Here is a 144179-nt window from a genome sequence, read left to right on the forward strand (position 1 = left end):
CTGAGTTTAGCTTCCAAGTTTCTCCACAATCTGACACTTACTCATAAATCTTAAAATTCAATCAAGAAGAAGCACCCTCCAGACATGATGGTGTTTGAGCTTTCTTGTATGTGATTTTGGTCTTCACATATCTATGCCTGTAAAAATAACTTAAGACATAACCCAAATCCTATCTTCTTCATAAATTTTCTGATTCCACTCTTTGGAAGAAGACTTTCCAGAAAAATACATTTATTGTCTATAATGTTAAGTTGTTACTTACCCCTTGTTATGTTTTCTGGGACTTCCCTCACATAAAATATTCAAATTATTGAATTATTTAATCTGAAAAGAAAGCATAACTGCTTCAAAAAAGAAGTGAAAAGTTATTTATATGCCATAATTATATTTTGAGCTCGTGAGTCCTAATACTATAAAGTTTGAATGTATCTTTTTACTCTGCTCTGCCTCAAACATTGACTGATTCATTCTGAAGAATATAGCACATCTATTTTATAGCTTGAGAGTTTTTTTTTTTTTTTTTAACAGTTCTGGTTCAAAGCTATAAAATTATGCCTAAGATATTATACTTTTCTGTATGTTTATTTTTGGTTCTCCAACTAGATTTTAACAAGCCCTGTAAGATAAGAATTTTTATTCCTTCTCTCCCTTCTTCCTTTTCTTTTTCTTTGCCTTTTCTCTCTCTCTCTTTCCCTCCCACCTTTTCTTCCTTCTGCTCAGGCTTCCGTATTTATTCCATAAATATGATTAAAATACACATGCACTTAGGGAGGATGTGAATGCTAGAAAGGTGCTGGCTTAAATTAAGTAGTCTAACATAAAGAACTACCAGGATATATCATGGAAACAATGTGAAGGTAATACAGTTAGATTTCAAGAGATGCTAGCATTGGGAACTGGAAGATGTTTACTTACTAAAAATAACTACTTGATCTTTTTCTCTCTATAAGAAAAACATATTCTCTAATCTCCAGTTTTCTCTTTTGTGTCTGCCCCAATTTTTTCATTTTCTTTGTAAATCTGTCTCAACTAGGCTTTTCATCACGCACACGACACAAAAATGACAGCACGTCTTTCTCTGAGAAGCATGACCTTCTAGATTCAGGACCACCACCAACTGACTCCTAGGCTTTGTATTTCAGAGTCCAAGTTCTAGGGAGAGAGAGAGAGAGAAAGAGAGAGGGAGAGAGAATTGAATTGAATTTGCTCAGCTCATGGGTCAGTTCTCCACTCTTGATCCAAACAAAAGATGGGGAGGGATCATGAAGGGACAAACTTGGCAAGAGACACTATCCCTTCTGGCTAGAATCACTGTAGTATGGGGACAGTTCATCAGATAAGAGAGCATCCTAAACCTGTCAGCTGTATTTGTTATATGTAGGCATTATGAATATCAAATGGCTACATTTCAGGAGACAAAGCTTGAGCTAGAATAAAGGAATGAGATTCAAAAAGAAATAATGAGCATAAAGCTTCACAAATACATCAATAAATTTAAACTATTATTGACACATTAAGCAAAAATATGTAACTTGAGAAGAATAAAAATTAAGTGAAATATATTTCATTTGAATTACTTTATTTTAAACATAATAAATATGGATTAGAAATTTCAAGATGATTCATTCAGCTATATAATGAAATGTATATGTCATATGTGTACATATATTGCCTACCACATTCTCTTTTCTGTTCTAGATATTAAGGAGATGACAGTGAAAAATATTATAGTAGATGATTTCTACAAGTAGTACTATCACTAGGGGAAACAGATAAGTGAACAGAAAGTTACAGTGCATGATAAGTTATGTGAAAGGACAGGTTGATTATGGGAGTACATGAGAAGAAATTATCTCCATCTTGGGAGTCTGGGAAAGCTTTCTGAAGGATATTGCATATAAGTTGAGACCCAAAGAATGAGTAGGAATTAATCAGAGAAGGAGGTAGGGAAAAGAATTGCAGGCAGAGGAACTGCATGCATAAAATCCCTGAGATTAGAGAGATGATGACTGGTTTAGGGAACTTAAAGAAGTTGATTAAGTCTGAAACGTGAAGAAGTAGCAAGGGATGTGGCTCAGGAGAGAAGGAGGCACAGATCAGGAAGCACCTGGTAAGACATTCTAGAGTTTACCTTAAGAGAAATGTGGAGCCATTATAACATTTCATTCAGGGGCAGAACATGATCAGATTTGCCATTTATAAAGAAAGAGAGCTCTGTTCAGTGTGGCAAAAATCAGAGGGAAGCAACATGAATTTTGAGAGTATTGCAAAAATTCTGGTGCAATGTTATTGGAATTTATAAAGAAGTTGGCAGTGGGAATGGAGAGAAGTAGATGGAGTCAAAAAGTACTTTGGAAATAAAATCTATAGAATTTGCTGGTTGTAGGGAGTAATGAAGATAAAATTGTTCCCTACGACTCTCAGGTTTCTATTTGAGGGTACTGTCTGAATTGTGGTATCATTCACTAATATAGAGACACTGGAAGAAGAAAAGCAGGCTTGTTGGAAGAGAAAAACAATAATTTCAGTACTGAATAGGTAAAGCTTCAAGAACCTGAAAGGCATCCATGGAAGTGTGTCCTTAGTCCCTGGAAAGCCACTGTTTGCTACCAATATTTAGTTGCAACTTCTTATTTTTAAGACACAGTTTAGTCCTGATAAAAATACACTAAATACCTTCTAACTTTCTAACTTTAGTCTAACCACATTCCACCCCTCGATTGATTTTTCTAAAACACATTTCTGATTATGTCACTTACCAGTTCAGTATCTTTAATGTTTAATAAAGATTGCTGCTAAATGGAAAATACTTATTCTGCTACTATTTTGTACATAGAAGATACTCAGATTTTTAATGATTCATAGTTTTCATTTCTTTAAATTCACTTATTAAGCACCTGTAATACGCAGCACACTATTGAGATACAAAAGTAAATAGGATGAGGTAATGATCTTCAATAGAGTTTAAATCTATATAACTTTCAAATTAACTTTAAATAATTGTGTATCACAAGAATGAAGTAGAAATATCAAAAGAAAGAGTGCTTTGAAAGTGCTGTAATTCTATAAAGCCTCAGAAACCCAGAAATGTTAGGGAATTCATAAGGGAATAAAGATTTACCATGTGGGTATTGAAAAGATACTAAAGACATGAAAAAAAAAAGATTCTCATTTATCTAGTGATGAAAAAGGTCATTCATAACTTTTGTGAGGGCAATTTCAGGAGATCAGTGAGTCCCTAAGTCAGTCGCAAGAATATCATAGAGAGAAATGAAGAGAGCAACCATAGTCTACATTCAATTGGCTTTTAAATAAATGGATGAAGTTGATGGTTAAAAGCTGGAACTAGAACTGTGATTCAGATAGTGTGTGTGTCTGTATGTTTATATGTACGTATGAGTGTATGTATATCTTTGTAAAGCTTATGAAGAATCCAGACAATCGGGGTCTCCAGAGAGAATGTGGTGGCAAGGGTTATCAGTTTAAAAAAGCATTCAGTATCCTATGCTCTTGGATTGGAAAAATTAATATTGTTAAAATGGCCATATTACCCAGAGCAATCTATAGATTTAATGTGATCCCTATCAAATTATTCATGACAGTTTTCACAGAACTAGAACAAATAATCTTAAAATTTATATGGAACCACAAAAGACTCAGAATTGCCAAAGTAATCCTGAGGAAAAAGAATAAAGCTGGAGGCATAACCTTCTCAGACTTCAGATAATACTGCAAAGCCACGCTAATCAAAACAACATGGTATTGGTGCAAAAACAGACATATGGATCAATGGAACAGAATAGATATCCCAGAAATAAACCCATACACCTACAGTCACTTAATCTTCAACAAAGGAGGCAGCAATATACAATAGGTAAAAGACAGTCCCTTCAGCAAGTGGTGTTGGGAAAGCTGGAAGCTGTATGTAAATCAATGAAGTTAGAGCACTCCCTTACACCATATACAAAAATAAACTCAAAATTACTTAAAGACTTAAATATAAGACAAGACACCAAAAACTCCTAGAAGAGAACACAGGCAAAACCTTCTCTGACATAAATTGTAGCAATGTTTTCTTAGGTCAGTCTCCCAAAGCAAAACAAATAAACAAAAGGGACCTAATCAAACCTATAAGCTTTTGCATAGCAAAGGAAACCATAAACAAAACGAAAAGACAACCTATGGAATGGGAGAAAATGTTTGCAAATGATGCAACTGACAAGGGCTTGATTTCCAAAATACATAAACAGCTCAAACGGCTCAATATCAAAAAAATAAACAACCCAACAGAAGACTTAAATAGACATTTCTCCAAAGAAGACATATAGGTAGTCAACAGACACATGAAAAGATGATCAGTGTCACTAATTGTTAGAGAAATGCAAATCAAAACTACATTGAGGTATCACCTTGCACCAGTCAGAATGGCCATCATCAGAAAGTCTACAAATAATAAATGCTGGAGAGGGTGTGGAGAAAAAGGAACTTTTCTACACTCTAGGTGGGAATGTAAATTGATGCAGCCATTATGGAGAACAGTAGGGAGGCTCCTTAAGAAACTAACAACAGAGTTACCCTATGATCCAGTATTTCCACTCCTCGGCATATTTCCAGAAAAGATGAAAACTCTAATTTAAAAAGATATCTGCACCCCAATGTTCATAGCAGCACTATTTACAGTAGCTAAGACATGGAAGCAACCTAAGTGTCCATTGACAGATGAGTGGATAAGGAAGATGTGTAACATATATACAATGGAATATTACTCAGCCATAAAAAAGAATGCAATAATGCCATTTGTAGCAACATGGATGAACTTAGAGATTATCATACTAAGTGAAGTAAGTCAGACAAAGACAAATATCATATGATATCAATTATGTATGGAATCTAACAAAAGATACAAATGAAATTATTTCAAAACAGAAACAGATTCACAAACATAGAAAACAAACTTATGGTTATCAAAGGATAAAGGGAGGGAGGGATAAATTAGGAGTTTGGGATTAACAGATACATACTACTATGTTTAAAAGAGATAAACAACAAGGTCCCACTGTATAGCACAGGGAACTATTATATTCAGTGTCTTGTAATAACCTATAACGAAAAGAATCTGAAAAAGAATGCATATATATATGCACACATATATATATGAGTGATTCAGATTTATCTGAATCACTGCTGTACATTGGAAACTAACACAAGATTATAAATCAACTATAATTCAATGAAAAAAAAGTATGCAGACATATGTACAAATAATAAAAATTGACTGCATGTGATTAGACTATAGGCATGGAAAAAGAAATTGCTGCCTATTTAAGTTAAACCAGAGGAGAAGAAAGATTGAGAGAATTATTATTGATAATATTCTATTTCTTGTGAATAAGCTCTGTAAGGAAGGATGAGAGATTGAGGTCAAGCAAAATATTGAGAGTGCTGTTATAAGAAGAGAATCCAAAAGAGTTTTGGACAATCTCATAGCTGTGGAAAGACAAAACAATAGAATTCAGGGCTGTCAAGCAATCAGGACTTGAGGAAGCAATGTCCTAGATAGATGGCAGATATGGCCAAGCATCCAGTGTTCACTAGCTTTCTCTCTTGAGGAATTTGTGGAATTCTTAAGTTCCACAAGGTAAAACATAAGCATAAAACCTCTAAAAAGCAGAGAGGCAAGTTTAAAATTCTAAGCAGACAAAAAGTATAGGTCAGGAATTGCCAGGGAAGAAGGGCCCTACTAAATGACCCAGACTTTTAGATCTGAAGGGCTAGGTTCTAATCATAGTCATGAATTAGTGGTAGAGAATCAACCTTACAAAAACTGCAGCCCAACTCCGAGTCATGCAAAGACAAGGAAAAAAATATTGTTAGCAGAGAGAACAAAAAAGACATAAATTTCACAGGAGCAAAATAAAATTGTGGAGTACATTTTCAAGAAAAATGAAAGTGATAAGAAAACAATGGAATGGCATGTTTTTTAAAGTGTTGAAAGAAGACAACTGTCTACTTGGAGTTTCATAAACTAGTCAAACTATCCTTCAAAGGTGAAGATACAAATAAATATTTCCTGACAAAAATGGGAGAATTTTTTCAATACAAATTAAATTTTACACATTGAAAAATACTAAGGGGCATTCTTCAGGTTAAGGAAAATGCTGGGAGATGGAAATACAAATATGCATGAAGAAGTTAGAGCCCTGAAAGGGCAAACACGTGAGTCAGTATGAATGAATATTCACTGCACAAAGTAGCAAAAATGACTTATGGAGTCTACATGTTAAAAAGCATTACTACACTAACACAAAATATGGGATGGGTATGTGGAGCAAAGGTGTTTTAGAGCCATAGAATTTTCTGGGAAATGGTAAAAGTTATAACTTATATTGGAAGGTAATAATTTAAGTATGAATATTATAATCTCTAGGACAGTCTCACTATTTTTATCCTAGAAAAACCCTTGAAATAATAATTTTCGGCTCTCAGGAAAGTTATGCATAACAATTATCATAACTATATTTCACGGAACATTAGTTTGATCAGTAAATTGTAGATATAATGATGTAATATTATTTTCAATGCTCTTTTTAATAGAGAATGATATTTTTCTTTGTATTTTTTTTGTCTATTATATTAGCCTTTTCTTTTTGTGTTATTTCTCTTTCCCACAAAAGATATCAATCTAATGAAATTCAGTAGTGTAGGTAGAAAAAAATTTAGTTTCCTCTTTAAAAAATTATAACTTATTTTTATCTTATCCAAGAATATCTACAAAGTATACCGTACCTAATAATATATGGTACATGGTATGTGGTATGCACGAGAATGGTTTTTACTCCTATTTAAAAATAAAAATAATTTTTTACTCAACTTTCCTTTAAGATAATCAAGCTTAGCTTACTTTTCTTAAAATTAATCTTCTTCACAGATTTTAAATATATAAAGTTTTACATATACATAGTTTATAAACTAACTAAATTAACTAAAACCATCAAGCCAAGGATGCAGAAAATTCTGTAAGCACCAGGCAGGATAAATACACAAAAAATTAGGTCCTAAACACATCATGCTAATACACACTTAAAGGCAAAGACAAGAAAAAAATATGGTTAGCAGAGAGAAAAAAGACATTGATGTGCATTTCTCTTAGGTATCATGTAGTTGTGTCCTATCTTTTTAACCAGTCTGATAATGTCTGCCTTTTAAGTGGACTTTTAATGCTATCATATATTTAATGTGATTAGTGATATGGTTAGATTTTAATCTACTATCTTGTTATTTCTTTTCTATTTGTCCCATCTGTTCTTTGTTGTTTCTTCCCTTATTTTCTGTCTTCTGTTGCATTACCTTTTATGATTTTTTTTTATTTTTTTTATTTTTTAGAATTTTTATTGGAGGATAGTTGCTTTACAATGTTGTGTTAGTTTCTACTGTACAGCAAAGTGAATCAGCTATACATATGCATATATCTCCTCTTCTTTGGATTTCCTTCCCATTTAGGTCACCACAGAGCACTGAGTAGAGCTCCCTGTGCTATGCAGTAGGTTCTCATTAGTTATCTATTTTATACGTAGTATCAATAGTGTATATATGTCAATCCCAATCTCCCAATTTACACCTCCCCTTTCCCCCTTGGTATCCATATGTTTGTTCTCTACGTCTGTGTCTCTATTTCTGCTTTGTAAATAAGATCGTCTATACCAGTTTTTTCAGATTCCACATATGTGCGTTAATATACTCTATTTGTTTTTCTCTTTCTGACTTCATTCTGTATGACAGTCTCTACGTCCATCCATGTCTCTACAAATGACCCAATTTCGTTCCTTTATATGGCTGAGTAATATTCCATTGTATATATGTACCCCATCTTTATCCATTCCTCTGTTGATGGACACAGGTTGCTTCCATGTCCTGGCTATTGTAAATAGTGCTGCAATGAACATTGGGTTGCATGTGTGTTTTTGAATTATGATTTTCTCTGGGAATATGCCCAGTAGTAGGATTGCTGGGTCACTTGGTAGTTCTATTTTTAGTTTTTTAAGGAACCTCCATACTGTTCTCCAGAGTGGCTTTATCAATTTACATTCCCACCAACAGTGAAAGAGGGTTCCCTTTTCTTCACACCCTCTCCAGCATTTATTGTTTGTAGATTTTGTGATGATGGCCACTCTGACTGGTGCGAGGTGATATCTCATTGTAGTTTCAATTTGCATTTCTCTAATAATTAGTGATGTTGAGCATTTTTTCATGTGTTTGTTGGCCATCTGTATGTCTTCTTTGGAGAAATGTTAATTTACGTCTTCCAACCATTTTTTGATTGGGTTGTTTGTTTTTTTGATATTGAGCTGCATGAGTTGTTTGTGTATTTTAGAGATTAACTCTTTGTCAGTTGCTTCGTTTGCAAATATTTTCTCCCATTATCAGGGTTGTCTTTTTGTCTTGTTTATGGTTTCCTTTGCTGTGCAAAAGCTTCAAGTTTAATTAGGTCCCATTTGTTTATTTTTGTTTTTATTCTCATTACTCTAGGAGGTGAGTCAAAAAAGATCTTGCTGTGATTTATGTCATAGAGTGTTCTGCCTGTGTTTTCCTCTAAGAGTTTTATAGTGTCCTGTCTTACATTTAGGTCTTTAATCCATTTTGAGTTTATTTTTGTGTATGGTATTAAGGAGTGTTCTAATTTTATTCTTTTTCATTTAGCTGTGCAGTTTTCCCAGCACCACTTATAGAAGAGGCTGTATTTTCTCCCTTGTATATTCTGGCCTACTTTGTCATAGATTAGGTGACCATATGTGTGTGGGTTTATGTCTGGGCTTTCTATCCTGTTCCATTGATCTCTGTTTCTGTTTTTGTGCCAGTACCATACTGTCTTGATTACAGTAGCTTTGTAGTATTGTCTGACGTCAGGGAGCCTGATTCCTCCAGCTCCTTTTTTTTTGCTCAAGATTGCTTTTGCTATTTGAGGCCTTTGGCTCATTTTAGTGAACCAATATCCTAGTGTTTGTGTATACTAAAATAATCACTCAAATAACAGAACAGTTGTAGCACTGTTTGTTGTGTTATTTGAAAGACTGCTTTAGCATTAATAACATGTATCTTTGATTTATCAAATTCTACCTCCATGTAATATTATACTACCTCACGTATGGTAAAGTAACCTTAAAACATTATACATTTATTTTTCCCCTCCTGCCCTTTGTGCTATCATTGTCATACGTTTTGTGTCTACATATGTTATTAAGCTCCCAGATACATTGTTCTTATTTTTTATTTAAACAGCCAGTTATCTTTGGAAGAGATTTAAATAATAAGAAGTTTTACATTTACCCACGTAGTTATCATTTCTGGTGGCCTTAATTTTTTTGTGTTGATCTAGCTTTCAATCTGGTAATATTTTCCTTCTGCTTAAAGGACCTCCTTAATATTTCTTACAGTGCAGATCTGTGATGAGGAACTATTTCACATGTTATACATCTTGGAAAGTCATTGTTATACCTTTATATTTGGAAGATATATTGACCAGGTAAGAAATTATAGGCCAAATCTCGCCCCAGTACTTAAAGATGGTGCTCCACTGTTGTTTTTCTGGCATCGTTTCTGACAATAAATGCGTTACCATCCTTATCTGTGCTTCTCTGTATGTTGTGTGTCTTTTGCTCTGACTGCTTATAAAATTGTCTCTTCATCACTGGTTTTAAGCAATTCGAGTACGATGAGGCTTGTGTAGTTTCCTTAGTCTTTAATGTCTTTGGGATTAGCTAAACATCTTAGCCTAGTGATTTATAATTTTCGTCACATTTGGAAAAACTTCAGCCATTATCACTTCACATATCTTTTTATCCCCTAAACCTCCACCCATCTTTCCAGGGATCCCAACTGCATGTCATCTATCTGCTTGAAGTTGCAACCTAGAAACTTTCTCCAGGCAATAAGTTAGGGCGATAGCAGGGCTCATCTCCCTTTCCCCCCATCTTTTAGTGTTTTGAACCGAATTCCAGTGTCTTAGGTATCATTGCCTGATATACTTTGTCCCTATTTTCGTTGTTTCACACAGGAAAGTAAATGCAGTCCCTGTTACACCATCTTTACCAGAAACCGAAGTCTCCAGAGTTCCTCTTAATTTCTGGTGAGAAAAAAGTATTGGACAATTTCATGAGCCCTAAAGTGAATTCTCTTCTTAAAGGCAGATACATGTGAAACACAATTATATTGCTGTTTGGTGAGTGTGACTGCATATCAAGGGAAAATTCCCGTAACTTTTAAATGCATAAAGCCAAAATCTAAACATGTGATTCCTCAAAGAAAAGAACATAGAAAGCAAGGGAGAAACATATATGACCCTTCATTTGTATATATAATCAAGGAAAACATCTGATTAATAGTGAAATCTGAAAAGTTTGAAATTGATTTGTTTTCAGTCCTCTTTATATACATTATCAGAGAAAGGAACAAATACAATACTGTATATTTGTACAATGAAATTCTGTAAAATGGTAAAAATGAATGGAGAATATCTATATGTATAAATATGGTGATAATAGTGATACTTTCAGAAACAAGTCTTTGTGCAGGCAAAATATATAAGACAGAATCAAGAAGACTTAGACACGGTGTGAAGTGTGGCAGGTAAGTTGTAGATTTGGTGGTAGATTAGGTAATTCTTATCTGATGATTTTGTTTCCTCAAGAGCATGTAAGACAAATAAAAGTGAGTTGCAAAGATACTGGGAGTATGAAAACAGAGACGTTGTAAAATATCTGCCTTGGAGAGTGGAAAAGTAGATTTTCTATGGCATTGGAGAGTTGCCAACTAGCAATGAATGAATGGCATATTGGTATGATTTTCTCCATTCAGCTGTTCACAGAGTGGCTAATACTAGGTTTAACTAACCATGAGATTCTGCCAGGTGAGAAAGACAGATGGTGAGAGGAACAAAGGAATAAGGGGTGCTGCATCCTAGAAGGGAAAAAGAAACCTTGTAAGGCCAATTAATTTGAGCTTTCAATAGTATAAAATATTTATCACAGTGGGGAAAGTGACATTTCACAGATCAGGATTTCTGACATGGCAGACTTAAAATAATGGATGGATTGCCTCTGTGGATGTTGAATTTGCCTTGACTTATTATGGAACTAGGGCTAATGAAGATCTAGACAGATTATCAAGTACTGAAGTCTTCAACAAATTGAGGGACTTAGATGGGTGCAAGAGATTTTGAGTGATATAGGTTTATCACAGATGTTTCAAAGGATCTATGGATTTTTGAAAGGTAAAAGTGGACTATGTTGCAGAAGCTATGGGTAGAGGATGTAGGCTAAGGAACTGATGGATGGCATGGATAAGACTCAGAGGGCCCATGAAAGCCAGAGATAAGTGGGGTAGAGTCAAGTCAGCAAGAAGCAGGATCATTGAGATTACAACCCACCTCTTACTCCAAAGTACACACTTTTATTATGCAGAGAAGGCAGAGTTCTTCACGTTTAATCTGCAGCCTTAAGCAAAGTGTGACAGCATGAATCCTCAACAGCAGGCAAGATCAACAGTATTTTTATAGGTGTCAGCATTTGTACTCAGGGACTAGATCAACTAGCAAGACTTTGAAAAGCTACAGAAGGACAAGAAGTCATATGAGGAGAAAACTTTAATGTCTCCTATGAGGGAGAAAACACCTGTAAGGTACCCTCCAGGAAGAATACTAGAGATAGGTTAGCAAGATAATTCAGAAAAAAATTAGACATTTACTCAAAAACAACTGTTTAACACTGAAGGAGGCAATTTTTTAACCAAAGAAATTGTCTTAGCTTCATATCTACTCTTTTCTATACCTCCTCTCTAAGCAGTATTATAACTTTAGAAGAAGTTTAATTTTATTTTAGAAAATTTAGAAGCTATATAAAAAACACTATAAACATGCAAATTATTTATCCCACCTAAGTTACACACACAGATACACACAAATAAAAAAATATAGTCTCTCTTTCTCTCCTCCTCCTTCTTTTATTCATCACTGTATTCTAGCTACTTAAACAATTACTGTTTCGGCCTAGGTTACATATTTGTTAATTAAATGAATAGACACATGAATTTAATATATGATAAAGGAACCATCACAAAAGAAAATAAAGAATAATGAGGAGAAAATAATTAGAGACACAAAGAAAATTAAAAGAATCATAAGAAACTCTTTTGTTCTACACTATACCAATATATTTTTATACCTGGATGACTTTATGAAAAAATTAAACTTTTAAAAATTTATGCAAAACAGAATTAAAGCTCATAGAAGCAAAAAATATAAGGACAGGGAGAACACTGTCAAAGGGCTACCCCCATCTCCTAAAATACCATACCAAGATATTTTACAGATGAATTTTACCAAAACTCAAAGTAATATACAATCCCTTTGCTATTTAAAATCTTTCAGAATTAAGTAAATGAGGTTTCAGCTTCTTTAATAAGTACAGCAAAACATTAACAGTAAAATTGGGAAAAATAGAACAAAAGGAATATAGTAAATGCCAACAAAAATATCCTTAAAGCATTAGCAAGTAGAATCCAGCAACACATTAAAGACGTACTTAAATACAACCAACTGAACTCCATAGCAGGAATGCAAAGATGGTTTAACATAAAAATTTGTTAACATAATTTAACATGTGAAAGAAGAATCATATTATCTCTCTCCATAGATGCTGAAAATTCAGTATTATTGTTGATTAAAAGAGTAAATTGATAGTATTTTAACATGCAAAACATGTGCCTCTCAACCCGAAAGCTGAATCATGATTAGCTGGTAATACAAGAGACGCTCTTGGAGACAGGAACGACTTAGCTACCCACATTACTGCCATTATTAAACATTATTCCAGGAGTACTAGTCAAAACAATTGAGAAAGAGGAAAAAACTGGAGGACTGGGATTCTGAGAGAGATTAGTTTTTTTCTGGTTCACGTGGTTGTGTAATCAAGGAAAACACTTATTTCTTTGGACCTAATTTTTCGTTAATATAATGGAGTGACTATGAGAGACAGGAGTAGGAAATAACAGTTTTCTCTTGTAAGTAGCCAAGCTGGATTCCTCTATCAGCCTCCCTCTTACCCCATTTGAAAACCAGGACTTAATTAATACATCGTGTTTCTACTAGGTTTATATCACGTTTACTGACACTTGTATCTTAATAAAAGTGAATCTCAAATGGCTTAGTGGTGTAGCTAGAGTCAGCCATTATTTGACATCAGTCTTAAGAAGTTTTCTTGCCTGTTTGTAGAGGCAAATTTGCATTCAAGGGCACTTTCTCAGAAGGGATAAAACATGGAGTCGTGATGAAAGGAGAAAATTGCCTAGCCAGTTATACTGTATTTAATTCTTATGGCAATAAATAACACGTGATCTGTTTTTTTCAAAAAGAAATTTTAGGGAGCAATGTCCAAATTCCAGGAGACTTAGAAAAGAGATATTCTGTTGGAAGTTTAGAAAAATGACAATATTTTTCAATATAAATTGTTTAATATTTTATAAACTGTTGTTTAAAAGTAAAGTCACATATTTTAAATTTAGTCAATGTGAGCATTTAGGAGTTGCTGTTCACAAAACCTGTACAGATGCTTTCTAAGTGTGAAAGAAAAAAATAGGTAAACTAAAGTTTGTTGAACTTTAGGCAGTGAGATTATTTTTCACTTTCAATTTAAGAGAAAGAAACCATTTGTGGTTTTGTTTTGCTTCCAGAATGTAATTTATCTTGTGCCAAAGAGAGCCAACAGTGAATCCAAATCAGACAATGAATGTAGAAAACATGGTTTTCTACCCAAACACCACTAAAATAATGGCAAAAATACACAAAAAAAATCATAAACCCATGAGACAAAAGAGAATGGGTAGGAGTGAGGGGGATAAAATAGTGGATAATGGAGATCAACATAATATTTTAAAATATAACTAAAATGGAGAAATGGCAACTCACTAAGCAAACTAGAAAAACCTGAGATTTTAGTTTACATTTTGTAGTGAAGATTAATCAAGAAATAAACTAATTTATCCCACAGGATCTTGGGATTGGCAGCATATCTCAGCATACTGGAGTATGGGATATAGTGATGGGGGGGGGGTAGAAGCAAAGAATGTTTGAAGGTGGTAATACAAAGCAATTAGGTGACTTGTTCTATTTCTCCACTCCAAACAACTGACAGACTACTCCCTCCTCAACTCCAGCAGAGGTCTGCATGTTTATTCTTCTGCGATGATGAACCAGAAGGACTCTGGATTTAGGGATAGTGGGCACTGTTGAGCAAGATGGTGCTATACTCAGATCATGGGTTTATATCTCCATAGGTGGAGAGTGAAATATTCCTTCGCAGAAACTGGCAAAACCAAGAGAAAAGCTAGTAAGATATTAGTTCAGCAGTCCTACACATTGAGCCCCTTCAGCTAATAAGCTCTCCTCACCTAAAGTAAGATTCTAGTCAGCTTTAGGAATACTGAACAGCATAGCCAATGATCACTAGATATTTGAGAACATCTCTTACATGGAAGACAGAGACCAAAACAAGAACTCAGAGGAGGCTGAACCAATTCAGGAGATTGAAAAAGTCTACAATGTAAAAGGAATAATCAGAACAAAAAAGAACTCTTGAAAATAAAATGTGATAACAGAAATTTAAAATATAAATATACAAGGGTTAGAATATAAAGTTGAAGAGATCATCCAGGAAAGAAAATAAAAGCCAAAGAGATAGAATATTGGAGCATACATGATCATCTGATTTACAAAAAAGGACATCACTGCAAATCCACTTGTTAAAAATGGTCTTAGCGGGCTTCCCTGGTGGCGCAGTGGTTGAGAATCTGCCTGCCAATGCAGGGGACACGGGTTCGAGCCCTGGTCTGGGAAGATCCCACATGCCTCGGAGCAACTAGGCCCGTGAGCCACAGTTGCTGAGCCTGTGCGTCTGGAGCCTGTGCTCTGCAACAAGAGAGGCCGCGATGATGAAAGGCCCGCGCACCGCGATGAGGTGTGGCCTCCGCTCGCCGCAACTGGAGAAAGCCCTCGCACAGAAACGGAGACCCAACACAGCCATAAAATAAATAAATAAATAAATAAATTAAAAAAAAAGGTCTTAGGAAATAATGCCTTTCATTTGCTTATCTAAGTTAAAAAAATCTTGACCCTCTACTGTACACTATACACCAAAATTAATTTGACATGGATCACAACCTAAATGTAAGAAATAAAATAGAAGAGTTTTTGGGGAAAATTAGGAAAGTATATTCACAACTTGAGTAATCAAATAATTTTAAAATAGGGCACAAAGCACTAACCATTAAACTATTTGAAAAATTGCAAACTGAAATTCACTAAAATTCATAAATTTTGTTCAGTTTTCAAAGTTTTCCACTAAAAGACATGTACAATATAGTTTATGGCAGTTTTGTTCATAATAGCCCAAGACTGGAAATAACCTAAATGTCCAACAACAGTTGAATGAATAAATAAAAGGTATTATATTCATATAATCAAATACAACACTGAAATAAAGAAAACCACTTTGTTATGTGCAGTGTATTGATGTATCTCACCAATATATGGCTGAGTGAAAGAATTCAGACCCAAAAGAGTATATGATTCTCTTTATATATTGTTCAAAACAGGCAAAATTAATCTGTGATGATAGAGGTCAGATTACTGGTTACCTATAGCAGTATTGACTGAGAGAGGGCAGGACGAAGTCTTTGGGTGTTGGGCATATTTTATATCTTGATTTGGAACATAGCGTATAGATATATACATATGCAATAATTCATCAATATGTGTACTTAAATTGTGTGCCCTTTATCTCATAAAGGGTGAGTCTTAACAGTAAAAGAAAAAAGAGAGAAAATGAAAAGCAAATCAGAGTATCCTTCTAGGAGAACTGTTATAGTCCTTAAGGTTGTTAATCAATATTCTGGTTGTCTTCCTTTGAGGGACCTTGTGGGATTACACCTTCCCATTTGCAGTTAGGCATAGACATGGTACTTTCTGTGTCTGATAAAATGTGAATACAAATGCAAGTTACTTCTGGGTGGATGTTTTTAACAGCATATGGCTTGCCGTGTTGTCATTTCTCTGGTGTGGTCTTGAGATCTCTTGGAGGGTGGAGACTGTCACTTTAGCCTCTGTGTAAGGTCAGCATGGAGCAAAGCCCTCAGCTGGTCTCTTTCAGACTTACGGAGTCAATGAGAAACAAACCTTTGCTGTATTATTAAACCACTGATATTTGGGTTTGCTTTTTACTGCAACACAATACAGCTCATTTTGACTCATGCTAGAGCCCAGTGCTCAGAAGGACAGAAAATGGTCAAGGAAATAAGGCAAAAACCTTTTCTAGAATTGATGAACTTTAATTTCCAGATTGAGAGCCCCTCCTAGAGCTGAGTACAGTAAATGAATGGAACAAGACCCACATAATGCACGCCACTGTGACATTTTAGAATACAGGAGTAAAGAGACTATCCTGAAAGCTCCCAGAGTGGGGTACAAAAGGATCACAAAGAATTAGGAATCACAAGAGACTTGGAGTTCTCAATATCAACTCTGGAAGCTAGAAGATAATGAAACTTTCAAAATTCTTTAAAAAACATTTACAGTTTGGTTTTATATCCCAGCCAGTCTTTCAGTCGAGTGAGTATATAAAAATAAAGACATTTTTAAAGAGAGGCAAAGCCTCAAAAAATGTATCTTTAGCTTACCCTTTCTCAGCAACCTACACTATTGTCCCTCCTTCTTTCTTGCTAATAGAACTGCTAAAATAAAGACCTCAATTTCCTGATCCCTTACAAATCGGTGTGGCCATGTGATGAAGTACTGCCTATGGGATTTAAGTGGAGGTAGTGTGTACAAATTCCAGGAAGTGTTTTGAAAGGGAATGCTCTTGCCCTTCCTCTTCCTTTTCTGTAGTATACACATAACAACGGCGGAAGCTCGGGCAGCCATCTTTCACTGTAACCTGGTGTCCCGGGAAATGAAAAGCAAACAAGGCAAAGCGATGAGATCAGAGGATCACTTTACCCCGGGACCACTCTTTTGCCAGTGATAACTAGACTCTTGTTTGAAACAAACAAAGGGAATTCAGAAACAAAGGGAATTCTCACTCAAAGGGATTCTGTGAAAGGGCATTGAATACAAGTGACAGAGGAGATCTCCAGAACTGATAATGAAGAAAAATCTTAGGTTTTGAGGGTGTGGTGTTCAAAAAGGGCTATACCTTATTTTTTATCATAGAAAGTCAAAATGTAATATCTGAAACTGGAACATTTTGATTTAGCAACATAAACACATTATTTAGGAATATGAGTTTAAAATACCAGAGAGAACATCTAAGAGGGCCAAAATGAGTTGCCTTTGGGGAGTGGAAAGCAAAGGTGAAAAGGGGTGAAAATGGGTGACACAGAGGAATGTTATTTTCCATTATGAGCCCTGGTGAACTATTAGATCAATTAAACTCTGTACATGTATTACCTTATCATTTACTATATTTATAGTGATAAACACGAAAAATTATTTTAAAAAATGAAATAGATATTTAAACCTGTGATCTGTATTTTCTACTGCAGCTGTATGAGAATGGTAAGAAAGTTCTATTGTTTGTGCTAGTTGACTTACCAGAAGGTGATTTAAAGAAATGGCATTCTTAAATTGAGAGACAAAGGTCAAAGACAAGCAACGCCTTAGCTGTTAAAACGTATATCATGAAGCATGGATCCTTAACTGCATACAGAGGCAGTCCACGGGGAGTGAGGAGGAGTGCCTTTAGTTTGTATCTGTGACTTATTGCTATGACATGACACTATTACATTTTGGTTTTTAGCATTTTTAAAGAGGAAGTAATAGTTATGAGAGATGAAGAACTCAGAATTAAGTACTGTAGTTATACACAGAAGGGTAATTTGGTTTTGATGTATTGGCTCAGGCCTGTTAACTAATAATACCAAATTTTAAGTAGCATCTCACCAGTATGAAAAAGAGGTAGCATCATTATTAATGTCTAAACTATAGTGTGTTTCACACAGGATTATGGTAAAGGTCAGGCCATGTTTCTCTGAATTAAAAGCTATTCTGAGCTATCGCATTCCTAATCAACTGAGACCTAAAGGTGCATAGCTCAGTTATAATGAGGCACAATGAATTTAAATAAACTGCAAGATACTGTATAGTGATTTATATGTGCACTGTGGTATCCTTTTAACTCATTAGCAATGAATGATACTATGTGTTTGCAACTGTTTTTTGCTGTATGACTATTTTTTAATCACAATATTTCTTAGTAAAAATGCCTTACGCTCCCATTTCTTCCTGTTTGTGTAAAGTAAAAGGAAATGGGTGCTCCTGGCATGTACCCAAACATGAGTTACAGCAGAAAGGAACCAGCAAATATCCACTCAAATAAATTTCATAAATTAACCATTTGTAACTATGCTTACATGTTTATGGTTTCATGGTATAGAATTGCCATGGGAATTGAGAATAAGAACTGAAGGTTATATGTAGGTTTCTGAATTATACTTCAGGCTTATTTTTGTGGAGGAATTAAAAAAAATAATTAAACACATTTGAGCATCTATTAAACAACACCAAAATTTAGCCAGAAACTTTCTGCTTAATAATTCAGAAGTCTTGTTTACCATCTTCCATCATCTTATGTATACCCAATAATTTTTGTAAACAACAAATCCCTATAGCTTGCTCATATATCAGGTTTACATAAACTATGGGGTTTATTTCATTTAGTAAAAGCCTTTTGTTTTCTTTATTTCTAGATTAAGAGAAAATCTTATGCATGACATGCATGATCAAACATTTAACTTAAAAAGGGGAGTGATTGAATTGATAAAATTCTCTTTATAAATGGCTCAATTATACCTACTTTTTGTGGTGGTCAAAAGAGACTAGTTATAATATCCTGCGAAATCTGTTTCTCCTAATGCTTAGGAAATCTATCCATATTATATTTATCTTAAGTTATGCTCTCTACACTTTAAATAGCCTCACTACTCCTAAAATTGAGTCAATTTAATACGACTGGGCCATTGTATTAAAACAGGATTTTTGTCTTGGGGTTCAACTGCTTTTGAGTTTCATTATCAATTACTTATCCTTCCCATTCTTTTTCTTGGTGAGTTTTTGCCTAATATACACTTGGCCTTGTACTTATTAATTCTAGAATAATGTGACAGATCTTTCTAAATATTCCTCAATATCTATTCTCCTTTCTTTCCTTTTAGAAATAGGAGTAAAGTTATACTTAGCTAAATGGCCATCCTACTACAAACTTCATTTCTCAGTCTCCCTTGAAGCTAGGTATTATGGGCTGAATCGTGTCCTCTCAAAATTTATATGTTGACATTCTTACCCCCCGTACCTCAGAATGTGACTTTTTTTGAAGATTGGGTTTTTAAGAGGGAACTTAAGGTTAAACGAGGTCATTAGCATGGGCCCTATGCCAATATGGTGTCCTTATAAGAAGAGGAGTCTAGGAGACAGACAAATATACAGGAAAGACCAAGTGAAGACACCAGAGAAGGCACCATCCATAAGCCATGGAGAGAGGCCTCAGAGGAAACCCACCCTGTTAATACCTTTATTTCAGACTTCTAGCCTTCAGAATTGTAAGGAAAATAAATTTCTGCTGTAAACCACTCAGTTGGTGGTACCTTGTTATGGCAGCCCTAGCAAACTAATACAGTAGGAGTGGCCATGGGATTGAGTTTGGGTTACTGGGGTATAAGCAGAAGTGATGTGTGAAGTTTCTAGATAATTTCCTTAAAAGACAAGGTGGAATACTCTGCCTTATCTCTTTTTCCTTTCTCACAGTCTTGAAAACAGATATGGTAGGGACTCCACTTTGAGTGTTCAAATAAGAACAACACATTGGGCGTGGTAGAGCAACAAGATGGAAAAAACCTGGCCCCCGAATGACCTTGTAGAGAAAAGCCAGCCAGCCAGCCAGGCAGAACTACTCATACCTGGACTATTATGTAAGAGATAAGTAAACTTTTGTCTTTTGTAAGCCACTGAATTTTTTGGGTCTCTATTATTGTAGTTTAGCTTTTAACCCTAACTAATAAAACATGTATGGCATAAGTAACAGGCACAGGACTGCTATTCTATTTCTATTTTAATTTTTCATTTATATTCCATATGTAATAAATAATACAGTTATATAAAATAAACTATAACATTTATAATTTAAATATATAAAATTATAATATCCATATACTTTTTGATTGTATATTACATTGTCGCACAACTACCATTTCCATTACAATTTCCTTGCAGGTCTAGCAGTAATATATCTAAAGGATACTTGTCTTTCTTTCCTTTTCTTGGTCGTTCTCAGGTGGTCTTTATGAACTATTATTAAACTCAGTTTCATCCTTCGTGAAGACCATCTGAGGGAACAAAGATATCACATAGTCATCATTGTACGTTTGGAAGATGGAGTCCATCCACCATCACATACCCCTGGCTCCTATCCAAGCACTTATCTGAGGTGTTTCTGATTAAGTTCTATTATTATTATTACTATTATCAATATTTCACCAAATTATGAAGCTGGAAGGCATGGCCTTTTTTCCACAGGCTTATTGATTTTCCACACATTTACTTCAAATCATGCCATGCGATTTTTTTTTTTATTAACAGATGTTGATAACCATGGTATGTGAGTTCAGTGGACATAATACCCACCCCTGCCATCTCCTACTAGTTTCTAATCATACTAGATGATTTATAGTAATTTTAAGGACCTTCATTATACAGAGCTCTTTTCTTATTATTTTTGTAGTCAGAAAGTCCAACTCTCTAACCTAACTCTATATAATATTGCTGCTCTTTTTTGTTATCTGTTATGTGTTGAATAAGTGTGTCTTAATGCTTAAAACCTAAGATTTGCAACAAAAGGAAAGGTGATGCTCCTGGAATGAAGTAGTGCATCAAATGCTGCTAGTAGCCATTTAGAAACTCTTTCCATTGTGACTTACATAAAATAACTTGCAAGCAAAGCAGCCTCACAAACACGTGTTCAACTGGAGTCCTGTTGGGAACTAAAAGATGGGCAGTTTCTTGCTCTCTAAAGAAAAGGATAAGTTTAGCTTGACTGAATGGTGGTAATTCCATCTCCCCACTCTTGGATTAAGTGCTTAACCCACTGGAAGTCTGTGATCTGATTTGAAGTCCCTAGCTTCAAAAGACTCTCCACATGAGACCTATTCACATAAACCTGAGTTCCTCTAAATAGAAAAAAAAAAATCTGCATTTACTCTTTTTTTTTTTCAGTTGATGAAATGTTTTTGAGCATCAGTAGGATTTTGATAGTACCATAATTTCTTCTCAAATGCAGTACTGGGAAAGTAGAGCTTGAAGGTCCTGGCACATAGGGTTCTGTTCCATGGAATTCAGGCAGGAAGGAGATAGTAAATCACTCTTAGGGCTTTTTGAGGTGCTTTCCTTGTCCTGCCATCAGATCAACTCTCATTCTAAGAAACAATGAATTGAGTTTGTAAGGGGGTTTTAACATGCCAAAATAAACATTTATTCTTTGAATTTTGAATGGGAAATGCAAATTTTTTGACTATCTGAACCCTGAAGAGTTCACTCAATTTGATAATTTCAGATTTAATTAGGTAATTGGGCATAGTTCTCGGTGGAGTAGGGCAAATAAAATACTCTTGGCTTGAGTGATCACTTTAATAAAGTGAGTTCCTTCCTCTCCATTAACTTTTGTTGAAAAATAATTCATTTAAAATGAGAGTTGAAATCACCCTAGTCCTAAAACATCTCATAATTGAACGTCCCCCCACTCTCCAAATTAACACAGTAAAGCAAGGAAAAAAAGGAGGCCTAAATACAAGCAAGCATTTAACAGATACCCAGAAGGTTTGAGCTTCTGACATTGTATATGTATTTATGTTGTTAATTACCATCAGTATATGCTATATGCTGAGTATTACAATATATGAAAATAGAATTATGTGAAAATTTTAGACTCAGACTTTATGGAATTAATAGTCTAAGGGGGACATTTCTTTTATAATGACTTATTCAGGTATGTTGTGGTTGAAAGATTTCAAAGTCTAGCTAGACTCCTAAAATATTTGGAAGAAAAATCCATTCATTTGTTCAGAAAATATTTGTTAAGCAAGTACTACATTCTGATTAAAATGGCCTTAAGTTTCCCCTCAACTTGACTAAATTTTAGACAAGTTTCTTTCTGAATATAGGCCCCTGACCTCCCTTTTCATGGAGCATTTACTTTAGAAAACTTTCAGTTATAAATTCTTTCTCTGCCCCTTTGATATGTTACCCTTCTCCCAACTCTTGCCAGTTTTACAACCCAGGAATATCTTTCTGAAGAAACTGGCAGCCGTCTCTTTGACATATAATCATCAAAAAGATAGCATCCTTAAAAAACAGAAATTTTGCAACTCAGAAATAACCTTGTAAACAGTAAAGAGCCTGTTTTACTCCAAAGAAGAATCTAAAATTTGAGTTAAAAAAAGAAAGATAGCATCCCTATCTTTCAGTCTTTGTGGGAGGCTAGGAGCCTAACTTCGATTAGTGCCAATTAGCAGACATAGATTCCCTAATCACATTAACTACCCTCCTCCCTAACATTGTCCAATACTTTTCCTCCAGCTTGCCCCAGTACTTAAGATCTCTCCCATTTTTTTGTTTCACTTGAGTTCATTCTCTGTCCCCTATTGCAATAGTCTTGAAAAAAGTCTTCCTTTCCTATTTAACTTGTCCAATGTAATTTTTCTTTGACAATTCCAAATCCTGTATTAATAGGGAATAAAAATAAGACATGTTTGGGATAAGTGTTGTCCTTGCCCTCAAAGATGTTAGAAACTATTAATGCTGTAACAATTTCTTGAATGTAGAGGCAGCTTCAAGGAATGCTTCAAATGTATATTGCAGATTCCATTTAATTTACATTTGAATTTATCCACAAACTTGGGTATTCTAGAGGTCCTCCAGACTGATGATGGTTATCTGAAAGTTTCTGAATCAGAACCCATCCCAAATTTACACTCAAAACCAGGTTTACTTGCAGGATGAATAATGGTGTTATTTAGAATGTAATAAAATGGTATTTTACTTAGAAATATCTTCACCAGGATTATTGGATGATTGAAATCCCATATGTAGACATATGTTACTTTGTATTAACAATTACCTTTCTTTCACTTTCTTTTCAAATATGATAATTAAGTAGTTTATATCTTAGCATGAAATAATACGTCATATAGTCCTTTGCAACATGAGGGAGCCAGGGTATCATAGGAACTTTGGGAAGTTGGGCTAGAGAGGAGTAGAGGGAGAAGAATACTGAGAGTGCAGTTCTTGAAAGATTTCTGCAGAACTAATAGGTGTTGTTGAAGTTTTATTAAATAATTCACATAAAATGGATGCTCATAGAAATCAAAAGCATTAGCATTATTTGTAAAATTAGAGAATGACAATGGTAAAAAAAAAAATGGATTGATTTGGGATCAGGACTAAAACTTCCAAAAGTACTTGATAAAATGTGCTTATTTTTCTTGCTTTTTGCTTCGGTATATCTGTTTCTTACTATCTACTGGGACAAATGTGTTTTGGCTTCTCCCAATGTAGCTTCTCCCAATATAGGTATACATAGTTACCTTTCTGTTTCTCTCTTCTTTCTCCGTTAATCTCTATCTAACTTTCCTTCTAAAAGTGAAATACTTGTGTGTATATGTTTGTATGTACGTTTATTTTTAGCTTTAATGAGGTATAATTGACAAATAAATTTATAATATATCTAAAGTGCATGATGTGATGATTTTATATGTGTATATGTTTTGAAAAGACTCCCACAATCTACTAAAAATTAATACATCCGTCACCTCACATATTTCCCTTTTTTCCCCCAAGATTACACATATAAGTGATACCATGATGTAGTATTTGTCTTTTTTTGTCTGACTCATTTCACTTAATGTAATGCTCTCCAGGTTCATCCATACTGTCACAAATGACAGGATTTCCTTCTTTTTTAAGGCTGTAGATAATATTCCACTGTGTGTGTATGTGTGTGTGTCTGTGTGGTATAAAATACTGGTTTTTTTATACATATATGTATATATACAGATATATGTAACTTTTTAAAATCAATTCATCCACCGACAGGCATTTAGGTTATTCCCATACCTTGGTTATTGTGAATAATGCTGCAATGAACATGTGAGCACAGTTATCTCTTTGAGATAATAAATTCTTTAGCTTTGGATATATACCCAGAAGCGGGATTGCTGAATCATCTGGTACTTCTAGTTTTAATTTGTTGACAAATCTCCATACTGTACAGAGGTGAATTATTTTTAAAGTAATGTAAATGTGTGTAATATGAAGAAATCCCATCTGATAGGAACATTAGCCTAGGAAGGGACTTGCATTTGCTGTATGTCAATCTGCAATGCCCTGCCCATGTCATTCATATCTCAGCTCACATCACCTCTTTTCTGAGGTCTTTCCTAGTTGCCAAAGATAAAGTAGCTGCTTTCTCATTCTCTGCTAAAATCACAGATAGATTCTGTCCCACCAGTCTAGTTTATATTATTCTTCAGAGCATTTATTACTACCTGGTATTATTCTTTCTCTAATTTATTTACTTCTTTATTAACTGTTTCCCCCATTAGTAAATAAGCTTCATGAAGTAATGGATATTGTCTGCATTGTTCAGTGTTATTTAGGAAGTCCCCAAATTATTGCTGATGCATAGCGCACTCTCAATAATTAAGGAAACTTCATATTAAATTCTTTTTTTTGCCATAAGTATATTAACTCATTTCTCTCTCCCTTTCATCATGAATTAATTCACCATTATTTGAATTCCATGTTTTATATTTACACTAAAAATTTCTTCTTCTTTTTCCAATTAAGGCTTCTAAATTCTAGTTGAGGAATAAATGTTTGTTTGCAATTGTGTTTATTTTCCATTTTGTATTTGTGGCCTAGACCGTTGGGAAAATACATGAAAACTAGAATCTGTCTTATTATGAACAATTTATTTCAAAAATATGAAGGTTATATAAGGAACAGGGCTTTATCAAAACTTAATTTGTAGGATGAAAGGAGTTGACAGGTTCCATCACCAACTCATATATGCAGTATGAAAAGATTAGTCCCCATGAGAGGTCCTTCAAAGATGTACTTTCTGGTTTTGTTTACTACAATCCAGTTTGCTTTGTTCTGTAGGTTGCTTAATATATCATTTGGTTCTACATGTTTCTTTTTCCTGATATTTCTTTTATACTGTCAGATCCTGCCATGTCCATTCAAATAGAAAATTGTCTGAAACTACCTAAGTCACAACAAATCTGCTGTGTGAATAAAATCTTTATGGAGAGCTGTGAGGTTTCCAAGGCACATGCATAATAGAAATTCAATATCACTTCATTTGAGTACAGGCAGAACTACCAATAGCTTCATATCACAGAAACCCACAAATTTGTGCTAAGAAAAGAATGATTATGACAGAATGCCAGGCCTGTGTATGGGAGCCTGGTAATGTATTCCACGGTCAGCAGTGTGAGTCACCCCAGGGTGCTGGTGTCAGGAGAGAGGGCCACTTCCGAATTCACAGTGGTATTAGAAGCTTCTAATATTAATCAAATCTGTTTTTTAATAACATATTCCTCAGAATAAAAGTTAAATTCAAATAGGAAAAATGGCAATCTGTAAAAGCTGCTTTAAAATGGAGAATCTGGCATTAGCTTCTTTAACTTTAGTGCCAATGAAGCAGTTAACAAAAAAAGAAAAAAAGCTTATAAATACAAAGTTTAATATGTTATCCATTTTTTGCTTAAAGTATTAATAAGTAATTCTCTGGACAAAAACTAAGGTAGGAAAAATGTCTTACGTGGTTGTGAGCATGTGTACAGAAAGGAAGAGAGAGAGAGAGAGCTCAAATGGGATTAGAATAAATATTAAGAAATTTATTGTCTCCTTTCTCCTTAGGATAATTTGTTATAATAAATGTCGCTGAAAATAAGCAGGGAAAAAGTTAAGGTTAATGAAGATTAAAATTATTTAAGGGCTATTTTAGACCAATTTATGATTAAATTTACCTTATGTAGACTATTACCTCTAAGAATATAACTAATATAAACTTTAATACAATGAATTATGTTTGCATCAATATTTTTCACTTTGGGTGATATTTTTTCAACAACATTTCTACCTAATACCTACATTATCCAAATAATTACAATATAAAATCTAAATTTACTATTTTAGCTAACAACATATATGAAAAAAATAATGATCTAATAATACTCCTTGGTTAGTTCATACGTCATTTTCTAAAGATTTAAATGAACAACTAAAATATATATTTATATTTATAGTCCTTAAAGTCATATTAAAGCTCAGAAGTCTAAAGTCATTATTACAATTGATCTTAATTTAGCATGAAAATGTGTGTCTATATAGTGTTCCAACTTAATAACTAGAACACTTTTGGATGTCTGACACAATTATTTTTTTATAACTTCTAAAAGCAAAATAACTCATAACAATATATGATTATAAAGCAATAATTAATTAGAATCTTTGTTAGGTTGATCCAAGATCAACTATATCTACTGATTACTTTGAAATAGTTACCATTTCTATGAGATCTGAGTCACATAGAGTTAAGATAATTTTAGACAGAAATGCATTCAGGACAGAGGTGCATTTTTTTAATTGAAACATGGTAAAAGGGTACAAAATTTTAGGTATAAGATAATTAAGGTCTGAGGATCTAATGCCAAACATGGTGACTATAGTTGATAATACTGTATTATACAACTGAAATTTGTTAAGAGAGTAGAACTTAAATGGTCTCATTAAAAAAAAAAAGTAATATGTGAGGTGATGGATGTGTTAATTAACCAGTTGGTGGGAATCCCTTTACAATGTGTACATATAGGAGGTCACCAAGGTGGATATTTTAGATAGCTTACAATTTTCTTGTCAGTTATACCTCAGTAAAGCTGGAAAAAAATAAAACTTGACTGTGGAATGAAAAAACAAAAATAAAAAATAAGAATCTAGCCACAAAATATGACCAGCGAAAATTCTCCAAAAAACCTTCAAAAACCCATTATTTAGCAGAGTATTTTGATTACCTAAGAAAACTACTTCTATTGTGTTAACCTGATGTCTTAAGATTTAAAATGACAAACTCTAGAAGTGTAAAAAGTGTTTTTATTCCCATTCAAGGAGTGCTGCCAACAAATTTAATCCATTTAAAGTAATTGAACCATTAGAGGGAGAGTAAGTGTGATTTGGTCTCTGAATTACTTAGGTCTCTATGAATTTTGGACCAAATCTGAAACTCTTTGAAACACTTTTAAAAAAGTGACTAAACATGAAAAATGTGATCCTAAATGGTACTGTTGAAGTAACATTTTACCAAAAAATGAAAAATTCATGTGCTGTATTATCAAATATTTTAAAAATGTCAACTATTAATGTGATTCTGACTATACATGTAGTAAATTGGTTTGTCAAACACAGTACGCTATTCATCAGTATTTCTGAACATCTATAGGATAATTATAATCATTATTTGTATTGACCCAGATGATAATAACAGCTGTCACTTACTGAACACCTGCAATTTACCCAAACACTGAGTGCTGGTATTGTATGATGTTTAAGGCTATTGACTTTTTACCCAGAAGCTGCATTCAAATCTTGTTTCTGTCACTTACTTGTTGTGGGGACTTAAGAAGATGATTTGTGCCTCAGTTACCTTTTCTGCAAAAGAGACAATAATTTTATCTGCCTCATAATATTGTGGTGAGGAAGCATTAAATGAGTAAATTCATTAAACCCCTTAGACCAATAATTGGAACATAGTCAGTGTTCAATAAATTTATCAACTATCAACTATTACTTGATAGTTTAGATATTTAATCATGATAAAATATTTGTTGTAATTATCTTATAGATAAGGAAACTGTGGCTACGAGATTTTATGCAAGTTGCCCCAAGTCACGTAGCTAGTAATAGAGTTAAAAACTCCCAAGTTTATGTTCTTTCCACTTTATTGCACTGTCTCCAAAGGTATTGTGAGACTCTGAATTTTCTTTTTTTGTACATTTATTTTTTTATTTTTTTAAATTGAAATATAGTTGATTTACAATATTAGTTTCAGGTGTACAGCATAGCGATTCAGTATTTTTGCAGCTTATACTCTATTAAAAGTTATTATAAGATAATGGCTATAGTTCCCTGTGCGGTACAATATATCCTTGTTGCTTATTGATTTTATACATAGTAGTTTGTATCTCTTAATCCCATACCTTTAATTTGCCCCTCCGCCTTCCCTCTACCCTTTGGTAACCACTAGTTTGTTTTTCATATCTGTGAGTCTGTTTCTGTTTTGTATATTCATTCTATTGCATTAATTTTCAGATTCCACATATAAGTGATAACATACAATATTTGTCTTTCTCTGTTTGATTTATTTCAAACAGAGAAAGCATAATATTCCCTCGGTCTGTCCACGTTGTTGCAAGTGGCAGAATTTCATAATTTCATTCTTTTATGGCTGATTAATATTCCATTTTATACACACACACACACACACACACATACTATAGGTTCTTTATTCATTTGTCTGTTGATGGGCATTGGGGTTGCTTCCACATCTTGGCTATCATGAATTGTGCTATTATAAACATTAGGGTGCATGTATCTTTTGAAATTAGTGTTTTTGTTTTTTTCTGGATATATATACCATAGATCATATGGTAGTTCTATTTTTAGTTTTTTGAGGTGCCTCCATAGTGTTTTCCATAGTGGCTGCACCAATTTACATTCCTATCAACAGTGTATGAGGATTTCCTTTTCTCCACATCCTCGCCAACATTTGTTATTTGTAGACTTCTTGATGATGGCCATTCTGACAGGTGTGAGGTGATACCTCATTGTTGTTTTGATTTGCATTTCTCTAATGATTAGTGGTGTTGAGCATCTTTTCATGTGCCTATTAGCCAAGTGTATGTCTTTTTTGGAAAAGTGTCTACTTAGGTCTTCTGCCCATTTTTTGATTGGGTGGTTTATTTTTTTGATATTAAGTTGGATGAGCTGTTTATATATTTTTGAATATTAACCCCTTTTCGGTCATTTCATTTGCAAATATTTTCTCCCATTCCGTAGGTTGTCTTTTCATTTTGTCAGTGGTTTCCTTTGCTGTGCAAAAGCTTTTAAGCTTAATTAGGTCCTATTTATTTTTGCTTTTATTTCTTTTGCTTTAGGAGACAGACCTAAGATAATATTGCTATGATTTATGTCAAAGAGTGTTCTGTCTATGTTCTCTTCTAGGAGTTTTATGGTTTCATGTCTAACATTTAGGTCTTTAATCCATTTTGAGTTTATTTTTGTATATGGTGTGAGGAAATATTCTAATTTCATTGTTTTATGTGTAGCTGTCCAGTTTTCCCAGCACCACCTATTGAAGAGAGTGTATTTTCTCCATTATCTATTCCTGCCTCCTTTGTTGTAGATTAATTGACCATAAGTACATGGGTTTATCTGGGAGCTCTCTGTTCTGTTCCATTCATGTATGTGTCTGTTTTTGTCCCAGTACCATACTATTTTGATTACTGTGGCTTTGTAGGATAGTCTGAAATCAAGGAGGGTGATACCTCCAGCTTTGTTCTTTTTTTCTCAGGATTGCTTTGGCAATTCAGGATCTTTTGTAGTTCCATGCAAATTTTAGAATTATTTCTTCCAGTTCTGTGAAAATGCCTTTGGTATTTTGATAGGCATTGCATTAAATCTGTAGATTGCTTTTGTTAGTATTTTAACAATATTAATTCTTCCAATCCAAGAGCTCAGGATATCTTTCCATTTCTTTGTATGATTTTCAATTTCCTTCATCAGTGTTTTATGAATTATTCTTAAAATTCAGAAAAATTCTTAGTTTTCTGAATTATTTCTTAAATTACTAAAGAAATAATATAAACAACAGCCATGATGTAATAGATGTATATGTCCAACAAGTATATTAACTCAATCCTCACATCAACAATATTATTATTATCTCTATTTTACATATAAGGAAACTGAGACATTGAGGAGATTCCTCACTTGCTCAATATTATACAGCTAGTAAGTGGCAGAGGTACAAATACTCCTTCAATATCTCTCTATGTCCCCAGGTATGTCTCTGTATGTCTTACATTTGCTCAGAAATGGGTCAGCTCCTAAGGTTTCCACCTACTTGCCCAGCACTGATAGGCTCTATTCTGAACTACAGCTTCTGAGGCAACAGAGACTTCCTATTCTTCCTATTCTTTGTAATACTTATGGACCCTGCTGCTGCCCCAGAACTACTCTGCACAGCACAGTGGACACTTCCACTGTTCCTCTGCTGCACTGAGCTCTCTCTCCCAATTTTTATCATTAATGACTCTGTTAAGGGATCCTGAGGGAATGCTGCTGTGTTCACTATGCATTGCAGTTTCCAATTTTTCACTTTGCCTTCTTTTGCCTAAGATCTAATCATGCGTGCAGGGACTATACTGGCAATGGATTTAATCAACAGCTACCATTATTTTACTCAGAGTGCCTCTCATCTAGATTGACTGAGGATATGATGCTGACTTAGGGTAATCATGTCTAGTCTCTTAAGACTTTATTCACCCCTAGTTTACAAGACATGCTTACATATAGCTGGAACCCAAGTGCGTGTAGTTTAAATTATTTCCTAGGATTCTCCTCTGCATACATACAAATGAAATTTTGCCGGTTCATCAAATATACCCAAGCATGCTTGGATCCTGAAAGGTGCTGACAGAAGGCAGCGACTCAAACTGTAAACTCCACTATCCACACATAAAAGGAATTAATGGTAATGCTAGTTTAGAGTACTTTACTTTTTGACCATGTCAAATAACAAACTAGACTATACAATTTTTTGAGCAATATTCCTGAACTATATTCAGAACTTAGTAAACTTATGGTACTGATATACAAGCCAAAATATAATATGGAAATATAGATACTACTACTCTATTTAAATACTTCGGAAAGTGGTTGTAGTCTTAGACATTTTATGAAATGTTATAATCTATATTCTTATTTAACAATTAGGTGTGCGTATGTAATCACCAAATATATATAGTTAAATACATATAATTTTTACATATATAGTTAAATATATATTTTATATATATATAGTTAAATATACATATATAGATAAATATATATATATACATAGTTCAGATGAGCTGACCCTAGCTCCTGGCTTTAGATTGGCATGCCACTCAGATCAATGAACATATACTGCACCACTTTAGTTGGTTCAGGACAGGGAATGTGAGATGAACTGTGACAGTGAAAACTCTGAGCCTTTTGCTTGAGCTATTGAGAGTACTACTATTAAGTCCAGTAGAGTCACTGTTGACCATCTTCATCACCACATAGGAAGAACACGCTTGGGAATGAAGCCAACAGGGAAAAAAGCCAAACAAGAGGGATGGGGAGGAATAAGTCTTGAGGATGCTGACTTTTAGTTGTGGGACATTTTAGTAATGTGAATTGATACCTTCCCTTTTTTGTTTAAGAATTGAATTGGGTATTTTTATCTGCAAATAACAGAGTCATGACAAAGAGGGAAGAATAATTTTGGAATTTTAAATAAACTTTACTAATGAGCACTTAAAGTAAAAGCTTGAATTCCCATTGGAAAAATTGGCCTTGGTGTTTAACCGTACATTTAAAAAAAACCCGTAGCTATCTTTTGTCTTAATATTACTCATGTCAATGATAACTTTTTAATTAAATGTAATAAAAGTTTCTTCTTTCTCTCTTTTCTCTCTCTTTCTCCTTCTCACTCTCCCTCTCTTTTTTTCATACATCAAATTTAGAGATTAAAAAAGTTAACCCCCGTGAATAAAATGATAAATAAATATAGCTTTTATTTTTATAATATTAGATTTAAACAAGCTATCCACCCAGGCAAAAAACAAAAACAAAAAAGCAACTCTGTCAAATCTCTGTTTTCATTACTCATTAATTAATTAATGATTTGGGATCACTTCTTGATTGACTAGTAATGCTTTATTTTACCAAAGCCCTGTATGCTATGGCACAAGTCTCAGTTAGTCTTACTTCTTGAGACATTGCTCACTACTATGTCTGCCTTTTGCAGACTCAGAAATTTAGAAATAGATGGAGCAATGTTAAATAACCTGCGATTATGACACTTCAAATATAAATCCACAATTTGACGTTCAAGAATTTCAAAAGCTTCCCGGTTGTGATATTGTGCTCTTGATTTCTATTGTATCATTTGGAAATGTTTTATTCAAAAGTGTCTGGTTTTGTTTCTCATTGTTAAAACAGTAAATAGTTATAAATATTCCAAGTCACCTGTGCTGAAAAAAGTCATCCCATGCTTTCTCTTGTGACTGAAGATATTTAATCTAAAGAGTGTAATGCAGGTATATGCTACTTTTAAATATTAAAATTATATAGTTAATTATATAAAAAAATAATTTATAATGCAATTCTTTAAATTCCAAATGATATTCCTTAAGGATTTACTGAAATGGCAGGTTCTTGGAAGGATTAAATAGTTGATAATAATACTCTGCTTTATTTATTTCTTCTATATTTGCATAATAAGTTTCTATGTTGTAGAAATAATAGATCAAAAGGGAAGCTTCACTTTATTTAATAGTCAAACAGAATTTCTTGAATGTTGATTGTGAACCAGGAATTTTTCTAAGTATTGTACTATCCTTTAAGGAACTCAGTGTAGACAAGGATATAGAGACATTAGTATCAGTGACAGTGTCCATGGCATTTCTCTGTGTATGTAGAAAAATAAATTATAGTATTATCTTCCAAGAAACTTAAAATGTAGTTTTGGAAAGAACACATACAAACAGTGATGATAAAAATGTTGCCATAAGGTAAATTATAAATAAGATTCTATGGTGTTGGCAATGCTATACAAAACCAGAGAAAGATCTCACTTTTAATTGAGAACACAATTAGTAAAATTTGGATATGCATGTAGCAAGTGGCAGAGGTATTCCAAATTAGAATACACAAAGGTGTATTACAACCTCAGAGATGTGAGAACCCCAGAAGGGATACTTAAGGGAGAGTAGTTTTACTTGATTGGAACATAAAACAATTGGCAACTAAAGTGTAAAGTTGGAGTGATTTTGAGATGGGAAGATGGGTGATGGGAGTGGTACTTAAAAAAAAAAATCTGGTGGTGGGTATATAAATAGTAATAAAGAGGAGTTGCCTAGAGAGAGCAACTCTACTTTTCTTTGAAGGCTATTATAGTAATACTGAGGGATAGTAATATGAAGTAGGACAGGGTAATGTAAAAGGAATGCAGGGAATTAATAGTGGGATCATTATTATGATTCTAGAGTCTATGTGTTTTTCTAGCTAACTAAATGTGAAAGAGAAATAGTAGAAATTACATTCCAAGGTCATGTCCAGTATTACTAAGTTTAGTGTGTTAGAGAGTGGTAGTTATGAAACTATGGCTAGAGTTAACATCATTTCTCTAACACTATCACGACTACCAACCATACTCTTAGCTGCTCTTTATCTACAGATGCCATTTCTCTCAGTGGGAAGCTGTGGTGTGGATGTGTCTAGGCAAAAGTGCTGGAACAAATATGACACCATTTGGATAATAGAACAAGATGTCAGTTCACATATAAAGATTATATACTTGGTTTATTTCACTATCTAAAGAATTATATTCTCAAAAATCAAGATAAGAAGAATATTAGTTTCTTTGATGATAGTGGAAGTAAAATTATTATACCAATATATACTTATAAATCAATTAAATATTAATAAATCATGAAATATTAATGTGGTTCTTGGAACTTTGTCACTGGAATATAGTTTTTAGCCTATTGTGTGATATTTATTTTTTCTTTATTGTGTAACACGATAATCATATAATAGCTATTGAAGAGTTGTTTCATTTTGAAGCATGAAACAGTTAAATCCTTTAAAAAACATTCTAGGTTGAAATTTCATAGATAATCTGATAGTAAAAGAGTACTTTCCAACAAAACTTGAGGAATTCCTCTTGGGGCCTTTTTACACCCAAAGCAAAATTATTTTTCTCATTTGAATTTTTTTCTAATCTTTTTTTAACTCTTGAAAAACTTATCTAATGACTTTAATTTAAAAATGGTGACTTCCTATTGGTTTTTAATGACAATGTCAGTTTTAGAACAGTTTCTGGTTTCTTAAAAGAAGACAAAGGTTAATGAATCCTGTAAGAGCCAAGTAAATGAGTTTTTCTAACTTTTTAACAAGTAGAGAGTTTCTGAACTGTAGATTTTATATATATGTGTGTGTGTGTGTGTGTGTGTGTGTGTATCCTTGAAAGGCCACATGCATCTGGAGCTACTCCATATAATGAAGTAACTAAAGCTGTGTGGAGTATGTGTATAAACTAACTTTATGTTTATGTGACTCATACATGCATTTGTTTATTTCAATGTGTGATTATTTGAGTTTCAATTCACACATTGAAGATTTTTTCTTTTAAAAATATGTAATGAAATCCAGCACCAAGAAAAATCTACAACCCTAAGGTTTGCGATATCAAATACTCTCCAAAATGTTGGAATCAAATGTTAAATACTCTGGGTAAATTTTGTTTTTGACTTTGGATCAGGTCATCAACTGGTTTATTAAAACTGTTACATAGCTACATTATATAGAATGTAATATTAGTGAAAAATTGTAGTCAAGTCCTGATTTTCTCTTTGGGTTTAACTCTATGAGTTGGCTCTGATTAGATTATGAACACAAATTAGCCTCTGCCATTACTTCAATTTCCACTAGGCAAGTTGGCAAAGGGGAATCAGAAGTGCCCTGGCCCTGGATGTAGAAAGGAATGCAGTAGAGGAGAAAAGGCAGATAATTTTTTTCTAAAACTAACACAGATTCTAGTTAGATTGTGAGGATTAGGGCAAGGAAGGTTATTTGACAGTAAGAGAGGGCATCAGTTGCAGGACTCAGCACTGTAAAACATCACCCTCACGCAGACTCATTTATGGATAACTGTGAGTTCCTACAGTGTGCCCAACTTTGTTCTAGGTGTTTGGTGAACCATGGTGAACAAAGCTGATGAAGGAGGGCTTAAACCTCACTGCAGGATCAAATGTTAACAGGTGTTTTATGTCTAACAGGGACAGGACAAGTCATGTTTATTACTTACATACTACGATGTGACCAATTCTTTCTTCTTCCAGCAACTATGTGAAGCAGGTACACTGACCCCAATTTATACATGAGAAAAGAGCCCATAAAATTTAGGTAAATTGCCCAAAGTCATATAATCAGTAAGTGATAGACTTGGATTTAAACATATCAATCATATTCAAAAAGCTGATAGATATCCTTTTCACCAGAGCACACATGCCTTTGGGAGTTTGTGGAATATTATGAACTTATATAATTCAGCAAAATCACTGGGAATATGGAATATGGTCCTTGGAGAGGCAATCGTTTTTTTTTTTTTTCATGGCACTCAACTTTGCCACTTAGATCTGTGACCTTAGACTGGTTACTTAAAATTGTTAGCCTTAGTGGAGTAATCACACATCTGTCTCATCAAATTATTGTGGAGATAAAGACAATAAATATAAAACATTTAGCACAATGACTGGAATGTAGTAAGTTTTAAAATACGCTGTCTCTTCTTATCATGATCATCATTATTTACAATATTTTATTATTCTTTCCTGGTGAGAAAAGCTATTTGCCCATTTAAAATTTGTAACTAGAATGAAGGACCCTGGCTAGAAAGGGCAAGAAAGAATCTAAGTATAGATTTAAAGATATAAAATTTGAGAAATACAAAGTATGCAAAAAGTGTACTCTTGATTTCAACTTTAAAAAAATTTAACCGAATTGTCACCAAATTCATGGATCATTTTGGTGTTTTCCAACATTAAATATTTAAATTAGATACATATTTTCCATTATTAAATTATTTTCATGTGAGAACAAGTGAGTACATTTAATGATGCCATTATTAAAAACACAGCATATTTAACTGAAAACATAAATGAGTTATTTGTAATATTTACATAAATACATTTGTGCCATATACATTCCTCTTTTCTAAGTTTAAAGTAATGCTGTACTGCAATTGCATATTAACCTTACTATTATACACAAAATATGCAATTAAATGCTCACTTAAAATTAGCAATTATAAATGTCCCTGCATATATAGTAGCTCCAAAAGAATGTAATGCACTTGCAGTAATATCTACTATACTGTGTGTTGCTTTTCTGCTGTTCAGCTAAGGGATTGAATGGGGAAATAATTTCACACTGCATATAATGCATCTGATATGAAGGAAACTTGAAAATTATTTAGTTACAGATTTCTCTGACCAGGCTTGCAAAGTGGCATATATTATGTTAATGGGCAAGCATTTGAAAATGAATTTGAATATTAAATGCACTAAGTTTGGGTTCTGACATGAAAGAAGGCAGAGTTGATACACAATTTACAAACAGGTTCTTGTTAACTCTTTCATTGCTGTGGCTCACCATCATGCTTTGTGCTTAAAACTTACAGTTTTATGATTTTTTCATCACTGAAAATGCCATAATATTGAAATCTAACCATTAGTGTGTACAAATGAAGTTCTACTATAGTATTAGATTTTTAGCCATGTTCTATGTTCAGTTGTACTCCATGTTGTTCAGTGAAAAATAGTTGCTTATTCATGAAAGTTATAAGTAGAAAAGAAATGAGCAACATCAATCACTGTATTAAGGGTATACTATATTTTCTAGCTTTCATTTGTAAAGTAGCACATTTGAGTTGGCATATATTGGAATGTATGCTACCAAGCCACTATTATATATTCAACCAAAATATCTTGTTTTCAAGTCTCAGCAGAGATCACCAGTTTACTACTAATGGATTCATTGTGTTTAAATTTACAGAAAATGAATAGTTAGTAGTAAACCTACCCACCAAAGCATATTTTTATTGAAAGAGGAAAGCATTACAGTACACCGGATGTTTTAGGTCATTTATTTTGTTTTTGCTCTGGGTCATTTTACAAAAGCACTTCTGCTCTCTAGCGTTAAAATGAGAGCCACTCTACTCCCCAGATATTACCCAGCAGCACTTGGGGGCTCTTAATGATTAATACCATCACCGTCCAGCCACAAACCTTTCTGCCGCAGATAATGCCAGGCAGCAAGTGCGCTTGACACTTTTAATGTATAATTAAGTAGGAAAAGTCAGCACTCAGTATGCAAATTTTTCAAAATGATAAATGATGCCATACAGCAGTAGGGATTGATTTGGTGTAAATGAAACTAATTAAGGAAATGTCAAACATAATTAATAAAACAGGTTTAAGCTGCAAAACATTGTCAATTGAATGAATGAGGAGGCATTGGCTCCCATTGTTTCTGCTTTATTTAGGGCTTGTGTTTAGCTTGTACTCTGTTCCTAAATGCACTTTCGCTACCTCACACCCTCCACTACCAATTCCCAGAGAGGGGGAAAATAAATTTGCTTGTCTCTCCACTGACTGCAGAAATTAATTGCAGAAATCTTGTCCCATCCAAGTGTTACATTCACTCACAGGACATTAACATAACTAATTTGAAAGAGCCCAAATGACTGCATAATAGAGCACTGTCAGTATGCCTGACAGTCTTTGGTCATACCAAATTAGCTTGGTTTTCTAATTGAAATTTTTTTCCTTGGACTCTTTTTATAATTTTTTCCTCAGCTATTCATTTTTGATAAGAACAAAGGTTTTATAATTTACAAAAGAGTGCTTGACCTATAATTACTATGAGGAAATTAGGGGAGGTAGAAAAGTCAGATTTAGTCCTGGTAATGATGCTAGAGACCTTGTTCCCTCTAGGGAGCCCGAAGAATAATGGAATCTTCTATTTTTATGGGCGACCTGTGCACTGGTGCTGACTCTAACTGTGAATCCACTTTACTTTGCAGATCACTTGCTTAACACTAAAAGTGCCAGCAGAATGGCAGGCCATTACTCCAAATGTCATTCAAACCAATGCCATTTCCACACGCCCTTCCCACTCAAAGAGTGAATTGAAGAACATCTGCCAGTCCTCACATCACGCCCTTGTAAATCTTCCATGTAGAGTTTTATGCAACTTAGTTTGTGAGCCCCTTGGGTATATAAGGGTGAGAGGGGGTAAGGGGCTTGTGGAGAGTAGGAAATTTAAAGAATGCTAAAATGGGTTATTTGAAAGAGAATCCAGTGGTTCTTGATTTTAAAATCTGTCACCTGCATGCTATGGATGTAATCTTATTATACCTGATATGGTTTTCCAAAGAAGGATTCTGCTACCACTATATCTTCAGTTTAGAGATCTATTCCCTGAAGGACAGTTTTCCTTTTGAGTATGTCCTAAAATGACTCAATATATAAGAATGGAATCAGTCCACTCTTTTTACACTTTAATTATGAATTTTATACTAATATGTTATTTTAGATTTATTGAGGAAATTGTATGGAACCGAAGACATGGATTATACACACTCTTCTTAGTCCATGAAGTTTCTGCTGAGTAGATGTGTAGAGGTACAAGTGCCATGGCACGGTTTTATTTGCTTAAAGTCTTGTTTCTATAAAACCCTCTATATCTATGGCTTATTTCATTTGGTTCCAGGAATATAAGTAAAGTTTACATGTATACTATATGAGATTATAAAGATTCTTGACTTTGAACTCTCCAAGTCTTTTGGGGCTCATTTCTAGATGCTCTCCAATATAGTCTCTCTAGTTTTAAAATAATACACATGTAGTTATCTATTAATTTTATAGCATTGATTGATTGCATTTACTTTACTGGGGTATGTGTTATGAGCTCTCTTGTAATATCTTCTGTGTTGTATGCAACTGAAAGGAAAGATGGTTTGTCGTTTTATACTTCAACTTTAAATAGAGTGGATATGGAATAAGTCAGTGGGATTCAAAATAAATCATTATTACTTAATTTTTTTTTTTTTTTTTTTTTTTGTCTGAAAAGGACACAAAGAAGTACCTCAGGTTTATTTTATCCAACATGTACAGTGATAAGTTTGAAGAACTTTTTCTCAGGCAAATTTCATGTGACCTAATTCTAATGCCCCCCTCCCCAAATTATGAAATAGGAGTTAAGGAATTTATTTACCCAGAAATGTCTGGGGTCAGTTTTCCAGAACGATCTTTAGACATAGCTAAACAAAGTAGATTAAACAATGTCATCAAGACGAGACATTTCTCTTTCTCATTTTCCTTATCTCTTGGCTCTGCTTTCCAATGTGTTGATTTCATCTCCAGACTCCACCTTGTGAGTCCCAGTAGCTTCATGATTAAGATTATAGCAGTCCTTACAGTTCATTGCAATGAGAGAGAATTGTTTTCCAGGCAATTAAAGTTCCAGGATTAGCCTTGACTGAACCACCAAAAGAGATGTACTCATCCTAAAATCCATTACTAGTACCAGGCATCTGGAACCAGTTTAAAGGTCAAGTATTAAACTTTATGCTTCCCCTAAAATATTTAGCCCCATCTAAAACCAAATGGACTGCAGGTGGAGATTCCCCAGGGAAAATTGTGGTGTTTTTATCAAATGAAAGAAAAAATGAGAAAACATTGGTAAAAGCAATAGATATACACTCCAAAAGTATACAGTACAGTTTCTAAGAGCAGAATATATATTCAATGTTGTCTTCTTATTCATGCTGGATGTCACTTAATTAAAAAATGGGAAAATTTAAGTTTTCTGTGAGTGAAAGGATTGTTTTATGTTTATGATGAATTCATTTAAAAGAGGATATAAACAAAGAGAATGTTAATTTTTAACTGTTAATGCGTGGGTATTTATAACTGAACAAAGGGAAATATGGTTTTTTAGACTTTAGATTTACAGAAGAGTCGCAGAGATGGTACAGAGAATTCACTATACACTTCACAAATCTTCCCCAAATGTTAACTTACATAACCATGGTGTATTTATCGAAATTAAGAAATTAACATGGTACAATGATACTAACTATATACTTTATCAGGTTTTTACCAGTTTTTCAGGTTTTTTTGCTGTTGTTGTTCCCTGTTTTTAATGCAGGATACCCTGTGCATTTAGTCATCATGTCTCTATAGTTCTGTCCAATTTGTGACAGTCCCTCAGTTTTTCCTCGTTTTTCATGACCTTGACACTTTTGAAGAGGACTGGTATTTTATAGCCATTTGGCTTTGTCTTATGTTTTTTTCATGATTAGTTTAAGGTTATGCACCATTGGAAAGGATACCACAGAGGTGATGTGCCCTTTTCACTGCATCATATCAAAGAAACTAGTACCAACATGATTTATTACTGGTGATTTTAACCATAATCACTTGGTTAAAGTGCTCTCTGCCAGGTTCCTCCACTATAAAATAATGATTTTTTCCCTTTCCATATTCTATTTGTTAGAGGTGAATCACTAAATCCAGCTCACACTTAAGGGAAGAAGAATTAAGCTCCCCCTCCTTCAGGGAGGAGTATAAAATAATTTGCAAATATACATTAAAACCACCATAGTAACTTTGGGAAGATACCTAAGGGCCATGCAACTATCCTGTTTCTCCTTAATGTTTTGCGCATTAAAAATTATAACATTCATCAGTGGATGTTGCCTGGAGCAATTATTAATGTGGTAGCCAAATGATGATTTTATATTTTCCTCATTCCTTCCATATTATTTTCAATTCTTTAGTAAGAAGTTTCCACCCACCCTCCCTCCCTCCCTCTTTCGTTCGTTCTTTCTTTCTTTTTTCTTTCTTTTTTTCTTTCTTTCTTTCTTTCTTGCTTGCTTGCTTGCTTTCTTTTTCTTTCTTTCTTTCTTTCTTTCTTTCTACATTTGTTTATATTATAATGCAAAATATCTGGTAAATAATAAATAGTTTTGGAGAAGTCACATTACCCAATTTTAAGACTTACTATAAAGCTACCAACATCAAGATAGTGTGAGATTGGTAAAGGGACAGACACTTGGATGAAAGAAACAGGAAAAAAAGCGAAACTTAGCCTAAACCTCATACCTTATACAAAAATTCACTGAAAAATTCATTCAGTCAATTCACAGATCTAAATGTAAAACATAAAACTGTAAAACTTTTACAAGAACATATAAGAGAATATCCATGTGGCCTGGTGGTAGATGAAAAAGTCTTAAATGTGACACTAAAAATGTGATTCATGAAGGAAAAAGAAAAGATAAATTAGACTTTATCAAAATTAAAAAAAACCTTGTGCTCTGTGAAAGACAATTTAAGAAAATGAAGACAGGCTACAGACTGTGTAAAAATATTTGTAAGTTACATATCCAACAAATAAAATGTATTCAGAATATACGAAGAACTCTTAAGACTCAACAATCAAAAAATAATACATTTAAAAGTAGGTCAGAGGACTTGAATAAACACATGCAAAAAGAGATACAATGATGGCAAAAAAGGCACATGAAGATGCATTCACCTCGATGCATTAGCGAAATGCAAATTAAAATCATGGTAAGATACCACTACACATCGATTAGAATGGCTATGGAAAAAAAATACTGGCAAGCAGGAAGACAAAGCAGAGATCATACATTGCTGGTGGCAAACTGGTATAGTCACTCTGAAAATGTTTTAGCAGTTTCTTATAGAGTTAAACATACACTTACCATATGACTCAGCAGTACGACTCCTGGGTTTTTAGCCTAGAGACTTGAAAACCAATTTTTGCACAAATATCTGTATAAAAATGTTTATAGCAGCTCTATTCATATTTGCCAGAACCAAACCAAACCAAACATAAATGGAAAGAACCCAAATGTCCTTCAGTGGGTGAATAGTTAAACAAAATGCTCTTACCCATACAAAGGGATATTACTCACTAACAGAAAAGAACGAACTGCTGATATGTTCAACAACTTGGGTGAATTTCAAAGGTATTAGGCTGAGTGAAAAAAGCTGGTTTCATAAGGTTCATACTGTATGATTCAATTTGTATGACATTCTCAAAAAGAAAGCAAAAATCCCCTATAGTTTTAGAGAACAGATCAGTGGTTGCCAGGTGTAGGGTTGGGGGAGGAACTAACTATAAAGGCATAGCACAAGTGAATTCTGCATTGTGAAGGAGCTGTTCTGTATCTTGACTCTGGTGGTGGTTACACAAGTCTATACGTTAAAATTTATTGGACTGTACTTTGCAAGAAAAACGTCAATACTATTGTATGAAAATGCTAAATATAAAAACTAAAAAATAAAATCAATACAGGCTCAAAGCTAATTATTTTGTTCTTTGTTAAAACCCAGTACTTTGGTAATATATTTATTTTTGCTCAGATTATTTCAGTTTTGGCTATTGGGAGCTCTTTCAAAGATCCTGTGTAAACATGGTTTTTATTGGCACTGTTTTATGAAGATTTCACCAATGAAATTCTAATCTTAGCTAAAAGGTCAAAAACGGCAATTAATTGGATAATTGTTCAATGGAAAATGATTAAATTCTTGTGATTATTCATTTCTATTAGAGATAACATCTGGTTGGTGCAGATTAGTTTCTAATAGATTACTTCCTTTGATAGACATTCTTGCCAATTTGTGAGCTCCTGCTTTGTAACAATTAATTCATATTTTCCATTTCAAGATGGTATATATTGATTTGTACAATTTTCTACCCTACTTTGTAGGACTCTCTTTTAACTGATTTTCCCCCAGTTAATGCACTGAGTAGGTGGATGCTTACTTGAGATCCAAAGAAATAATTACTGATAATTGTGTAATATTATTTGATCAGTGTATTTTTTTTAACATCTTTATTGGAGTGTAATTGCTTTACATTGTTGTGTTAGTTGCTGCTGTATAACAAAGTGAATCAGCTATACGTATACATATATCCCCATATCCCCTCCCTCTTGCGTCTCCCTGCCAACCTCCTATCCCACACCTCTAGGTGGTCACAAAGCACTGAGCTGTTGATCAGTTTATAAAAAGCAGAAAATGTCTTTAAGCTTTCTACCAGGGATTGATACCAATATTTTTAAAGCATAGTTAAAGCCTGCATAATTCATTTGGTTAGCATTCATTTTGGTAATTAAATAATTATTTCCTTTGCTTGGTAAGTAAAGGAATACTAAATGATGTATGTACTAAACAATTATGTTACAAAGTAATATTTATAGGTAAAACATTTAATATAATTTGACAGAAAATTATTTGATATATTTTAAAAGGAATAATTAAACTTCCATGTACACTTGGGACAATATCATTCTGGAAATAGTGTAAACAATTCTAGGTATAATCAAAATGCATTTCAGTCTTGCAAATAGATTTGCACTGTCCTTTTTAAAAAATATAACTTAATCCTTGTTTAATAGCTATCACTTTTTCTAAGATGGCAAAAAGAAAAACATTAATGGGTATGTGTGAGGGAAAGTGTGTGTGTGCGTGAGAAATATAATGACCCCTTTTATGGTGGACTTGTGTGGCCTCCATACTGTGTATCTTTTGGACATTTAGAAGGATTGTTATTTGTGGGAGAACATAATATGGTTGCTATAGGCTATGGACAAAACAAACAAATAGTTTAATTGATGCTGATAATAACAGCAGATTGACCCTAAGGCGAGCAGAAAATTAAAGGGATAGAGGCTCTATTTTCTGCACAGTTATGTGGTTTAATATCTTGATGCTTTGATTATCCATTAGAAATAGTAGTAACAGCTGTTACCAGTCAAAATAATATCAGCATTACCTGAGTCCATCTATATTCATCAAAGATATTGGCCTGTAATTTTCTTTTTTTGTAATATCTTTGTCTGGTTTTGGTATCAGGGTAATGTTGGCCTCATAAAATGAATTTGGGAGTGTTCCATCCTCTTCTGTTTTTTAGAATAGTTTGAGACGGATAGGTATGAGTTTTTCTATATATGTTTACATATATGTGAAGCTGTTCAGTCCTGGACTTTTATTTGCTGGAAGTTTTTTTTTTATTACAAATTCAATTTCACTACTAATGATCAATCTGTTCACATTGTCTGTTTCTTCTTGATTCAGTCTTAGCAGCTTGTAAGTTTCTAAAAAAATTGACCATTTCTTCTAGGTTGTCCAATTTGTTGGCATATAACTGTTCATGGTATTCTCTTATGATTTTTTGTATCTCTGTGGTATCAGTTGCTATTTCTCCTCTTTCATTTCTTATTTGTTTCCTTGGGTCCTCTCTGCTGTCTTCTTGGTGACCTTGGCTAAATGTTTATCAATTTTGTTTATCTTTTCAAAAAACCAGCTCTTGGTTTCATTGATGTTTTCTATTGTTTATTTATCTCTATTTTACTTATTTCCTTTCTGATCTTTATTATTTACTTGCTTCTGCTGACCTTGTGCTTTGTTTGTTCTTCTTTTTCTAATTCCTTTATGTGGTAGGTTAGGTTGTTTATTTGAGATTTTTCTTGTTTCCTGAGGAAGGCCTGTATGATGATAAACTTCCCTCTTAGGACTGCTTTTGCTGCATCCCATAGACTTTGGAGTGTTGTGTTTCCATTATCATTTGTCATGATGTAATTTCTGATTTTCCCTTTGATTTTTTTCATTGACTCAATGGTTTTTCAGTAACATGTTGTTTAATTTCCACATGTTTGTTTTTTTTCCCATTTGTTCTTCCTGTAATTGATTTCTAGTTTCATACCATTGTGGTCAGAAAAAATGCTTAACATAATTTCTATCCTCTTAAATTGGTTGAGATTTGTTTTGTGGCCTAGCATGTGATCGACCTTAGAGAATGTTTCATATGCACTTGAAAAGAATGTGTGTTCTGCTGTTTTTGGATGGAATGTTTTAATCTGTAAAGCCAACTGGTCTATTGTGTCATTTAAGACCAATGTTTCCTTATTGCTTTTCTGTCTGTGTGATCTGTCCATTGATGTCAGTGGGGTGTTAAAGTCTCCTACTATTATTGTATTATTGTCAGTTTCTCCTTTTATGTCTGTTAGTATTTGCTTTATATATTTAGGTGCTACTGTATTGGGTGCATATATGTTTATGCATGTACTATCCTCTTTTTGTGTTGATACCTTTATCATTATATAATCCCCTTCTTTGTCTTTTGTTATAGTCTTTGTTTTAAAGTCTGTTTCATATGATATGAGTATTGCTTTCCCCACTTTCTTGTCATTTCTGTTTGCATGACATATCTTTTTCTATCCCCTCACTTTCAGTTTGTATGTGTCTTTAGCTCTGAAGTGAGTCTCTTGTAGGCAGCATATAGAAGGGTCTTATTTTTTAATCCAGTTAGCCACTCTGTGTCTTTTGATAGGAGCATTTAGTTCACTGACATTTAAATTATTGATAGGTATATACTTACTGCCACTTTATTACTTGTTTTTGGGTTGTTTTCGTAGTTCTTATCTGTTCTGTTCTTCTTTTTTTGTCTTGTGATTTGATGATTTTCTATAGTAGTATGCTTGTGTTCCTTTCGTTTTAGTTTTTGTTTATCTGTTATAGGTTTTTGATTTGTGGTTACCATGGAGATCCTATATGTTGACCTTTGACTATATCTACTTGCAGTCATTTAAGTTCAAACTCATTCTAAAAGATCTACATTTTTTACTCCCCTCCCCTACATTTTTGTTTTTTGTATCATATCTTACAGCTTCATGTTTACCCATAAACTGTTTATTGTAGTTACAGTTGCTTTTACAATTTTTTGTCTTTTAATCTTCATACTGGCTTATATAAGTGGTTGATCCTCAGTCCTTACTATTGAGTTGGCCGAAAAGTTTGTTCGGGTTTTCCCGTAACATGTTATGGGAAAACCCAAACAAACTTTTTGGCCAACCCATATATATATATATATATATTTGCCTTCCCTAGTGGAATTTCCCCTTTCCTATAGATTCTATTTTTCCACTTAGAGAAGATCCTTTAACATTTCTTTTATGGTAGGTTTAGTATTGATGAACTCTTTCATCAATACTTAGTATATCCTTGTAAATATACTTATATACTTAGTATATCCATGTAAATCCATCATAGACTAATAAATATTTACTTCTAATATAAAGATAGAAATTTTCCTCTATTTTTATATTTCAGTAATTAACAGCTAGAAAATATAATTTAAATAAGGAGAGATTCATTAGAGTAACAAATATATGAAATATTTAGGGTTATAATTGAATTTTAATATGTGGAGGAACTTTAGATGAAAACTATATAATCCTATCTTAGAAGATTTCAATGAAAATTTGAATAATTTTAGATATAGAACATAATCTGGAAAGAACTATTTTATATTATCAAAAATATCAGCTCTAATGAATGCATATAAAACATTCCAATTTAAATACTTACATCAAAATTTGATTTGAACTTGGTAGTGTGACTCTTCATAAAATGTAAACTTGAAAATGTTTATTTAGAAAAAGTATGTGGGATTATAAAGTAATAAAAAAATGTAACCTTCCCCATCAGACACTAGAACATGTAATTTAGCATCAGTACATAAAATACTGCATAATTTGCTCAACATTTTGAACATAGACTGAAATGTAAGGTAAAGATTTGAAATATCAATAATTATATATCAACTCTTATTATATGATAGCAGAAACTTTCTAAGTTTTATTAACAGAATTAAAACAGAATTATTATATAAGTATGTTTGGAACAGATAATAAGTGTAAGATGCACCAAACACTGAGGTCTTGGGGGAGAGAGGAGGTTCAACTTTAAAGAAAAAAGCAATCTGCTTGGAAGTTATGACATCAAATAAGAAGGTAAACAATCCTACTGCTTTTAATGGCTACAGTGCACCAGACACTAGAAAGCCACAGTTATATACAACTTTCAAATGGTTATTATTGTGCCCCAAATACATTAAAGTATAACTGAAAAAGGTAAATAATAATAAAAAGGAACAACTCCTGTATTTCAATGTTTATAAGACAAATTTAGCAAACATACCCAGCATGATTATATTTGAAATAATTCTATTTTAGGGTGTACAATAGTGTTTATCTATTAAAAGGCACACTTATTTTAAAATTCTCTTTATGTCCATAGAGAAAAAGACAGAAAGGGATCAAACAACTTGTTGAGGATATCACAGAAACACTATGGCCGTTATGACAATCATGCATATATTTAGGTTCTCGTATTCAGGCATTATTTTAAACGATAGAATCTATAATTTTTGAGAATATAAATAAAACATTCCTCAAGTTCTAGGACAATAAATTAAATATCCGAATGTGATATTTGTCAAATCCCTTTGGAAAAGTTATGTTATAATATAAATAGTTTTGTCAGTATGTTTATATCATCAGTATCTTTGGATGATCTTCATTTTAGACTTCTGAATTCTGTAAGTACACAAGAGAAAAAATATAGTCTATTGTATGGCAGAATTTGAAAAAAGTATTTATATCATTGTCTTTTTCTTTTGGACCTAACGGTAGATAGAATTTATATCATTGTTATTGAAAGCATTTAAAAAGTTATAATAGAAAGCATTTTCCAAACATTTGCAAGAGAAAATAGAAAAAGGAAAATATTTGCCCTAAATAGTGGTTTAAATGCCACTGTAAGTGGAACTATGGTAGGGGTTAAGTATGCAATTATTTTAGTAAATCTTTTTTTTTTCTTTTCTTTTTAAAAAAAGTCAGCTCAGCTAAGAGCTCCGTTGTACCTCAACAAATTGTAAAACTGAAGGGCTCTTGGGTCCATGGCTCTTTGAAGGAAATAGACTAACCTGATATTATACTTAGCCCCACAGTAAATTAATTACTTAGGGCATATGTGGTTTTATGCAGGATACACTCATTCTGAAGATGGGACTTGTTTATATGAAAAGGTGTATTGAAGTCAGAATCTAGGCAAGAAACTCGTGGGTAATATGCAAAATAAAAATGTTAAACATAGTTAATTAACAGCTTAAAAATTCCAGACTGTAAAATTAGATTAAATGCTGTAGAGATTTAGCTGAGAAAACTGTATTCTTAAAATTATTACATATCACTTTCTGATGAGTAAATCATCTGAAGCTTATTCATTGAGGAACTCCATGCCCAAGAGCCTAATAATTGAATGAGGCAATGTAGAGTAAAGCAGGCTCACACTCCGGCTGAGGAAATGGGGCATGATAAAATTAATGAATATGATGTTAAAATATAAGTGCACAATATTGTTATAAATAATAATGTACTCAGTTTTATAACATGGATCGTTAGAGAATGAGACACACTGTAAATTTAAATTTTCATATGTGGTATTTAATATCTCCAAATATGATACATAAAACTCATCTGTGTGACCACCACCCAGCTTAACAAGTAAAGTAATACCCACGTCTTTGAAACTTAGTGAGTTCTTGTCCCTGATAATGTATCCCTCCTCCACTGAGATTATTGTTATCTTGAAATTTGTGCTTATTAATAATTCCTCTCTTTTCTATTATAGGTTTATCTTACACATATATCCCCGTGCTCCACCATATTAATATGCTACACATTATCCATTCTCTTATCTATGGATATTTGGATTCTTTATAGTTTTCACTATTTTGAACAATGTACAAATGTTTTGCGATGTACATTCAGTTCACCATTTCAGAATTTTAGAATAAATTTTTGCATGTGAGAATGGTCTTTAATTTTGTAATAAAGTCTTAATTTTGTATTAAGGAGATATATCCTCAGAATGGATTTGAGAGTCTTCCTGCTTTTCCTATTCTATGCAAGAATTTGTGTAGGATTGAAATTATCTGTTCTTTGAGTGTTTGGTAGAACTTCCCTATAAAAACTGTGTGGCTTTCTTTGTAGGAAAAATTTGAATTACTAATTATTTTTCCTTTTGGTTATAGAACTCTTCAGATTCTATTTCTGATCAAATTAGTAACATTATTTAGGAATTTGTTTTTTGTATGTTTCAAATATATTGGTATAAGTTATTCATTCATTTATTATTAATAAAAAATTTCTACTGCATCTGTGTTTATATCCTTTTATTACCTAATAATATTTAAATTTTTTATTTTATTCTTCTTAATCAGTTTTGCTAGAAGATTCTCAGTGTTATTAGTGAAGTCTTTTTATAGCATCAACTTTTGGCTTTGTTGTTTGATCTCTATTGTGTCTTTATCTTCTATTACTTTGTGATATTATCTTTATCCATGACTTATTTCTACTTTCCTTGGGTTTATTTTATTATGTCATTCTTTTACAAGTTCCTTATGTTCTATACAACATGGAGAAAATTTAGTTGAGTGAGACAGGTCATGAGACATAGAGAAAAGAAACATTCAAAACTCATCAGACAGTGTAAGGCCCGCGCACCACGATGAAGTGTGGCCCCCGCTTGCTGCATCTAGAGAGGGCCCTCGCACAGAAACGAAGACCCAGCACAGCCATAAACAAATAAATAAATAAATAACTGATTGAAGGACTTTATAAAAAAAAAAAAACTCATCAGAAAATTCTAGGAAGAGAGGAAGAAAAGAGAAAGAGTATTTACAGAATGTTGGAAAGGCAATAAGAATTTTCCAGAAAGACATAAACTCAGATACATGAAGGACAATAATCCTCAAGAAGGAAAAATTTAAAAATAAGCCAATACCTAGATTCACCTCAGTCAAATGTATAATGCTAAAGAAAAAGACAATATTTTAAAAGCCATCAAAAAAATTGAGAGACTTTGCTAGAATAAGACCTTTACTAAAGGAAATATTCAAAATGGACTGACTGATGGACTTCAGAAGAAAGAAAAATCAACCACGAAAGAATGATGAGCATATGGGTAAATCTAGTATAATGTGGGTGGAGTAAATAAATACATAAACAAACTGAAGTTTATTAACTTCAGTTATATATGTGGAGTTGTGTTAAAATCTCCCATTCTTGTTATGAACTTGTCAATTTTTTCTAGTTATTCACTTTTGCCTTACATATTTTGAAGCTATGCTTTTAGATGCACACCAGTTCGGAATATTACATCTTGGTGAATTAAACATATTATTAGTATATGTAGTTTTTCTTTAGCTCTACTAATTATTTTGCCCTAAAATTTATGTTATCTAAAATTAAATGTTTGTATTGGTTTTCTATGGTTACTACTTTTTTTTGGTATAATATTTTCCCCATTCTTTTATTTTCTATCTTTCAATGCCACGGTTGCTAGTGTTTATTATAGATAGCATATAGTGGGATTTGGTTTGTATTCAATGTAGCTTTTAAATGAGAGTTCAGAATGCTTTAACTCTAATCATTTCATCCTCCGTCTCATCTTACATGGTATTATTGCCCAGGATTTTTGACCTTTTTTTTTTTTTTTTACTTTTTAATCTCCTAAACTAGATAGTAGTAGTATTTACTCCATCCACATTATTTTAGACTTACTCATATGCTCATCATTTTTCAAGGTTGATTTTTCTTTCTTCTAAAGTCCATCAGTCAGTCCATTTTTAATATTTCCTTTAGTGAAGTTCCTATTCTAGCAAAGTCTCTCAATTTTTATTTATCTAAAAATACTCTTCTTTTCACTTATTATTGAAAGATAATTTCTCAGGGTATATAATCCAATTCTGATTTATGTTATCACTTAAATGTAATATTCAATTGACTTATGGCTTTCACTGTTGCTGTTAGTCAGATTTCAATTTACCTTCAAAATTATGGGTGCATTTTTTTGATGGCTTTTAAAATATTGTCTTTTTCTTTAGCATTATACATTTGACTGAGGTGAATCTAGGTATTGGCTTATTTTTAAATTTTTCCTTCTTGAGGATTATTGTCCTTCATGTATCTGGAGTTTATGTCTTTCTGGAGAATTCCTATTGCCTTTCCAACATTCTGTATGTACTCTTTCTCTAGTCTTCCTCTCTTCCTAGAATTTTCTGATGAGTTTTGAACCTTTCTTTTCTCCATGTCTCATGACCTCTCTCACTCAAATTTTCACCATGCTGTATTTTCTGTAATTTCTTCAGATCTATCTTACAGTTGACTAATTTTCCATTGACCTTAATTTGATGGGCTTTTAAATTATGTCTGTTTGTCTGTCTATCTATCTCTATCTATCTATCTATCTATCTATCTATCTATCTATCTATCTATCTATCATCTATCTAATGAGGCATTGCAAAGAAAAAAAAAACAAGTGCATAAAGGAGAGAGGAGTGGTTTTGACTTCTCAACTTCATTTGGGATCAGCAAACCTGAAGTTCTAATCCTGAGGTAATATAGTAATGTATCTACCTATCTGCAGAGGATTCTCTTTCTGAGCTGTTTTCTGCTAAAGCATTAGGTTTTAAATGTTTTTGTTTAAATATTATATTCCCATTCTAAATGTTTGTTTTTTTCCCTTTTTATGGTTTTACTGAAAATAAAGGCTATGCTCCTAATAAGCTTTAATAGAAGCAAGAGAAGATTCATTACCCAAAGTACAAATAATTTAACTAAGAACACTATGCAGGTTGGCCAAAGGTAATGTTTCATCTGAGTTCCTTTAAAAAAAAAAAAATTTCTCTGTACAACCATCCTCAGGCAGGCTTTAGTTTCTGGAGAACAATAAAGGAAGGTAATTGGATTCTAACGTTCACTACGGTCTGACCCTGGGAACATCCCAAATACCTTTTTGGGTCTTTTAAAATCATTTCACCAGAACTGAAATGCTTTCACTGAAGATGGCCCTACACACTAACTTTGATTTAGTTGCTCTTCTAATTATTAGTAATATTTAGTAAACTAGGAATAAGTGATAGAATTCGGGCAGTTGGGTATGTCTAAAGTTGACTGCTATCATTATTGCAAACTTGCTGGCTTTCCATTTGAGATAAGGGAAATATTCAGGAGTTGAGATTATCGATTCATCTAAATACATGGAGGATTTAGAATAACAATATGTTCTTATTCTTTATCTTTGGCTGTAACATTTTGCTAATATTTTTATTTGGGGTGAGAAACACATCAGTCTTCTTGGTTATAAAGGCTCACTCTCTCCAAGGTTGTGCCACTTGTGCTAGTCAAAATGACAAATGCCATATTTTACTTTTCCTTTAACTCTTCCCCCACAAGCAGTTCTTAGAAGAGACAAAATTCTCCCATGCCTCTTAGGCTTTGCATAAGGTTCTCAACCTGTGAAATCCTCCTTTTTTCACCACCATTCCTCACCCTCACTTCTATAGTCCTCCCAGGATTTCTCTTTATCTTTATAACTTGTGATTGTCCTGTGGGATACAATCTGTATATCTTCAGTCTGAGATAGATAGGTGTTCTCTGAATTCTCTTAACACTGTATGCAAGGTACTTTATTATAATTATCTATTTATTTGATGGATTCTCTTTACCATTCTCTAATTATTAGATTAGGAGCTCATTGAAATCAGAGGCCTCAATCATCTCAGTTTCTCTAGTGCCCAGCATAGTGACAAACATAAAGTAAGTAAAGAAAAAAAAAAAACAAAAACAAACAACCTGGCTTAATTACTAGGCTCTAAATAAAGGCTTTATTAAATTATAAAAATGATCCTCGAACACACGTGCTGTAGAGCTTCTACTATCCTCCTAAGAAGGACAGCATTTCATGACAGCTATATTTAGCTAAGTAGAATCATTAGCCAATCTGAGTGTCAACACAGGCACAATCTTCTTAATTTCCTTTCTCAATTTATCTTCAGTTAACTTGCTGACCCATGTCAAAACCTTTTCATGGTAACAATGGTGGAATTAGAAATACTTTATTCTCACTATATATAAAATTTGCGGACTTGGAAACTGGTTCAGATTGGAGAATACAGAAGTTTACTATTTGCTCTGACTCCTCTCTCAATCATTAAAATCTTCATTCTGTTACTTCTTGGTCTAGAAAAGCTGATATAAAAAACAAACAAAAACTCAAACCTTGTTTAATTAAATATTTTGTGTACATTTTCACCTTTGGTTAACTTATTTATGGATATATTTATATAATTTACATAAGGAGATGTTCATTATCTGTCTTACAGAAATTCAGTTATGTCTTAACTGGAAACTTATAGAGGGTAATTCTCATAAATTCAGTTTACACAGTGCCTGGTTCAGCACCATAACTGATGTGTAATATGTGGTTTTTTATAATGATGTTAAAACGTTCAGTTACAAAGGTGGGCTGTGGTCACATAATCTTCCTGTTCCCTGTTCAATGAATAATTCAAGTAGTAGCCTTCACACTCCCCATAAGATTGAGAAGATATATCTATTCCCAAGTCTTGTTTTCTATTATTGAGATGTAAGGAGCTACGGCAAATGCAGAGTCTCTGGGGCCTTGTTACAGGGGCCAGCTTCAATTTTCCTTTGTGAAGCCAGAAGGATATGCCGAGAGAAACTTTAGAATCACTAGTGAAAAAGCAGGCACAGTTTCAGGGGCAGTGTTCCTATTGCATGGAAAGTGTATGTGTATTTGGCAAAATAGTGTGTGTGGGGCGGTGGGGTTCCTTTACTTATATTGTGTTTTATGAACATAGCCAGATATTGAAATCTATGGATGTTATTTGGAAATATGTAATCTTATACAGAGAAACGTGGATGGTAGGTTTTAAAATTATTTGTTTTATGTATGCTTATAATGTGCTAAACATTAATTAGATAGTTGTAACTGACATATATGAGAATGTAAAACATACTTGTGTGTTTACGTATGGGGTGAAAACCAAAGAAGAAACTGTAAACTGAAATGCAAAGCTATATGTGATTACCTGAGTGATCTTGTAGCAATTATCCACTGAGCAACAGCAAACTAAGCCATTCATTAGGTTCTTGGAATCTGGGGAGAAGTTATATTTATATTTAATGAAAAGTGTTCTGTCTTTAATCAAAAATTTGCATCTGTACATTATCTGAGCCTTCATATTTCACTCCAGATATGTAAAAATAAATATAACAAAACTCTTTCTGTGTTTCTAAAAGATGTTAGATGTTTCATGAGAGAAAATAGCACTAAACTTTAATAACAAATTTCCCATAATCATGGACAAACAACTTACTGGGTTTTTTCCCTCCCTAGGTTCTGATTTAATGAAACCAACCATTTTGTACAGTGCTCTCTTTCCTGTCTGAAGTGTTGCCTGGAAAGAAAGTCTTAGGTGAGTATTCCCAAAAATATTGCTTCATTTACAAATTTAAAATATTATTTTCATAAGAAGTCTGTTGACAAAGACAGCCCAAACAGGAAAAACAATAGAAAACTTTATGATGTATAAAATGAATTCTTCAAAAGAATTTTGTTTCAAAATGCCAAGGGTTATAAGTCAAAGATATGCCGCACATATTACTATTTATTACCTTGTATTGGCTGAAATTCATCTCTTCTGACAACCCTGGGTAAATCATGTTACATATTTCATAAAATATGAGTGCTGGTCCTTTTCTGAAGATGCCACTTAGTGTTTGAACTCACTGCCATTGGCTGCCTCCCAGTTGCTGTAAGCTCCCTTAAGACCACTCCTTCTGCAGAGTCCTATGGCAGTTGAATCAGAGAAGAAAAGGTATTTATAGAAAACATATGCAAAAGGTTGATAGCTTGTCCAGTTTTTAGTGCACAGACTGACAGCTAAATACAAATTGAGAAATGTAAGTTTCAGTTCAAGCAAATTTACTGGGTGAAAACCTCATTTTTTAATTTCATTTGAATACATTCACTGGTTTCTCAGAATATGCAACTTTATAGTGAGCATATTTTTTATTCTTGAAGGCTCATTATTTTACAGTGAGGCTACTGAACCTAGACCACGTAGAGCAGATTACCTAGTATAATATTAATCAAAATATACATGGCAAATGGGATTCCAAACAGTGCCAAATAGGCATCTGTTTTTAACAGAGAATAAAAAAATGCATTTAGCTCCTTTATTAAAAGGTATTATGGACAATTTATTTTTAAGCCATCTCTCTAGGACTATTAACTAGCATATAATTTAATGTACTCTCAAGCAACTTGACTTTTACTGTTTCCTTCAAAACAATGATGTATAAAAGCAACTTGATATAAAGATACCTTTGACCCTGAAAAAAGATTTGAATTATTAAGAATAAATTAAATAATCGTTTAGACACATGTAGCAGTTACTCTGGGTCTTGCAAAATAACATATTTTCTTTTGCCATGTATGACTTGATGTTTCATAGGGAAAAATGAAGCCAGTGCCGTTTCTAATTTTATAATTTATGTTCTCTGAATAAACCATATCAGTTTTGTAAGTTTTGCTTAAATTTGAACAGAGTTGCTACATGCTTAAATATTTCTAAACAAACAAATGAAAGGAGATCCTCTAACTTTCTATAAGAGAGAAATAAGTTCTATTATGTCTGCTGAGGAAATTTTGGGTAGGTTTGAGGGTACTCAATTTTATACTATCTTTATAGTGTTTTCTTTATAGAGAAAAGGAAACCAATTCACTTCCATCAAAATGTAGCCAGATAATTTAATACTAAATAGGCAATTGGGATAATGATAGGAAAAAAAAGGAAGCTAGGCTAAGAAGTATAAACAAAACTAAGCATTGTGACATTTTTAATTGGGTAAATTTTTTGAATGGTAAGTGGAAAATAAAACTTAAATTATAAAGGTAATGCAAAGATTCATGCTCCTTTTAAAGAAGTGAAAATATTCGAGAACAATACTGTTAAGTGAAAACAGCAACAAAAGCAGCAATAAAAACTTGACATCACCCCCTGTCCTCCTGAAATGAGATTCTGCATCCTGCTCTAGGTAACTAACATAAACGATTTGAAACGTATCCTTAAAACACTTTTCCTATATAGTTACATAATTATATTATTTATATCTCTATATTGAATGTGCATACATGCATGTTTACATAAAGGAATTATATATTACATATGTTTATACCTATATATAGTCCACATATAATTTTTTAAAATTTCCCTTGAAATAAAATGAATCAATAATTTGGTATATATGTCTTTTATTTTTCTTACTTTTTCATTCTGTTTTTGAGTGCGGATGGGACTAAGTATTTTAAACCATTTCCCTGCTGATAGACATTGGATTGTTTTAAGTTTTTGTTTACAAACAATGTAAAGAAGTCTTTATGTCTGTGAGATAGATTTCTAAGTGACAGATTGGTTTTCCTAGATACTGCAAAATTATCTCTAAGAAGTTTATACTCATCTGTATCCCTTCCCCCCGAAAAATAAAAGTACTACTTCTTTCACAGCTTCATCAAAACTCTATATTATCAACCTCTATTTTTAATCTACTGGTAAAATTTTTGATTATTTTAACATGCATTTCCATTATTACTAGTGAGGTTGAGCATTTGTACATGTTTATTGTGTACACACACAGTCTCACATGGATTACACTCTTAATCTTGAATCCCCAAAAAACAATTTATCCTGGTAGATTTTATTTTCTTTACCAAAAAAAAAAAAAAAGTTCAGAAGCATAAAGTGACTTGCCTAAGGCCATCCCACTAACAGGTGCCAGGGCTTGGATTCAAACCCCATGCAAGCCACTGCACGGCTGGCTACCACCTCCACCCTCTGGTCATCACTGTCTGAGAGCTGAAACTAGCAGGCTGAGCATCGCCTTGTTCAGCCTCGGCTGGGAACGTGCACATAGGGCAACTCAAATGTTTCACAGCTCTGTGCGTGTCTGCAAATGACTGCAAAACCTCCTGAGTTTTGATTCTGAGGTTCCAAATAAATTTCAGGGAGCAGAAGAATTCTCAAATATGGAATTGTGAATAATGAGAATTGACTGTATACACACATACTCTCTGTATACAATGTACATACATACATATATATTTGAATTGCTTTTTAAAACATTCTGTGGAGTTTTCTTTTAATTATTCTTTTGTGGAATATATTTCTAGATTATGTATATTACCCTTTGTTTATTAGATATTTTCCAAACATTTTCTCCCAGTTTGGGCCTCCTGTTTTAAGTCTGTTTATAGTATCTTTAATCACAAAGGAGATTTCTATGTAGTCAAATATATCTATCTTTCCATGTCTTTTTTTTAGTCTTACCTAGAAAGGACTTCGTCATCACCTGAAAAACACATGAAACAACAACAAAAAATCATAGTCCTCGTTTTTAAACTTTTAACACTTTAATTCACCTTCAATTAATTTTTTGTATATGTAATGATGTTGGCTTTTTTAGTCAATTTTTTACAAGAGGAAACTCGTTTATCCTGAAGATATTGTTTAAATTATCATTTCCCCTCATTTCAAATCCTCCCTTTACCCCTACATATATAATCCTTTGTTTTTGGACTCTTCATTGTCTTCCATTGATCTGTATCTCTTCCTAAATCAAGAAACATCCTGTTTTAATAGATGTCCTTTTACAATGTATGATAGAAACAAATCTCTCCTTACTGCCCTCCTTTGTTAGAATTGTCATAATAATTCTTTAACGTTTTCTACAGATAATTTAATGTTAGCTTTTTAAATTCCATAAACAGTTTTGTTGTATTTGTACTGAAACCTAAATTAATTATCCACTGCTATGTAATTACTCCAAAATTTGGCAGCTGAAAACAATATACTACTAACTTTATTAAATTAAAAAATATTATCTCAGAGTTTCTGTGGGTCAGGAGTCCTGGCATGATTTTTCTGGATGCCTCTACCTCAAGGTCTTTTATAAACCAGCTGGGGCTGCAGTCACCTCAAGACTAGACTAGGGTAGAATCTGCTTCCAGGTTGGTGTCAGGATTCAGTTCCTCAGGGATTGTTGGACGGAGGAACTTATTTTCTCCCAGCTGTTGGCCAAAGGCTGTTCTCAGTTTTTTTGCTGCATGGGTTTCTCTATAAGTCAACAACATGGCCACTAACTTCCCTCAGAACCAGACAGGGAGAGAGTAAGAGAGGGTGAGCAAGCAGAAACCAGAATCTTTTCCTGCAACCTGATTTCAGAAGTAACAGCCCATCACTTTTGCCATATTCCACTCATTAGAAGTGAATGGGAGGGCATTGTGCCAGGGCATAAACACCAGGAGGGAGCATCCTCAGGGGGTTAGAGGCTGCCTCCCACGAGTGCATAGGATAACTGGGGCCAGCTTTATAATACTGAGTCTTCCCATAGAAGAATATGGTAGGTTGCCTCAATTGAATAGCTTTCTAAATATGTTTCAATTATTTTGTTATTGTGAATAGGATTTGACAAATTTCCAGTTGGAGTTGGTATTGCTGTTATACAAAAGTCTATCTTTCTCTGTGTGTGAAACATTTATCTTATAAACTTTATTTTTATTTTAATTTTTGAATTCTATTAGCATTTTTATCTGCAGATAATAATGGTTTAAATTTATTTATTTTCATGAAGTATAGTTGATTTACAATTTCATATTAGTTTCAGGTATACTACACAGCGACTGAGCATGTTTATAGATTATACTCCACTTAAAGTCATCACAAAATAATGGCTATATTTCCTTGTGCTGTACAATACATCCCTGCAGCCTATCCATTTTATACATAGAAGTTTGTACCTTTCAATCACCTACCCCCATCCTGCCTCTCCTCCCTTCCCTCCTGTAAATATCAATCTGTTCTCTACACATGTGTGTCTGTTTCTGTTTTGCTATATTTATTTATTTGTTTTATTTTTTAGATTTCACATTACTGAAGCATAATATTCTCTGGGTCCATCCACGTTTTTCCAAATGGCAGAATTTCACTGATTTTATGGCTGAGAAATATTTCATTGTGTATACATAGTACCTCTTCTTTATGCAGTGATCTGTTGATGGACATATAGGTTGCTTCCATATCTTGGCTATTGTAAATAATGCTGCTATGAACAATTGGGGTACATGTATATTTTTGAATTAGTGTTTTAATTCTCTTCAGACTTATACCTAGGAGTGGAATTGCTGGATTATATGGAAGTTCTATTTTCATTTTTGTGAGGAACGACTGTACTGTTTTCCACAGTGGCTATACCAATTTATATTTCCACCAGCAGTGTATGGGGGTTCCCTTTGCTCCACATCTTTGCCAACATTTGTTATTTGTGCTCTTTTTGATGATAGCTATTCTGACAGGTGTGAGGTGATACCTCATTGTGGCTTTGATTTGCATTTCTCTGATGATTAACAGTGGTGGGCATCATGTAGCTGTTGGCCATCTGTATGTCTTCCTTGGAAAAATGTCTATTCAGGTCTTCTGCCCTTTTTTAATTGTTTTTCTGTTGTTGTTGAGTTGCATAAGTTGTTTATGTACTTTGAATATTAACCCATTGTTGGTCATATCATTTGCAAATATTTTCTCCCATTCTGTAGGTTGTCTTTTTGCTTCATTGATGGCTTCCTTTGTGTGCAAAGGCTTTTAAGTTTAATTATGTCCCATTTGTTTATATTTGCTTTTATTTCTTTTGCCTTAGGAGACAGATTTAAGAAAATATTGCTATGATTTATGTCAAAAAGTGTCTGCCTATGTTTTCTTCCAGGAGTTTTATGGTTTCAGATCTTACACTTAGGTCTTTAGTACATTTTGAGTTTATTTTTGTATATGGTATGAGGAAATATTCTAATTTCATTGTTTTATGTGCAGCTGTCCAGTTTTCCCAGCACCACTTATTGAAGAGAATGGCTTTTCTTCATTGTATATTCTTGCCTTCTTTTTTGTAGATTAATTGACCATAAGCGTGTAGGTTTATTTCTGGGCTCTTTATTCTGTTCCACTGATGCACGTGTCTATTTTAATGCCAGTACCATACTGTTTTGATTACTGTGGCTTTATCGGTTAGGCTGAAGTCAGGGAGGGTAATACCTTCAGCTTTGATCTTTTTTCTCATGATTGCTTTAGCAATTTGGAATCTTTTGTGATTCCATGCAAATTTTAGAATTATTTGTTCTAGTTCTGTGAAAAATACTGTTGGTATTTTGATAGGGATTGCATTAAATCTGTAGATTGCTTTTTAAAATATTTTAAAAATATTAATTCTTCCAGTCCAAGAGCTCAGGATATCTTTCCATTTCTTTGTATCATCTTCAATTTCCTCGATCAGAGTTTTGTAGTTTTCAAAGTATAGGTCTTTCACCTCCTTAAACTTATTTCTAGGTATTTTATTCCTTTTGATGTAATTTTAAACAGGATTTTTTTTTTTTTTACTTTCTCTTCTCATAGTTCATTATTAGTGTACAGGAAAGCAACAGATTTCTGTATATTAATCTTGTATCCTGCAACTTTACTGAATTCATTTATTCCAATAGGTTTTTGGGGTAGACTTTAGGGTTTTCTACATATAGTATCATGTCATCTGCAAATAATGATAGTTTTACTATTTCCCTTCCTATCTAGATACCTTTTATTTCGGTATGACTGCTATGGCTAGGACTTTCAATTATGTTAAATACCACTTCCAGTATATGTTAAATAGGCTGTGGGTTTGTCATAAATGGCCTTTATTATGATGAGATATGCTCCCTCTATATCAACTTTGTTGAGAGTTTTTATCATGAATGGATATTGAATTTTTTCAAATGTTTTTGCTGTGTCTATTGATATGTTCATGTGTTTTTTATTCTTTCTTTTGTTAATGTGGTGTATCACATTGATTGATTGGCTGATATTAAACCATTCTTGCATCCCTGGGATAAATCCTACTTGCTCATGGTGTGTGATCCTTTTTATATATTGTTGAATTTGGTTTGCTAGTATTTTCTTGAGGATTTTGGCACCTATATTCATCAAAGATATTGGTCTGTAATTTTCATATTTTGTATTTTCTTTGTCTGGTTTTGGTATCAGGGTAATGGTGGCCTCATAGAATGAATTTGGGAGTGTTTTGTCCTCTTCAATTTTTTGGAATAGTTTGAGAAGGATACGTATTAATTCTTCTTTATATGTTCAGTAGAAATTCCCCTTTGAAGCCAGCCAGTCCTGGACTTTGTTTTGCTGAGGGGTTTCTTTTTTTAATTACAAATCAGTTTCACTACTAGTCATCTGTCTGTTCATATTGTTAAGTATTTCTTCCTGATTCACTCTTGGAAAGCTGTATGTTTCTAGACATTTATCCATTTTTGGCTAAAGGTTTATCAATTTTGTTTCTCTTTTCAAAAAACAGCTCCTGGTTTTATTGATCTTTTCTATTGTGTTTTGACCTCTATTTTATTTATTTCTTCTCTGATTGTTAATATTTCTTTTCTTCTGCTGACTTTGTGCTTTTTTTCCTTCTTTTTCTAATTCTTTTAGATGGTAGTTTAGGTTGTTTGAGATTTTTCTTGTTTCTTGAGAAAGGCCTGTATAACTGCGGACTTCCTTCTTAGAATTACTTTTGCCTCATCACATAGATTTTAGAAACTTTTGTTTTTATTTTCATTTGTCTCAAGATATTTTCTAACTTCCTCTTTGATTTCTTCATTGACCCATTGTTTAGTAGCATGCTGTTTAGTTTCCATGTGTTTGTGTTTTTCCCATTTTTCTTCCTGTAAGTTAGTTCTGGTTTCATACTGTTTTGGTTGGAAAAAATGATTGATATCATTTCTATCCTCTTAAATTTGTTACAACTTGTTTTGTGGTCTAGCGTGTGATCTATCCTGGTGAACGTTCTATGTGCACCTAAAAAGAATGTGTATTCTGCTGTTATTGGATGGAATGTCCTGTAGATATCTATTAAGTCTAACTGGTATAATGTGTCATTTAAGACCAATGTTGCCTTATTGACTTTCTGTCTGAATGATCTGTTCACTGATGTCACTAGGGTGTTAAATTCCCCTACTATTATCATATTATTGTCAGTTTCTCCCTTTATGTCTGTTAATATTTGCTTTATATTTAGGAGCTCCTATATTAGGTGCATATATGTTAATGAGTATAATATCCTCTTTATGTATTGATCCCTTTATCATTATGTAATGCCCTTCTTTGTCTTTTGTTATAGACTTTGTTTTAAAGTTTATTTTGTCTGATATGAGTATAACAACCGCTACCTTGATGTCATTTCCATTTGTATGAAATATATTTTCTCATCCCCTCACTTTCAGTCTGTGTGTGCCTTTAGCTCTGAAGTGAGTCTCTTGTAAGCAGTATATAGATGGGTCTCTTTTTTTTTAATATCTAATCAGTCACCCTCTGTCTATTGATCGGCACATTTAGTCCACTGACTATTAAACTGATTATTGAGAGATATGTTCTGATTGCCAGTTTTTACTTGTTTTCCAGTTGTTATTGTAGTTCTTCTCTGTTCATTTCTTCTTCTTTTTGCTTCTTCCCTTGTAGTCTGATGATTTTCTTCAATAGTAAGCTTGTGTTCTTTTCTCTCTAGTTTTTGTGTATTAATTATAGGTTTTTGGTTTGTGGTTACCATGGGGTTCCTATATGCTGACCTATAACTATGTCTGCTTGTTTTAAACTGGTAGTCATTTAAGTTCAAACAAATTCTAAAAGATATACATTTTTAAACTCCCCCTCACACTTTTTGTTTTTGATGTCATATTTTACATCTTTATGTTTATTGTAGTTCTACTTTTGTCTTTTAAACTTTGTGCTAGCATATTTAAGTGCTTGATTCATAGTCTTTACTAGAGGGGTTTTTCCTTTCTTATAGATTCTTACTTCTTGTTGTAGCCTTTTATTTTTCACTTAGAAAAGTCCCTTTAATATTTCTTTTAGGGTAAGTTTAGTATTTATGAACTCTTTTAGTTTTTGCTTGTCTGAGAAGTTCTTTATACCTCCTTCAATTACAAATGATAGTCTTGCTGAGTAGAGTATCCTAGGTCGTAGGTTTTTTCCCTTGCATCACCTTATAACCTGCAACTCCCTTCTGGCCTGCAAATTTTTTCAGAAAAATCAGCTGATTGCCTTCTGGGGGTTCCCTTGTATATGACTTTTTGTTTTTCTCTTGCTGCCTTTAGAATTTTCTCTTTACATTTAACTGTTGCCATTTTAATTATGGTATGTCTTGGTGTGGATCTGTTTGGGCCCATCTTGTTTGGGATCCTCTGTGCATCCTGTACATGGATATCTGTTTCCTTTTTTCTGTTTGGGAAACTTTCAGCCATAATTTCATCAAATCCTTTTTTGACCCTTTTCTCTGTCTCTTCTTCTGGGACCCCAATAATGCTAATATTGGTATGCTTGATATTGTCTTAGAAGTCCCTTAAACTGTTATCATTTTAAAAAATTTGTTTTCATATTTGCTGTTCTGATTGGGTGATTTTCATTGTTCTATCTTCCAGATCACTTCTGCATTTTTTTTTTTTTTTGTATCACTTAGTCTGCTGTTAATTCCTTCTAGTGTGTTTTCATTTCATTTATTGTAGTCTTCATTTCTGATTGAATCTTTTTTACATTTTCTAGTTCCTTTGTTAAAAATTCTCACTGTATTCATCTATTCTGTTCCCTAATTCAGCTAGTGTTCTTAGTACTAATGCTTTGAACACTTTATCTGGTAAATTATTTATTTCTGTTTCATTAGTTTTTTTTTTTTTTTTTTCAGGGATTTTCTCTTGTTCTTCCATTTGAAGTAAATTCCTTTGTATTCTCGTTTTGCTTAATTTTCTCTGTCTCTACAAAATAGGTGAGACAGTTACCTATCCCAGTCTTGAAGGGGTGTCCTTGTGTGGGAACATCCCTATAGAGTCTGTGAGTGCCCAGTTACTTTGGTGGAGGAGTTGGATCTGATGTGATGAGTCACCTTTCCCCCAGGGTGTGCGGCATCTGTCACCATGGTAGGAGGTAGGGCTGGAGATGGAGAGACTAGAGCCAGAGCCAGGTGTGAGCTGGGGCTTTCCTACTGCTCAGTGGCCAACACCACTCTATTGGGTTTGGGGTCAGGTTCCTACATACTGAAGGGGAAATGCTGAGGGTTGGGTCTGAACTAATTCTGTTCCCTCTAATTGTGTGCTCTTCTTCATCCCAGCACCAGCACCCTTGCCCCAGAGGAGAGTAGGGCTAGAGCAACAGGAGCTGGAATGGGCACTTTGTGTGGGTCAGGCTTGGGTGTGGTGATCCTAGCACCAGTCAGATTTCTGGAATGCTCCCAACCTGCTGCCTCTGTAATCACCAGCAATGGCCACCTCTCCCCATTCAGATGCCATGCCAGGTCCAAGCTGGCTCTGTCCCTCAGAACTGTGCGCTTCCCTTAGACTTGGCTGCTCTCACCCTAATGTGGAGCTGTGTCTTGGAGCAAGCTGGGCTAGAGCAGTCACTCAGCTCAGGCTAGTGTGCTTGCTGGGGCAGTTTAGGGAAACTGGCCAGAGTCTTGGGCAGTTTCAATCTGCTTCCTCCACTTTGTTTCAGGAGTAAGCAAGTGTGTGGTGTGCTCTTCATGAGTGGAGTCTAGGTTTCTTACAGCCCTGCTGTCAGTCTCATTGGTTTTCAAACCTATTGGTTTTCAGTGGACACATGTGATAAAGTATACAGAATTTACAAAATTAGTCTAGGATAGTCACTAAACAAACAGCAACAACAACAAACCCTGGGAAGTAGGGATCTAATATTCCAAGTATTTTATATATATAATTAAATATAAATATATATATAGTATAATAATATAAATATATAATGAATATATAAATAATGTACAATAAAATAATATAAACATTATATTATTTGAATGTCTAGTTTTCAACAAAAAAGTACAAGATGTGCAAAGAAACAGAAAAGTATGGCCCATGCACAGGAAAAAAAATTAATCAATAGAAACCATTCTTGAGTAAGCCTAGATATTTGATTTTAGAAAGATGTTAAATAACCTATTGTAAGTATGTGAAAAGAACTAAAGGAAACAGTGTCTAAAAATTTAAAAATGTATGAGAATTATGTATCAACATATACACAATAGCAATAAGGAGATAGAATTTATAAAAAAAGGACCAAATAGTTATTCTGAAACTGAAAATTATGATACCTAAAAGGAAGAATCCAAAGTAGAGACTCAAGAGTAGATTTGCATCGGCAGAAGAAAAAAATCAGTAAACTTGAAGACAGGTCAACTGAGATTATCCAGTCTGAAACAGGAAAAAAAAAAAAAAAAGAATGAAGGAAAATAACCAGAAAATCAGAGATACGTAGGACACCATCAAAAATAAAAATATATATGTAATGGGAGTTCCAGAAGCAAAGGAGAGAGTGAAAGGATCAGAAAGAATATTTGAAGAGATAAGGGTCAACAGTTTCCCAAATTTGATGAAAAGCTTTAATCAATATATCCAAGAAGTTCAAAGAGGTCCAAGTAGGGTAAACTTGGAGATTCACATCTAAGCACATCATAATCAAACTGTTGAAACTAAAGACAAAGAGAGGAATCTTGAATGCAGGAAGAGAAAAATGATTCATCACTTGAAGTTATCCTCAATAAGATTAATGTTTGGTTTCTCATCAGAAAACACTGGTAACCAGAAGGCAGTGAAATGACCTATTTAAAGAATTCTATAGCCAACAAAACAGTCTTTCAGAAATGAAGGAGAAATTAAAACATTCCCAGATAAACAAAAACTAAGAATATTTATCATTAGCAGACCTGCTCTACAAGAAATACTAAGGGAGTTCTTTAAGCTGAAATGAAAAAAAAAATTAGGCACTTACTTGAATGCACATAAAAAAGTAAAAAGCACAGAGAGGAAATGCAGATGGCCAACAGGCACATGAAAAGATGCTCAACATCATTAATCATCAGGGAACTGCAAATCAAAACCACAATGATATATCACCTCACACCTGTCAGAATGGCAATCATCAAAAAGAACACAAATAACAAACATTGGCGAAGATGTGGAGAAAAGGGCACCCTCCTACAATGTTGGTGGGAATGTAAATTGGTGCAGCCACTGTGGAAAACAGTATGGATATTTCTCAAAAAACTAAAAATAGAACTACCATATGACCCAGCAATTCCACTCCAGGGTATATATCTGAAAAAAACAAGAACACTAATTCAAAAAGATACATGTGCCCCAATGTTCATAGAAGCGTTATTTATAATTGCCAACATATGGAAGCAACCTAAGTGTCCATCAACAGATGAATGGATAAAGATGTGGTTTGATATATATATCACATATATATGTGATGGAATACTACTCAGCTGTGAAAAAGAATGAAATTTAGCCATTTGCAGCAACATGGATGGACTTGGAGGGCATTCTGCTAAGTGAAATAAGTCAGAAAAAGACAAATACTGTATGATATCACTTATATGTGGAATCTAAATAATGCAACAACCTAGTGAATAAAATGAAAAAAAAGCAGACTTACAGAGAACAAACTAGTGGTTACTAGTGGGGAGAGGGAAGGGAGGAGGGGCAGTATAAGGGTAGTGCATTAAAAAAAAAAGCATTATTATGGGATTATATGAAATCATGTATGTGAAACTTTTGAAAACTGTAAAGCACTATAGAATTTAAGGAATCTTCCCTTCAATTAAAAAAAAAGTTACCAAAAAAAAAAAAAACCCACCAAATCCACCAGTAAAGGTGACTAGATAGATAAATCCAAAAGTTGGCATAGATATACTTTGTTACCCTTTTAACTGTGTTGATTATTTTGGATAGTCTGACTCCCTGGCATTTCCATATGAATTTTTGTATTAGTTTGTCAGTTCTGCAGAAAAGCTAACTCGAATTTTGATATGAATTACTTTAAATCTGTAGATCAATTTGGAAAGTATTCCCACTTTAACAATATTAAGTGTTAAGTGTTCTTATGAAGGAGCATGAGATGTCTTTCCGTTTGTTTAGGTCTTTAATTTCTCTCAACAACGTTTGTAGTTTTCAGAGCACAAATTTTGTACCACTTTTGTTATATTTATTTCTAAGTATTTTATTATTTTTATGCTATTGTAAATGACTTGTGCTCTTAATTTTCTGTTCTATTGCTCATTCTTGCAACTGATTCAAAATAGCTTTATAGTAATAAATTTATTCACTGCTTAGGTATCTTGGATACTTAATTTGACTTTATTAATGGGGAAAATAGGTTGACTCAAGTTCTTATTTTTACCTTGAATAGTGATCCTAAAATTCTTATTTTTACCTTGAATAGTGATCCTAAAATTCAAAATATTTTGGCCATGCCACCATTTTGGAAGAGATGCTATGAGATAAATAACCATGCCAGTGTTTCAGTGCCGAAATACATTTTTATGAGGGTTGATACAGACTTTACCAGATGACCTTATGGGTTTGAGGACAAAGATATTAATAGAACTCAACTCACATTCTTATAAAATTCAGTTACTCATTTATACAATTCTATAAGGATGTTGTAAAGTGAACCATGAGAACTCTGATATCATTTACTAAAGTATGCTTATTTGAATTTTGGTTTTAAAATCTTGCTACCATCAAAATACAAAATCTGAAATCATTTAGTATCTAAATAAATTGAATGTACCACACATGTTTTTAGCTTCTCAAGCCAAACAATAGCAGCTGTCTGCTGAAATTAACTTTTATGCAGAAATAAAGTTTTATTTGATTTTATTTGTGTAATTTGCTAAAATTATTTTTCAGGAAGTGTTATTTTGCATGAAAAATTAGAATGAGAAAGATTGTAATTTTGTCAACAGTGTCTTTATGGCTTATGTGGATAAAATCAAATTTCCAAGCATAAAAATTAAATGTATGCACATTCTGTGTGCATATGTTCATATGTCTGTTATGAGCTTCTGGAAATATCCCAAATATCTAATAAGTTAGAAACAACTGATGTATACAGTTGGTTCAATTAACTCAATATAGGCCCCATGGATTAGTACTTTCATTTTGGAATTACTGATTTGTATCCTTTCTTCTCTAGTCTACATCCAGTTGCTTGCCCAAAATATACATTCAACTATTTAATAGAATTTCCAACTTAACATTTCCAATATTGAGCTCTTGAATTACTTCCCTAAAAGTGTTCTTCCTGGTTTTCCCATCTCAGTTAATAGCAACTCCTTTCTTCTAGTTGCTCAGGAAAAAACCTTAGGGTCATCCTGGACTCCTCTTTCTCTCATATCTCACACCCAATTTACCAGAAAATTATTAGTTGCTTTACATTTATTGTCTTGGTTAGTGCTAATAAATCTATGAAGTAGGTATTATTATCCTGTTTTCAGATAAATAGGAGATATTAATAATTATCATAGCAAACACATAGCACTTACTATACCAGGCACCCTTTAACCCTTTGAACTATTTTACTTATTGTAACCCAAATAATACTCCTAATAAGCCTACATGGTAGGTACAATTACTATATCCGTTTTACATGTGGGAAAATGAGGCACAAATTGTTAAGTATCTTGCCTAAATTCTCATAATTAATGAGTGTAGGAGCCAAGATGGAAACCCAAACATGGCACACAAACACAGTAAGCTCCTTCCAACTGGAAGGAGGAAGTTTTAGGAAAACTAAAGTGAAGTACTACATAATGAATAGATTCTAAACATATGAAATTTTATTTTTTCTTCCTTACCAGTATCCAACAGGCATTTACCTAGTACCCAATATGTGCCAGGCATTAAAGCACAAAGACGTGTACAGTGTCCTTCTTGTGCACAGGAAGATTACAATCATGTTGGAGAGGAGAGAATAAATGAAGATAAATAACTGAGTATATTGGCATCATTAAATATATGAAAAATATGGAGGTGAGATAGAAAGAGAGAGAGGTTGCAATAAACACTTGTGATACACAAATCATTGTTTGTAAAATAGTAGTCAAGGTACTTATATATTCATGTAAGGGAGAATATATTCTATTCTTACCTTTCTGTTTACACTCCTCCCTGGGACCCTTCTAAATCTAAGCTGATGAAAAATAGAGACTCTTCATGGTGCCTTGGTTACTCAAAGTGCTCAGCCTTTAGAACCGTTCTATTCTCTTTTCCACTAAGAAACACAAAAATCACATCTACATGGTATGATAGGAAATAAAATGAAATGAAAGTTCTCAAAGATGAGTTTGGAACTGAACGAAATATAACCTTAGATTTATTTATTTTTTTATATATGAGTACATTGCATTTTTCTTACAGAGCGTTTGTCAGTTAAAATCTAGATTGTAAATTGTATAATTGGGACAGTATTATATGAGATGTTAAGTATATTAAATGCAGTAGAGTATTTAACCAGGGTCCTTCCTCTTATTTTACTTCAACAAATCATATGCAGAGAAAAGTTAGTAATCGACAAAGATTTTGAAACATGGATCTTAAATATTTACAGACATTTAAAAAAGCAGTATCTTCAGTTTTCAACTACATCATGTTTGTGGCTTCTCAGATTATTCAGGTTTTTGATACCTACCTCTCTTTATTTCTCTAGTTATCAAACATATAGTATAGAAAAAAGAGAAATTGTTCAAATTCTCTGGAAGCATGTTAATTTTAGCAGTAAGTAAATCTCGCTACTTGAATACCTTCTTTTAAAAGGGCAAGATTCTTGTAAAGATGTAAAACAACAGTCTAGTAGAATAAAGTACATGTGCTTTCTATGTAAATTGCAAAGATGGAAAACATTTTACTTCATGGCATTAATGTCACAGGTCGAGTCAAGAGTTTATTGCCAATTCAGAGGAATTTCTCTTTTCAATGACATATGGCATGACCTTCAACTTCTAGCAGTTGTAGAATGGTTAAGGTCAACTATTCTTACATTCAGAAAATCTAAATGATGTACATGACAAATGGTAGAGTATATTGTAACTGATTTCTGGGGCAAACATAGTAAAATATTGCACTGTGGGATGAAAGTTTACTGACCCTGTGATATTATGCCTGACACTGATCATTGTTTCCCAATTGAGCTATTTGAAAGGATAGTTAATATTCTGTTTGTTAGACTTCTCATTTTATTGTATATGAATTGGAAGGATGCTGTCCCCTCCCTGTATCTCACCAAATGGAATATAGCTATTGGAATTTTATCAACTAAAGACAAGTTGTAATGAAGAGCAGGATATTTTTCTTTCTGTACAATTTTTCTTTCTCTTTGCTCCTGTTTTAATAAGAATTTTTTCACCTTACTCAATGGAAAAAAATTAGAAACCTTCATATAGAACTAAAATTTCAATGTTAATAGTTTACCATCTAGAAAGAAAAATAAATATTGAGTGTCCATCCTTTATATACTATATACTGTACTGATTTTTTTTTTTTGTCTTCCTTAAAAAACAGCCTCAATAGACACTGATTTAGAATTGCTTAATCTTCCTTGTCTCTAAAATGTGCTGTTCCTGTGTTCTATAGCCCTGCAGTGGATTTTTTTTTTCTCTTCTCCAAAGTTGACATGTTCTCACCTCTTGTCCCTTTCTACAGCTATCCTCCAGCAGTCCAGCTGCTAATTAATACTCCTACCCAGAGATTTTCTCATAACACACTGGATTAAAGTTGTTTCACTATATGACCCATTCATTATAGCACTTGTCCATTCTGTGCTTTGAGAGATTAATGCATCTAAGTACCAGATATGCATTCATTTGCTGCTCTTTTTGTGTAAACCATGGCCTAATCTTCTCTAATCTAGAAATGCATTAGAGATCACCATTTACTTTTATTTTAAGCAAGATCAGAGAGATGAAGAGAAAGAAGTACTACATGAGTTAACGTGTTTGATTTCTAAATCCTCTGATTGGTAGGGGTTATGAAAGAGACCTTCCAGAACCTATAATACCATTGCTTTACTTAGCTTCTCATTTCATCCCATCCATGATTCTCATAGTTTATGGCACATGACCTACAGCAGTAAACTTGAGCTACTTAGAGAACTCACTCTGGGCCTACTACACCTGGGGCCACACCTAGAAAGAATCCTAGGAGAAAAGCAAAAACAAAAAACAAAAGACAAAACCTGCTATGTCTTCCATTATGCAGGGTTTGCCTTTAGCCATTTCCACTGTTGTTATTAATTTTCTTTTTATTATGTCTTTTTCCATGTTTGTTGCTACTACTCTGCCTATTACTATTACTGTCTATTAATATTGTGTTTCTACTACCCTGGAATTAACATTACTCTGCCCCTATCTTTGAAGCAACAAAGGAAAGATTTTTCTCTTTAAAAACCGGTGCTGAGATGGCTCTAAAATAGACTGTAAAGAATTCAGAATGTGGGAGCAAGCATCATAAGAAGCTTTCCAGCTAACTTTGCCCTGAGAGCTACAAGAAGTTATATATCATCACTATGCAACTAGAGTGAAGTGAAGCATACTCATGAGATTATAATATAAGCCAAGCTGAATTAAAGGCATCCTTTCTCAGGTAGGTGCACAAGAAAGGAACTCAAAATGCCTGGTTACTTTCTTAAGAAGAGTGATCCAAGAACAGAAATGTCACAGGTAAAAGGCAACAACCAATCCTCATTACTTTTAAAGATACATTCTGGTGCCTTCCCGCCATTAAAGCATCATTCACCCTTGTCAGATGGTTTGAGAAGTATCCCTCTCCCTCCAAAAAACCCTTTATTTTAATTGCTTAATTAATAGATTAGAATTGTTTTAAATTATAAACTAGGACATTGATGATACTTGTGGAAGTTGGTATATAGGCAGCTGTGATTGGGTTGTCATTGTTTGGGGCGAATAAGAGTGATGATCTTCTTGAGATGAGAGGATTTAATAAATAAAGAAGAATTAAAAAGTAAAGAGCATAAAAAAGGTATGTTCCTCAAAATTTGGCCTATGGCTAGCCTTGTCCATGCCTTCATCATTCAGTCAAAGAAAAAGGATCTCCTCTCTTCCCATATATAAACATCAGTACACGAACAGTGCAGTTTCCATTCTGCATATTTCTGTATCCATCTTATTACTTCTCAAAGTAGCTGAGTTTCAGTTGGGTGCCTTAACAGAAGGAAACCCTCAAATGCCCTCATCTATGTGAAATCATCTGTACTTTGTGAATGCCATGCAAATAATAGTTTTCCTTTTCTTTTGGAACCAGGCATCTATGTGATAAATCAGTTGCTCTGGGTTCCACATGTTCTTGGGGCCAATTCTTGTGTGAAAGAGAGAGGCTGATTGGAGAGTCTACTAGTGATTACAGTACTTTTAAATCCAGCAGGCATTTCAAATTACATATAAGAAAACAAGACCCAAAATCTTTAAGCTATTGCTCTCAGGTCATAAAGCAATCGTTAGATAAAGCTAGAAATGACACCTGAAATATTTGGTTCTTTGATTAGTACCTTAGCCTTCAGTATATTTCACTTCTTCTTCAACCTCAGTTGACCAAACATTCTCTTAGTTAATTAAGCTCTCTTACAAATACCTATTTTTTATATATTAAAATGAGGAAGTAATTCTTGAGATTTGTTTTTACATCTGTAAGGAATACTGTAATTATTTATCTATAATTATTTATCTTCAAAGATAGATAATCTGAATCTTAAGGGAATTTTCCAGGCCACATCATGCATCAAACTCTAGCCTGTGAATTTCATAGGGAACTATAGACGTCTTAATTTCCATTATCATATTACAAGTGATGAAACTGGTCAGAGAGGGAAATAATTTATGCAAGTTAATAAGGGAAGGTAATATCAGGATCTGGGTGGATCCCATGTCTTCTGAGTGCCAGTTTCATGGGCTCTGTACTCATGGTTTGATCTAATCCTATAAGGAAAGTGTCATAGCCTTGGCCAAGTTCAATTCATTTGAGTTTCACCCACACAGCAGTTAGTCAGAAAGAAGTGGAATCCAAGGATGCAGTAATATAGTACCTTTCCACTCAAATTAATCATTTTCAGAAAATAAGACTAGAAGTACAGTTAAGAAGCAACAAGGGCAAAAGGGAGATTTACTGCTGATCGAAATGGACTAGTAATTCTTTGTTCATCCTCATAAAAATCAGGCAGTGCAACAGGAGGAAGAAATTAAAGGAGCATTTAGAAGGCCAGTGGCAATGGTATATCATTGTAAAAAAGAAAGAATGAGAGTGTATTAGGTGAACCATAGCACCAAGGAAAGAGAAGCAGGTGTCTGCTGTCCTCCTCTGATGTAGTATTATTCATCACAGCGAACTTGTCCACATAACATAGAAAGTTTCTCCTTGTAAGGAAAGAGAAATATTTTGAAAGAGACACATAAAATCTTTTTGTGTGCAATTCTTTATGTATATGTAAAAATACGTTACTGCTGCCAGAATCAGAAGGGGAGCAATATTTGTGACACTTGCTAAAATGTTTAAATTTTTATTGACTGCAGAGTTGACACCAGATATACCTGATTTAGGTGAAAAAGACTACTTTTGCCATCACTCTTGAAAAGTAAATGTTTCTATAGATATTTTAATTTCTATAGATATTTTAACTTTCCCAAGTGCTTTCATGTGTTTTATGTCCTTCATCTATTTGTTTACAGGTATTTCTTAAGTCTCTACTGTGTGCTAGGCTCTGTTCTAGATGCTGGTGATGCATTGGTTAGTAAGACAGACTTGGCCGTTGTCCTTAGAGACTTACATTCTCATGGTGGAAAGATAAACAATGAACAACTAAATGAACAAAATGTTTTTGGAGTGTGATAAAAGAGCTAAAATCAGATTGATAAGAGAGTGAGTTTCTAGTAGGGGCCATTTTAGATAGAGTAATCCCGGAGGGCCACTGTGATGCAGCCGCTCTAGAGCGAGAAGAAGCCAGCCATGAGAAGGTTATTATTAGTGTCTTTTAAGAACTCTGGGAGGTATTTTGATCCTGTGTTAATGTACCTGTTTTATAAAATAGGAACGTGAGACACAGAGAAAATAAAAGACTTCCCAAGGGAGCACAGTATATTAGTAGCATAGCCAAGTCTAAACCCAGGCCTCCTTATTTTCAGGCCAACACCATTTTTGTTATACAAGCAATAAAGGACAAATTAAGATTTATAGTATATGTGGTAAAACAAATGCGAAACAAAGATGGTCACTCTTCTGGAGTGATGTATGTTTTTCTCATTCATTATTATTGGATTTGTTTTCTGTTCTTTGTTTTAATCAAGCTTATATCTGCTTGTACATTAGGAGCCAGTGCTTTAGAATATTCATTTCTAGATGAAAAAAACCACGAGTAAACTTAAAAATTATGTATATTTAAAAGTCGCTATTTTACCAGTAAAGAGAAGGATTTCCAAGTAGCTTTATATTAGTAGGGACTCAGAGTCAAATACGTAGACTTATTTGCCCAAAGTCTGGGGTGTACCCATCATCTAAACTTCTTAATTTTGAGAACCCCCCACCGAAGATGACACTGCCAGCTACTCAGTCTCCCAGCACCTCTTCTGGCTTGTCTGAGCCAATTAGATCCATCACCCAGCTTCTGAATTAGGAACTAGTAAACCAAAGAAGAAGGGTGAAGATACATTTTCATGGTAGGTGGCATAGGGCCAGCACCATTCATGTTCCAGGTGTAACAAAAGAAGCAGGGCCGTGCTCATGCCAAGTGGCCAGAGCCAGTTACAGTGGAGCCCGCGGGGCAGCGTCTGGTACCCAGTGACCAGCAGTGTTCTCTTGGGTTGGGATTTGGGGTGTGATTTTGATTACTGCCCTGGCTCTTGCCCAGTTTTTTTGGTTTGCCCAATTCTGAATCTGCTAATCAGACTGTCCAGCCATTCTTTGAGCTGCAAAATGTACTATCAATAAATGTCTTCTCTGGTTAAGTAGTTCAGAGGTGATCTCTACTGCTTGCAACATTGAAATCATTACAATTTTCTGAAGAAACGTTATATTTTTTACAGATATCAGTTCTATTAGAAATTTCAGGTTTTGGGTAGGCAGAAGGAGACAGATATATGAATTTAAAAAATCTCCCTAGATAATTCTAGCAAATTCTGCTCCTGTTGAGAACCTCTGGATTAAGACACCTTTCCATTGTTTTAAATGTCGCAAAGTGATTATTAATTCATTGAGTCCTGAGGCAGAAACCTGGAGGCGGAAAAATCAAGGGAACATTTGGCTGAATCTTGGCTTTTGTGCGCACAGATCCTAGGCATTGTGAAAATGTGTTTTGAAAACACAGTTGAGGGAGCTGGAGACTCATGGGAGATTCCATCTGTGTAAACAAAACCAATCTCAGTTACAAGTTAATGTTAAATATATATAGAAATATAAGTATAAAATATTTTTTTAAAAGTTCAGAAACATGTTTATAGCATATGTTTTGTGAAAACTATATTGAATGTAGTGACAGATGATTTCTTTAACAATTTTCTCTAAATGAACGCATCATTTTTCCTATTGGTTTTGATCTCTGTGATTAAGAGTCTCATGTTTGGGGGAAATGATAAAGCCTTTCAATAAACAAAAGTAACAGAAGCAGCAAAAAGGTAATGAAAGTTAACAAAAGAACAAATAACCACTGCTCCCCCCAAAAAAGGAAAAAAAAGAATCCATTTGTCATATTCTGAATGGCGAAAAGCCCCAACTTACAAACTTGTGAAATAGTACGAATTTACTCTTATTAAGTTCCCAGATTTAATTGTTCCAGGCTCTGCAAGGAATCACATTCAGAGGAACAAAAGTACAAGTAACCAGAAGTAATAAAAACCTTTAATTTATGTCTTAAAAAAAACTTAAAATAGACCCAATTCGAAACACTGTATAATCATTCTTATATACTTCTTTTCTTCCCTCCCAAGGTTCTCATACTTCTCACTGGCTCATTTTCTAAGTCCCATGCAAATCATCTCCAAACCCAGCCTTGGAAGCCTCTTTTCTTTTCTCTCCTGTTCTCCTTCTTCCTCTCTCCTGCTTTTGTTACATCATCTTTACCTGAGGGTAGGCTTTATCTCCCTTCTGCATGAAGCCTCTGTGTTTCATTCATTCTCTGCCAGTTCTTCATTTCCACATTTTAAAACTTCAGGAACTCGTTTGGCTGAGACGACCCCTCCTCAGAAGGTGGAGGAAGATGAGGGAAACTTGACTGAATAGGCAAAGACTGGTATGGGATGGGGAAGAGGAGGTTGATGTAAGCTCTGGGTAAAAATAATAATTTTTTACCCTGTTGTCCTCCAAATGCATGTAATGATGTTGTGCAGGGTAAAAATGCATTGATTTTCTTTGATTCTTTAAATATCTTTCACTTACCATTTTGTAGGCAATGTTGCTCTTTTGTTTTCTGTTTTTATAAATCCCAACTTTCATTGTATTTTCTATTTCACAAGAAAACAAACTCCCTGAAGTCTGAATAATAAAATGAAGATATGTTAAAACCAGATGTCTATTAGATTTTTATAATCCCAAATTATGTGTCATCTAAGAAATGGCATAATTCGTGCAACCTAGGTAATTGTACATTCCTGCCTTCAGAGGCCCAGACCTAGAGTGCTACTCTATTTAAATGCCTGAGTTTTGTGTTACTGATTCTATTCAACTTAATAGAAGTATCTTGAGAAAAATGTAAGTAATGTCCACATCATTTAAATTCCCTTTTGGTGAACATCCTACGGACTTTTCTAAAATATCAATATCTATCTATCTAAATATCTAGATATCTGGATAGCAATATAAAATATCTATCTGTATCTATATCTATATACAAATTATAGCTCTTTATGCACTCTGAGAGCCTCGGTTTTCAGAGTTTGAGACCTTTTACCTTTGGATCTATGTTTCAGGTTGAACTGGTGTTGGAGACAATATATAGTTAGTTGTGTTTCTCAGTTGGGAGCATACTTGCCCCCTACACCCAGGGGACATTTGGCAATATTTGGTTGTTACTATTAGATGAATACTACTGGCATCTAGTGGGCAAAGTCCAAGAATGCTACTAAATACCCTCCAGCACACAGGACAGCCCCCACAGTAATCATCCCGTCCAAAATGTTGATAGTGACAAGGTTGAGGAACCCTTGATTAAAGATCTGTGACGTGGTCTCACGAATTAGGTTTTCTCTATGCCTTTGACAGCAGCCAATATGTGAGACTTCAAACTTGAGGTTTTACTGTTCCACATCCCCTGTAGAGCACTTTTGTCAAATATAATTTTTTAAAAATGTGTCTTTTAGGCACAACCTCGTAATGTAATCTAAGAGAGGTTTAGTTAAGAATATTTTAATCAATTATTATGGTTAATGAATGACTGCAATACTTTGAAATTGATAAAAATATTTCTCATGTGAATATTATTTTATATTTCTCCATTTTAAAAGATTACATATTATTCAAATATATCCTAGTGATGAGAAAATAAACTGAGTTTCAGATGGTTTCTGAACATACATATGTTGACAAAAGATTCTAAAATATTTCAATGAATTATTACCATATAGACTAGATTTTGACTTTCAACGTTCATTTAAATAAAAGTGTAAGATGCCGGAAAGTTACCTTTGCATAATTTATTATGATTTTTAATTGCTTTTCCAAAAAAAGAGACTTTGAGATTTTCAGTACTGTAATTGAATCAAGATACTGATAATGAATATATTACGTCCACAAAAGACTTACTTAGATATTATGTCTTATATATGTAGGTAATAAACAATTTTATTATGTAAGTCTTCTATGGATGGTTTAATATAGTTTAGGTTATTGAATTATAAAATTATAGTGTTTAATTGAGATTACAGAAGTTTATCTTCTGAATTTAACCTCCCTCCACAAGTGAGTTTGATTTGAAATATTTACCAAGCACCTTGCATGTAAAAAGTGTCGTGTGACGTGTATCTTTACAAATAATTTACTTAGTCATTCTCATCAAAGGTCAGAAATGACTTCCTAAAATGTTTCAATTTAGGTGTTCCTGTTAGGACATGGTAAGCCACGAGAGAATGTCACTCCCATTCTAAGAACAACAACAAAAATAAAAAACCAGATAATGTATAAAGTTATAACTTAGGGGGTGCATCAGTGAGCTGAAGCCACAATGCAACCAAAAGAGCTGACTTTCAAAAGTGACAAGACTCTCAAATGAGAAGAAGCAAAAGCAGATGCTGAGAAAACTCCCCAGCACTAGCACTTCAAGCAACACACTAAGTTCAAGAAAATAGCAGCCCAATGATGGAAGAATTTGAAGTTGCTGGAATACTGTACCCAGTAAGAAAGGAAACTGTACCAATAACAAATCCCAAGACCAACTCAACTACTGCTTAGATGGATTCAAGCATTCATACAGGTGGCCTAACCAAAGACAAGGCAAACTTTTTTTCTGCCCATAAATTATATTTACTTCAGTCTTTACTGCTCTTCTATACATAGTTCCTAACATTTAAACAAAATATAAGATATACCAAAAAACATGACCTATTGTTAGGAAATTGAGCAATCAACCAAACAAAACCAGAGATGCTATTTATTGAGCTTTCTTTGTCAAGCCCTGTGATACATGCTTCATGGATATAATATCAGCTAATTCCATTATTCCTATATTATATCTGCCTTATCTATACTATATCTGTTATACATATGAGAAAAATTGATGTAAGAAGATAAATATTCCCAATTCACAGAACTAGTATATGTTGGAACCAGGATTTGGATACGTGCCAGTCTAATTTCAGAGCCCAAATCATAGCCACTATGCTATAGAGCCTTTTGGATATGGCAATATAAGAAGAAGTCATTGCACACAAATTAGTCTAGTAATTTTTTCTCCATGTACTTTTAGAAAGAGATATAGAAGTGTGCTTTTTTCTAAAATAAAATTAGAAGAGGAAGAATGTTGAAGAACATCCCTCTATGTGCCATTTCATCTGTTTCTATATCAGAAAATAAAATATCTACTTAACGCTAGGAGATTATATTTACATGGGTTAACTTATTAAACAACATTGTTTTAATATTTGGATATTTTAACATAAAGGCTTAATGGTTCTGGCTGTAAAGGAAAATCTTTTATTGGAGAGTCTGCTAGATTACTGGGAACATTGCTTTTAATGGTCATTTCTTTTATTTCCAAGGATACAGATTCCAGACTGGAAATATTGTTTCAGGTTAACAGGAGGTCTATCAGCCAGGCAGATCTTTCCTCTACAACCTACTATTGAGCTCATGTGCAGAGGGGGTAACCAAAGGACTAGAAGAATTCGAGTATTTATACTTAATTTCTTGGAAGACCTTGCAGAAAGTTTTTTTTTCCCTTTTTTTAGAGAATTGGATCCCATCATGAACTAGGTCATGAGCAGAAGATCTGTGTTGAGTCATGCAGATTTAGGTTTTTTTTTTTTTTTTTTTTTACATTTTAAAAAGTCCAGAGATCTTTTATTTATTTATTTATTTATTTAATTTATTTATTTATGGCTGTGCTGGGTCTTCGTTTCTGTGCGAGGGCTTTCTCTAGTTGCAGCAAGTGGGGGCCACTCTTCATCGCGGTGCACGGGCCTCTCACTATCACGGCCTCTCTTGTTGCGGAGCACAGGCTCCAGACGCGCAGGCTCAGTAGTTGTGGCTCACGGGCCTAGTTGCTCCGCGGCATGTGGGATCTTCCCAGACCAGGGCTCGAACCCGTGTCCCCTGCATTGGCAGGCAGATTCTCAACCACTGCGCCACCAGGGGAGCCCCAGATTTAGTTTTTACATATTTGCTGAGAGGTCTGTGCTAGGTACTAGGTACAAGTGGTACGTGGATACTTTGTTCAGCTTTTATTTTTTTCTGTAATATAGAAGCAAGGAAAGATATAGCAAGTTGCTACTGCTTAAAGCATAGCCAGCTGGTTCCGCAGCCCCTCATAGTCATAGTCCTAACTAACCAAAGTCTTTGGTAACATAAATCCAAGATTATCATACATTCAAGAAAGTATAATTTTTCTGAGAATTGAGACATCATAAGAAGAGGAGATACAAGGTTGGTGTAATACACATTGTTAGTTGCCTACAAAATACCCATTGAATACTTTCTACCTTGCCTAGAGTTCCTATTCCCAACCCTAGGAAAGTGACCTTGGTTATTTTAAGTCAGTCGTAATAGTTAGACCTGTGATATCCAAAACAATAGCCGCTAGTCATACGTAACTTCTGAGAACTTGAAATGTGACTAGGCCAAATTAAGGTACGCTATAATTGTAAAATTCACATCAGATATTGAAGATTTAGTATAAAATAATGCAAAATATTTTGTTACTATTTTTAATGGTAATATATTGAAATTATATTTGGGTTATATTGGGTTAAATTATATTATTAAAATTAATGTTATCTGTTTCTTTTTACGTTTTTAATGCAGGTACTAAAAAATTAAGGATTACCTATGTGCCTTGCGTTATATTTTTATTGGTTAGCAGTATGCAGTGGTGAATTCTTTGAGTTTGCATTCACCTTAAATCTTATTTTGACTTAAGTTTTGAATGAAAAAATGTTAAAAAAAAAAAGAGTCCTTCTGGAAGAAAGAAAATGATACCAAGTGGAACTATGAATCTACACAAAGATGAAGAGTTTTAGGAGAGGTAACTATATGGGTAAATATAAGCTAATTGATTTCTTATTTTTTCTTATTTAAATTGAGATATAGTTGCTTTACAATATTGTGTTAGTTTCAGATATACAGCATGGTGATTCAGTATTTTTGCAGATTATATTCCATTATAGGTTTTTACAAGATAATGGGTATAGTTCCCTATGCTATATAGTAAAACCTTGTGGTTATCAATTTTATATGTAGTAGCTTGTATCTGTTAATCCTGTACCGGTAATTTGTCCCTTCCCACTTCCCCCCACATCCCTGGCTCCTTTGGTAACCACAAGTTCGTATTCTATGTTTGTGAGTCTGTTTCTGTTTTGCATATGCATTCATTTGTATTATTTTCTAGATTCCACATATAAATGGTATCATATATTATTTGTCTTTCTCTGACCTATTTCACTAAGTATAATATTCTCCAGGTCCATCCACATTGCTGCAAGTGGCAGAATTTCATTCTTTTTCATGGCTGGATACTCTTCCATTGTATATATATACCACCTCCTCTTTATCCAATCATCTGTTGATAGGCATTTGGGTTGCTTCCATGTCTTGGCTATTGTAAATAGTGCCACTCTGAACATTGGGGTGCATATATCTTTTCAAATTAGTGTTTTTGTTTTGTCCAGGTATGTACCTAGGAGTGAAATTACTGGATAATATTTATTGTTTTTTAAGAAACTTCCATATTGTTTTCCATAGTGGCTGCACCAATTTACATTCCCACCAGCAGTGTACGGGAGTTTGCTTTTCTCCACATACTCTTCAACATTTGTTATTTGTAGACTTTTTAGTGATGACCATTCTGACTGGTATGAAGTGATACCTCACTGTAGTTTTGTTTTGCATGTCTCTAATAGTTAGAGTTGTTGAAGATCCTTTCATGTGCCTATTGGCCATCTGTATGTCTGCGTTGGAAAAAATGTCTATTCAAGTCTTCTACCCATTTTTTTGATTGGATTGTTTTTTTGTTTTTGTTTTTTCTGTAATTGAGTTGTATAAGCTGTTTATATATTTTGGATGTTAACCCCTTGTTGGTTGTATCATTTGCAAATATTTTCTTCCATTCAGTAGGTTGTCTTTTCATTTTGTTTATGATTTATTTTGTTGTACAAAAGCTTTTAAGTTTAATTAGGTCCCATTTGTTTATTTTTCCTTTTATTTCTTTTGCCTCAGGGGATTGAGCCAAGAAAATAGATAAACAAACAAAATGATCCATCAAAAAAATTGCTAAGTTAAACTTCATCAAAATTAAATACATAAGTTCTTGAAAGACACCTGTTGAAAGAATGAAAAGATGAGCCACAGACTATGTGAAAATATTTACAAATGTTCGCAAATATTTTTATCTGGTATAGGATTTGTATCCAGAATATATGAGGAATTCTCAAAACTCAATAAGAAACAATCATCTCAGTTAAAATATGTTTAAAGAACTTGAGCAGACATATCACCAAAGAAAATAAACAGATGGAAAATAAGCACATGAAAAATTCTCAATGTCATTAACCTGCAAAATACAAATTAAAGTCATACCTCATAGAATGGAAAAATAAATAGAAAATAAAAACCGATGATACCAAGCACAGGATGTGGAGCAAGTGGTAATTGCATCCATTGGTGGTGAGAATGCAAATGGTACAACCACTTTACAAAAGTATATCGTAGAAAGTTACCATACCCTTACCACAACCTACCAATCATGTGGTGAAAACTTATGTTCGCACAAATATCTATATGTAAATCTTTATAAAATTATATTTCATATCCACATAATCATACAAACACCTAATCCAAGATTATTCTAAAGGGTTAGACGTAAAAGAATGGACTTCTGCTTTCAACCATGATGGAGTAATAAGTGTTGGCTTTCACCTTTCACTGTAAACAGCTAGAAAACTGGAACAATATGTTAAGCAATTATTTTCAGACATTGGAAAATGACGGTAAAAGGCTGTTATTCATGAGAAAAAGAAAACAAAGATGGTGAGCCCTAATACCATCCAGGATTTCTGCCTGGTGGCAGTTTTCAGACTGTGAGCATGGCCAGAAGACCCAGACAGCATCTGGTGGCCTTGCTGAGTTGAGAAGCTAGAAATTGGAGTTCAGGGAAGCTGAGACAGCTAGAAATTTCATCAAATAGTTCTAAGATAGAGGAGGTTATAAAGAAAAAGCTGCATCTGTGTCCTTTAGTATTTGATGGGGATCAGGATGCACATGAATAGAGCAAAAGTCCACAAGGCTACACAGAAAATGACTGATGTTCATTTTTATGTGAGCCGTATCAGTCTTTAGTATCTACCCACTTTTAGATGTACTCCTTGGCCCAGTCTTGGAGATTAGGACCACATGAACACTCCATACATATTAAAAAGCATTGTCCTCTCTAGCTATTCCCCCAACCCAACCAAATCAAATTTTCTTTTCTCTAAGGGCTCTGATAACACCAACTGCCCACAAAAAATGCTGCTAAACAAACTTATTTGAATAAAAAATAATTTCTCAGTAGAAATTATAGACAGTTATGAAGATGGTGTAGTATTGGCAAAGAGACAGACATATGAATCAGTGGAACCACATATAGACCTACATGAATATGGCCATTTGATTATTTATTTTTTTAAAGGGTGGTGTGTTCTTTTTTTTTTTGTATTTTTTAATTTATTTGGCTGCGTTGGGTCTTAGTTGTGGCATGTAGACTCTTCGTTGAGGCTCGCGGGCTTCTCTCTAGTTGTGGTGTGAGGGCTCTAGAGGGCACGAGCTCAGAAGTTGCAGCGCGTGGGCTTAGTTGCCCTGCGGCATGGGGGATCTTAGTTCCCCAACCAGGGATTGAACCCATGTCCCCTGCATTGGAAGGCAGATTCTTAACCACTGGACCACCAGGGATGTCCCTGGCCATTTGATTATTGACAAAGGTATAAAGAAATTAAACAAAGATTGGTCTTGTTAAGAAATACTTTTGGAACAATTGCTCATCCATTTGCAAACATGTTAACCTAGACCTAAACTTCATTCTTTACTCAAAAATTAATACAAAATAAATCATAGATCTAAATGTAAGACATAAATCTATAAGCTTTGAACAAAATCATAGAAACAATTTTTATCACCTGGGGTTAGGCCGAGAGATTTTAGAAATGGCTCCAAAAGCATGATCCATAAAAGAAAAACAACTGAAAAATTGGACTTTGTCTAAATTTAAAACTTTTCTCTGCCAAACTGTCAAGAGAATGAAAAGACAAGCTACAGACTGTGAGAAAATATTTGTAAGTCATATATCTGACAAATAGTTTATATCCAGAAAATATAAAGAATTCCTAGAAGTCAATAATAAGGGCACAAACAACCCAATTAAAAATTAGGCAAAGACTTGAACAAACACTTCACCAAAGAGGATATAAAAATGGAAAATAAGTGCATAAAATACCTTCATCATTATTATCCAATAAGAAAATTCAAATTAAAACCACAGTGGGATACCACTACACACCTATTGAAGTGGCTAAAATTAAAAAAAAGAAAAATGATAGTATCAAGTGTGGTGATGATGTAGAGCAACTACAGTTCTCGTACATTGCTGGTGAGAATGCAAAATGGTACAGCTGCTAGGAAAACAGATGGGCAGTGTCTAATGAAGTTAAACATATACCTACCATATGAGTTAGCAATACCACTTTTGGATATTTTCCATAGAGAAGGGAAAACTGACATTCACACAAAAACCTGTATGCAAATATTGATAATAACTTTATCTGTGATAGTCAAACCCCTGCTGGGGGTCAGGGACAGCAGCACTGGGTGAGGCAGGGCAGAGAGTGGCCAAGACTTGTTTCAGAGAGGAGGAGACATCACAGGGAGGTAGGATCAAGAGTGAGCCAAGGCTCCATGCCCCTAGCGCAGGTTCCGTTGTACAATTGAACTTCTCTTTCAAAATGCAAATTCAAAAATAAAATTATTAAGAATTTTAAAAAAGAATTTAATATTGTGACTGCAGAGCCCCAAGCATAGGGCTACATTCTGAGTGTGAGGCCTGTGTGTCTGCACTGGTCACACACCAATGAAGCCAGTCTTTATTCCGAGTTATACTCCTAAAAAGGAATATACATATGTCCCCCTATGTCCATTTGTCCTTTCCATTGGATAGGAGATGAAGAAAGCTTGAGCAACCACATTGACCCCAAAACAGGGACCCCCCGGTTGAAGATGTAGAGCTCTCCTATTATTAGAGGATCTCTTGTCTGTGGATGTTATATGAAAGATAAATAAACATCTGCATTGTTTCAGTCTCCATATTATTGAATATTTTGTGACAGCAGCTCAACTTGTTCTTAACTAACACATTTATTTTTCCTGGCTTATCTTGGTAAGACCCAGTCCCATTGAGAATATGCAAGGTATCCTGGAAGGTATGATGGGAGAAAGTGAGGGAGGTGTCTCTCATGTTGAAAATATTCCCAGAGACTTGGGGAGAGAAAAAATTGGTATATAAGCTATAAAATTAGCAAATTTTTGTTACAGCTCCCTGCTGACAGCACACTAGGTACTGAGAAAGGCACTGAAACAGCAGAAATGGCAAAACTAAAGGGATGACAAGGACAATAGAATTAACAGAGCTGACTTTCCCACATTTCAGTGGGATGGGGGAATATAAGTTATTGACTGAAAGAAAATAATGAAAGTGACTTTTATTCGCACACCTGAACTTATGGCCTTTGGTTTATACACACGACAGGTATGAAATCTTCCTATTTTTTATTCTTAAAAATATGATTCAAAACAAGTCTTGGAGAAATACATAAGACATCTCTGCATATTCGGGAAGTTTTGTTATATTTAGTTTTATTATCTTGCTTTTTATCTGTTTTATTTCAAGGGCTTACTTGGCTCTGCTCACACATATAATTGAGGAATTATATGCAGACTATACTTTTATTAGAAATGAGAATATTGTAACCTATTAGCATACTATTTTACATGCCTTTTGCTTCTCTAGTTCATTGACTGTTGTATAAAATTGTATGCATATATTCATTCAACAAACATTTAAGGATTATCAACTATGTGCCTGCTAGACTCTGATACAGATTTTCTAGTTCTTATCTCTTCTAGGAAATAAAAAAGAATGGAAACTTGTTTGATATTTTGCCTGAAGACACAATTATTTATGCTTAATATTTGATAAAATTCCCACATGGATTTTGGGGTGTCCATTACGTTACCAGGGACTACCTGTTTATCTTCAGTGATATGTGAGAGTTTCTGGGAAAGAATGGATACCTGCTCTCAAAGTTAGGTCTGTCACTCACCTTTGACACAGTAGACAGTGATATATTGTTGGATCTTCCAGAAACGTGAGTAGGAATTCTGAGACAGCATTAAATTGGTTTGAAATGTAATTATCTTTGTCAGCAGACACAGCATACTCTATTGGGTAGTAGCTCATCGGAAATAGTTATTGTAAAATGTGTGGTCCCTCAGGGCTCTGTTCTTGTCCTTTTATTTTTATATTTATATGCGTGTCATGGCAGTGTCATTAATAGATCTGGATTTGATTATCATATCTATGCCAGTATTATTCAGATTTACTAACTGGTTCTTGTAGAATCAAGTCATATGATTTTCCAACTCACTTTCTGCTTTAGTAAGACATGGAATTGAATGGTAAGGATAGTTCCTTCAAAAGAATGTTCATAAGGAAGCGTTCATATTGACTTATCTAAATTATTTTATAGATTTTTTTTCCTACTTTGCACTTTTCTTCAGCTAGATTTCATGACTTCAATTGAAAAATTATATTAGAGGATACTATGCTGCCCTTATTGGTAGTTTTCTTATTTTGCTGTGGCATAGGAATTTCACAAAAGGATGTTTCATTGTATTATTAATGGAAGTTGTACATTATGACTTCTTTACTCTGAAATTCCATAATTTTTGAATCAAATGCAGAGTTATGTAAATCCAGTGGGACCATTCAATTCTATCACATTATAATAGAATCACTAATAGAAATGTCCCTATAGCAAATTTTATCATTCTCAAGGTTTGAAGTGATTACAAATGTGTGATTGGGAATATAATGTGTTTTTAAAAATAATCTCACAGTAGAATCCTATGGTAGTTCTATTTGGACTATAGGACCAAATTTCAACTCTTAAGAATAATCTTCAAGTCTCCAACCTCCCTTTTCATCTTTCTCTCTCAATTTTTTGTTTGTTTGTCTGTATACGTGTGTGAGACTTTTGCATCCATCAAGTGGTTATTAGATTATCTCCAGTACAAGAGGACTAGAGGTTCCCTGATTCTGAATTATACATTAACCTTGCTTTTTTCCCCCTAAAATATGACGTTAAGTGAGTGCCTCTCTTTTTGTTTTATTTGAGGCCACGAAGGCTATACCTACAAGAGAGTCAGATATTCCTTCATCCTTACGTGAGGTGTTTCCTTATCTCTGCAGCACATGCTAAGAGACAGTAATGTCAGTTCTAGAGAGTGTGATTCAGGCTAAAAAGAGAGATTGAGGAATTGAAAGAATTTTATTATTGCTAAAGAAGAGGAAGTAAAAAAGAATGAAAATACTAGAGAGATAGGCGTGGAGTTAATGGTAGAGAGCCCTGCAATCCTTGTATAATAAACTTGCGTCTACTCATATCTCTTTTGGTAACAAAATAGCCAAGTTTTAGCTGGGTATACAAATACTTGAGATAAATATTATATTTTCCAGTCTCTTTGCTAGCTAGGAGTGACTTTTGATTAAGTTTAGGGCATTGTGGTGTGAGAAAATGAGGTGTATTACTTATAGAATCTGTCCTTCGAGGCAGAGGCTGTTCTTCCATCTCTCTCTTCTCCTCCATTCTGCTCTTTGGAATGTGTTTGGGGTAGTGAACCATCTTGGATTATGGGAGCCAAGGGTATAACCTAACAAAGAGCAAAGCAGTAATGTAGAAACCTGGGTCCCTTGATGCTGGAAGTATGCTGCCATTAAATCCTAAACTGCCTTCCCCAGAGTTCTATGTTAGTAAGAACTTAGTTCCTAGTTTAAATCACTCTTTTGTTGGGTTTTGTTACTCACAGTTTAGCCATATACTCAGTGAAGCAACATAGTAAAGATTTTCCACTTTATCTTACGGGCAAGCGTTTAATTGTTTTATGCAGATGAAAGACAAGCACTAAAGACTGGAAAATGGATTGGGGAGGAGGCAGAAGAGGCCAAAGGCAAGAGTTTTTCAGATGAATGAATGATTTATGGGGTACAATTTTACAAAAGTAGTAAGCAGTGTGGACTCAACTGCAGAAAGTTTCAAGAAGTAGAACTTGAACAGGAATATAGAAGAAAAGAAGACACATATAAAAAAGTCTACTGTGTGGTAGAGAAGCAAGGCAAAGAAGCAGGGCTTCAGTGCTGAGGAGTAATGGGAACTGAAGGAGAAGGATAAAATGAGGGCAGATGATATTAAAACTCTGAATGTTAGAATGACATGGATTTGTACAGGAAATCCATGAGGAATCATGATGTAAATGCTTGAGAGGACTGACGCATCTTTAGTAGTTTTATGAGTGTTGGTCTGATGGTATTATACAGTTATTGACTCCATCCCGTGTGTGTGTGTGTGGTGGGGAGGCATGCATTGACCCCAGAGGAGTACCCAGTACACTATGTTAGAATGCTAGATGTAATCTGTATAAAAAATCAAATTTGATTCCTATTTAACATACGGATCAACACTGGCACCCAATCTTGGACAACATGTCAAAAGAGTCACAAATTACACATACTGTATGTGGACTATTCTCAGGGCAAGGAGGATGTTCCACGTTATCTTATGGTACACACACACAGTTGTTCATTTGCTTTCTGTGTCTTGCTACGTATTGCAGTTGATGAGTATTCAATTAAGATGATTCATACATTTTCTGGTTTTATCTAATTTAAGTCTCCAACGATTACTAGTGAATTTTAAAAATCCTATATAGAAAGTTCATATTTAACTAATAAGAACCTGCTGTATAAAAAATAAATAAAATAAAATTCAAAAAAAAAAAAACCAAACCCAAAACAATTAAGAAAATGGTAATAGGAACATACATATCGATAATCACCTTAAATGTGAATGGATTAAATGCTCCAACCAAACAACACAGGCTCGCTGAATGGATACAAAAACAAAACCCATTTAAAAAAAAAAAAAAAAGAAAGTTCATATTGAAGGCAATACTAATAGTACTAGCACAAGTAAACTATAAGAAAACTGCTGTGTTGGCAGTTCTTTATACTTAGTTCAAGTTTCTGTCTGCTATATTATCAGGTGAAAACAATGATGGTCTTGGTATAATCAATATGAATCTATCAGTAAGTGTTAAATCAAGACATTAAAAATGAGCCTTTTTGATCACAAGTCTCACATACTGGTGGTCAATGATAAACAGAATATCTTTGTGGAAGGACAGATGCAAGAGGCCTGAGGACTAGTTGAGTGGCTATTTTTGTAGCTTCTAGTTTTTTTTTTTCTTTCCCTAAAATCAAGTGCATTTGTGTAGATGGGTGATGCAGTAACCCAGAATTAAACTGAAGAGAGCAAGGATTAGAATAGGCATGAAAAACTGGTAGATCTTAGATATATTTTGAGTTTCATTCCTTCGTGATTATGTTCAAAATGTTTCATCTACTATAACGAGCAGTTTCCTAGACTGTGAATATATTATTTTAAACTTTTACCTTCCAGTTAGTCAATCTCTATTTGAAACTCTTCTGTACTTTTAGTCTTGAGCTCTGGACTTTCCCTGGGTTCTCCCTATGTCTTTTGGTTTAATACAGTATTTTGACAGAATCTTAAAAAAGTACAGGAAAGTTTTAGTCCTTTCCCTACCTAATAATACCCGCCCCCGTTTATATGAGGTTTTATGATTTTCCAGTCTCACATCTCCTACTTTATATATTGATTTTTTTATAAGTATTTTTTCAGTTGGTCAAGATATAGTAAGAATTATGTAATATTATTCAAATACCCTAGTCAAAAGAGGCAGATATGTAGGATGGGGTTTTCTTTACAAATGCAAGTGTTTTTCAAAAATGTACATGATTTAAGTTATTGCTACTGTCTTAGTCTGTTTGAGCTGCTATAACAATATACCCTAGACCAAGTGGCTTATAAACAACAGAAATTTATTTCTCACAATCTTGGAGGCTGGGAAGTCCAAGATCAAGGCATTTGCAAATTTGGTGTCTGATGATAGCTGCTTTCTCGTTCATAGATGGCTGTCTTGTTGCAGAACAGGCGAGAGAGCTCTCTGTGGTCTTTTTTATCAGGACACTAATCCCATTCAAGAAGGCTCCACCCTCACAACCTAACTATCTCCCAAATGCCCACCTCCCAATACCATCACATTGGGTGTTAGGATTTCAACATATAAACCTGGGGGCGGGTTACACAGATATTTAGTTTATAACAACTACACTTAGTTTGCTCAATGCACTTTGGTATGCAAGGAATTAAACTACATTTTATAGCCTTTTATGGTCTATTATGGCCATGATATCTTCAATTTAGCTACCCTTTCCTGCCTCTTTAGATGCTGGAATTATAAGCGGAAGAAATGGTTAAATTAGGACTATTTCATGTGTTTATGTTTTGTTGATAATTCTTTGTGAAATCTATTACACAATAACTTAGAGGAATGTGCAATACCAACCTATATGTGAGTAGTCAAAATCAGATGAAAAAATCGGATTCTATGTTTATTTTAAATTAAGTAAAATGTCTAATGGATTTTACTTTATAATGTACAGAAGGCAATCTGGTCATGATTTTGGAGTGTTTGAACTCTTCTAAGACAGGAGGCTGGGAGTTCCATTCCAATGTGAAAGTCTATGTTCACCTTCAAATTTGGAAAATTCATTTCCTGTTTATAAAATAGTTTATATGCAACTAAAAAATTACATCACAGGGAAGTCAAAGTGGACTGCACTTGATTTTTAGTATATTATTAAAGAAAATTTTGCAACATCAAATTAAAGCAAATTACGTTCACCTAGAATCTTCAGAGACCACTGGAGAGGCAAATAGCATCTAACCTGTGTGATTTAGAAAAGTAGTCACAAAACAAAACAAAACAAAACAAAAAGAATAATAGTCATCATGCTTTTTTTCTCAGTCTTGGTCTCTGACTTAAATGTTTACTTGTAAGTCATTGTTTTGATTATTTTTATGACTGTATTATACAGGCCTTTCCTAAAAAGATCATATACACACAAGTGTGTGTATGCGTGTGTGTCTGCGTGTGTGTGACCAAAGTAAGCATTTTCCTTCCCACTGCCTGGGAAGATCATACTCAGTCATTAGTATTTACATAGTGCTTGCTTCCATCAAATACTAAGAGCAGAGGGATTCTGTTTTAAAGTCATTGGTAAGACAGTTTGTTTTTCCATGAACATACTGCAATTATGCACTGGGCAAATTAGTGAATTTTACCAAATATGTCTCAAGGATAAATATAGCGATTTTCACAGTGAATGTTTTCCATCTCTCAGGAAATCTATGTTTGTCATGAAATGAAGATTTTTTTTGGAGAGTTGGGGGAGTGGGGCGATTGCCTTTGCAAACTGATTTTGAATTTCATTAAATAACAAGGCAAACCTGAAAAATATTTTATATTTAATGGAAGTACTTAAGCATGGTCTTTTGGTGGAAAGCAAATGGAAAGAATTTTTAACACATCCACTAAAGAAACAGATTTTCCTTTACTGCTCCAGGGTGATCATTATAAACCGTAACTTTAAAATTTTAAATTATGAAAAATATCTCATCTTGGGAAGTTCATGTGAATTTATACCAGTAAACTAGTCTTGTAATGTTGTGAGAATTAGTGTGCTTTTTTTGTTTTGTTTTGTATATACAGCAATTTTATTTCAATTGCACAAATGATGTTAGCGTGTAGATTTATAAGATGATAATTTTACTATTTTTCTGTGCAGTAATGCCAAAAAATAATCAGGTTTAAGAGATGACAACTTATAGTGTAAATTGGCATAAAATATTTCATATTTGTATCTCTACTGCCATATTTTTTTGTAAGAATGAAATGAATGGTACTAGATGGAGAAGTACCTAAGATTTTATGCCCTCTAAAGCATCTAAATGATAAAAAATCCAAAGTGTAGAGATGACCTAAATTCTACGTTTCACCAGTTAGCTTTCTGAAAGACCCAGATCTTCAATCCAGTTATTAAAGCCATAGTGAAAGTTAACTTTGAGAAAGTTAATATGCTAATTATATGATAATACTACAGGGATGTGAGTGGAGAAATACTTGAAAACAGTAGCTGTTACAGAGTTCTCACAGTTATTTCACTAAGAAGTGTTCTTTCTGGTGGCAATTTAAAAAAAAAAAGCAACAAAACAATGTTGAAGTGTTTTATAAATTGCACCCCAAATCAAACTGAAGTGACAAAGCTTTCATTTTCTTTCCATCTCTCTGACCCTTATGAATTTCTTCTATTCTGTTTGAGTGATCTTTACAAGGAGGCTTAAACAACTAAATGCTGTTGAAGCAACCTGTTAGCTTTTCTTTTTGCCCATTTCTCCTATTTATGTGACACCTGGCTTAGTGGCACCTTCCATTGTTGCTCTGTTTTTCTTCATGCCAAAGTTATGCGGATTTTAATGTAGTTAGTTGTTTAAGTTTTGACATCATGGTGTAGTCAATTCATGTTTTAAGCCAATTTCTGGCTAGAACGTCTAATTAAGACACAATTCTTAATGTAGAAAGGAAAGGGCAAGAAAAGACCAGCATTTTTTTTTCTCATAAAATTGCAGTGCTGTCAATCAGAAATTGTGTTTTACGTGGCTCTCCTGTCATAACCGTAACAGAGGTTTGATTGACCAGAAAGTTTTTATAAATTGATATGATTTGTCATTAGTTTTTCACAAGGGTTCTGGCTGACAGCTTAACAAAAGGAATATAACACCACCTAAAGTAAAGAGTAGTCATAATAATAATCATTTGTATACAAGGCAATAGTAGGACAACTGACCAAAAATACATTAAATTACATATTTTCTCTCACCAATCTACAGCCAATGTTTATCTCCTATAAAACTGATGCCACCCATATAAACGTAATTGATGATGATCAACAAAATTCCATGATAGTTTTAATAATTTATATGCTAATTCCTTATTATTTTCCTAGCGATTGGCAGAATTCTGCATTTGCACCTGGAGGGTGTTTGAGATTCTGCATAACCCAGGTTTATTTTCTGTGTATTGCAAAACATGGGATGTTCCCTTTAATAACCTGAAATTTTAATAAGGGCCTAAGAAATAGTTGAAAAAATGAGTGAACTTGTATTTAAATTAGGTCTTTGAGAGCTCGGAGATTCTAACTTGGTGAACTCTAATTAAATCCCTTAAGGCCACTGGGTCTGCCTCCCTAGTTCTTGATGGTAAAAGTAAGGTCTTCAAAAAGAGTCCCTTGGCAGTATAGAAGTAGAGGGGAAAAAGTCCTGCAACCCTTCACTACAGTGTTTTATAAAGCTAGAATTCCAGAAGGAGTAGCAGACAAGGGGAACCACACAGACTGAAACCTGAGAACTAGTAAGGCAAGGAAAGTAGAGGAAAAAGAATTTGGGAAGAGAAATAATTCAAGAACATCACTCACTGAGACTGCAGTATGGCTGTAAAGCAAGACAAAGGAGCAAATGAGATACACATGTACTGGTAACAATGGAGCGAATCTTAGCTGGCATGTTTTGCAATTAACATTTCCAGCAAGAAATGCTCAAATACAAAATTGCCATTTTTTAGTTCTGACATTAGAGTGGGTTTTTCCTCAGGGCACATTTTCCATGTAAATATCTAAGCTTTTTTTTTTTTTTTTCCTATTAGATTTTAGTTGTGTGGGTGAGTTTAACTGTGATTGTGGGAGCAAAATAGGCATTGAATGTTCTTAGGACCAAGAGGAAATAAATAACAGGTGATCAAAGTGTGTGTCGGGTCCTTGCCGTGGATACCTGTCTTGTGTTTCTTTTTACTTTTTTGGCATTTACACTCCCTTTTACTAGTTTGTATTTCAATAGATTAAGACAAGAAAAGGATATGTCGGTGGTGGCAAATACCCACAAAGTTTCCTTCCCCAGTGTACTCCTGTGAAAATGGACAGAAAGCTAATTGAAAAGGAGAGGCATGCTGCTGGGTTCTCATTAGTCTATTCCTGTGCCATGGTCACGTGGACCAGTGTGTTCTTTCATATGTGATTGATATGTGATGTCCTAGCAGCCCCCATCCTGACCAGATGCTCTACAAAGTAGGAATAATGTAGGAAAACTTAGAATTTATACTTTTGTAGTTTGCTCTGCTTTTTATTTCAAAAAGCCTTTCAAAGTCCTATGAATGCTATTTAGATCACTTGTATGTCCAAATGGAAATACTGATTCTTGGTGCTCTGAATAAACCCCTAACCCCAAAGGCATGTTGAGCTACTGGGTGCTAGCTTTGTTCTTGAACATAAGTTCCACAAAGTTTTATTTACTTTTTGAACTCTTTACTAGGATGAAAGTGCCATGGTGCTTTTGTGGTCTGCTACTTAAGTGGCTTCATCTTTTCTTGAGGGAAAAATGAAAGTAACAAGCAAAATACAGAGGAGGTTTTAGTTTGTTCTCTGATCAAAAGGGTCATTTATTGATCTGGTGCTTAAAAGGAAAAGATCTGTTTGGGGGAAAGTCATTGTACTATCTAGAGTTTGAACTCTTCTTTTATTATCTATTAGAGCATGCATGATAAGTCTACATTTTTCTTTCTGCAGAAGCAAAACTCATAATTAAAATAAGAGCTCCATCACCATTATGACCATATGACTGTTGTTAGTAAACTTGCAAAACTGAAAATAAACAACATCCATGCTAATCGAAATGCTGATAATTTTCAATTAGTCTTAAATGTAGATGATTTCTTCCAAGTGATAGTTTCACACTACAACATTTTTGTTGTTTCCTCTCTTGCCCAAAAGAGAAAATTAGAAAGAATTGTCCTTTGAAATTAAATATTATCTACTCTCTTTTCTCCTTCCTCACTTTCCAGAACTCAAAAGTTAGCTTGAATAGATTACTGAAGGATTGCCCAGTGACTGGAAGAATAAACTGAAAGCAGAAATTACAGTCTCATTACAACTATAGACCCACTATGTCAACTTGAACAAGTTAATAAATCCTTCCTACATTTGTTTTTGTCTTGGAAACTTCTAATAAGGACAATAAGGAACTAGAGTTTAATGTGTATTGAGAAATTGAGGTACATAGGGCATTATACAAAAAAAGACATTTGACCCCTTAGAATCAAGCGTAAAGATTTTTGGATGTCTGTAATATATATCTAGATAGATAGATAGATGGATGGATGGATGGATGGATGGATGGGTAGATAGAGGTATTTATGTGTGTGTAGAGTATATAAATCATTGTAGTAAGTGATGAACTGTAGTATGTCACATAAATATTGAATAAATACATGCAATTGTGCTGATACAGCTTTCCCAAACTTTGTTCTTTGGAATACTAGTGTTTCATAAGACGTTGATAGGTATTCTTTGGGAAAAAAAGGGGGTCCTTGTTGAAATAAATGTAAATTTATTTTTTATTTTTGGGGGTTTATAACATTAATTGGAAAATTAAAGACTCTGGGAAAGAATGCAGAACTAGAGCTAATGTTTCCAAAACCTATTTGGTCTCATTATAATGATTAATGTAAAACATTTATTAAAAATTTCATCACTGTTCCAAATACACATTTGGGAAAGAAAGCTTTATACTGGCAAAAATATACATGTTAAAACCTCCTAACACTTGTGTTTAAATACTGGCTCAACCATTTAACTATAACACTAAAGAAGAAAGTATTTAGTTCTTTCTTAGGTGTCAATTCTTATTTGCAAAGTAGGAGAAATATTAATATTTATCCTACACTTGTATTTATAATATATGGCTTATGTGATGTATCAATTTACTGCACATTCCACTTCTGCTCTGCTATTTTAGTTGGTTTTTTAAAAAATTTTCCTTTTTATAAGATTGAAGTCAATGTCATTGTTAGATAAGTTCCACATGTGAAATCATGGATTTCAAGAAGTTGTCACTCAATACACAAGACTAGGATCTGTATCAGTTAATGATGCATTTGGCTATAAGTCTCAGGAAACCTAAGTACAATAGTTTAAACAGAGTTTTTGATTGTTTGTTTTTTCACATTGCAGGAAGTGCAGACCAACAGTTTTATCTTTCTATTCCATCATCCTTGGCATGTTTACTCTTCCTCTTCTTGCCGTTTATGATGGGTAGGTAGCTGTTGAAGCTGGTGGATAAATGGTATTGCATCTCTAGGCATCATGTCTACGTTCAAGAAAGAATGGCTAGGGAAGGGTCAGACTCTAAGCCAGCCCCATCTGTACTTCTTTATTATTAGAAAAAAGCTTTTCCAGCACCATCCCATCCAGAGCTGGGATAGGCAGCACCCCTCTTCAAGGGAGGCTTGGAAATTTGGGAGTAGTGTTGTCATTGTTAAGTTAGACCAATCATGTTTCATTGCCTGTTTCTAAACATATCTCTGATTCTAACACAATTGGTAGTTTTCTTAGCATGGAGGAGGAAAGCAGAACTTACTACTTGGGAAAATTGAGTTATTCCACAGAATCTCTTTTAAATGCATGGATTAATGTGAAACAAAGATAGCATCTATAATCAAATAATGACCCAGAAAAGTTTCCATGTTTAAGGTAGAGAAAGTCAACATTAGGGAATTTGCATTTTAACAATTCCATGTAGTAATTCTTAAATTCACTAAATGACTTTGTTTGCCAGTTTCCCTAGAATATGGAGCCTGAGGTAAGGATTAAGTACCAGTGTTTTATTTTGTATATGCAAACCTAAGAGAAGGAGAGTGAAGAATAAGGGCAATGAGACAAGAAAAGATGTGGAAGAAAAATGAAATGTTGTGTTTATATGTCTGACTACTGCTTCACCTTGAGCCATGATGTTGCCAGGCAGGCATATCTACTCGGCACACAGTATATTCCTGGGCATGCTGCATGAGATAATCCACAGTAGGTGGTGTGGGAAAGAAGAAATTTGTCTGCTTGGCTCCTTCCTGTCTTCTCTTTTCCATTGGTGAATGTTTTCATGATAGTGAGTTAACTCTCCATCATTTGCACATTGTATCATCCAGTTTCTTTGCATGCCAGCTACTTTGGGTGCAAACCAAGGTGTGCCAGATCCCATGTCCTGAGATGGGGGATTTTATTCAAATCTAAAAGTAGAGGGAAAGGCTAAAACCTCCAGGCACTTTTGATCTGCCTGCCAGGTGTGTGGTGGCTGCCAAGAGAGGACGTCTTGACATCCACAGAAGACGGTTGGTTGGGCTCAGTGGCAGCAGTGTGATCCAGGACACGGGAGGACCATGGGCATTTGAAAAAGATAACCTTTTTTGTCTGATTCTTTTGTGCTCTACCCACGAAATTACAATTTGGTGTTGGTGGTCAGGGGATGGGGCAAGGGTGGAGATGATGTTTCCCTCACACATCCAACAAGCAACTCTCTGGACACCGACTGGGTGTCCTACAAGTCAAATCAATTCTGACACTGTCTACCTGGAGAAGAGTGTCAGATTCCACAGGTTAAGGGCTCAGGCCTAGGAGACCGCCTCCCACCCCCACCCCCCAACATAGGTTGTTACCTGTGCTTCTGACTGACTGTGTACAAATTGGAAATTCCAGTAACGCCCTCCAACTCAGGATGCCGACTGAGAGTCCAGGTCGTTACCTGTACTTCTGACCAACCGGCTATAAGTGAGAGGTTCCCACGACTTCCTCCTTGGATTCGACTAATTTGCTTGAGAGGCTCACAGAACTCAGAGAAACATTTCACTGATTAGGTCACTAGTTTATTGTAAAAGGACATAACCCAGATGGAAGAGATGTATAGGGCAAGGCATGGGAAAGGGCGAGGAGCTTCCATGCCCTCTCCAGGAGCACCACTGTCCCAGAACCTCCAAAGGTTCTCCAACCTGTCCTTTGGGTTTTTATGAAGGCTTCATTACACAGGCACAGTTGATTAAATTATTGACCATTGGAGATTGCACTCCATCTGCAGCTCCTTTCCCTTCCCCAGAGGTGGGCGTGGGACCAAAAGTTCCAACCCTCTAATCACTGGATTAGCTCCACTGGCAACCAGCCCCCATCCTTCAGTGGTTTCCAAAAGTCTTTTTTTTAACATAACAGAAGACACCTTCCTTGCTCTTTGCGCTTAGGCAATTTCAAGGATTTGGGGAGTGTGATCCAGGAACCAAGGGTAAGACCAAACACATATTTCATATTATAAATCGCAATATCACACTGATACACGAAATTTGAGAATTGGTGACTTTAGAAGTAAATTTATCCCTGGAACATAGGCTAACTCCAGGTCCAAAAGAGCCTCATTTTGGGTAGCCCTGCAACTTCTCCAGAAGTTTTTTTTTTTTTTTTTTTTTAATATTTCTTTCTTTATTTATTTGGCTGCATCGGGTCTTAGTTGTGGCATGCAGGAGCTTCATTGTGGCATGTGGGTTCTCTAGTTGTGGCGCGCAGGCTCAGTTGCCCCGCGGCATGTAGCATCTCAGTTCCCTGACCGGGGATCGAACCCGCACCCCCTGCATTGGAAGGCGGATTCTTAGCCACTGGACCACCAGGGAAGTCCCTTCCAGAAGTTTTAAAGCACCTTCATTATAAGCTATATAACTGGTAGACAGTGTACCACACTGGTTAAGAATAGAACTTTGGTTTCATCCACAATTGGGACTTGAATCGGACCAGTGCTGTTGTTTATGTTTGTCACCTTGGGAAAGTCATTTTGCCACTCAGCCTCAATTATTTTTTCATCTAAAAAAGTGAAAATATTAATACTGCTTTCCCTTTAGGGTTTTTTTGGAGGATGGTATCTAAAAATCTATTAAATGGACTTGGTACAAAATAGCTCCTCATGTATAACTTTCCATTCACTTCCTTCTCCCTTGATCATTCCTAAAATTTCAGGAACCTTTACTTCTAAGATGGATTCATGTTTGAGCAGTCCTAATGGCCAAAATGGGATGGGAATTTCTGTTTCATCCCATCTGCTAGTCCAGACAGGCCAGAATAGGCTACAGAACTCCCTAACCAATTCTACTTTCAGAAGTGCACACTACTGAGCACATTTTGCTTTCTTTGGGGAAAAGCCTCAGGTAACAGATGAGGATGTTGAAATAACACTGCACCCACCACTTTCCAGAGCAGCTAATTTAAAATCACTTGCAATGTGGGAGAATCTGTCTCCATATCTTCTTGTAAGAACCTACAGCTAACTGTTTACTGAAAGGTTTCCTGAGAATAGGATTTTATCCAAGACTTGTGACAGTGGTAACTTAGAATGAGGCTACAGAGATCTAATTAAAAAGGTGATTTCCTAACATATGGAGCTCCTATGTGAAATCCAAGGATGCGCTGTGCTGGGGGAGATGTTGACCCTGTAAATTCTTATGACATTAGGCTTAAATCTTAACTGCTAAACACCTTTCAAATACTTAACTCTCCCCAAGTAAATGCGCTCCCTGCAAAGCTCTATTTGTTGACTTTTATCCCAGTTGCATTGACTTTGGGGACCGTCTCACTGAGACCTGTGCATTAAGTGGTACATATGTTGAATAAGCAGCCAGACAGCTACCAACTGTCAAGTTGCTTTACCAGAGTATTAAAAAAAAAGCACATATGCCATGTTGAAAGCAAAGGAAAAACAAAGGTTTATACTAGAACTAGTAAATGGTTCAGGTAAAATTCAACCACATGCTGTGTGCGTGATTATTTTTGTAAATAGCATTAGAATAATTTTGGAGAAGAAATCATAACCTTGAAGTGATCTCAGATATGGCATTAGATATGATACCTCCTCTGGCGGCTCATAATTCATTCCTGTGTTAATAAAATGAAAGGGTGACAGGCCGTATGAATGTAAGCAAAGGCTGGGAATGCTCAGTGAGGAAATACAGGTTTGATTTTCTCACAAGCAGCAGATGGAAATAAAGGCACAGGTTGTTCTTTGCAGGTATGGATGAAACAACAGAACACACCAGCTTTTCTGGCAAGGAGACTGGAAGTATTTATAGATAGTTTTCACTCTTGTTGCCACCAGCGTGCCTCTCCTGTGATGATCTGGTGGAACAACATTGACTATGCATCCAGGTGGCCACCTGCTGAGCAGGAATTCCTGGTCACTAGCAATTGATTCGCATAGGAGGCAAAATAGCCTTGTTATTTTAAAGTGTGTCTTAGTTTATTTTGGTAGGGAAATGGACTTCTGAACTTCTTGTAATCATTGGAGCTTGGAGTGTCAGTTCAGGGGCAGTGGAAGCTGGGGCTAAGCCTGAGTTACAAGTGCAGAAGATATACTGGAGGTAGGATGCATTGAAAATACGAGGAGAGGGAGGAAGAGAAGGGAAAAACTTCAGACTATGATGCAGGTCTGACACCTGTGAAATGAGGGAGGCAGGATGGAGAATTGGATGGAAAGAGTCTCAGAAAACACTGCTTCCCACTGTTCACAATAGCCAAGACATGGAGATGGCCTAAATGTCCATTGACAGGTGAATGGATAAAGAAGATATGGTTCATATATGCACAGTGGAATATTACTCAGCCATAAGAAAGTGAAATAATGCCATTTGCAGCAACACGGATGGACCTAGAGATTATCATACTAAGTGAAGTGAGTAGGACAGAGAAAGACAAATACCATATGGTATCACTCATATGTGCAATCTAAACTACGACACAAATTAACTTATCTATGAAAGAGAAACAGACTCACAGACATAGAAAACAAGCTTCTGGTTGTCAAGGGGTGGGGTGGGGGAGGGATGGATTGGGAGTTTGGGATTAGCAGATGCAAACTATTATATATGGAATGGATAAACAACAAGGTCCTACTGTATGGCACAGGAACTATATTCAATATCCTGTGAGAAACCATAATGGAAAAGAATTTTAAAAAGAATGTATGTATATGTATAACTGAAACACTTTGCTGTACAGCAGAAATGAACACAACATCGTAAATCAACTATACTTCAATAAAATAAATTGAAACAGTGATGCCCAGACAAAGTGGCAGCCAGCCCAGTGACTAACTCCACAGGGGAGGGTGCCTATAAGAAGGGCATGTGATGGGCAAAAACGGCCAGGTCCTAGAACTTGTCACCTCTGCCATCACTGGCCAGAGCTGCCCGTGGAGAGTGTGTTCTCACAGCAAACACCTGGGTGGAATCCAGAGCTGCTGCAACTAGAGGCTGTTGGTTGACAGCACTTCTGTGGCAAGTCCTCCTTGAAAGGAGATCTGAGGGCAGCTCTGTGACTGGTGCAGCAGGCTTTCTAAAGAGAGCACCGAAGTAGAGTTCTAAGAAGGAATGACCTTTATACATTCATTTGTAACAAAGGGCAAAGATGACTTAGCCTATGTGGCTTCCCTTATGAGTTTACATCCATACAAATCCTCCAAACTTGCAAAACACTTCTCTGTTGGATCCTCTTCACTTTCTTATTCTTTCTTTTCTGCATGACTTGGAAGTAAAATGTAATAGACAGTCAGGGGACGATTTTCCTAGGGTGGAAACGCTAGTGTTCTTAGAACGCTATCAAATTCTAAGAAAACAAATTCACTTTGCTGGTCCAGTAATGAAAAGCCAGAGGAACCTAAGTTCAGATCCCGGTTTTGCCACTCACCAACTTTAAGATCTTAAGTAACTTAATTTCTTTGTGTCTCATTTTCCTTAAAATGAAAAAAGCAAATCAGTATCAAATGTGGTTTATTTGAAGAATGATTTGTTGAAAGATTTTCTTGTTCTAGAAATTTTTTTTTTTACAAGGTTGGTTGTTCCATTTTTTATGATAGTGTTATGTCCTAACCTTTATGACATCTTCACTACAAATATATGAAAGACTTTACAAAAATCATAGTTCAGAATCAATGAAAATAAATATACAATTATTTACTGGACTCTTACTTAGCTTCTAACACTGGGGGTGGCAAAGTTTGTTAAACAGGAGAAGAGAAATCTGAATAGAGTATGATGCTTTTTATTTGTAGATAATATCCACTTATTTAAGCACTTAGGTACGCTTATTCTTTTTTTAAAATTTTTTTAAACATCTTTATTGGAGTATAATTGCTTTACAATCGTGTGTTAGTTTCTGCTTTATAACAAAGTGAATCAGCTATACATATACATATATCCCCACATCTCCTCCCTCTTGCATCTCCCTCCCACTCTCCCTATCCCACCCCTCTAGGTAGTCACAAAGCACCAAGCTGATCTCGCTGTGCTATGCGGCTGCTTCCCACTAGCTATCTATTTTACATTTGGTAGTATATATAAGTCCATGCTACTCTCTCACTTCGTCCCAGCTTACCCTTCACCCTCCTCGTGTCCTCAAGTCCATTCTCTATGTCTGCATCTTTTATTTATTTATTTTTTAGATTCCATATATATGTGTTAGCATACGGTATTTGTTTTTCTCTTTCTGACTTACTTCACTCTGTATGACAGACTCTAGGTCCATCCACCTCACTACAAACAACACATTTTTGTTTCTTTTTATGGCTGAGTAATATTCCATCGTATGTATGTGCCACATATTCTTTATCCATTCATCTGTTGATGGACACTTAGGTTGCTTCCATGTCCTGGCTATTGTAAATAGAGCTGCAATGAACATTGTGGTACATGACTCTTTTTGAATTATGGTTTTCTCAGGGTATCCGCCCAGTAGTGGAATTGCTGGGTCGTATGGTAGTTCTATTTTTATGGAGGTAGAACCTCCATACTATTCTCTGCAGTGGCTGTATCAATTTACATTCCCACCAACACTGCAAGAGTGTTCCCTTTTCTCCACACCCTCTCCAGCATTTATTGTTTGTAGAGTTTTTGATGATGGCCATTCTGACCGGCGTGAGATGATATCTCATTGTAGTTTTGATTTGCATTTCTCTAATGATTAACGATGTTGAGCATTCTTTCATGTGTTTGTTGGTAATCTGTATATCTTCTTTGGAGAAATGTCTTTTTAGGTCTTCTGCCCATTTTTGGATTGGGTTGTTTGTTTTTTTGTTATTGAGCTGCATGAGCTGCTTGTAAATTTTGGAGATTAATCCTTTGTCAGTTGCTTCATTTGCAAATATTTTCTCCCATTCTGAGGGTTGTCTTTTGGTCTTGTTTATGGTTTCCTTTGCTGTTCAAAAGCTTTTAAGTTTCATTAGGTCCCATTTGTTTATTTTTGTTTTTATTTCCATTTCTCTAGGAGTTGGGTCAAAAAGGATCTTGCTGTGATTTATGTCATAGAGTGTTCTGCCTATGTTTTCCTCTAAGAGTTTTATAGTGTCTGGCCTTACATTTACGTCTTTAATCCATTTGGAGTTTATTTTTGTGTATGGTGTTAGGGAGTGTTCCAGTTTCATGCTTTTACATGTAGCTGTCCAGTTTTCCAAGCACCACTTATTGAAGAGGCTGTCTTTTCTCCATTGTATATTCTTGCCTCCTTTATCAAAGATAAGGTGACCATATGTGTGTGGGTTTATCTCTGGGCTTTCTATCCTGTTCCATTTATCTGTATTTCTGTTTTTGTGCCAGTACCATACTGTGTTGATTACTGTAGCTTTGTAATATAGTCTGAAGTCAGGGAGTCTGATGCCTCCAGCTCCGTTTTTCTTTCTCAAGATTACTTTGGCTATTCGGGGTCTTTTGTGTTTCCATACAAATTGTGAAATTTTTTGTTCTAGTTCTGTGAAAAATGCCAGTGGTAGTTTGATAGGGATTGCCTTGAATCTGTAGATTGCTTTGGGTAGTAGAGTCATTTTCACAATGTTGATTCTTCCAATCCAAGAACATGGTATATATCTCTCCATCTATTTATATCATCTTTAATTTCCTTCATCAGTGTCTTATAATTTTCTGCATACAGGTCTTTTTTCTCCTTAGGTAGGTTTATTCCTAGGTATTTTATTCTTTTTGTTGCGATGGTAAATGGGAGTGTTTTCTTAATTTCACTTTCAGATTTTTCATCATTAGTGTATAGGAATGCAAGAGATTTCTGTGCATTAATTTTATGTCCTGCTACTTTACCAAATTCATTGATTAGCTCTAGTAGTTTCCACTAAGATCAGGAACAAGACAAGGTTGCCCACTGTCACCACTATTATTCAACATGGTTTTGGAAGTTTTAGCCACAGCAATCAGAGAAGAAAAAGAAATAAAAGGAATCCAAATTGGAAAAGAAGAAGTAAAGCTGTCACTCTTTGCAGATGACATGATACTATACATAGAGAATCCTAAAGATGCTATGAGAAAACTACTAGAGCTAATCAATGAATTTGGTAAAGTAGCAGGATACAAAATTAAAGCACAGAAATCTGTCCCTTTCTTTCTTCTCTTTCCAGCTTTGAAAATAAGCTCAATCATTGGCTCTACTTTTTGAAATCCAAGGTGTTTCTCAAGGTTCTGTTAATGACTGAAATCCTTCCTGAAGATTTTGCTACGTACTCCATCCCACCTTGAATGCTTCCATCTGAAAATTCCACTTGTATTGGAATCAGAGATTGACAAAGTAGCTCCAAGTTTTCATATTAGCAATATCTCCACCAACTCAAACAGTGTTAAAGTCCTTAAGAACAGGGACAATCTGTTCTATATCTTTTGTGTATCACTCAGACAATGCTTCATAGCCAGTGCCAAGGCAGTGCTAAATTAATACTTTGTTTATTGAGAAATAGTCAACCTTTAAAATATAAATATCTCTAGGAGCTGATTACATCCTTGCAGTTATTAACATTTCACTGTAGTTTATGTAATGAATTAAAGTACATTCTAGGGCTTCCCTGGTGGCACAGTGGTTGTGAATCTGCCTGCTAATGCAGGGGACACGGGTTCGAGCCCTGGTCTGGGAAGATCCCACATGCCGCGGAGCAACTAGGCCCGTGAGCCACAACTACTGACCTTCGCGTCTGGAGCCTGTGCTCCACAACAAGAGAGGCCACGATAGTGAGAGGCCCGCGCACCGCGATGAAGAGTGGCCCCCACTCGCCGCAACTAGAGAAAGCCCTCGCACAGAAACGGAGACCCAACACAGCCAAAAATAAATAAATAAATAAATAAATAAATAAATAAATAAATAAAATTACATTCTAAATTGAGATCTGATTAGTGGGTTCAATGAGAAGACTATGTAGAGAGAGAAATAACTACAAGCAGAACCAGGGGTCATTAGCCTAGAAGGGGAACACATGGGCTTTTCTGAATTCATCGGTAGTCAGGGGACAAGGTGGAAGTGACAGTCAGGCAGACAAAGTAAGGAGGGAGAAAGAGAAGGGCCTGTTCTACCCATTCCATAATTTTGGCTTGACCGGACACATGTTTAACAAATCCCTGCATTCAAGGAGACTGTGATGCAAGAAATGAGGTGGTTGATATGTTTGAAAGTAGGATAAAATGTGTATTTCATCATGGAACAGATGGATTTTAGAAATTTTGTAAAGAAAAAGTGGTAGAATTTGGCAGTTTGAATGTTTGAATGTAGAAAGGGAATATATTGCATTGTGGAATTTCCCATTTCTTTTTCCATTTGAAATTACAGTGAATGTATAGTCATAACTCTTTGTCCCTTTAAATACACATGTACATATATATGTATATCTATATAAACACATTATCTGATATTATCTATATATCTGTCATTACTTTTTGTCGATTGCATTGCTAAAAAGTGTTATGGACAGTTTAATTTTTTAACTTTGATACTTATGAAATGGATAACTGCATAAAAATGAAATTAAATATGTAGTCATAGGCTTATGTTTGTAGTTTGAAAGAATGTATATGCTCAACATTCATTCAACCACCAAATATCCAAAAATTCTTCTGACTCCAAATCACTAATATTATGTGTACAAGACTGAGTTCCAGGATGGTTTCTTAGTAAAATAAAATTTACATTTCATTGTCCCTTCAATAGTTCTATGAACAAAATTACATTAACATGACTTCCAATGGATAATTAGAGAGTAGTATTTACTTTTTTTTCCTACAAAATTTCCTGAACAAATTAGGGTGTGACTTATACCTTCCATTTTCTTCTATGTTGTTGAACAAGATTTGTTTTAGTTAACTCTCATATTCCTCTAACTATATAACTCAAAAAATTATATTGCTCAGCATTACCAAAAGAAGCTTCTATGTTCTGTGTGTTCTTAAATCAAGCACTTTTTTTAAAAAAGCATTTATTTTCTCGTGCTTTGTGATTCAGTATATCATGCTACATTCTGATTATACAGAGATGCATAAGTAGCACTTACCTTAATGAACCAACCACAATTTCTGGCTTTTAACATGTCAGCCAGGTGTAACGAGTTTGATATAAAAATGAGTAGGCGTTCATGTAGACTGTAACAGAGAGGTTCATAGATCAGGAAGTAGAATGTATCCTCCACCCAGAATTAGTTTTTATTACCTACACTCTCTTGATATTTGTCAATTAACAAGTCAAGAACTTATATGATTTTTAGTTAACTATGTGTGTACTTCTCTGCTTGTCATCTGTATTTTAAACTGGGAATGAGTTTCATGTCTCTTTGTGCCCCAGTCACAAAGTACTTTGGCCTGTGATTCTCAGTAAACAATTGATTGACTGTAGCAGGTATGAGTCCACTGTGAGACCAGGCTCTGATAGCCTATCTGGACATCCTTATTTAACCAAAGCACTTGGAAAAACCAAATCCTTCTGTGCTTCTTGGATATCTCAGGAAAAGGAGTCATATACCTATGATTGCATATTTAATGTCATTATCATGCATGTGTCCTTTTCATAAGTATCAAAGTTAAAAAATCAAAGTGTCCATCATATTTCAACAATGACACAAAGGAAAAGGGTGTTGAGCTGGTTATCTGGAGTTAACTAAGAGGTCCATGATTTTCAGAAATAATCCAATGTAATATGAGTTCATTACATCAGAATTATCCAAGATTTGAAATGAATTCTTATTTCTACAGATCCACTTATTTATTTATTTTATTTTTTTCCCCTACAGATCCACTTTAATCTACACTTTACTTTTCCTCTCCTCTGGGTGAGTACTGTGTTATCCCTGGCATCTAGTACAATGACTACTGTGTACTGGGGGCCTCAATAAATATTAATTGAAGTAAGAAATAAATAATGTATTGATGTCAATGACTGATTGATCCAAAGTTATACCTATCCCAAAGATTAACTGGCATTTGCCAGGGCAGTCTTTGAGGATGACCTCTAGTTACTTCAAGGAAGAGAAGAATGCCCCAAATATCTGTTACCTTAGAAGTTGCCTACCACAGGGAGCCACTTATTGGAACTGATTCCAGGCAATGTATTCAAGATGTTTGTGTTCATCATGCCACAACCTACCTCTCAGCCACACAGTTTTGACCCCCCTCTTCTATCATTCTAGAAATGCATTGACTCTCTAAAGTTATGGACTTAAAAAGATAGACTTCCTAGAAGTCTTTGTACTATAAAAGAGAACCTCCAGGAGACTCTGATGTGTTTCTAATAATGAAATTTCAATATAAATAAGGGACATTTGAGGCTCTGGACTTCATGGAAGTATTATGCTTCTTTGTCTGCAAGGGCAAGCAGTTGTAGCACAAAAACGTGTAAATGAGTTAGTTCCAGTGTTCTTACTGTGAGAGGGCTTCTGCAGCAGTAAAAAGTTTTTAAGGCAATAGTGGGTGACTGGAATCAAGTTACAGCTGGGATTGGGGTGTGCATTTTGATTTGAAGTAGAACGTGTATGGTTTACTCAATGTGTGGTGGTGTTACATGGATTTGTAAATTTAGAGTAAAATTAATAACGATGAGACTGTCTGGGCCCTTTCCAGGGACTTCTTTGATCCACAGGGATTTCTCAGGTTTACATATGGATGTGTGGAGAGTGAGGGGAGTGACATGTTGCAATGAATAACGTGTCCTCAAGCTGCGGTGTTCTTTCCCTAGGCTAGGGGCTTGATTCTAATATTTTTTTAATTCTCCAGTTTTATTTGTAAATGAAAATCTTTGAATTTCAATAATCTTTATCTACAAAAATGAGATTTAGGACAAAGGAAAGATAGCTATAAGAATGATCTCAGGCATTTTTATTCCTATCATTTACATTTGAAATTAAACAAGTATATCAAAATAACAAGCATGCACCAGGGAATGAAGACAGCACGCTGTCTCCCAGGCCACCCTAATACTCCTTCAGCTCCTTGAAGTACCCTTCCAGTATATATAATTAAGAGGGTGGCCTTATAAAATTCTCCAAAATCGTGGTTTGGGGCTGTGGCTCTTTTGCCTTTGTTGTGGTTTTCTACATAACAGTGGGTTTTGCACATTCTGAATCTGTGTCTAGTTATGCAAGTGGAGCTCACTGCCCACATTTCCAGGCTCATTCTGGTGGGAAGAACCAGACTCAGTGCTTTGGTAGTTTGAGAACACTCACTGCTGCAATAGAACATTTCTGAGCACACAGAGACCTTTTTCCAGCTAGTAAGATTCTTTGAAAATCTTTGGGGACATTTCCATTGCTATATTGATACATCTTCTGTGTTTTGCCAAAACCAGGCTGGGATATTTGCATTTCTGTTCCCTCTCTTTCAGCTACCCCCTGGGCTCCCTTTGCTCCTCAAACTATATCAACACTGAACATGATGTCTCAGTATAAGACAGGAATGGGCTATCCATCTGGGAGTCTAATCTTCCTCCATTCATTTTCAAATGAGTAGTTTCAGAAACTGCTATTTCTGCTTGTTCCACACAAGGACTGGGTTTCCTAGTTCTTAGATAGTTTTACAGACCATTTCCCTACATATTCAGCTGTCAGCTATTGTTACTTTTTACAATCCGGAAGAATATGCTAATTGTACTGACACATAATGCAATGTGCTTAAGAACATGCCACTCAAAAGTGTAGCTCTCAGGAGACTTTTACCTGCAAGAAACCTCATCTATAAGGAAATATCCCCTTTGAGATAAAGGCAATTCTTTTGTAATAACATTGGGGAAGGCTAAAATGTGATTTACAGCACACCACAACACACTATAGTGTGATTTGACTGTTGTATAAAAACATATAGATTTAGGTTGAATTTAAATAGATGGCTGAGAGGGAGGGAGAGAGAGAAAAAGAGAAAGAGAGAGGGAGAGATGAAAATACCAGATGACTCCCAACTATAAAAAGTTCTCTTAGAAATGACAGAATAGTTAATGCATAGATTTCAAAGAAAATTACTGTTTCATAGTGTTGGTTATTAAACCTCTAATTTCTATAGAAATCTCTAATTTTTCCACATATTAAGTCAAGGAACTAAAAATGTCTTCTGTGGATATTTTTATAATAATATTTTCTGTTATAAAAAAGGCACTGCCAGACACTACCATCTGCCGTATAGACTGACGGCAGTGTACGAATCTGATGTCTTTCTGTGACTTCCTATCTTATATAATTGGAGGTTTCAGCCCAGAATGATGCTTCATTTCCACCTAAGGACACCGAAGTTTAAGTTTGCCTGGAACATTTTAATCATTTCCCTGCTATGCACTGATAACACCAGTGCTCTGTATAGTTAAAAGCTCTAAATGTGTCTACTGAGAGGGTGTTAAAAAATTCTCCTCGGAGCTTCTGGCCATCATCCAGGATTCCGTAATACCTTCTGGAACGAGACAGAAAACATAATGCATTACAATTGATAAAAGTTTCATTTGTACTTTATTTTGGAAATTTTAAACACTCGGAATATCTTGGCTACATCAACATGGGGAAGTGCTTTTTAGCTTTTGTTTTTGTTTTGATTTTTTTTGAGATGAGAAAGATGTCTTTGTGAACTGTTTATATAAAAGTTAGAATATTTAGAATATTTGTCTACCATGCTTTAAAAAGGTTCAGGGACACCCACAAGTACTCTACTCACTCAGATGTGTGTGAGTATGTGTGTGTCTATAGGAGGAAATGTAATCATCCCGCTCAATGAGACAAGATTACTGAAAAACTTCTATAGTTACTTATTTAAAAAATAACACCATTTTCAATAAAAGAGAAATCCTTGTATTTAAAACCTGTTAATTGGAGGTAATGTCTGTGTAACTGGACATTGTCAAAGGGTAATGACCTCCTGCTGCTAAGCCCTGGAAATGTTGACTGGAAGCCAGCACATTTGTTTTCAAAACAGGAGACATGGGTCCTTTGACATGATTCCATTAAAGTGGCTTTATATTTGTTACACACCATAATAGAAATTTTATCATTCTAGGCCATATTAGAATGTGCTTCCATTTTCTGCCTTCAAATATCTTTGCAGGTTGTGTGTTCACTGCTCTTAAATGTACCAATTAGCGCCTTTGCTGCCGCTGAGTGGCTGTTCTCAGAACGATACGGAGTTAGTTCAGTTCATCCTGAGGTTTGCCAAAAAGGTTGGAAATGAGTTAGTATTCATTAAGGTATGCCACTCAATATAATAAATAATTAATGCTCTATAATTCATTGTAGCTGAGAAAACAGGCTGGGTAATTAAAAGGAAACAGTGGAAAGCATCCCCCATTCCCTGTCCCCTTATACACTCCATTTAGCCAGTGTCTGAAATTTCGTTTGGCTGATGTGTAAAATTTCACTTAAAGTGTTCTTCTGGGTTGATTGAGATTTTCTATCAGTAGGAATGAAAGATCTAAGAACTGGTTTCCTTATGGAATCAGATGCACGTGAGCAGTGTGCCCTGCGATGAGGAAAGGGGAGGTCTTAGAGTATTAAAGTATCTATAATGTGAGGATTAGAGATGCTTAAAACCAACTCCACCTCCATTTTCATGCTTTTCAGAGGCATCCTTGGCGATGGCCTCAGAGCCGCTTGCATCGTGATTGTGTGGAGTGGATTAATTACAGTGATTCTCTTTTTGGCTACAGTAGGGGGAGGTTCTTGTTACCTTTTAAAAATATCTGTATTGTTGTCCCGGCCCCATCCTCAGTGATTTGATCCAACTGTTTCAGGATAGGGCCCTGGCATCTATATAGATCTATATTTTAATTTTCACAGATAATTTTAATCTGCAGCCAGAGTTCTCTGACTTGAGCTTGCCTCCGGGTCATGTGGAGGGTTGTTGAAACACAGCATGCTGCCCCTGCCCCACACCCCTGTACACACCAACGAGCTTCTGATCCAGTGAGTCTGCCAGGTGCCTGAGCATGTACGTTTCCAACAGGTTCCTGGGTGTTGCTGATGCTGCACTAGAATGTATGGTAAGTTAGTTAAATGATGTCAGTTTAGTCATTTCTTTATTCCTGATGACTTGGAAAAGAAGAAAAAGGAAAATGAAATACAAGAAGGACAGACTAGGGGCGAAGTTAAGTTGTATTTTCCCATTAAATGCCACTTTGTTGTAGCTGTCACACTGGTTTCTGATTTCTTTCAAGTTTCCTATCCCTTTAGTTTACCTAGATTTTTTATTCCTAAACACATAAAATTTTTAGAACAATAATTTTGTAACTAATACTAACTGAACATTTAGTAACCACCAGGACTCGGTTTAAATGTTTTATACATATTAGCTCATTTAATCTTCACCATTAAACAAATGGTTTCTTATCATAATCTATAATTATGTTCTTAAAGTCACACAGCTAATAGGTGGTAGGATTGGAATTGGAAGTTAAGCAAACTGACTCCAGAGCCTGAACTCTTAGTAATTTCTCTACACTACTTCTGCAAACCTAATGGTTTATGAAATATATTCTCACAACCCCTTGGAGGAAATATGTCACTGATTATTATTGAATTATTCCCGATGATAAAATCATGATAAAATAGCTTCCATTTATTGAATGCCTATCTTGGGCCATACACTATGTTAAGCACTATTAGCAAATCAGTTTAAGTGGCAAAATTAGGGTTCAAATTTAGGCCTGCTGGTTGGTTTTGGAGTGTCTGTCTCCAAAAGGAGTTATTCAGGTTCCTAGAAACATTGCAGTTTCTGGTCCAGAATTCTGAGGAAATTTAGCTACATTTCCAGCAACATCTCTGCATAACTCTGGTAATCTTACCTTTTGCCTAAGCATGTCTGATACAATTAAAAAACTCTGTTACAATTAAAAAACTCTTGACTGAAATGGTGGTCATTCTGATGTGAATATGAGGTCCCCAGGCTAGGGGAGTTGGAGAGTTGCAATAACTTAACTAAGATCACCAAACTTATGAACAACAGAGCCAGGAACCAAGAATAGAACCAAATGTACTCATGACATTTCAGCTTGTTTTCTCTCTGCTATAACAATCTACTCCTCATATCTGGTTTTGCATTTTTCTTAGATCACCTGCTGGAGGATGTGTGAGATCACCATGCAGATCATAAATCCTGAAAATTTGTTTCCATACAGTACTTTTGAGAGCTGGCCCAATTAGTCTTATGAGCAGATAGAGGGAAGGGTTGCTGGTAGTGGGTTTCAGGAGCCGTGGATAGCCCTCCAAGAGCCATTGTCCAGACCTCACAAGGTTGTGGTTGGAAATAAACAAGATAACAGATGCAAAGTGCCTGGTGCCTGGGAGGCACATGGCTCAACAAATGGTAGCTGTTACTGGTGTTCTTCTGACCTTGGTAGGAGCAGGGAGAGTGAGTGGGTGGAGAGGGCAGATCGCTATACTGATGTCTCAGAGGACTCCCAGGTTTCCAGGATATCATTTGAGTCCTAAAAAACACTTAGTATGTAAAGGGAAATAAACATTTTCAGAACCCAGTATCAGTCATTTTTACACCCTCTTGTTTATGAGATTTGTCAAGCCATATCAACAGGTTCACATCAATTCGACTTTCACATTCTGAGTGATTCTTGAGGCCCAGGCTATGTGCAGGTTTATTACTGAATGAGAGCTGTTTCCGGTAATTTAGTGCCAGGAAGCGTTGTTATAAACATGTGGAGAGGTGGGGCTATATGCAAAATGCTCAGACACAGAAGAGATATTTATTTTTCTATCAGTCATTCTGTCTGCATGCCTATCTATATATATCCTCTCCTCACTCCACCAGCTCAATTGACTTTCCAATTTCTTTATTGAAAAGCACCCATTTTGCAACGTTAGGATAAAGTTAATACAAATCACTTACAAGGTTACTCAGTTTTTACTGCTTGTATCACAGTGTTCTGTTTAGTGTCACTTGCCCTGATAGTGATATTTTCTAAGTTTTAAAGGTTTGACCTGATTATGTTCTCTTAGATAATTCCTTCACTCTCAGATACAAATGTCCTACTGGAGTCAACAAGTGTATGTGAATCCTGCTGGTAAGAGGCAATACTTAACAAAACATTTGTTATTGACTTTTATTGTCTGTCCCTGTTTATCTTGATTATGCTATTCCTTATCCCAGTGTTTAGGAATGCCTTTCTCTAACAGTTTTGATATGTAACTTCTTTTTTTTTTTTTAACATCTTTATTGGAGTATAATTACTTTGCAATGGTGTGTTAGTTTCTGCTTTACAACAAAGTGAATCAGCTATACATATACATATATCCCCATATCTCCTCCCTCTTGTGTCTCCCTCCCACCCTCCCTATCCCACCCCTCTAGGTAGTCACAAAGCACCGAGCTGATCTCCCTGTGCTATGCAGCTGCTTCCCACTAGCTATCTATTTTACATTTGGTAGTGTATGTAAGTCCATGCTACTCTCTCACTTCGTCCCAGTTTACCCTTCCCCCTCCCCATGTCCTCAAGTCCATTCTGTAGTAGGTCTGCCTCTTCATTCCCGTCGTGCCTCTAGGTTCTTCATGACCATTTTTTTTTTTTTTTGGATTCCATATATATGTGTTAGCATACAGTATTTGTTTCTCTCTTTCTGACTTACTTCATTCAGTATGACAGACTCTAGGTCCATCCAGCTCACTACAAATAACTCAATTTTGTTTCTTTTTATGGCTGAGTAATATTCCATTGTATATACGCACCACATCTTCTTTATCCATTCATCTCTCGATGGATATTTAGGTTGCGTCTGTGTCCTGGCTATTGTAAATAGAGCTGCAATGAACATTGTGGTACATGATTCTTTTTGAATTATGGTTTTCTCAGGGTATATGCCCAGTAGTGAGATTGCTGGGTGATATGGTAGTTCTATTTTTAGTTTTTTGAGGAACCTCCATACTGTTCTCCATAGTGGCTGTATCAATTTACATTCCCACCAGCAGTGCAAGAGGATTCCCTTTTCTCCACACCCTCTCCAACATGTATTGTTTGTAGATGTTTTGATGATGGCCATTCTGACCGGTGTGAGATGGTATCTCATTGTAGTTTTTTTTTTTTTTTTTTAAATGTAATTTTTATTTATTTATTTATTTGACTGTGTTGGGTCTTCGTCTCCGTGCGAGGGCTTTCTCCAGTTGCGGCAAGCGGGGGCCACTCTTCATCGCGGTGCACGGGCCTTTCACTGTTGCGGCACGTGGCCTCTCTTGTTGCGGGGCACAGGCTCCAGACGCACAGGCTCAGTAGTTGTGGCTCACGGGCCTAGTTGCTCCGCGGCATGTGGGATCTTCCCAGACCAGGGCTCGAATCCGTATCCGCTGCATTGGCAGGTGGATTCTCAACCACTGCACCACCAGGGAAGCCCTCATTGTAGTTTTGATTTGCATTTCTCTAATGATTAATGATGTTGAGCATTCTTTCATGTGTTTGTTGGCAATCTGTATATCTTCTTTGGAGAAATGTCTATTTAGGTCTTCTGCCCATTTTTGGATTGGGTTGTTTGCTTTTTGGTATTGAGCTGCATGAGCTGCTTGTAAATTCTGGAGATTAATCCTTTGTCAGTTGCTTCATCTGCAAATATTTTCTCCCATTCTGAGGGTTATCTTTTTGTCTTGTTTATGGTTTCCTTTGCTGTGCAAAAGCTTTTAAGTTTCATTAGGTCCCATTTGTTTATTTGTGTTTTTATTACCATTTCTCTAGGAGTTGGGTCAAAAAGGATCTTGCTGTGATTTATGTCATAGAGTGTTCTACCTATGTTTTCCTCTAAGAGTTCGACAGAGTCGGGCCTTACATTTAAGTCTTTAATCCATTTGGAGTTTATTTTTGTGTATGGTGTTAGGGAGTGTTCCAATTTCATTCTTTTACATGTAGCTGTCCAGTTTTCCAAGCACCACTTATTGAAGAGGCTGTCTTTTCTCCATTGTATATTCTTGCCTCCTTTATCAAAAATAAGGTGACCATATGTGCGTGGGTTTATCTCTGGGCTTTCTATCCTGTTCCATTGATCTGTATTTCTGTTTTTGTGCCAGTACCATACTGTCTTGATTACTGTAGCTTTGTAGTATAGTCTGAAGTCAGGAAGCCTGATTCCTCCAGCTCCGTTTTTCTTTCTCAAGATTGCTTTGGCTATTCGGGCTCTTTTGTATTTCCATACAAATTGTGAAATTTTTTGTTCTAGTTCTGTGAAAAATGCCAGTGGTAGTTTGATAGGGATTGCATTGAATCTGTAGATTGCTTTGGGTAGTATAGTCATTTTCACGATGTTGATTCTTCCAATCCAAGAACATGGTATATCTCTCCATATCATCTTTAATTTATTTCTTCAGTGTCTTATAGTTTTCTGCATACAGGTCTTGTGTCTCCCTAGGTAGGTTTATTCTGAGGTATTTTATTCTTTTTGTTGCAATGGTAAATGGGAGTGTTTCCTTAATTTCACTTTCAGAATTTTCATCATTAGTGTATAGGAATGCAAGAGATTTCTGTGCATTAATTTTGTATCCTGCTACTTTACCAAATTCATTGATTAGCTCTAGTAGTTTTCTGGTAGCATCTTTAGGATTCTCTATGTGTAGTATCATATCATCTGCAAACAGTGACAGCTTTACTTCTTCTTTTCTGATTTGGATTCCTTTTATTTCTTTTTCTTCCCTGATGGCTGTGGCGAAAACTTCCAAAACAATGTTGAATAATAATGGTGAGAGTGGGCAACCTTGTCTTGTTCCTGATCTTAGTGGAAATGGTTTCACTTTTTCACCATTGAGTACAATGTTGGCTGTGGGTTTGTCATATATGGCCTTTATTATGTTGAGGTAAGTTCCCTCTATGCCTACTTTCTGGAGGGTTTTTATCCTAAATGGGTGCTGAATTTTGTCAAAAGCTTTTTCTGCATCTATTGAGACGATCATATGGTTTTTATTCTTCGATTTGTTAATATGGTCTATCACATTGATTGATTTGCGTATAGTGAAGAATCCTTGCATTCGTGGGATAAACCCCACTTGATCATGGTGTATGATCCTTTTAATGTGTTGTTGGATTCTGTTTGCTAGTATTTTGTTGAGGATTTTTGCATCTATGTTAGTCAGCAACATTGGCCTGTAGTTTTCTTTCTTTGTGACATCTTTGTCTAATTTTGGTATCAGGGTGATGGTGGCCTTGTAGAATGAGTTTGGGAGTGTTCCTCCCTCTGCCATATTTTGGAAGAGTTTGGGAAGGATAGGTGTTATCTTTTCTCTAAATGTTTGTTAGAATTCTCCTGTGAAGCCATCTGGTCCTGGGCTTTTGTTTGTTGGAAGATTTTTAATCACAGTTTCAATTTCAGTGCTTGTGATCAGTCTGTTTATATTTTCTATTTCCTCCTGTTTCAGTCACAGAGGGTTGTGCTTTTCGAAGAATTTGTCCATTTCTTCCAGGTTGTCCATTTTATTGGCATATAGCTGCTTGTAATAATCTCTCATGATCCTATGTATTTCTGCAGTGTCAGTTGTTACTTCTCCTTTTTCATTTGTAATTCTATTGATTTGAGTCTTCTCCCTTTTTTTCTTGATGAGTCTGGTTAATGGTTTATCAATTTTATTTATCTTCTCAAAGAACCAGCTTTTAGTTTTATTGATCTTTGCTATTGTTTCCTTCGTTTCTTTTTCATTTATTTCTGATTTGATCTTTATGATTTCTCTCCTTCTGCTAACTTTGGGGGTTTTCTGTTCTTCTTTCTCTAATTGCTTTACGTGAAAGGTTAGGTTGTTTATTTGAGATGTTTCTTGTTTCTTAAGGTAGGATTGTATTGCCATAAACTTCCCTCTTGGAACTGCTTATGCTGCATCCCATAGGTTTTGCGTTATCGTGTTTTCTTTGTTATTTGTTTCTAGGTATGTTTTGATTTCCGCTTTGATTTCTTCAGTGATCTCTTGGTTATTAAGTAGTGTATTGTTTAGCCTCCATGTGTTTGTATTTTTTACAGATATTCTCCCGTAATTAATATTTAGTCTCATAGCACTGTGGTCGGAAAAGATACTTGATATGATTTCAATTTTCTTAAATTTACCAAGGCTTGATTTGTGACCCAAGAGATGATCTATCCTGGAGAATGTTCCATGGGCACTTGAGAAGAAAGCATATTCTGTTGTTTTTGGATGGAATGTCCTATAAATATCAATTAAGTCCATCTTGTTTAATATATAATTTAAAGCTTGTGTTTCCTTATTTATTTTCATTTTGGATGATCTGTCCATTGGTGAAAGTGGGGTGTTAAAGTCCCCTACTATGATTGTGTTACTGTCGATTTCCCCTTTTATGGCTGTTAGTATTTGCCTTATGTATTGAGGTGCTCCTATGTTGGGTGCATAGATATTTACAATTGTTATATCTTCTTCTTGGATCGATCCCTTGATCATTATTTAGTGTCTTTCTTTGTCTCTTGTAATAGTCTTTATTTTAAAGTCTATTTTGTCTGATATGAGAATTGCTACTCCAGCTTTCTTTTGATTTCCATTTGCATGGAATATCTTTTTCCATGCCCTCACTTTCAGTCTGTATGTATCCCTAGGTCTGAAGTGGGTCTCCCCTAGACAGCATATATATGGGTCTTGTTTTTGTATCCTTTCAGCCAGTCTGTGTCTTTTGGTGGGAGCATTTAATCCATTTACATTTAAGGTAATTATCGATATGTATGTTCCTATTACCATTTTCTTAATTGTTTGGGGTTTGTTATTGTAGGTCTTTTCCTTCTGTTGTGTTTGCTGCCTAGAGAAGTTCCTTTAGCATTTGTTGTAAAGCTGGTTTAGTGATGCTGAATTTTCTTAGCTTTTTCTTGTCTGTAAAGCTTTTAATTTCTCCGTCGAATCTGAATGAGATCCTTGCTGTGTATAGTAATCTTGGTTGTAGGTTTTTCCCTTTTATCACTTTAAATATGTCCGGCCACTCCCTTCTGGCTTGCAGAGTTTCTGCTGAAAGATCAGCTCTTAACCTTATGGGGATTCCCTTGTATGTTATTTGTTTTTCTCTTCCTGCTTTTAATACTTTTTCTTTGTATTTAATTTTTAATAATTTGATTAATATGTGGCTTGGCCTGTTTCTCCTTGGATTTATCCTGTATGGGACTCTCTGCGCTCCCTGGAGTTGGTTGACTATTTCCTTTCCCATATTAGGGAAGTTTTCAACTATAATCTCTTCAAATATTTTGTCAGTCCCTTTCTTTTTCTCTTCTTCTTTTGGAACCTCTATAATTCGTATGTTGGTGCGTTTAATGTTGTCCCAGAGGTCTCTGAGACTGTCCTCAATTCTTTTCATTCTTTTTTTCTTTATCCTGCTCTGTAGTAGTTATTTCCACTATTTTATCTTCCAGGTCATTTATCCGTTCTTCTGCCTAAGTTATTTTGCTATTGATTCCTTCTAGAGAATTTTTAATTTCATTTATTATGTTGTTCATCATTGTTTGTTTGCTCTTTAGTTCTTTTAGGTCCTTGTTAAATGTTTCTTGTATTTTTTTTTTTTTTAATGACTACATTTATTTATCTATTTTTTGGCTGTGTTGGGTCTCCATCTCTGTGCGAGGGCTTTCTCTAGTTGCAACGAGCAGGAGCCACTCTTCATCGCGGTGCGCGGGCCTCTCACTATCGCCGCCTCACTTTGTTGCGGAGCACAGGCTCCAGGTGCGCAGACTCAGTAGCTGTGTGGCCCACGGGCCCAGTTGCTCCGCGGCATGTGAGATCTTCCCAGACCAGGGCTCGAACCCATGTCCCCTGCACTGGCAGGCAGACCCTCAACCACTGCGCCACCAGGGAAGCCCTGTTTCTTGTATTTTCTCCATTCTATTTCCAAGATTTTTGATCACGTTTACTATCATTATCTGAATTCTTTTTCAGGTAAACTGCCTGTTTCCTCTTCATTTGTTTGGTCTGGTGTGTTTTTACCTTGCTCCTTCATCTGCTGCATATTTCTCTGTCTTCTCATTTTGTTTAACTTACTGTGTTTGGGGTCTCCTTTTTGCAGGCGCAGGTTCATATTTCCCGTTGTTTTTGCTGTCTGCCCCCAGTGGCTAAGGTTGGTTCAGTGGGTTGTGTAGGCTTCCTGGTGGAGGGGACTGCTGCCTGTGTTCTGGTGGATGAGGCTGGATCTTGTCTTTCTGGTGGGCAGGTCTGCATCTGGTGGTGTGTTTGAGGTGTCTGTGACCTTATTATAATTCTAGGCAGCCTCTCTGCTAATGGGTGGGGTTGTGTTCCTGTCTTGCTAGTTTTTTGGCATAGGGTGACCAGCACTGTAGCTTGCTGGTCACTGAGTGGAGCTGGGTCTTGACGATGAGATGGAGATCTCTGGGAGATTTTCACTGTTTGATATTACATGGAGCTGTGAGGTCTCTTGTGGACCAATGTCCTGAACTTGGCTCTCCCACTCAGAGGCACAGACCTGATGCCCAGCCGGAACACCAAGACCCTGTCATCCACATGGCTCAGACTTTATTTTTTTGCAGTTCTGGAAGTCAGAAGTCTGAAGTCAATTTCAGTGGGCTGAAATCAGAGTGTTGGCATGGTCGCTCTCCCTTCAGAGACTTAGGGGGGAATCTGTTTTCTTGCCTTTTCCAGTGTCCAGAGCTGCATTCCTTGCATCTCTTTACTTGTGGCCACTTCCTCAATCTTCAAAATCAGCAGCATAGCGTTTTACTTCAATGATCACACTGCCTTTTTCTCTGTCAAATTGCCTTCTGTCTCTGTAACTTCTTTATATAAATATAGATGTAGAGAACCCATGTTAGGGAAAATGTGAAAAACAGGACAAATGTAAAAAGTGTATATATGAATCCAATTACTATTAGAATTTTAATGTATTCCACTCAGTTTTTTAGAAAACATTTAAAAGTGTACTTAAGTAACAATTATAATAATAAACAATTAAAAAGTGTACTTATAATAATAATCAGAACCATATAATTTTGCTTCAGGAAATATTTAGTTTAAATACTAGTGTTCATTCTTGAACAGTCTTTACAAGTAATATTGTAAAAACAGCCAGGTGTCTTATGCAGTGGACCTGTGATAATATCCTAAAACATTCCTCTACTATTAGATGGTGAGTTGCTTCTAATTGTCCTTAGTGTAATGCTGGGCCTTAGTAAATTTATCTTTGTATATATTTTGGCTGATTTCCTTAGGCCAGATTCATTGGTCTGTGAATAATGGGCCCAACTTTGACAAGGTATTTACCAAATTGCTTTCTATAAGAATTGTACCAATTTATATTGTCATCAGGAATGAATGGGATGGTGAATTCATTGCACTTTTACCAGCAATTTGGGCATTTCGTTACTTATTTATTTTTGTTGTTTCACATGTCAAAATGGTATTTGTTTTAACTTACACTTTCTGACTACTAGAAAGTTTAAATATTTTCAAATCTGTATTTGATATTATTTTTCTTTTTAATGTTAATTATCTGTTTAAGCTATTGCCAGTTTTTCTGTTATATTCTTAGTGACTTTCTATTGGAAGTTTGAATATTCCATGTTTTATACACATAAAAATACATAGTCAAATTTTTAATCCAGTGCCACATTGGCTGAAAAATTTCCCAAAGTTTTTGTTTTTGTTTTTTTAACATTAACATTTCAAATGTTATGGTAACATTTGTTATTTTCCTTTGGGTATTCTTTATAAATTCAAAGCACAGATAATGATTTCTTTGTCATTTGTTTTGATAAGTATTCAATATTATTTTCATTTTCTTTGGCTTGATTTTCAAAATATTAAACTTTTTTAATACTACATCTGGAACTTGTTTCAGCATATGGTGTGGGGTGAGCATATTTGACTTTTAAATAATTTACTGTGCTATGACCCAGCTGCCTGATTTCCCTTACAAGTGGCCAAATGCCCAGTGAAAGAAGAATGCTCTTATATTTTGTGTTCGTTGAGATAGCATCTGTTACTTTATTAAGTATGCCAGAATTTCTTACTGAGGAAACTATGCCTTAGGTGAAAGTTACATTTAAAAAGTTGAGTTAATTCTTTCAGATCAGAGGGATATAACTTAGTATCTTGGTATTCTTTATGGAACCCTACTTATTATAAGAATATACCTTAGCAAAATAATGTAGCTACTTCTGGCTTTTACAGAAGTATTTTAGCCTATAAATGTTAATGTATCTTTTTAATCTTCTAGATGGACTTGGATATCAAATCTGAGTTTGAATTATAGCTCAGTAACTGATTGTTAAGTGATTTTATGCAAAGCTTTCAAACTTCTGAGCCTCTGTTTTCTCTGTAGAAAATGAGGATAACACCTACCTTATGGGACAATGGTGAAGATTAATTGAGGAAACATATATAAAATGCCCGGGAGCTAAAGAAGAGACAGATTCATTGTTTTCTCTTTTCTATGATACAAACTTTGACCGTCTGAATTGGTAGAAGAGAACAAGAGCTCCTGGTAAAACTCACATAGCCAATATTTGACTTTGAAATATGTCTCATTTAAATTTTGAATATAGTTATTTCTGATCTTTAGGAAATTAAAACAACATAATGAAATTATATTACTAATATCCAATTCTAGGTTCTTTTCATTTTTTTCTGTATTCAATTATACTCTAAGAAAGTTAACTCATTTTGAAACTTCCCAGGGCAAAAATGATAGTAAGTGTTTGGACTTCAAAGTGTTTGTTTACCCAGAGGAGGACTTATGCTGAGTAACAGTAAGTAGAGAAAGGTAAGGAATAAGATGCTATTATGTTTCTGGAAGATGCAAGCCATCTGAAATAAGAAGGAAAATGCAAATGAGGCAAGGAAAGTTGCAAAGCAATTTAATGCATTGTCTTACAACACTGGTCACCATTGCATGATGAGATATGCAGGTTGCTTAGCAGATGTGTTCACTCTGCACATAGAACTTCTCTGAAAGTTTATTCTGTTAAGAATAAAGCATGCCTAGGAGAAAGAAAAAAGAAATTTGTCTCCTCAGCTCACTCCCATCTCAAATTACCTATTTGTCAAACTTCATGGAGAGTTTTTACCTTTGTAACATTGGGTTGCATTATCTGACCCTTTGGTGCCACTCAGGAAGAGAGATCCCTTGTACTAAAGAGTGTTATTTCAACCAAGTCCAAAAAGGGAGAAGTGACCTGATACGAATGGGGACCTGCCCAAAAGAAAGAAAGAAAAAGGTGGTCAAGAGAATCTGAGAAGGCACACAAGGTTTGTTTCTTCAAACATAAGAGAGTTAGAAAGTAGGGAGGTTGGGAGACTTGAAAACTAACAGTTGTTGAGCGATAAAAATGATGCTATATTGGTCAGGCCAGGGATTGCTGTATGCAAAACAAACACCAAATTACAGTGATCTAAATCACTGAGAACTTTATTTCTTGCTCATGTTTCTGTTCAATATGGGTTGAGAGAATCCAAGTTCCTTTCACCTAGTGGCTTTTCCATCCCTAGGATCCTTAGGATCTCAGATGCCTCCACTGGAAACTGCTCTGGTTGCTGGGTGAGGGAAGAGAATGAGAGCATGGAAGGCTGCTTGGGGGGTTTGTCTGTGCCCTATTTATTAAAGCTCACATGGCCCCACCTAACTGTAAGGGAGACTAGTAAATGTACTCGACTGGTGTGCCCAGAAGGAAAAAAGAGGAAGTTTTGTGAACACTTAGCAATCTTTATCGCATATCCTAACCATGTTGTGTCAAGTTTTTATTTCATGTGAATATTCTGTACCAGGTGGAATTTGACCTCGAATTTATTCAAATAATGCAGTCATGACCCATTTTAACTGGATGCTACTCTTTAGCCTTCCACATCAAATTTTGCATATTTTTAAAAGTGAATGTTCGTACAAACATCATCTTACTTCTTATCTTCTCAGGAAAGAGTAATTAACCCGAGAATCAATTCCACACTAGATAACAAAGCAAATCTTAGCCTTGGCTAAGGAGTTTATATGACAATCTTCTGATGCCATATAAGCATTATTGAGTCGGCCCTCTAGACTCATGGAAGCTGGGCTTTTCACACAAGACTACTACTTTTCCTTAGTTGGACTCATAACCCTTGCAAGGCAATACAACAAATTTTATATAAGCTGCGCCTTAGTCTAAGACTTTTCAGTCAGTGCACTCTTTGATTATTTTATCCCCAACTTTTCTGCCAATAAAAAGGCAACTTACTGGTTTTCACCAAAGGAATTATCTTTCTTATCCCATCGTCAGTGTCTGTAAAGGATAGCTGGAAAAAAGTGCTGATTTGATTAATAATGTTCTCCTTAATAGTCACCTTAATTTCTCCATTAACAGAATCCTGATACGACAACTGCCTACAAAACAATTGCCAAGTCTGGGATTGAGTGATTAATTGAAACAGTCACAAGTAAAGTTGTTTTTGCCATAAAAAAGTATGAAAATTACAAATATATTTACTGTGAGAATACTTTACACAGGCTCGATTAAAAAATATTTAGTATTATAATAGTCCTGGAGCATGAGTCAGCAAACAGTCATCAAGTTTTCTTTTTGAATCAGAATGAAGATCATGACTTCAAGGTGGGTTGCTTATAACATGAATGAAATGAGAAAGAGGAAGCCATAGCTGTCACCTCAGAGAGAGTCAGCAAGATGCCTCCTTGATTCTCTGTAGCACCACAGTGCTTGGCACTATTTCTCAAAAAGAAACTTCATGATATTTGCCAAATGTGCTGATGTGTCTCATATTAAAATCTGTCCTGTTGTAGGTATATATTCAGGAGTTCAGTGCAAATGCATTGATTTCTAAAAGTCTTGGATTTATCCTGCTTATATTTTTTATCAATTGGAAAAATTACTCAAATAATTGGATCTTAATTTCTTCATCTGTAAAATGGGAATATCATTGCATACTTCATAAGGATATTAAAATCAGATCTGTTTAATCTGTTTCTTACTGTTATCAGAAAATCAGATAACATACATGAAAGTGACCAGTACAGATATTTTGCCTTAAAAATACTGAAATGTCATTTGGGATTTGATCTTGTTGATTCTGATTGAAACTCTTGTTAACACTGTTTAAAACTCTGCATTTATTTGATCTGGGCTTCCCTGAGGGTTGCTTTCAGGGATATTTTATTTATCTTTGGCCTTCATATACAGAAAGTATATCATACTCTTTTTTTTTTCTCTTGATCTTACAAATTCTGACCCTCTTTATAAACACACGCCCATGTCTTTGAAGACGTTTCCATCTCTAAATGACTTCTTTCCAAAATGTGACCATGTATTATACCCTGACCTCCATTTGATCCTTGGCTTCATTATGGCTGCTAAATTCTAAAATTTCTAGTATAGCACCTTATGAAAATCCTCCAACCCTTTTTTGAATCTGGCAAGGGAATTTGAAAACAACTTTCTTCAAAAAAGTGAGAGCATAAGCCAAAATAAAAAAGAGAGGACATAGTCCAGTCCTGAGCTAGAGATGAGCAAGGTGTCTATTTATTCATTTGGTTTGTTGGTGGTTCATCTGATGGTGTCAGTCTATAAAGACTCTGCTATCACTTTTTTGGATCACTTTGCAACTAGTGCTCTTACTGCCTTTTTTTTTTTTCCCCTTCTGGTGAAGAAAAAAGCAAAAAATAGTTATATGCTTTTTGAGAAACTTTAAGAGAAAGTAAAAAATGAATTCTTCTCATTCTTTCCTTTCTAGGTTCTAATTCTTTTCACATTTAACTAAGGAATATGAGTGAGATTCAGCCCTTTTACCTCTCCCTAAATGTGGGATAAGTAGTGAAAAGAGAACACCATCATGGGCGCTCCAGACCTGGGCTCTATAATCAGTGTTGTGTCTTTAGCAAACCCTTAAAGCTCTATGTTTCTCAGTTTTCTTACTTATTAAGCAAAGTAATGGCCTCCCTACATCATGGGGGTATTTTGAGAATCAGATAAAATGATGAATGTCAAAATTTTTTGCAAAAGCAAAATGTCATTTTTAGACAAATGTAAACTGTCCCAAATAAGCAATGCTTCCCCTTCTCTTTTATACTAACTCTAACACATTCAATTATAAATATCAATGTAGCTTAATTTCATAAAACTTAATATGAATAAAAATCCTATGGAACATGCACATATACATTACTTTTTTCTCACTGCAGTCATCGGTGACACTTGTCGAATTGTCATCTCGGGCACAACATTAACTTAGGGACCAGGTACGTCGTAATTCCTCGTCAATGTGCTTGCTCTGGAAATTTACTTAAAGTAATTTGATGAAAAGCTTTGTTAATTCAATTATTGAATTTCATGCCTTATATTTAAAGTCTATAAACAAAAATTACAGAAAAGTACTTAAGTTATTGCAGTATTTTAATACCGTGATTGAATAGCATTTATATTTGAGATTAGTAGGCAGCATATTTAAGTGATGTGCTCATGAAAGTGAAATATTAAAAACAGCTTATGAAAATCTCCCATCTGGCAGTTACAATTGATCAGAAATCTACTCTTCAGCATTATTTTGAAAATAGCATGAGTTTTTAATTAAAACTGTTCATTCGATTTATTAATGTAAGTGAAACCTCCCATTTGACCAGGTTTAACTTGAGAAAGTGGTTTTCTAAAGCCCCTTTTATGGATTGAATGATACAGTTTTCAATAAAGAATAGTTATAAAAGATGTCAGACATTTATTCTCCATCAATCTTTTTTGTGTTCTCTTTAATTTCAAAATTGAACTGTGAACATAATTCTGCTTGCTTAAAAATATTTGATGAATTTATGATCTTAATTCTTCTATTTTAAATCTAAGCTAACTAAAGGATCCAAGATAAAAGCCTTTTATAAACTATGTTAAGGTATCCTTTATATCAGTTAATTTAAATAAAGCTGGCATGGACAAGAAATAAGCACATTATCAAGCTTAAAATTTCTCACTTAAAAACAACATACAAAGCATTTTTATTTAGACATTATCAAAAGCTTATTCAGTTGCTGTACTCCTTATTACACATCATCTCATTTAATCCTTTTCAATAATCCTGTTCCTCAGCATTCTTATTATCTACATTTTACCTGTAATTAAATCAAAGCTCAGGAGTTATGTAACTTGTGAATAAATTTCAGGAGAAAGATTTCAGACCAGGCAATTAGCCCTGAAGCCACAGGCACTTCCTCACTGTTCTGAACTGGAGCCCAAGGCCCCTGCTTGACCTGGTCTGCTGTGGGAGGGTTGTAAGGACAGCACTACTAGCTTCTCTCCTGGAACCTCAGCACCTGAATTAGAGGCTGTGGTAATTCCCAGACATAGTTATTTATCAAAACTGGATTATTGCAAATATGAATTGAGAAATTGTAAAATGGGAAATACTTTCTTTGATGTGTCTGTTGCCTGGGGAAATGTCTGTTTCCCTCATGTTTCACACTGGTTAAGCATCCTGCCAACGTATTAGATCACAAAATAGGTGATTTCTCCACATGTTCAGTTACGCAGTATTATTTCTGAGGTGTTAATGATAATTTCTATCATTTCCAAGTGAAAATCTAGAATATGGAGAAAGTTTGTTTGTAATTGAGCCCTGTAGGTCCTAGAATAGGAGTGAATGAGCAAAGATATACACACCTGGCTCTCCTGCCCTGGAGATGTCTTTAGTTTCATGAGGCTCCTGTGGGAGAGGTTTCTACAACCCATTTAGTAGCTGATCGCAGCATACCCATTCACCAGGAATTAAAAGTCAACGGGCTTAACTATTGAGAGTCTTCCTGACTATAAATTTATATGATGAATATGATCGCTCATGAACTTAGAGTTAAGTTCAAAGCCGTGAACTTTATGTATTGCTGTTGTTACGGGACTCAGCTTCATCTCATAAGATTTAGAATAAATGTGCTCAGAGGGTCTTTCAGGTTAAGCCTCACCTTATAAGTAAATATATGGTCATTAGACCACCAGTGTCTGTATCTTCCATTGGTACCATATATAAATATGGATCTGCTTTCTTGTTCAAATTTTCCAGTGTGCTCGTTTAATATACTACTAATGGTCAGCATGGGAGCAAGGGAGACTGAAGACTGGTTCTACCAGCAACTCAGCTTGTGTCTCTCTGTGAACCCAGGAAACTTAACTGTGCTGTATTTCAGTCTATACCTGTAATTTATATCTCTGCTTGTAACTCTGACTTACATCTTTATTATTTTATCAACATTACTCAAAATTATTTCCAACAACATTACTCAAAATTATTGAAAGATTGTGTTGCTACTGCCATTTCCTACCTTTTCAACAAATAAGTTCTATGAACTCTGGAATATGTTCCCTTGCAAATAAATTCCAGAGTGTTTAGTTGTTTATTTACCAGTACTCTGAGTTACAACAAAAATTATTTATCAGGACTTATAAACACGCATGCAGGATGAAATGAATTTTAAATGTTTGGAAAAGCCAAGGTTAAGGGAAAATAAGAATAAAAAAGTAAAAGTGAACCAGGCGTGAGGCTGGTATATAAAATATTTGCTCTGAAGTTCTATACATTTGCTAGAGATAGATCACAAATTTGACTCTAAGCTTTCTAGAAACCAATCAGAAAACAGAAATGTGATTCCTGTCTCTAAGGTAAAAGGAAACGAGTTGATTTGAAGAAACATATTAACTATTCATGGAACCAAGATCAGGTAGAAAAATTTTGTATATTTCTATATGGTAAGAAAGCAAAATTGAAAACATATTTATCATAGAGTAAGGAGTATCAATAGGTCTGTTTTGTGTAAAATCCCTAAATATTGGGAGATGCAACCTTGCCATGGTATAATGCAATAAAAACCATTTTTATGGGAGAGTGGTGGCTATATTATATGATCCAGTCATGGCACCCTTTGATGATCCAGCCGGTACAAGGAGAGACTTGAGAATATCAGTAGAAGTAAGGAGCAATGTCAGGCCTATAAACGGCTCCAAAGCTTCAACTTAAACCACTTTATAATAAAACATCAGTTCGGCTCACATACCCCTGATCCTTCTTGGAAACTGATGGCATTTGTTGCTTCCGAGTAAAAGGGGTTCCTTGTTACCTCACCAGGTTTAGTAAAGAAGTCCTAGAGCCGGGAGTAGTAAAGGCCCAGGTAAGCGGGGGCAGAGACCATTTCTCTCTTATCACCATAACCCCCGGACCCGCTAGTGGAATGCCTGGCACATGATAGGAGCCAGGTACTTGTTGCTTTGTATTGAGGTTATTCCTGACCCAAGCTCAAAAATTAACTCACTATTTTAATATAGGCACATAACTTTGCGTTTGTAAGGAGGAATAATGATACTAACCTCAATGGGATGTTTCCGGGAGAAGATAAGACATAGGGACACACTGGCCAATAAATAGTGCTTAATAAATATTTGCTGAATCAACCACTGAACTCTAAAACACTATACAATGTAATAGATGAGAAATTAGTGGATTATCTCAGTACTGCCACGGTAAATATTTTATTGGCGAAACATCCGTGCTAATGTTCTGATTGACATTACTTTAGTAAGTAATCTAAGTTATAAGAATGTATTTTTTTCCCATGAGACTCAGTGTAAGTATATTTTATTTTGAATGGGGATAAAAAAACAGTTTGGAGAGGTGTTTTGGTTTTTTTCCCTATTGCATTAGCCTTCTTTCCAAAAAATTGCAACCATTGACCTAGATTCTAGAATGAATGGACTGCATATTCTTGATAATCCTCCCTAAATATTTATTTTTCTCTATATTGATATTTTGACTGGTATTATGTGGTAGTAAGTTTCAGATTATATTACTTGATTAAGTAGATTCTGAGTAAGTTTTATCAATTAAGTGACAATAATTGATTAATGGGCAAGCTGTTGGTTTCTAAATATACTTAAACTTTCTAACCTCATCTTGCTAGCGTACTGTCATGTTTATTAGTAAATAATTTGTCTTCCTCCATATATGACCCTTCTATAAAATAATACATTTTTCTCTATTCAAATGATACAATTTTCCTCCATACTGCCTTGGAAATCCAATCTCCAATATTTGTTCTTAGATCCTATTGTACTATATAATATAATGTTGAGTTAGAGATTTCCAAACTGGCCACAGTTTGGTTTAAAATAACATTTTCCTTCAAGGGCCTGTTTATTGGCAGCCCCTATTTGAGCATTAAGAGACATAATCAGAGATGTTCTGAAAACTACCCTTGACTAGGAACTCTTCCTTTACTCCACTGTTTTATTTATTGGGACATAAAACTCATATAGAATTGAAGAAAGGAAAAATAATGCCATTTTGGAAATAATCTTAGTATCATATTTCCATCTTTTAGGAGATAGGTATATGTATATGTTTAATAATATCACATTGCATATTTGGGTAAACTTTCATCCATGCAAAAGGCCAAGTTTTTTCTGCTGTTGTCCTTCTCCTTGATCTATGTTTCCTGCAGGGTTTTTGAAAATTTTGGTTTTATCCTTGAGAAATATATACCTTTTCCTCTAGCTCCTCTGTTCTCTTCTTATTCCTGTTAATGTAGAGATTTTTCTTTCAGACAGTTACATTTTTAATTTTATATCTAAAATTCTATAATACATTTAAATATGATTTCTAATCTATTACTTTCCAATCTATGATTTAAGCTAACAGAATTTAACTCATTATAATAGAGAAATTATTTGGTCTTTTTGAGCCATCTGTGTGTTTCTTGACTTTGTGATTTCAGATTTTAGAATTTTACTTAATTATAGTCTTACCTTGTTTAAAAGTGATGATTTAGATATTGAATCCATTGAGCATGGTGGTGGCTATTAATTTGCTAAGTATTTCCAGTTTTCACCTTTTAGGCATATGATAGTACATAACTTTCAGGCTCTGTTGTGGTTGTGAGGAGGGGGCCATAGGACTGGTTCTGTCCATTGAATTCTGAGCAAAAGTAATGTATGTCACTTCTGAATCAAAATATTTCCTTATCAGTACAGGCTCTTCTAGAGTTATCTTCCCCCCAGGTACAGTGGCTGACAACACTTAAGATCCTGGCTGTCCTGTCAGACCTAGATCCTTGAGTCATGTCAATGATCAGAGCCCTCTGCTGGCCTACAATTGACATTTATCCTGAGCAAAAATAAACTTTTCTCATTTTAAGCTGCTGAGATTTGGGAAATGTTTGAAACTACAGTATAACCTAATCTAGATCCACTGGGACAGGTTGTGTTTTGGTTTTGACCTTTTCTAGATGGCACTAATAAAATTTGAAATTGCAGCTCTCCATCCAGAACCCTGCAGATCCTGTTTACAATCTACATTGTTTTCTCGCCTTCTGTGTGCTTTTGCATCTAATAGCATGCCCTTGAAATTCTCTTCAGAAGACTGTCTTCAAGTTACTGGAGCCACTTACTTTTGGGAGCATGCAAACCAGTAATTGACTGGTTCATGAAATCCCAGTTTCCTTACCTGCAGAGAGGACAACTTTAAGATAAACATACACTCCAGAGTTCCTCCTCAGGATCAGTCTGAAACAACCCTCTGGGGGACCTTGCCTGAAATCTCACCCTTGCTTACTGCTTCCCCTTTCTATGTCCTGCTTTCTTTACTCCCTTATAAGTTTCTCCTGGGAATTCTTCCTTAATAAGTCACTTGTGCCTCCTGTTAGAATTTGTTTCTGTGAAGCCCTACCTAAGATTGGGAATGGAATATATAAAATGTGGTTTCATAACAGTGCTTAAGGAAATACATTTGGCTAGATTGTAACTTATCGTGGTATATAAGAAAACATCAAAGTTTAGAACGTTCTTTTTTTAGCTTTAAGCCATTTAAACCAGGAATTTTGTCATGTTTAATGTGCTGTTCTTTATCAGATTGAAACAATATTGCTGCTTTATTTTTGTTAGTAAGGCATGATTTTTATATCATCATTACTTCATTTCTTTGCTTTGGGTGGCGGACTTGTAATCATCCTATCTGTTTATAGTCCTCAAACATCTTCAGAGCCCAGGTTACATTATAAGATACATTTAGGGTTGGGATAAAGCTTGTGATCACATAACAGAGCAGAGCTGGCCAATCACAGGGGAAATTTACCAGTATACTGTCATTATTGTAGTGCTTTTGTAAACTGTTGTAACTGGCCATTGATCATGATGGCATAGAAAAGTAAAGAGGGAAAACCCCACTTCTTTCTTCTAGTGCTGCTTTTATGTTTGAACTGTTAAATGTTATTAACAAGACTTATCCTTTTGGTCAAGATATTTTGCACACTATCCACTTTGGTGTACAATTCTGACTGATTTTCTCCTTGCTTTACTTAACTTCTGAAATGATATTGATAGTTAATTGTATGTTTGTTTAAAAGATACAACACTTTAGCAATTTTCAAATGTGGAATTTATTTGAAAGCATTCTTACATACTTTTAGGTCACATGAGGAAAAACCAGCTGGAAAGCAAATCATCCAAACCTACTGAGATGGTGAGGATCCTTGACTTCACCTTCTGAATTAACAGGATTCATGTAGACAAATGAACTAAAAACACAGCACCACAGTATCCTTTGTTTGGATGTATATCAGCCTTTGAAGAAACAATGTACTTCCTTTCTTGGAAAATATCTCTTGTTGTGAGGTAAGACTCTTTGAACTTTATTTTGTTGGTCACGGGAAGAAGAAGTGGTGGAGAACTCAGGTATATGCTAGTTAAATCCCTATAAATTTAATTGCTCTTTATCTTTTTATCAGCCATTCTATTTTTTTCCTTCTTACATCATTTCTTGAGATAACTTTCATTTACATTTCATTTACATTTGGTGAGTAAAACCAAAAGTTACAAGCAAATCTTTAGGTGCCATAAATTTTTTTAAGGATGCAGGTGAAACCCATCTATCTTTTCTCTCTGCCTCTGAGATAGAGTCAGAGCTAGACAATAAACGATGTATCAGCTCACAGTAAACATTTGGAAAATAATATGCCACTATCTATTAAATTTTAACATATTCACATATCCTTTCACTTAGCCTATTCGTTTTTAGGAATGCAGTATACAAAAATAAAAGTGATAATATATAAAACTTTTATACACTGGGGTTTATTTTACCCTTGTTTATAATTTCAAAGACCTGGAATCACTCTGAATATCTAAAAATAGGTGAATGATTGTATAAGTGAAGGTACAATTCTAATAGAGAATATTTTGCAGCTATTAATATAAATGAGTTAAACTAATACATCCTGACATGAATAGATGCTCTTGATTTGTAAAAGGGCAGCTGTAGGAAAACAGGTATTGTATGAACCAATTTCTCTTAGAAGAAAAATCTCTCTGTATTGGTATGAGAATAGAGTCATGCCTCAAAGAATATATACTAAAAAGTGAACATTTAACCCAAGGGCAGCATAGCTGGGGAAAGAATGTTAGCTAATAACATTTTAATGCCTCTGTATTATTCAGCATGATACAGCAAGCACACATTTCTTTTGTAATTTTGAAAATGATAAAGTATATTAAGTTTTCTAAAGAAAAACTGAGAGAAAGATATATAAATATATAATATATATATATTTATATATATTTATATATATATATATATAAATATATTTATATATATATAAATAAATATATATATATAAAAATATATATATATATAAATATATATATAAATATATATATATATAAATATATAAATATATAAATATATATATAAATATATAAATATATATATTTATTTATATATATAAATATATTTATAAATTTATAAATATATTTATAAATATATTTATAAATATATAAATATATAAATTTATATATAAATATATAAATATAAATATATAAATTTATAAATATATTTATAAATATATTTATATAAATATATTTATATTTATATATATATATTTATTTATATATAAATATATTTATAAATATATTTATATAAATATATTTATAAATATATTTATATATTTATATAAATATATAAATATAAATATATAAATATATAAATATATATAAATATATATATATAAATATATATAAATATATATATATAAATATATATATATAAATATATATATAAATATATATATATAAATATATATATAAATATATATATATATATAAAAATATATTTATATATATATAAATATATTTATATATATTTATATATAATATATATAAATATATCTGCCTCTCTTATTTTTTTTAAAATTTTTATTTATTTTTTGGCCGCGTTGGGTCTTCGTTGCTCTGTGCGGGCTTTCTCTAGTTGTGGCGAGCGGGGGCTTCTCTTCGTTGTGGCGCATGGGCTTCTCATTGCGGTAGCTTCCCTTGTTGTGGAGCACGTGCTCTAGGCATTCTGGCTTCAGTAGGTACAGCGCATGGGCTCAGTAGTTGTGGTACGCGGGCTCTAGAGTGCAGGCTTGGTAGTTGTGGCGCACGGGTTTAGTTGCTCCTCAGCATGTGGGATCTTCCCAAACCAGGGATCGAACCCGTGTCCCCTGCATTGGCAGGTGGATTCTTAACCACTGAGCCACCAGGGAAGTCCTGCCTCTGTTATTTAGGAAACACTTTTATTATCATTAGAATTATTTTCTTCTAGGTAAGCATTTCTATTTTTCTCTAAGGGTGTCTACTTTTGGCTTTTGACACCAGATTTCCTTTGGAGTATATAAGTAGAAAAACTCATTTCAGACCTTATTTATATGCAGTACCTTTAAATGTCATACATGATGTAGGAAGATAGAACTAACTATGCAAAGATGGCCAAATAAATTCCCATTGTACCATGTTACTAGGCAGAGGTAGCTCTTCTCTATGAATTCACCTTCAAAGAAACAAAGAGCACGGATGTCCAAGTGGTGATTTCATAGACATCACTAACACTCACCAACACCTCTGGGTCTCTGCTTCTTGTGGACATGCAAAAAGACTTCAGTTTCCCGTTCCCTTAAAGTTAGACATGGGCATGAGACTTCCTCCAGTCAAAAACATGTGAGCCAAAATACTGTGCATTATTTCCAGTGAACAAGTAATAAACTTTTTGTTGTCATCATTGTTTATTTTCACAACATAAACTGTTGTACCCGACTGATAACAGTTACTGGAAAAACTTCAGTTGTCTGCATAATAGTTGGATCTTATGCTCTAGGGGTTGTCAGAATTTTTGCAAGTACGAGGCACAGCCTTTTAGAATTATCTATGAGACAAAAGAATTTTTTAATTCTGTAAAATTTAATCTCTTACCTAGTGGGCTGTGTCATCAGACTGATCTAGGTTCATATCTTGACTCAGTCATTTACGTGGTAATGTACAAACTACTCTACTTCTCTGGGTGTCAATTTACATCAGTAAAATGAAAGTATGCATACTTGTATCACATGGTTCTGTGAATTAAACAAAGTAATGTGTGTGACCCAGTGTTCTGTTCGTAGTGTATGCTCAATAACTGTTAGCCACCTGTTTGGTAGATCCTTGTGAAAATATTCTAAGTGGACTTGAGAAAGTAGAGAGAGAGAGAGAGAGCGCATTATGATAAAAGGGAGAAAGCTGTTATTTGTGACAGGAATTCTCTCTCCTCTCAATTTGTTTAGCTATGTCTTTGAGGTTCTGGAGTAATGTTGAAAGAGTATATATGTATCCTTTGGATTCTTAGATGTTTAATTGGGTTTATGCTATTTATTCCATCATAGGAGAAAGCTAAAGATTTCTCTCACCTCTATGGATTATAGCTCTAATCTATACATATTGACTGAGTCCTAGTTCATTTTCTATTTTAAGTTTATCGAAATAGAATTCTTTCCCATTTGGAGCCCCTTTCCCATCATTTTCTACCTCACAGGTGTTAGCCGCTCAGAGACAAAACATTGTTCCCCTATCTCCCAACTCTACTTCTATTCCAAGACAGCAACTACCAGGAGAGATACTAGCAAATAGCAGGGGAATTGGCACATGCACTCTGGTATGAAAGTTTCACACGTGACATTTTATGGGTAGAAACACAGGCCAGAGAAACACTGATAGTTATGCTTCCTGGAAATTGGAGTAGTTTACGGACATCATTCATTCCTATACCAGACAATGGAACAATAGGATAGGAGAGCTGCTGTCTTGACACATTGAGCTGCTTCTTTAAATATATCCATGCCAGTTCTGAGAGTTGAGATGGATGTGCTCAGTAATTTAACTTCCGGTTACATATCTTGGAAAGGTATTTTACTAGGACCTATTTAGATAGATTGGGGTGATTCAAATTTACCAAGTTGTGATATGGTGGTTAATACTTAAACCGTCTACTCCAAATGATCATTCCAAAACAATCAAAGTGTTTTCATTCTCCCTTACCAGGGATTGGCCATTGATACATGAGAGATAGTCTAGAGGCACTTCTGGCAAGGGTTCCCTCACTCCCTCAGTCTTAAAGAGAGGCTCAAGAAAGAGATAGTGTCTTTCTTCCTCTAAATGTTGTCATGTTTGGACATGATGTCTGGAGTTACTGCAGTCACTTTATGACCATAAGGGTACCATTTTGAGGACAAATCTGACACACTGAGATATTTGATGATGAGGTTAAAACTCTGATTACATTGATCCTGGAATCGTGTTGCTAGAGGCTTCTTTTTATGTAAGATGATAACTTTTTTAAATTAACTTTTAAACTTTTTTAAATTAACTTTTTATGTAATTATGTAATTAACTTTTTATGTAAGATGATAACTTTTTTAAATTAACTTTTTTAAATTAAGAAATTTGAGTTGGATTTTTTGTGGCCTAAGACGTTTACATTGATATACAGTTAGTTTAAAGAGTTGAATTTGGGATATGGTTTGTAAGTATTCAAGACTTTGAAAATATTTATTAGGCATGTGACATGGGCTTTGCAAAAGAGAGCACCTGGTGAAGAATACAGATGTAATCTCTGCCCTCGGATTCTGCAATTGAATCAGTAATTAGACAATTCTGCATTACAGCACACTGTTAGTATACAAGTATATAATGTGTGGCATCACATGAGAAGGGTGCCTAACTCAGTCTTGTGAGTTTGGAGAAGGTTTTCCAGAGGATAAAACTTCCAGTATGTTATCAAAATGATTATGAAATATTGGCTAGACATACGGAGGTACGATAGTCAAGATGCTTTTTTCCTGGCAAATGAAAGTAATTATTGGCTGCTGTAACCAAGAAGTGCAGTGGTAATTTCAAGCCCAGCTCATCAAGAGGCTCAAATGGTATCATCATTAACAACCTAAACAGTGTGGAGGGATGGAGTTGCCATTTAAAAAGGTGGGTTGGGCATATAAGTTTCAGAGGGAAATGCAGGAGCTCAGTTTTGGGCATACTCATTTTGAGATGCCAGTTATATTTTCAAATGGGGACCTCAATAGGACAGTTGGCTATGTAAATCAGGGAAATGGCTGGAGGTACAAAATTGTGTGTTGTTAGTGTATACATAGTTTTTAAAACTGTGAAGCTGGATAAGATTGCTGTAGGTTTGAGACTAGATAGAACAGAGAAAAGGTCCAAGGAATGACTCCCTGAGATTCCAACATGCAAAAATATGGGAAATAAGAGAAAACCAGTAAAGAATATGAAAATGAGCATCCATAGATATAGGATAAAAATCAGGAAAATGTGGTCTTGGAAGCAGAGATATAGAAATATAAAAAGTGGAAAGAATAAAAGAGAAAAGACTTTCACAGGCCCCCTCCACCAGCCTGTGTCTGTCTCAATAATCAGCCTTCTATTCAGTGTTATGCATGGAACTCACATATTCCTAGAAAAGGTCATCCTCCCCTTTTCTGTATTTTCCCATCCTCTCTGATGGAAAAAGAACAGTCTGAGTTAAATATAGAGGTTTTGCTCTATTTAATAGGTAAAAGTCAGGAAAGAAATAAACAGTACTGTAGAAAAATCAGCAAGTAATTACTGCCTTTATTTCCTTTCTGCTGAAGCCTTCAAACCCAAGTTCCAAGGGGTGGCTAGGGAACTAACATCCCCAAAAGATACAGGCATACCTCAGGGATATTGTGGGTTTGGTTCCAGACCACTGCAATAAAGTGAATATCAAAATAAAGTGAGTCACACGAATTTTTTGGTTTCCCAGTGCATATAAAAGTTATATTTACACTACACTATAGTCTATTAAATGTGCAATAGCATTACGTCGAAAAAAAGCAATGTACATACTTAATTTAAAAATATCTGATTGCTAAAAATGCTAACCATCATCTGAGCCTTCAATGAGTTGTAGTAGGAACATCAAAGATCATCCATCACCATAAAAATTTAATAATAATGAAAAAGTTTAACTATTGCAAGAGTTACCAAAATGTGACATGGAGACAGGAAGTGAGCAAATGCTGTTGGACAAATGGCGCCAGTAGACTTTGCTCAACACAGGGTTGCTACGAACCTCCAATTTGTAAAGATGCAGTATCTGAGAAGCACAATAAAACAAGGTATGCCTGTAATAAGTTGTTCAGATCATAATCTTCCTGCCTCAACTTCTTTGACCACAGGTGTCTCTGCCACCGAATAGTTCTATATCTACTTGTCGATGTTAATATTCCTATAGAGTTCCAGAGTCAGAATGTTTTAAATAAAGGCGATTTTTTTTACTTTAATGCTTTCATCATAATGCAGCCATGTAATGGAACTTAATGGATAGAAGGACGTGAGATATAGGCAGTGAACAAAAGCCTAATAATCAGGAGAACTGAATCCTCTGCTTGGATGGGTCATGAACAAGATTTCAAATACAGGAGTAGGTAAGCTTTACATTCAGACAGTCTGACTCTAGAGCCCATACTCCCAACCAGTACTTGATCTGTGTCTTGGACTCTTGTGAAGATAACACATGTGAAAGTGATTTGGCAATTTTAAAAGCACTCTGCACATATAGATACTATTATCCTTTTTTCTTTTTTTTTCTTATTTCAGAGATCAGCCAGGAACATCTAGACCCCACTTACTCTCTGGGTATCCTGTTAAAGACTCCTTTCTAAAGAATCTTTGTGTGTGTGTGTGTGTGTGTGTGTGTGTGTGCGCCTGTATGTGTGTGTAAAATCCTGACTGCTTTGCATGGATTTGTTGAGCCTGTTTAGAAAATGTTTTTCTTTTCTAAGCACCCATTGGCCTTATTGTCACTAGATGGCAGAAACAGATCCTACTTCTGTGGGAGAATGAGAGTTCGTTTTGCATTCGAGAAGGGCACAAAAAAGCTTCCCACAGATGATGTTTACAGGCTTTCTTTATTTTGACATTTCTTCTGAATACATTAATGTTTTTGGAAATTCCCTGTTAGGTCCCCTGCAGGGGTATGCTGCAAAGTGATCTTGGCTTGCACAGAAAAAGGATGGTTTGCATTATGCACTTTATATTTCAGTTTATAATTTTAGAGTCGAATACTACTTTATTTAAGATGGGGTGGCAGAGTGGGGAGGGGGTGGAGTTACACACTAAGAAAAATCAAGATGCTATGTCATATTACTAAAGCACTGCCACCAGAATATTTTCCCTGAGCCAGAGATGCCTTTATTATAATTCATTCTCTTTAGAATAAGGGAATTGACAATCAAGGTGTCAAATATAAGTATATTTTAAAATTTTCTATGTGAATTTCTGTACTGGAGAGAGAATGATTTTTTCTTTCCAGTTTTTACAAAGTAGTTACTGCTTCAGATTGCTATTAGTTTCTTTAATAAAAGATAAAATTAAACGATTTAATAAAATTAAACGATTGAGACAATATTTATTTTAAAAGCCAAACTGATGCTCTAGAGGCTATATGAACAGCATTTCACTATACAGTCATTGATCTTTAATTGCTTTGTACACATACCAATTATGTCCTTCCTTTAAAACTCCCAAATAGAAATGTCTTAATTCAAAGAAAGCCATTCCAGTGTCTTGAGGCTGAAATTATGGATTAAAGATTATGCCCTGTGCATTTGTTCCCATGTATCTTTGAAAACACTTTAAAAATAATCTTATATTAAATAAATACTTCTGCTCCTCTTAGAAAAAAAAATTTAACTCCCTTAGGATTAAAGGACAGTTTTAGTCTTATATTTACTTGCTTAAAATGCAACTTTAAAATATACGTGTCATTGTAGTTGTGGCTGTGGGAATTCCAAAACCATAGGAAGAAATGCTTGGTGAATTCATTTGCATACCAATACCCAGAATGCTTTTCCAGCTCACTGCTATTTAATCGAAATCAGCTGGTGTCAGAGCTCTGGGAACAAACTGAACCATTTTGACATGCTTCTCTGTGCATGTACTGAGTTCTTTTTCTGCACCAAGTACACAGTGGAAACTCCAAATTTGATCACCACTGTGAATTTTTTATAGACTTGACATTTTTTTGATCTCTGTTTTCTTTACAACTTTCTTTTAACCCTTCCTATGAAACACTACTCTATTATTGCAATAAAATTCTAATTGATAAGTGGGTCCAGGACTAATTACTTGGAATGTAAGTTAACTTGAATAACTTGTGACTCAGAACATGAGTAGGAGATTGGGAGAACATATTCTTCCACTAAAAAAAGTCAAGTCGGAGAGAGTGGTGTAAATTTGGGGAGATCTACGGGTTTGGTGGCTGGAAGTTGCTGAGGTCTCATGCAAGTCAAGGATACAGTGGATCTATTTTAAATTATGTTCAAATGGTACTGGTCAGAGGTAAGCGCTAGTGAGGTGGAAGGTGTGAGTTTTCTGGAGTATGTGTCAGAAGGAAATCAATTATGGCTATTTGATGATATTAAGAATTATGTATTATGGCATGGTGACAGCATTGTGGATATGGTTTTTTAAGGGTCATTTTTTAGAGATATCTATGAAAATGTTTATAGGTTAAATGATATGATATCCAGGATTTGTTTTAAAATAACATGGGAGAAATGAATGGTGGTACAGATGAAATAAAATTGCCATGTGTTGATAATTTTTGGATCTGGACAATGGATATATGGGGGTTTATTATACTGACTCTGTTTACTCTTGTGTCCATTGAAAATGTTCTGCAATAAAATATTTTTAAAAGGAAAGGTGAAGAAATAAGTCACACAGGACCTGAACATTTGAATTTACTCTACATTTTCTTTCCAAAAACGTTGTGATTTATGTCCTTAGGTATTTTATCACATACATCTGTGTGAAAGTTATTTCCTCAATTAATAAATAAGAAAAAGGAAGCCGTGTAAACTTCTCTTCATTTATGTCCCCCTCCCAGCTATTCCAGAACTTATTCTATCTCTCCTGGATCTGTGATCATGTTCTCTCTTCTAGATCCTATTCGGTGGTATTAAAAGAGTCTCTTTCATCTTATAAAATTATCTTGGTCTTCACATCCTCTTCTTATCACTCTCTCTCTTCTTTTATAAGATTCTTCAAAGGATCATCTATACTTTCCCTATTACTTTCTTATCCTATCAGTCATTCTTTTAAAAAATTAGTGAAAAAATATACCATGGACTCAAAGAAGCAAAGGACAATTAAATGAATATTACCAATAACTTACATTTCTAATGTATCTCTCCTTATTCATATCTCCCTTACGTCATATTATATATAATGTAATAAGATAGACACTATATTGAATTTTTTGTTTTCTCTGTGTTCTTCTTTATTGATTTGCCACTATGTGTATATTACTAAACACTATTGTTGACTTTTACCTGCTTGATAACATTTTACACGTTGGATCATTCTGTAGTATTCTTCTGTGTTATGCTTTTGAGATTCATCTATGTTGATATGTGTAGCTACAGTTCATTTATTTTTACAAATCCATTGTATTGTGCTCTGTCATATTTTTGTACCACAGTATATTTATCTATTTTATTGCTGATAGACATTTACGTCCAGGTTTTGTGCTTTTAAAAAATAATACTGTGTGTGTGCATGTTTTAGTGTATTTACACATGGTGTACATGTGTACAAATTCCTCTAGGGCATTTTTGGGTCACGGAACATGGGTATCTTTGACTTCTCTAGGTGAAGGCAAGTTGTTTCCAAGGTGTGCCACATAACCAGCAGTGTATAAGTGTTCTTGTGGTTTCATGTTATTGTATTGTCAGTACTCGATGTTGTCAAAATGGAATATTTTTGTTAATCTGGTGTGCTGGTATGTGAAATAATAACATAGAATTTCCTTGATCACTAAGAAGGTTGAGCAGCTTTTCCTATGTTTTGTTGGCCAATCAAATTTCCTACAGTGTGAATCACCTCTTCAAGATATTTGACAATTTCTATTTAGTTTTTTATTCTTATATCACAGAATCCTAGGAGTTCTGGTCGCTCTCCAAAACATCCAGTTATAGCTGCTACTGATGTCATGCCCACAAAGTTGCTCTTGTTGAGGTCTTTACTGATCTCAATGTTAACAAATCCAATGGACAATTTTTAGTCTCCATTTTACTTGATTTTTTGATTTCTCAGTTGCATTTAAAAACTCCTTTTTTCCTGACATTATACTCTCCTGATTTTTTTTCCTACTCTGGCTTTCCTCAGTCTCTTCCTGCTTCTTTTCTACTCTTTATTTTTTAATCCAATCTCAGTTAACTAGTGTTCTTCAGAGCACCATTCTGAACTTTCTTCTCTTTTCATTATCCACTGTATACCCAGGACTTTTGTATAAATGGCTCCTTCTGCCTAAAATCTAAAATACATTCTCTTCCCTTCCCTCTATAAACTCTCTCTCTCTCTTTATGTCTGTTTTTCTCTTTCTCTTTCCCTTCCTGCCCTCTCTCTCCCCCACCCGTCCCCTCTTTCTTTCTCTCCTCCACCATCACCACCCAATCCTCACTGATTTTAATACTCATTTAACACTTCCTGTTTCACATTCAGTGAAAATTACCCTGGGAGATCTTCTCCAACTTCTCAGTCCAAATTATATAATCTTTTCGCACCCCATGCATTTCTTGTATATCTAGTCATTTGTGCTATTATTTGTTTCTTGACCACACGCCCCACTGGACTCAAAGATTTGTGTGTTGACTCTGCACTTGTTTGTTCACACATGCACCCCCTGGGCTCAACATCATTTCTGATATATAGTAGGATCTTAATAAATATTCTTGAATAAAAGGGTAAGCAGACCCAGGCCTATGACTTTGCATAAGTGTGTGGTGATATCATTTAGCAATAAATGGAATTTAAGAGGGAATAGAGTTTATAGAAGATGAAGAGTTTAATTTTGGATACGTAATGTTCAAAATGCTTTTGAGGGGGATATTCAAGAAGAGGGACAATAGGATGCTTGATATGTGGATCTGAGACTGAAGAGAGCAGTATCGGTTGGGATTATTGACCCATAAGTTATCAGTATGTGGGAGATATGTGGGACAATGAGAAAAGAAATGGTTCGGAGAGTGTATATAGCCTGAAAAAGAGGACGATACACAGATGCAGCTGGCAGTGATATGGTCTAATTCAGCACTTTTCTCCTTATAGGCAGATTTTCTCAGCTCAGCCCATTAGACCTAAGAGTCATTGAGTTGCAGAAGTAAAATATTCAATTCCATAACATTTCTAAACACATATTTCTCACATTTCTATATAATCAATCCTGAGCAGCCTATTGTCTATGCAATAACAAGATGTATGTCTGTGTGTGTTTATTATTTTTTAAATCAGTTCACTTCTCAAAGTTCTCAAGTGGCCTCCCAAAACACTCAGAATAAAACCCAAAGTCTTTATATCATGGCCTATACTGTCTTCTGCCTTCTCCAGGCTCACCTTTGTTCTCCCTATCTCTCTCTTTCTACTTTCTCATCTGCTCTGCCCTCACTGGCCATCTCTGGAGATGCTGTGCTCCCAGCCACGAGTGCCCCCGGCCACAGCTAGGACAGGTTCCGCTCATGTGTTTGCATAGCTTGTTTCCTCCTTTCTTCTTGTTTCTGGTCAACCGTCACCTTAAGAGAATGGCTTCACTTGACTCCTATCTAAAATAGCAACCTGAACTGTTATACTCTGTCCTCTTTCTTCTGTGTTTTCTTTTCATTTCTTCTTTATCAATTTAATTTGTGTTTCTTCCCCATCCCTCTCCCCAGCATGATAAGGTTAAGGAGAATGTGAATACTTAGTGTTTGGCTCATTCTCATAACCTCAGTTCTAGAACAGTGTTCAGCACTTAAAAGCCACTCAATAAATGCTTGATAAATGAATGAATGAATGTCAAAAAATACAGTAGAAGATGCAGAAGAGGTATGGCGTGGTGGTTAAGTGCAGGGATTCTGAAGTCCATCTGTTTGTATGACTCCATCATTCACTAGTTGGGAAAACTACTTCATCTCTCAGTACCTCATTTATCTTATATTTAAAATGAGGATCACCATTCCACTTACTTTATAATGTTGCCATGAGGATTAAAAAAGATATTACACAGAAAACCCTGTTCCAATGCCTGGTACATAGTACGCACTCAATAAACATTTAAACCTTATTAATATTAGCAGCCCAAATCAATGCACTGTATGGATTCCACGATTTATTTAGGAGCTATTTACTGAGTACCATTACATGTCAGATATTTTTCTGGAGATTGGGGTCACAGTGATTAATAGGATAGAGATATAACTTAAAAACTATTTCTTGAGACCAGAGTTTAAAAATATATTTATCATTTAAATAATTTTGAATCAACCTGAGATGTATTATCAAGTATCCAACATTCAAAGACACCTTTGAAGAAGAGCATTTTTTCCTTTTTCCTTTCCATATCTGTAAATAGCAATTCAAATTTCCACCAGGGCTTGGCAAACTGATATTTACTAAAACTCTCTAACTCTGGAAAAATTCTCCCCTCAACTCATATGCTATTGATCCTCAGCTCGATGACGAGAAGCATAAAAATCTTCTAATAATTATACTCCTATTCCAAAATCTGGTTTACAAGCATAGGAACTAGTCAGTGATGGATTCAAGATACTGCTCCTTTTTCATTTATCTTTACTTTAAATGTTATTCATCTTTGAATGTTTTTCTTGTGAATTGAGGAAGCAGTGAGTAAGGGTGGTTTATGGCTTAAAATAACTTGTATAAAAGTTTTCAAAAACTATTCATGCTCCTCCAGCCCCACTCCAAGTATTTGTTCAGGTAAACACTAGTTAACACTTCTTGGAGACCAAGTATTCTTTTTTTTTTTTTTTTTGATTTAATTTAATTTAATTTATTTTTGGCTGTGTTGGGTCTTTGTTGCTGTGCGCGGGCTTTATCTAGTTGCGGTGAGCGGGGGCTACTCTTCATTGTGGTGTGTGGGCTTCTCCTTGTGGCTTCTCTTGTTGCGGAGCACGGGCTCTAGGCGCACAGGCTTCAGTAGTTGTGGCATGCGGGCTCTAGAGTGCAGGCTCAGTAGTTGTGGCGCACGGGCTTAGTTGCTCCGTGGCATGTGGGATCTTCTGGACCAGGGATCGAACCCGTATCCCCTGCATTGGCAGGCGGATTCTTATCCACTGTGCCACCAGGGAAGTCCCCCAAGTATTCTTAAGCTCGCTCCTTTTTTGGTTTTCTTTCTAAACTCCTTTAAAGTTACTATGCTACATCGCCTAATCCCTTGCTCATCACCTCGTG

The sequence above is a fragment of the Eschrichtius robustus genome, chromosome 2 (genome assembly GCF_028021215.1).
Source record: "Eschrichtius robustus isolate mEscRob2 chromosome 2, mEscRob2.pri, whole genome shotgun sequence".
NCBI classification, from domain to species: Eukaryota; Metazoa; Chordata; class Mammalia; order Artiodactyla; family Eschrichtiidae; genus Eschrichtius; species Eschrichtius robustus.